General features: G+C 46.0%; 2 protein-coding genes across 5 annotated transcripts; one reads left to right on the forward strand and one right to left on the reverse strand.

Moving 5' to 3' along the window:
- Positions 1 to 2,564: 2,564 nt before the first annotated feature.
- On the reverse strand, positions 2,565 to 37,582 carry akt1s1 (AKT1 substrate 1 (proline-rich)). The gene is made up of 6 exons (XM_078531771.1): positions 37,539 to 37,582; positions 29,528 to 30,016; positions 24,937 to 25,020; positions 20,612 to 20,766; positions 16,837 to 16,973; positions 2,565 to 3,501 (listed from the first exon to the last, which is right to left on the reverse strand). Exons 2-6 carry the CDS (start codon positions 29,997 to 29,999, stop codon positions 3,432 to 3,434), a joined length of 918 nt encoding a protein of 305 aa, XP_078387897.1. The 5' UTR covers positions 30,000 to 30,016; positions 37,539 to 37,582; the 3' UTR covers positions 2,565 to 3,431.
- A 1,156-nt stretch (positions 37,583 to 38,738) lies between these two features.
- Positions 38,739 to 73,184, forward strand: tbc1d17 (TBC1 domain family, member 17). Of its 4 annotated transcripts, none has more exons than XM_078531830.1 (19): positions 38,756 to 38,859; positions 39,477 to 39,527; positions 43,415 to 43,513; positions 43,842 to 43,916; positions 45,384 to 45,504; positions 47,913 to 48,123; positions 48,676 to 48,787; positions 49,408 to 49,581; positions 52,260 to 52,391; positions 55,179 to 55,282; positions 56,427 to 56,521; positions 57,939 to 58,055; positions 59,904 to 60,004; positions 61,434 to 61,533; positions 63,955 to 64,052; positions 64,691 to 64,807; positions 65,472 to 65,558; positions 67,737 to 67,969; positions 69,640 to 73,184. In XM_078531830.1, the coding sequence occupies exons 1-19, from the start codon at positions 38,833 to 38,835 to the stop codon at positions 69,647 to 69,649; spliced, it is 2,064 nt and encodes a 687-aa protein (XP_078387956.1). In that variant the 5' UTR covers positions 38,756 to 38,832; the 3' UTR covers positions 69,650 to 73,184. The 4 variants fall into 4 exon arrangements, with proteins under 4 accessions (XP_078387958.1, XP_078387959.1, XP_078387956.1 ...); XM_078531831.1 differs by lacking the exon at positions 69,640 to 73,184 and adding an exon at positions 68,017 to 69,538 and having other exon boundaries at positions 67,737 to 67,981; XM_078531832.1 differs by lacking the exon at positions 39,477 to 39,527 and having other exon boundaries at positions 38,739 to 38,859.
- Positions 73,185 to 144,179: the final 70,995 nt, after the last annotated feature.

The raw sequence follows: 144,179 nt of genomic DNA on the forward strand, positions 1-144,179 counted from the left end.
AGTGCGGTGAGACCCCCTGAGCCACACCAGGTGATGCACAACACCAAGTGGTCCACCACTGCGCACACTATACATAAAATCAAAACACTGGGTGCCGGGACTCTGAAATAAAGACAGAAAGTGCTGGAAAAACTCAACAGGTCCAGCAGCATCTGTGGAGACAGAAACAGAGTTAAGGATTCAAGTCCAATATGACTCTTCTTCAGACTCTTCACCGGCACTTGAGACAGAGGTCTGCCACACTTTAACCAGGAACACCAGACCCTTTCTAACTCTGGTTTCATCAGCGGTCAGTGCCAATTTTTGTACACTCCCTCCGTCTCGGCTGTTCACCATGGCAAGCCGACATCAGTAGTTTAACGCCTGTGGTGTTGCAGAAGTTAACCCCACTCATCGAAACCCCCTGTCCTGTAAGCAAAGGAGATTGAGGGAAGCAATAGCAGAAAATGCTGGAAAACCTCAGCAGGCCTGACAGCGTCTGTGGAGGGAGAAATAAGGTTAACGTCTCGAGTCCGTACGACTCTTCTGCAGAGCTGTAGAGATGTGATGGATTTTATACATTTAAGAGGGGCCAGGGCAGGTGGAGCAAAGCAGAAGTTCAGGGATAGGTGGGTGCTCAGGAGAGATTGATAAAGATGTCATAGGCACAAGACAAAGGGCGTGTTAATGGTACCGATAAAGACTAAGTAAAGTGAGAAAGATTGAGGGAGATTTGATGGACGTGTACCAGGTTATGACAGGTTTAGAAAAACTGTTCCCATTAGCTGTTGGCACAAGGAGTGCGGGACACAGATTTAAAGATTTTGGGCAAGAGGTGCGGAGGGGATGTGAGGAAGAATTTTATTGACGCAGTGTGTGGTGATGCCCTGGAACCCGCTGCTTAAGAGGGTGGTGGAAACAGAGGTGATCAATGATTTCGAAAGGAAATTAAATAGGCCCTTGAGGGAAATAAATTTACAAGAAAATGGGATTGACTGGATTGGTCTAGAGAGGAGTTCTCCCTGGTGCCCCAGCCAATATTTCTCCCTCAATCAATGTCATTAAAACAGATTAACCTGGTCATTAACACATTAACCTCTGTGGGATGTTGCTGTGCATAAATTGGCTGCCTCGTTTCCTACATTAGAACAATGGCTATTCTTCATTGGCTGTAAAAAGCACCATATAAATACAGGTCTTTCATTTACAGAGAGCCAGCATGGACTCAATGGACCAAATGACCTTCTTCTGTGCTGTAATAGCTCTTTGGCCCTGCAGGGGCAGTGGGATGGCTAGAAACGGTCAGCGCAGGTGGGAGAGAATACCTACACTTCTTTTTTTAGTCTCAGTCAGAGCTGGTTCTCTGGTGTCCGATGTCTCCTGCATTCAAGGATCCAGTTTCCCCCCTCTGCCCCCACCCCTCCAAATTTCCTTTACGTAGGGACACGGTGACCAGGAAAAATTCTGCCCTCCGGCATTGCACTCCCTATCACCCTCCTGAGCATTCCTGATCTTAATCGCTCCACCATTGGCGGCCGTGCCTTCAGCTTCCTGGTCCTAAGCTCTGGAATTCCCTCCCTAAACCTCTCCTTCAAGATGCTCCTTAAAACCGACCTATTGGTCCAAGCTTTTGGCAACCAGACTGTTTAATTTGCTTGGTTTCAAATTCTGTTTGATTTAAATTCCTGTCAAATGCCTTGGGACGTTTTACTACATGAAAGAGTGCTATGTGAGTGTCAGCTGTTGTTGTTGATAGAGCTCTTTGAGTTGTTTGCTTTTGTGTAAGGTTACCAAGAAGTTCAAAGGAGTGTCCAATGTACCAGCGAGAAACATTCCCCAACTCACCCTCCCTCCCTCCATGCCCCCAGCACACACAATCACATTGAGCGACGAGGCCAAGAGAAAATGTGTATTAGAACTAGTTGCAGTTGTTATGAAAAAAAAATTGAAAACCAGAAAGTGAACAGAAGTGGACTATCCAACCGAGGGGAAGAATGGCAGTCATGTCCCCACACTGTGTCCAGACCTGTGCTCTTTTCCCCACAGGAGAACGAGGAGCTGATTTCTGCCCTCTGTTGCTCTCGGGCACTGAGGCACAACTGAGGTCCGCTAACCCAGTAGACGTTGGGGATCAGACTTGAGATAGGTACAGGCGTAGGCCATTCTGCCCCTTGAGCCTGCTCTGCCACTTAAACATGGCTGCTCTTTGCTTCAACTCCACTTACACACCTACCCCTTAATATCGTTACCAACGATAATATATCAATTTCAGCCCCGGAAGCCTCAACTGAACCTTAACTTCCACAGTTTTTTTGACGAAGAGAGTTCCAGGTTTCCACTAACCTTCGTGTGGAGTGCTTCCTGACATCAATTCTGACCAACCAGGCTCTAATTTTAAGGTCGTGCCCCTTGTTCTGGACTCCGCACCAGAGGAAATAGTTTCTACTACTTTTGTACCGACGTGTGTGCTTCAGTAAAACGCAGCAGCGCAGTTATAAACTCAGCACTGCAGAGCTCCCTGTGGATGTCCCATGAGACGCGTTGCTATGGTGATGAAAGCTTTTTAGGTGAACTAAAGCAGGAGCTGATAGCCGTTCGGTAACATCTGCCTCCTTTTTATTAACAACATACAGACACTTATAAATACGTTGAGCCTTAACTCTAAGGGGAAGTAAATACAGCAAGAGCCATAGGATTGAGGCATTTAGCCTCACCCGATTCAACTAAGAGGCCTCGGCCTACTGAATATCAACAGGGGAGCTTCAACCTCCAATGGCATGTGTGACTTACCAAGGCTGATCTACAGTTACCAACTCTGGTTGGACATATTCCAGGAGATTTCGTCACATGTTCTCCTGCCTCCAACTGCCCCACTCCACTCTCTCACCATTGGTCACCTGGCACGTCCAACAAACAGGCTCCCCATGACCCAATCGGGTGATTCTTGATTGTCGCTCAAACAGCCTTTTTCCCCCCACGTCCAATATTTTTTACAACTAGTAAACAAAAATGTTAAAAAGAAAAACATTTTTTTCACTGCCCCAATGACTTCTCTCCTGGGGGTTGCTCCTGGAGATCAATCTTCAATTCCTGGAGTCTCCAGGGAAATCCTGGAGGGTTGGCAACCACAGGCTGATCACTGGGACAGAGTTCCGAATTGGATTTGACTAACACCATTCCTCTAAAAGGACCTAAGCGACACAAGGGTGAAGCAAGAACAGCTCTACTCAAATCTGATTTTCATACATTATAGATTAAAGGTTCTGCTCTAACCCAACTGGAATCAACTTGCTTCCTTTATGTGTCTGTTTGGTGAATTGCAGCAGGTATGTTGGGGGTCAGTCAGGCAGTCAGTCATTGTTCCCAACTCTCTCTGTCGTCAGCTGTTTAACATTGGGCGATTGGTTGAAGTTCGAGCTAATAGTGAGGCCAGCGTTCTGGGACACAGTGTCTTAGAAACCTGAAGCCAGAGTCATTGGACCCAACAACGAAGGTGCCTCAAGAATCAGTCTGGTCAGCAATCTGAAGGGAGAGACGGGGGGGAAAATAAAAAGGTTTGCGTTTCATTCACAAGAATTACTTGTATTTATACATCACATTTAACACTGTGAGATGCCCCAAGTCACATCACAGAGTAAAATCACATGAAAACCTGACACCGAGCTACATAAAGAGATATTGGGATAGATGACTAAAATGGGTAGGTTTTAAGAAGTGTCTTTAAGGAAGAGAGAGAGGTTGAGAGAGATACATAGAGGTTTAGGAAGAGAATTCCAGAGGTTAGCTCATGGGCTGCTGAATATGCGAACATACATAGGAATTAGGAGCAGGAGTAGGCCACTCGGCCCCTCGAGCCTGCTCCACCATTCAATAAGATCATGGCTGATCTGAATGCGGCCTCAACCTCACATTCTTGCTTACCACCGATAACCTTTCACCCCCTTGTTAATCAAGAATCTGCCTAGCTCTGCCTTAAAAATATTCAAAGTCTCTGCGTCCAACGCCTTTTGAGGAAGAGAGTTCCAAAGATTCACCACCCTCTGAGGGAAAAAAATTTCTCATCTCCGTCTTAAATGGGTGACCCCTTATTTTTAAACAGTGACCCCCCCAGTTCTAGATTCTCCCACAAGAGGAAACATCCTCTCCACATCCAGCCTGTCAAGACCCCCTCAGGATCTTACAAAGAAAGCACAGCCAAACAAGGGTGTGCCAATTGGCTACCGGAATCTCTACATTATAACAGTGACTGCACTTCAATAAATGTACTTCATCAGCTGTTGGCTGGAGTTGTGAGAGCGACGATCGTTTTTACTGACGGGATTCCAGAAAGGGAATTAAAATTCTCACATGACCACAGCTGGAATTAAACCCGCACTGATTCGATTAACCCAGTAACATAACCACTGCACATCGGCACCACAGCTTGCTCATCGGGAAGAATCTCCAATTGCCTACAAGTGTCTATCCAACCTGGCCCCTGACAGTAACACCATCGGTGCCTTTGAACACAGCATTAGTACTTGTGTGTGAAGCACAGCCTGATCAGCATCGCATCAGTGGGTGTGACGTTCTCCCCTTTCACGCTGTGCCTATAGCTGGGCTGTGATTCACACCCTAGTGTTCCATGTTGTTACAGCCGTCTCAGTTTACAGTTCTGTCTAATCCTGGCGCTCGGTGGAGCATTGCGCACTGACACGGCAAGTCAGTTCCAAATCCTAGGATCAGACATGTTCCAATCCAGACGACTCAATTGCTGAGCATTACACTGAAGGATCAGGGTTAATCCCTGGATTAAAACAAAAAAAAAAAGAGTCGCACATTTGTTTCCCAGGCTCTTAATCACCTTCTTGTAAATGTGGTGCTGTCAGCCAGCTCCCAGTGGGTAGCCTCTGAGACAGAGGGTCATGGGTTCAAATCCCAATTGAGAACAAATTCTAGGCTGATATTCCAGGGCAATGTTGTGGAGGTGCTGCACTGTTGAAGGTGCTGCCTTTCATAGGAGATACAGTGTGGAAACAGGCCATTTGGCCCAACCAGCCCATACTGGTGGTTATGCTCCACTTGAGCCTCTTCTCAACTCTTATCATCATCAGACAGTGGTGCAGTGGTAATGTCACTAACCAAGTAACCTAGAGGCCAGGCTAATGCTCTGGGGACATGGGTTCAAATCCCACCACAGCAGCTGGTGGAATTTATATTCAATTAACTTTTAAAAGAAATCTGGAATTGAAAACTAGTCTCTGTTCTAACAACATCCCCATCCCATAATATACTGGGAAAAGCAACCTGAGGAAGAGTTTACAACGGAGCAGGCTACTTGGACCTAGAACTGGGGCCTATATAATTATTTTTCATAAACTCATTAAAGCTTGTGTGTTTTCTCGGGTTACTGAGTGACACAAGCTCTCTTGATAATCACAACAAGGATTTACATTTGCATAGCGCCTACAATGTAGCAAAACGTCCCAATTGTGCTTCACAGGGGTGACTGTCGAACATAATTTGATGCTGAGCCACATAAGGAGGCGGGTGAGCAAAAGCCTGGTCAGAGAGGCAGGTTTTGGGGAGCATCTTAAAAGGAAGGAGAGACAGCTAGAGAGGTGGAGGAGTTTGGGGTGGGAATCCTGAGTTGGGTGCCTTGGCCGCTGTCACAGGCACAGTCACCAATAACGGCACGATTAAGATCAGGGGGATGCGCAAGAGGTCACAAGTGGAGCAGCACCATGATCTCAAAGGGTTGTGGGGCTGGAGGTCACAGAGACAGGATGGGAGTGAAGCCGGCAGGGGGTGGGGGTGGAATTCGCACAGGAGGATGAGCAATTTAAAAATGTCAATTGCTGGATTGTGGGCCACACAGTGGGGGACTGGGGGACGAATGGGGAGTTGAATGCAAGTGAAGATTCGGGCAGCAGATTTCTGGATGAGCTAAAGTTTATTAAGGATCCAGGATGGGATGGTGCCAGGAGAACATTGGAATAGGCGAGTGTAGAGATAGCAGAGGCATGCGTCAGGCTTTTAGCACCGGATGAGCTGATGCAAATACTTCCTCAGAAGGTCCCAAAGTGTTTTACTTACAGCCAATTAACTGGTTTTGAAGTGTAGTTACTGTTAGGGATGTAGGAAGGGCAGTGTGCAATTTGTGCACAGCAAGCTCCCACAAAATGCAATGTTTTTGTGATGTCGGTTGAGGGATAAATATTGGCTCAGGGCACCCAGGGAGAGCTCCCCTGTTCTCCTTCGAAATAGTGGGTGCGGGATCTTTTGCATCCACCTACGAGGGCAGACAGGAACTGGGTTTAATGTCTTATCTGAAAAAAAGAGCCTCCACCAGTGCAGCACTCCCTCAGTATTGCACCGGGAGTGTCAGCCTAGATTATGTGCTCAAGCCTCAGGAGTGGAATTGGCACTCACAATCCTCTGACTCCGAGGTGCATGTGCTACCCACTGAGACAGGCCTGGGGAGAGATGGTGGCCCAGTGGTAATGTCATTGGACTAATAATCCAGAGGTTCAGTTTTATGCACCGAGGACTTGGGCTCAAATCCCACCCTGGTGGGGGAATTTAAATGCAATTAATAAAATCTGAAATTATAAAGCTAGTCTCACTAATGCTGACCATGAAACTACTGTAAAAACCCTTTAGGGAAGGAAATCTGCCATCCTTGCCTGGTCTGGCCTCCATGTGACTCCAGACCCACAGCAATGTGGTTGACTCTTAACTGCCCTCTGAATGGCCTAGCGAGCCACTCAGTTCAAAGGGCAATTAGGGATGGGCAACAAATGCTGGCCTTGCCAGTGACACCCACGTCCCGTGAAAGAATGAGAGGATCTCAGATTTCTGAAAAGGAACTCAAGGGTCTAAAGCAGATGTGACTGGACAATCCTTAAACAAGCAGTAACATTTCGGGGATATTGGACCATAGAATGGCTACAACACAGGAAGAGGCCATTTGGCCCATTGTATACAGCGACTTTGATGGACAAAGGGTGAGTTTTGAAGAGTCTCCCCCCCCCCACAATGTTTGAACTTTTTGCTGCCTGGCTGACCTGTCGCCCATTTCTGGCACCTTCTGGGTTAACTTTTTGGCACAGAGACACCACTCGCATTATCGGAGATTATTCTCCCGCAGCTCACTGGTACCTGGCAACGGGCAGCTGACTGCTCCCTGGCAACGTGGGCTTTCTGACTCACAGGGCAGTTGCCGCGCGCCGCCTGGCTTAGCCACAATCCGGCGGGATGTCCGGGCCTGATTTCCCCCGCCCGCCTCCCCCTGCCCCACGCTCGCCGCCCGTCCTGCCTCCCCGGGTACCTGCGGCCAGCAAGCCCTCACGACGCCCAGGCCCTCCACCTCCTGGCCGGCTTCCGGGACCGAAACTCGCGCACGGCCTGCTCGTTCTTGAACGCCACCAGCGCCATGGTGATGGCGGCGTTCCAGCAGGTGCCCTCCTCGCACCGGAAGTCGATCTCCCTCTGGTCGGTGGTCACAATGGTGAAGTAGACTCGGGTCCCCTTCCTCTCCACGCACTCCAGCTTCCAGATGGAGTCGAAGCTCAGCTCCTTGGGTCTGCTGCCCTTCCCATCACCGTTGGCAAACAGCAGGCTCTCTTTGGTCAGCGTGCATTGTTTCTTCTTCCAAAGCTGGAATAGGTTCTCGCTCCTTTTCTCCAGCTTCCCTTCTTTGATGGCTGCTCCTGATGTCACAGTCGGCCCCTTCATCTCCCAACAGGTTACCTCGCCGACAGCCGACAAAGATTTCTCATTCAAGATTCAGTCCTTCCGGGGCTGCCAGTCCCTATCGCTTGGGATAACAGAGGTCTGTTAGTGACCTCTTTACCCCCCACCCCAACCCCAATAACCCTTTCTCTCAGTCTTTCTCTCTCTCTCTCTCTCTCTCGATCTGCTCAGCTGATCTCCCTTTCAGCTGCCTGTAACTGGGTCAGTCTCAGAAAGGCAGCTGATGGGAGGCCCCACCTCCCCTCCTCATGACGCCATCACCAAATTAACACTGACACTCCCCACTCCCTTAACCCTTCAAAGTCTGATTCACTGTCGGTGTCACGTCATCGCTGCTTTCACCTAACGCAGAAAGGAGCTGGATAAATGGGACCTATCAAAGGCTTTTCAGGGTGAACCGAGGGAGATACCGGGAGGCTGCGGCCTTGATTGTTTACAGCCATTGCATTTTCTTTGCCACGTCTATAAATCCTGAGTTGCTCAGAGAGCGTGGCGCTGGCGTAAAGCAACAGGGAACAAAACCGAGCCTGTGGCAATCCAAAACAATAGCTGGAATTGTTCTCTTTAAGGGGAGTTTTTTAAAAAATGTGCAACATTATGAGGGACTTTGACAGAGTTCAGAGGGTGAAACAGTTTCCACTGGCAGCAGAATCAGTAACCAGAGGAGGCATGGAGTCATTATTATGGCACAGTAGGAGACCATTCGGCCCATCATGCCAGTTCTCTGGAGACCAATCCAGTCAGTGCCATTCCGCCATAGCCCTGAAGTTTATTGCCCTCAAGGACAATCCAATTTGATTTGGAAATCATCAACGGTCTTTGCTTCCACCAGCCAGTTTTCCGGTTTTAATACGTCAGAAGCCTCTATATAAAAATGTTTAAGTTGCTGCGTAATTGTAAACAGTGAAACACAACTTGTAGCTCTTGGCAATTCATGATCAGGGCATCGGGGACTAAAACATTTCTTCCAGTTTCTTGGACAGGGACTGGAAATGGCCCGAAAAAGGACACGACTTTTATTATTAACTGGTTACAAATTAAAGTGAAGTAATCTGCTCCAAGGCTCAGGGCAGATTGAAGAGCAGCCTGCAAAGCAGATTAAGCAGCATAATCTCCAATCACTGAACACACTAAATATTTCTCTAATAGCCCAGAACTTACAGCCTTGTACCAGTTATCCAATATCCTGCAGGAAATGGAGGGGGTGGGGTTGAAAGAAGTCTTAAACATTTAGAATTCCGATTACATTATTACAACGTAAAGGGATTGTTTTTTTTTAAAACGATCTGATCCCCTTCAGGCATAAACCTTGCTGGTTTTCTTGGGCAGCAGCACAGCTTGGGCGTTGGGCAGGACCCCACCCTGGGCTATGGTGAGCCCTCCCAGCAGCCTGTTGAGCTCCTCATCGTTGGGGATTTGAAGCAAGTCATCTTGTTGTCCGGGGCCGCGTTGCCGGGCCAGCTCAAGGGTCTCGGCAGTCAAGTGCTCAAGGACAGCAGCCAGGTAGACAGGGGGGCTCCAGCCCCGACACACTCGGCCTAGTGACCCTTGCGCAGCAGCCTGTGGACACAGCCAAAGGGGAACTGGAGACCTAGGTTGGAGGAACGAGTCTTGGCCTCGGCGCACCCTTTGCCACTGGTTTTACCACAAGCAGACACCTTTCAGGATTAGCTCCAACGAGCCATTAGTTTGAACATGCAATTCTAGCATCCATGGTAGGTTTTAACTCTGGCAGATCTATGCCCAGCTTTCAATTTTATAGAAGAATAGGTTCCAGTAGAACTGCATGCTGCACTTAACATATCACGAGCATGTGTGTGTTCATGATCTTCCTCACCATAGACAGGCTCTATTTCCTACACAGACCAGTGCACCACTCACCAAGCTCCCTGCATGTTCCTGTGTATATCTGCAAAGGCCTACAGATTTGCATTCAGCAGCAAAGGTGACTGTGGATGGGAAGGAGTTACGGAGCCTGACCGTACGAGTGACAGAGAGAGAGACAGGACTGAATAAGTGGCCAACTCATCCATCAGTGTCACGAGATCTCAACACCAGTTTAACTGGGGCTGCACAGGGAAAGTGAAGAGGCTGAAATCAAAACACAGATGGAGGACTGTAAGCTGAAAGTGCACAGCCTTATACCATTGGACAGGGTCATTTAAGCCGCTGACAAGTTTTTAAACATTGAATATTTATAAACCATTGCAGTCATACATTCATTGTAAACCAAAAGCTCTAATCCCTAGGGAAGAGACTCAACTCGATGTAATCCCCAGGCCTGTGTTATGAGAGATTACACAGCAAGATTGATGCTTAAACAAAAGCCTGTGTTCTTAAATGAAGTTGGAGGCAGAATGTCACTGTACACAGCTTGGGGCGGGGGGCGGGGGGGCGTAGTGTGGAGCAAGGCAGCGTAAAATTCTTGCATTCTGAATGCCACATCTACACACACTCTAAGTCCCCATTGTTTCCCATCATAACCGTTCCATTGACTGATCCCTGACAGATAGCCATTGCTCAGTGGGAGCACTCAAGCTTCAAGCCATAAAAAGGTCATGGATTCCAGTCTCCCTCCAGAGGCTACTACAGCACAGCGAGAGTGCTACACTGCCAGGGCTGCCACCTTTTGGATGAAATGTTAAACTGATGCCCAGTCTGCCCTTTCAGGTGAAGGTAAAAGATCCCACCACCATTATTTCGAAGAACAGGGGAGCTCGGTCCCCCAGCCCCAGTGTCCTTATTTATCCCTCAATCGACATCACAAAAACAGATGACCTGGTCACCATCGCATTGCTGTCTGTGCGAGCTTACTGTGTGCAAATTGGCTGCCATGTTTCCTGTATTACGACAGTGAGTACACTTCAATGACTGTAAAGCACTTTGGGACCTGCTGGGACATGTTGGGGGTGGGTGGGGGGGCAGGAGAAAGAGGTAGAAAAACAAATCACTATATTTGTAATAATAACTCGACTTTATTCTTAGAAAAAGAGAATAGTCGTATCCTTTTGTCAGTTTCTCATCATTTTGTTCACATTTCCAGCAGTGACTGATTGTCTACAAGTTTGTTAAAACATCCCAAAATGCAACATTTTTACTTAAAGCCCTCTGAAGATGCAGCACTCCCACATAAACAGCACAGGCTACCTCTCCCTCTCATGCAATTCCCCACCACTGACAGCAGAAACTGGAGTATCACCCACACATTCAAAAGTTAATTTAATGTATTTTTTTTTTAAATTATTTTCCTTTTGAAGGAACGCTGCTCATTTGAAGAGCCTTGCAGCTAGAGTTGGGGACTTGGGTGCAGTGGCAGCACCACCAGAGACAGGGGCCCAGTCCACATCAACAAGTAGTGTTCGACATAGTGATGCAATCCTTAAACATGTAGAGAGTGTCTCTTACCCTTGGCTAAAGCCCTTCAAATGCTGCAGGGTTAGAAATAATCTGAACACAGATGGTGCGGAGAGCTTCACAAGCTCAGTGCACAACCTTGCTCACCCTACTTTCACACGCTGGGAACAAAACACACTGGAGAGAGAAAAGAAATTGTCCAGCTGAAAATTAAACAAAGTGCTAGAAACGCAGACAGGTCAGGCAACAACTGAAATACAAGTTAATGCTGTAGGTTAATACCCCAGTGCAAGACAACCTCTTGTCTGCAGCTCACTCCTGATCAGGTTTAAGGCTTTAAGGAGCAATGGATTGCCAAAGCCAGTGGTCTTATGACTGAAGCCAAACTCAGAGTTTTCATTAACTAGCATTCCCTCAATCACTGCCTTCATTGCAGGCGTCCAAAAAGTGAGGTTTGGGTGACCCGCCTACAATTTTATCATCAATCGAGTAAAAACGATACACCTTTTCCAACTTTCTATCAGCCCCTATTCCTCCCCAAGGGGTCACTGGCTTGTGAGGGTTCCCTCACTACCACCCTCAAATGGTCACTCGCATAAGGCAGCTGAACAAGAGCCAACACTGATGGTTAGGAGGGATGGAGAGACGAGAGAGAGATCACAGTGCTCCTTTGAATGCCATGCTGCCAGAAAAATCAGCGAGGATGCAGTAGGAACAGTAACAGGTCCCTGTGGACACTGGATGATGCATCTTTAAACATCAGGAGAATGAGGTTTCCAACTGGCCACTGGAGGCAAATCAACCCATTTCTAGTCCCTGGTTCTTTCCCTCATCAGCACAAGCACCTGGACCCTACACCACTTAAAACGTCTCAAGACGTTCCACCCCAACCCTGAAAATTTAGCGCAAAGCGAATGCACTTTCAGCCTTTCTCTGCAACAGTGGATGGAGTAGCTGTTCTGAGCAGCACTGCCAAGCTCTTCCTCGCCTTCCTAAAGGAGGGAGGCTTCAGCCAAAGAATCAACAGTGCAGCGGTGACCTCCGTTAGACAGCAGATAGTGGGAGCTCAGCCCCTTGTGCGAGACGCGCAGTCGGTTGGGGTGTTGAAACGAATGTTTGTGCTAACTCTTTGGAAAGAGACAACTGCTAATCGCAAACAAACTTCAAATTCTACGCCCCACGGACACAGAGCGCGTAGGTTCATCACCCCATCCTGGTCAACAGCATTAGGGTTTCACTGGAGCATGCATTTTGGCCAGACTCTGGCTAAGCTGAGCAAAAGTGCCAAGAGACAGAACAATGCTAATTTCTGCCTCGTAATCAAGTTTCCTGCCCAGCCACCCTTGACCCCACAATGTCCAAAGTCAGTAGCTGCCAATATGCGGGGAGTTGCAATAATCCGTCAGAAACATCCAGCCCCCAAACAAGTTAGAGGGTCTTTCAGGCCTGGCCCAGTTCCATTATTCATGTAGCTTATTTCAATTCCATTTAAAAGGAAAATGCTTTGATAAACATAGTTATTAATTACACAGGTTATCACTGCATATATAAAAACAAAACAAATATCCTCTCAACATCCATGGCCCCAGGCATCAGGTCCTGGAGTGCTGCAGCCAGAAAAGGTGGCATTGCCTCTTTCTGTCCATTAATATGCCAACTTGCATTAAATGGAACCCAGTAGCAGCTGCACAGAAAGAATTATTCAAGTTCCACCAGAACCTCAATGTGCAGGTTGGAGCACATCGACCAACCCACAACCCCCTCTCTCCCCCCACGCCGCCCCCTCAGGTCACCAGGGAGCTGCTGGATAGGCCTAGGCAGGCTCTTTCTCCAAGGACAGTCCCCACCCCACCCCAGCGCCCCCCACCCTCATGCCTTCCATTGACCCTTCCTGCAAGCAGCAAGACCGAATGACGGCTGCTTCTCCAGGTATGGCAATGGGCTACTCGGAACACTAGCACGGCAGGGTCAAGCCGACAAGTTCACTTTGCCAAGCTGGGGGGGGGTGAAATCGGGAGTGGGAGCCGCATCAGGGCGCTTGGAGCAAAGACCCCCGGGCAGACTGGACTCGCTTTGCTCCCCCTGGTACACCAACAACACACCAACCGGTGTCAATGTAGTCCAGGCTCTTTTTCAGAGAGGAGCTTTCAATAGCTATTATCTTGGAAGGAAGGGGGAAAATGGTGACGTTTGCCAGTCGCTTAATTCATTGTCCCCTCAGGTCCCCCCAAATAAGTTGGGATTTTTAATTGAAAGGAAAATCACAACCCAAGCAGTCCAGATGTCGAACAAGGACAAAGCGCCACTGACGTGGCGAGATTACCCTGTCCAATTTCAACCAAGGGATGGTTCGCCCGCTAATACAAAGCGAGCAGTGTAGTGCAACATTACAGCACCTCTTAATGAAAAGGTGCTCCCATGCAGGAGTTGCATGGGTGCAGTCCGTCAGGCTATGGGATGTGTGAATGAACTGAAGGGTGGGAAAGGGCAGTATGAAAATCCAGGCATGTCAGGTGAATAGAAAAGTACACAGGTTGGTATGTCACACTGAACAAGCGGTGGCAGCTGCAAGGGGATACAGAAGGAAGGAAGGGGTGATAGTGTGATGCCTCCAATTCAAAGGGGGAGGAAAGGAAAGGCAGGAAAAGGAGGTGGTGGTAATAGGTTAGCTGCGCTTGCTACTCCGAGGTGGCTATGAATATGGAGTTGAGAAGGCAGTTCAAGCAAAAGCATCGTAATTGGGATGTTGTATTGTATGGAAGCTCACTCGATCCCAAAACCCCAACTCCTGCACTGACGGGTAGTGCCTACAGCTCAGCTGGGTCACCTCTATGTCTGACAAGAGATTTTCAGCTATTAACAGCACTCCTCAAAAACCGGACAGCCTAGGCAGCACATTACGTTCAAGCTCAGTCCCTTTGAGGAAACATTCACTTCCGGTTACTCTCCCAACACGGAGCTACGCATCCCAAGGCCAGGGACAACCACAGAAACCGGCATCAGTTACCTACATGGTAGTGTTCCAGTGCAACAGAGAATTACATCCAAGCTCAAACAGCATCGACTGGTGAGTGTATGGAAACATGCTTGGGACATGCGGGGACTTCTACGTGGCAAACTGGCAGGGCGGGGCACGTTGTAGAGCCCATTCCAATCTGCTTTCTCCCTGGCCCTAGGGGTCAATTAAAAAAAAAGGCCCATCTCGGGGCAGGTTGGTGGGAGGAGGGTGAACGAGAACAGTCTCATTCACTGTGGTTCTGACAGGAAGCTGCCGATCTTTGAGCGAGTGTTTGTTTTTTGCCTTCATTTTCTTTAGTTTCAAACTGAATAAAAGAGCGGTAAAAAAGCAAACCGACTTTAGTTAATAGTAGAACAGTTAGGAGCATTGATGGACTCAAAGACCCATCTCTTTGGCGATCAGAGACACAGGTATTACAACGCGGTCTGTTAAAAGTAGTTAACCAATAGGGAGCAGCGTCAGCATTCATCCCAACTCGCAAAGCAGTCTTAAATTTTCCAACAGCTTCTAAATGACAGCTGGGAGGTTCGCAGCCTTGCAAGTCTAGAAGCCCTAGGGCAGATATCAATAGAATGAAAAGCAGGCGGGTTCTGGAAAGGCAGGTGGCGAAAACGAAAAACTGACCCCAATCTCTGAGATTACACAAGACAGATGACACTATGCATGACTTTAGGGAGTTAATAGCTGGCTTGCTTTTGACAAGTTTCCCTGACTACATGAACCAGTACAAAGAGAGCATTATAGCACTTCCGTAATGAAGGGATGGGGGTAAAACCACACACACACACAAACACACAAACCTTGAAACAAGCCACTAGGATCTGTAAATCAGGGGCTAAAGGCCACTGCGTGCAGTCAGGCAGCAAACCAGCTCTAAAAGGAAAATCAGTTGAGACATTTGCATGAATATTTGCATTGCAAAGTCATCCCTCAGCAAAATCCTTTCAGGGACGATGACAACTATGACACAGAAGGGGCCAAGGGGAGGGCTTTGCAGTGTTTGGTGGGGTGGGATATTCTGAAGTGAACACCAGGCAGAGTTTCGTTCCCAAGGCAACACAAGCCATGGGAGCATTTTAAACAAGCTTCAGTTATCGCCTCGTGCTGCAGTTACTGAATTGCCACCACACTACGCTTGGCATCCAGTAGCAAACCAGTTTTCGAACAAACACACATGTGAAAGAGTCGCACAGGGATGCCAAGTATCTCCTCACACACAAAAAAAAAGCCACTGGTTAGAAGTCAGCGCACCTCCCATCTCAAACCAGTGTTAAAGGACACATACCATCCACTGCAGCATTCTCACCTCGTAGTGCATAATGCCACCCGGTCACCACCAGACAACGCTGTGGAGATCCTCCAGGTTCAGCAGTGCCTTGTTCAATCTCAACAGCTCTTGTAAGTAGCTTCATTACCCACAACTCCCAAGCTGTGCCACATAGCAAGCAAACAGGTGGTATGTGCCAGGATGCAGTACAGCAGCCAGAGCGTATTGGGCACTGCAGCCCTTATGCTTCAGGAGGCAATGCCAATGGACCTATTTGACATGGGGTGGGGTGAGCGGACCTGGGCTTTTGCAGTAGCACTTACCCTTTCATTAAACAGAAACGGTGCCAGAGCCCAACTATTGAGTAAACAGTTAAGAATTTGCAAGATTTGCAATGCAAAGAATCTCAGAAAATTTAGACATTCAGAGCTTGCTAATTTTCCTCGGACTAAGCGATGAAGGCTCAGCCCCAACCTCAGTAAAATTAATCTCATGATATGGCATTCACGAGGTTCACTGGGGCATGCAGTTGTCTTTTTTTTTAAAAAAAAACCACAAGATTAAAACACAAAGCACAGCCAGGGAAGTGGCCAGGGCTGCACAGATTCAGACACTTCTCGTGGAAACGATCGCATCTTTAAAAAGGAAAAAAGTGGCATCGGCACCTACTCAAAACCATGAAACGTCACCATCCCGCCCTTTTGAGAGCAGCGCACATTTCAACGAAACCACATTCGGTTGGGAGGAGGGTGGGGATGGGAGGTGCTCAGTCCCACCTGAAGCAATTTGGATCAGGATTGCTGACAAAATCGTCTTGAAGAAGACAGACTTTACAGCATTAATTTTCACCTCCTGCTCACAATTAGTTGGCTGAGGGTTGTTTTTTTTTGGGAGGGGGGGGGTGGGGAGGTGGTGAGTCTTCAATAATCTGTGAAGCAGATTTTGTCAGTACCTGCACTTTGACCCAAGAGCTTGGCCACTTTATTGAAATGGACAGAAGAGTGTTAAAATTCTGGTCTTGCACGAGCTGAAATCTCATGGTTCCACAGTGCAGTTCTGTGTGGCGGGGACTTCCATCTTGAATCATGCTCTTGTCTGAATGTAATGAAGAGGCTCGGTTAGCTTGTTTAAAACACAGAGCATGCTGGGAGAAGAAAGACACACAAGGACAAGTTGGAACATTAAAAGTAGGTTCTTGGGAATTCTGCTTCACACAATATTTTACCAGAAAAATATACTATAAAGTTTCATGTTTTCTTCATCTTCATGAAAAGTTACTGAATCAAATCGTGACCCCAGTCTTTTGTCATACATAACCTTAATGCTACATGAAGCGGCTGGACCATGGGACAGCCCTGGACCAGTAATGACTTTCCTTGCAGGAAGGATCTCTGTAGTGTTGTCTTTAGGGGCAGGGTGGAAGGGAGGGAAGGAAGGAAGGAAGGAGGGGGGAAAAAGGAGGTGTTGAAAAGTGCTCTAGTACTTCCGATAGGGCTTCTGAAAGTCACCAGTGTTGAGTCTGGGGCGCGGCAGGTCGCCAAACATCTCAGTGCCATCCGTCACGCTCATGGCCAAGGCTCTCATGCTGGCAGCAATCTTGTCCAAATCTGGTGAAGGCAACTGAAGATAAAGAGTCAGTCTGTTGATGGCACAGCAAGTTAGGTCACAAGAGACACCTGCAATACAGTAAACAGCACAGCCAGGGTCCTTATGGAGACCAAGCAATCAAACTCTAGCACCTTGACCCAAAACGTCAGCTCTGCTTTCTTTCCAGATCTGCGGAGTGTCTCCTAGACGCTTTCCTCCGTAGCTTTATTTCAGATTTCCAGCATTTTGCTCTTTGCTGCAGTACAGCCCAGCTCATGTCAGGTCTCCCCACGGACTGCTCAATGGAAAGGCTTGAGTGCGGGATCCGAGAGGCAGAGAGAACAAGGGCAATTTATGAACATGCGAACATGCATTAATACTGTGGTTTTAACTTCGTAAAACGTCCCGAGGTGCTTCACAGGGGCACTGGGAAGGCACAGTGGTATTATCACTGGACTAGTATTCCAGAGACGCAGGATATCTGGGGACCTGGGTTCGAATCCACCCACGGCAGCTGGTGAAATTTGAATCCAATAAAAATCTGGAATTAAAAGTCTAATGGGGGCCACAAAACCATTGTCAGATTGTCATAAAAACCCATCTGGTTCACTCACGTCCTTTAGGGAAGGAAATCTGCTGTCCTTACCTGGTCTGGCCTACATGTGACTCCAGACCCATAGCAATGTGGTTGACTCTGCAATGCCCTCTGAACAAGGGCAATTAAGGACAGGCAATCAATGTTGGCCTAGCCAATGATGCCCACATCCCATGAACAAATTTTTTTAAAAATCAGATAAAATTTGGGGAAATATTAGGGCAGGTGACCAAAAGCTTGGTCAAAACTAGGCCCCTAGGAGCATCTTAAAAGGGCAGAGAGGTTTAGTGAGAAATTTCCAAACCTCAGGCCCCTGACAGCTGAAGGGCAGTTGCCAAAGGTGGAGCGATGGAAATCAGGGATGTGACAGAGGCCAGAACTGGAGGAGTGCAGAGATCCGAGGATTGTTTGGCTCGAGGTGGGTTACAGCAATGTGGAGGGGGTCCAAAAGAACAAAAAACCACCAAATTTCTCCCTTGTTGAAAAAGATCAATTCCTACTGACATGCAGTTCCACAGATGTCAGAATCACCCTGGTACCCTTCCCCAAGTGGCCACGTACGACAGTCTGGAGACAACAGCTCACAATCCTTTAGCACCAAAACCAAGCCAAATCCAGTTTGATGTCTACACTTTCCAGCAGGGGCCACTAGACAATCACAACCCTTAGCTCAGAAACTGAGCTTATTACAGTGTCTCTACTGATACCCCAGTTGAAGGAAGGCAACTCAGCACAGATCAAGAATTGAGCTTGGAACCCTCTGGCCTATGTGTCTCAGTACAACTTGGATCAGAAAGTTTCAGCCTCATCCTACAATTCCTGATGTAACCAACACTCAGTAACCAGTAATTATGCAAAAAGGCAGAAGCACCCAGGCCACTCAGAGGTGTGAATTGTAATTAAAATCAGAAGATATCCTTGGGTGAAAACCCTTCTTCCTAGACCAGAGCTCAGGGTAAGAACATTTTTAAAACAGGAAGAGGAGGAAGTCACTCAGCCCCTTAGCCTGTTCTGGAATTGCATTAGTTCATGGTTGATCTATATCTTAACTCCAGCCTTCTGTCTGGGTTCTGTAAGCGATGCACTTTTGCTACAAAGTGCAGGACAAATTCTACCAGCAATGCCTCTATTGTAGAACACCAGCTATCAATAGAATTAAGGGGCCAAATTCTACCCCACTCCACCTTGCTATTACCTAACCCAGGTGTTCCATTCTCTGCCCTTCTTCAGCTTTGAACCGATACATGGGATAACCAATCTCAAATTAGCAAAAGTAAAATTCAGCTTTACTGTGAAATTTTGTTTAATGAAGGAATTAAGGGGCTAGTTTAGAACAAACCCATTTAGAGGCCAAGATTCAGAAACACGAGAAATAGGAGGAGTAGACCATATGGCCAGTTGAGCCTGCTCCGCCATTCAATATCATCATGGCCGATCTTGGGCTTCAACTCCATTTTCCTGCCCGCTCCTCATATCCCCTAATTCCCTGAAAGACCAAAAATCTATCTATCCCAGCCTTAGTTGTATTCAACGATGGAATGCCCACAACCCTCTGGGGATAGAGAATTCCAAAGATCCACAACCCTTTGAGTGAAGTAGTTTCTCCTCATCTCAGTCCTAAACGATCAACCCCTTATCCTCAGACTGTTCCCCTGTGTTTTAGATTCCCTGACCAGTGGAAACAATCTCACAGTATCTACCCTATCAAACCTTTTCAGAATTTTGTAGGTTTCAATGAGATCGCCTCTCATTCTTCTAAACTCCAGAGAATATAAGCCCAATTGACTCAGCCCTTCACCCTAGGGCAACCCCCTCATACTGGGGACCAATTTAGTGAACCTTTGCTGTACCACGTCCAATGCATGCCTTTCCTTTCTTAAAATGTGGAAACCAAAACTGCATATAGTACTCCAGGTGTGGTCTCGCCAAAACCCTGTACAACTGTAGCAAGACTTCTTAATTCTTGTACTCCAATCCCCTTGCGATAAAGGTCAACATGCCATTTGCCTTCCAAATTGCTTGATGCAACACTTGGGGAGGGTGAGAAGAGAGTGGAGATTCTATAGTGGCAAATCTTTTCCGGAGAATATCCTTGTAAACCTTCTGAGAGGCACTGCAAGTCAAGTGAACACAGGAACAGGATTACCATCCCTCCACTGATGGCAGCCTCCCTCTCTCTATACAAGATGTTACGGCTATAGTAGGTGTTTGATAGATAGCTCTTTTAACTATAACTGTTTCTGGCACACCATTCTAATGGTTAACCGGGTAACTGCGCAGAGCAGCAGTCTGGGATATTCACACACAACTGATCCTTGGTTCAAGCAGTCAGTTCAAGCATAACTTTCTTATTCTAGATCAATAACCACTTTGCAGGTGGTTGGAGATAACATCTTGGGTGGGGGCTGTACAGTTTTGCGGGGACGCCTCCACTTCAACAAACACAGCCATGATAAATCTTGCAAGGTCATCCTCATCACCAAAGCTTCAAGTGGGCTTGGCTTAATTAAGCAAGAGCTCAACTGCAGTGACTCCAGATATTTGCCAGAAATTATCCTTCTGCCAGCTGGGAAAGTTACAATGTTGAACTGGAGCCAAGGTTCAACCACTTCCACTTGGGTGATTTCATGTCACCATTTGAAAGGAGACCGGGAGCAGAGGAGCCTTCCCCATCCACTCCTGGGATGTGGGTATCACTGGCAAGGCTGGCATTTGTTGCCCAACCCCAGTTTGATATGACAGAGGGGCTCACTGGATCACTTCCGGTGGCAGTCAAGGGTTAACCACATTGGCGTGGAACTGGAGTCTCAGGGTCTGACTGGGTAAAGATGGCAGATTTCCTTCCCGAAAGGACAGTATTAAAAGCCCAATTGGTTCACCAGCCTGGCACCTTCAATGTCACTTGCACTGTTACCAGTTTTCAAATTCTAGATTAAAAAAAATATATATATAAACTCTCCAACTACCATGGTGGAATTTGAACTCTCAATCCCTGGATTACTAGTGCAGCAACATAACCACTACACATCTGTTCCCCATTAGACACAAAGATAATTCTGGAGTGAATGCACCTTACCCGTTCTTCATTATCTCCATCAACAATCTTCTTTGGCTTCAGATCTTTGAATCCCCAGATGGGGACAGACACAGGAAGGGACTTGGCATACTGGTGACACCTTGCTTGGGGTAACGTTTGTGGATGGACAGGAAGTTCCTCACTCAAACTGCCATCTGTAGGGCACAGGCAGAAAAGAGAGAAAAAAAAACAATCCCATCAGCCCCACCCAGTTCACACTGGACCATCGCAAAGCCTGAATTCAAAACACTGCGTTGTTAATGCAATAACTAGGGCTTCCCGAAGTGTAGGCTACGACCCACACAGTGGGGTCGAGGCACAAAATTGTGGGGTCACGAGCTCCCAGTCAGCAATGGCTGCCGTGGAGCTCCGACCAAGTGTTAACGACTATGAGGCCCCTTTAAATCCTTGTGCTCTTTCTTTAAAATGGTGGACACGATCCAGCTGACTGATCTTCGAGGCCTGACTTCTGCTCCAAAGAAGCCAGTGGAAGGAGTAGGTGCTTTTTATTTTAAAACTTGAAGCTTAAACAGCCCCTTGGCTGTCACACTTCTCCATGGGAACATAGGAGCAGTAGGCCATTCAGCCTGTCAAGCCTGCTACGCCATTCAAACAGATCATGGCTGATCATCTGCCTCTACACCATTTTCCCCCACCATCCCCATAACCCTTGATGTCATTAGTATCTAGAAATCTATTGATTTCTGTCTTGAACATACTATAAAGATTCACCACCCTCTGACTGAAGAAATTCCTCCTCAATTCAGTCTTAAATGGCCTTCCCATTATTCTGAGGCTGGGTCCCCTGGTTCTAGACACACCAGCCAGGGTAAACATCCTATCCACATCTACCCTGTCACGCCCTGTAAGAATTTTCTAAGTTTCAATGAGATCACGTCCCATTCTTCAAAACTCTAGAGAATACAGGCCTAGTTTCCCCAATCTCTCCTCATAAGACAATCTCCCTCCATGGTCAGTATATCCTTCCTTAGGTAAGGAGACCAAAAATGTACACAATACTCCAGGTGCAGTCTCCCAAGGCTCCATACAATTGCAGCAAGACATCGTCACTCCTGTAATCAAACCCTCTTGCAATGAAGGCCAACATGTTATATGCATTCCTAATTGCTTGCTGCACCTGCAAGCTAGCTTTTCTTTTTATTCATTCATGGGATATGGCCGTCGCTGGCTAGGCCAGCATTTATTGCCCATCCCTAATTGCCCTTAAGGTGGTCATGGTGAGTTGCCTTCTTGAACTACTTCAGTCCATGTGGTGTAGGTATACCCACAGTGCTGTTAGGGAGGGAGTTCCAGGGTTTTGACCCAGTGACAGTGAAGGAAAAGTGATATATTTCCAAGTCAGGATGGTGAGTGGCTTGGAGGGGAACACTACCACCTGGAAGTTCCCATGTGTCTGCTACCCTTGTCCTTCCAGGTGGTAGCAGTCATGGGTTTGGAAGGTGCTGTCTAAGAGCCTTGGCGAGTTCCTGAAATGCATCTTGTAGATGGTACACACTGTTGCTACTGTGCGTTAGTGGTGGAGGGAGTGAATATTTGTGGATGGAATGCTAATCAAGAGGGCTGCTTTGTCCTGGGTGGTGTCAAGCTTCTTGAGTGTTGCTGGAGCTGCACTCATCCAGGCAAGTGGACAGTATTCCATCACACTCCTGACTTCTGGGAACAGGTTTTGGAGAGTCAGGTGGCAAATTACTGGCCATGGATTCCGAGCCTCTGACCTGCTCTTGTAGCCACAGTATTTATATGGATAGTCCAGTTCAGTTTCTGGTCAATGGTAACCTCCCCAGGATGTTTTAGTGACTCATGACGAAGGACATCCAGGTCCTTTTGGACATCAACACTTCCTAACCTATCACCATTTAAGAAACAGTGTCTCTGTTTTTTTCTACTAAAGTGGATAACTTCACACTTATTCACATTATAATGCGGTTCCGCTATTTCAGAAGGGTTGTAGAGATAAGCCAGGGAACTACAGGCCAGTGAGTCTCATGTCAGTGGTAGGGAAACTATAGGAGAAAGTTCTGAAGGAGAGTATCTATCTCCACTTGGAGAGGCAAGGTTTGATCAGGATAGTCAGCATGGCTTTGTCAGAGGGAAGTCATGCCTAACAAATTTGACTGAATTTTTTGGGGAGGTGACCAGGTGTGTAGATGAGGGGTAGTGCAGTTGATGTAGTTTATATGGATTTCAGCAAAGCCTTTGACAAGGTTCCACATGGGAGAATTATAAAGAAGGCAAATACACATGGGATACAGGGTAATTTGATAAGGTGGATTCAAAATTGGCTTAGTTGTAGGAAACAGAGGGTGATGACAAAAGGATGCTTTAGTGACTGGAAGCCAGTGCTCAGTGGCGTACCACAGGGATCTGTGCTGGGTCCCCTATTATTTGTCATTTATATAAACGACATAGGTGACTACGTGGGGGGTAGGATTAGTAATACTGATGACACAAAGATTGGCCAGGTGGTTAACAGCGAGGTTGAGTGTCTTGGGCTACAGGAAGATATAGACGGGATGGTCAAATGGGCAGATAAGTGGCAGATGGAGTTTAACCCTGAAAAGTGTGAGGTGCTACACTTTGGAAGGAGTAATTTGACAAGGGGAGTAATTTGACAAGGAAGTATTCAGTGAACGGCACGATACTAGGAAGTTCCAAGGAACAAAGGGACTTTGGCGTGTGTGTCCATAGATCTCTGAAGGCGGAGGGGCATGTTAGTGGGGTGGTGAAAAAGGCATATGGGACACTTGCCTCTATCAATCGAGGCATAGATTACAAAAGTAGAGAGGTCATGTTGGAGTTGTATAGAACCTTGGTAAGGCCACAGCTGGAGTACTGTGTGCAGTTCTGGTCACCACATTATAGGAAGGATGTGATTGCACTGGAGGGGGTGCAGAGGAGATTCACCAGAATGTTGCCTGGGATGAAACATTTAAGTTATGAAGAGAGGTTGGATAGACTTGGGTTGTTTTCGTTGGAGCAGAGAAGACTGAGGGGCAACCTGATCGAGGTGTACAAGATTATGAGGGGCATGGACAGGGTGGATATGGGGCAACTGTTCCCCTTAGTTGAAGGGGAAGTCACAAGGGGGAATAAATTCAAGGTGAGGGGCAGGAGGTTTAGGGGGGATGTGAGGAAAAACTTTTTTACCCAGAGGGTGGTGATGGTCTGGAATGCACTGCCTGGGAGGGTGGTGGAGGCGGGTTGCCTCACATTCTTTAAAAAGCACCTGGATGAGCACTTGGTACGTCATAACATTCAAGGCTATGGGCCAAGTGCTGGTAAATGGGATTAGGTAGGTAGGTCAGGTGTTTCTCACATGTCGGTGCAGACTCGATGGGCCAAAGGGCCTCTTCTGCACTGTGATTATGTTCTATCTGCCAGGATCTTGCCCACTCACTTAGCCTGTCCAAATCCTCTTGAAGCCTCCTTGCATCCTCCTCACAACTTACATTCCCACCTAGTTGTGAGTCATCAGCAAATTTGGAATTAATACGTTGGTCCACATTCAAATCATTTATATATAGACTGTGAACAGTCCACATGCTCCCACTACTTGCACAGCTCCCCCCTGCCCTGCTCTCACAGCTCCCCCCACCAGCTGGCGCTCACCCCCAGGGTCACGGCAATTTTCAAACCTCAAAAGTGGGGTCACAGTGGGAAAAAGTTTGGGAAGCCCTGTATTAACCAGTCTCTCATGTGCAGTCACCCATCCAGCCTCTGGGTGGCCCCAAGCCACAACCTAGTCAACATACTCCTGCCAACACAATGTTATCAGTACAAAAACAGAATTACCTGGAAAAACTCAGCAGGTCTATCAGTAACTCACTCTACCCAATGAAACGACAAAACGTAAACCATAATCCACTCAGATTGAAGACTTTGGCACAAGGCTTCGCAATCCTTTTGGCTCTGCGTCTCCACCCTCTCCTCCTTTCAGGCTGGATCAAAATAAAACCCAACTCCACTCTAATCCATCCTACAAAATGAGTGCCTTCCCCAAGAGAAGCAAGAGGCCTTGATCATTCAGATTTTTGCTCAAAGTGCAATTCCTGTTTTACAGGAGTGACTATATTTCAAAACTACCTCATTCTTCCAAAAGGTTTTTACAGCCGATGGCCAAGAAAGGTGCTATATAAATGCAAGCCTTACTTTGTTTCCCCCCTCAACCTGCATTAGTAACGCAAGAGATTTGTATACACCTGAAAATGGCACTTTATCACAAATTGTCAGTCAGAATAAGCTCCAACTCCTTCCCACCTGTGCTGCCTCTAAGTTCTACAGTGGTCCAGACCCTGCATACTTACCATCTGTGCTCTCTCCATCTAGGTCAGATTCAAAGAAGGGCTCACAGTCCTGACTGGTCGATTCCTCGTCCATTGTAAACATGACTGGAAGTGAGAAAAAGGAAGAGAAACAAATCGCGGTTAACCATTTATTGCAAAGTCTGGTAGGTCACATTTCAAAATTTGTACCCAACACCAAACTGGGAAGCGTTGGGAGGAGGAGGAAGAGAGCGGGGGTTAGGACTGTAGAAGAGGAATGCAACAAAATGAAGGAAGATATTAATAAACCTCTAGAATGGGCAGGCAATTGGCGAATGCAGTCAAAAAATAGGTCGATGCGAGATGTGGCACAGGTGGACAGGAAGACACAGGCTCCTTGGGAAGTAAGAATCAAAATGGGGTAGCAGACCAGTGGGATCTGGGGGTACAGATACACAAATCACCAGAAGGTATTACAGATTAGGAAGGCCATAAACAACATTGCTTTGCTTGCTTTTCCTATTTCTAGAGGGAAAGAATTGAAAAATCAGGGAAATTATATTAATCACAGAATGGGCACAGCACAGGTGACCACCATTTGGCCCATCGTGCCTGCACTGGCTCTCCGAAGGAACAATTTACCTGGTGTCACTCCCCATAGCCCTGCACATCTTCCTTTGCAGATAATAATCCAATTCCCTCTTAAATGTTTCAATTGAACTTGCCTCCACCACATTCTTAGCCAGATTCCAGATCCCAACCACTAGCTGTATGAAAAAGTTCTAGTCCCCATTGCTTTTGTCAATCAGTATAAATCTGTGCCCTCATTTTCTCAAGAATTCCTACAATAGGAACAGTTTTTCCCCCCCATTTACTCTGTCTAGACCCCTCATGATTTTAGATACCTCTATCAAATCTCCTCTCACCCTACTCTTCTCCAGGGAAAAAGAGTCCCAACCTCACTAATCTTCTAAATAACTGAAGTCCTCACCCCTGGAAACATTTTCATGAATCTTCTCTGCACTCTCTCTATTGCCTTCGCATCTTTCTTAAAACATCGCGCCCAGACTGGACACAACACTCCAGCTGCGGTAGAAAAGTACAATTCTACTTTGTTTATTATGCAATTCTGTGAAAATGTTATACTTGTATGGATTAGTAATCAGTAACGGAATCAAGGGTAATGGGGAAAAGGCAGGAAAGTGGAGTTGAGCATTATCAGATCAGCCATGATCTCATTGAATGGCGGAGCAGACTCGATGGGCCAAATGGCCTACTTCTGCTCCAACATCTTATGGTAAAACATTCCAAAGGCCTGTCTAAGGAGCATTATAAAATAAAATTTCGCACTGAACCACACAAGGAGATACTCAGACCAATGACCAAAAGCTTGGTTAAAGACGTTGATTTTATAGGAGCTTCTTAAAAAAAAGAGACAGACAGCGAGGTGGAGAGGTTCAGTGAGTGAATCCAACTGCCTTAGTGCCTCGGTGGTTGAAGGTTTGATTGCCGATAGTGGCACAATGAAAATCAGGGATGCACAAGAGATCAGAATTGGAGGAGCACAGAGATACAAGGAGGTTGAAGGGCCACAGGAGATTACACAGATGGGGGTGGGGGTTGAGACCAGAGGGATTTGTAAGTGTTAAAAATGAAGGCGTTGCCGGAATGAAAGCCCAAAGAGGCGATGAGAGAAAGGAACTTGGTGCAGGTTAGGGGACGGACAGCAGATTTCTGCATACAGAGATAGTTGTTGGAGTGTTTTCCAGGAGGGAGGACTAACGAGGGCGGCATATAGAAAAAGTTTTATTGAAAACTCGAAAGGAAGGTGGCAGGGTTAAAGTGTCCTTCACAATCACAGGTTACCCACACAGGGTAACACACAGTGAGCAAGCCAACTGATTTTAGTGCGATTAAACTTACACTCCCCTGCTATTGAAATCTGCTGTGGTCAGATTTTGTTTTTCCAGTGTAAACACAGGTAACAGCCCAGCAGATAAGCTAGAGGGCTAAACATCCCCGCCAAGTTAGTAGAGACTGAGTTCTATTCATGTAGGACTACCCACGGACAGACTACCAACTCCTGTCTAGATGTGCAAGTCTAGCTGGGTTCTCTGCACTGCTCCAGTAAACCCATACTCAATGGATTCTTCAGGACTTGCTCTTTTGGGCAACCACTGCTAGATATTCAGAAATCCCTTCTGAGTTATATTTTGAGAACCCAAACTGTGCCAGTAAGGCGTCTACAATAAGTAGCTCAAAGTTGAAGATATGAACCTTGAGCAATGGCTGCCCAACTCTCTACCACTCTGCAGTGCCAGCTGGGGCTCAGGAACAGCCTTCTCCTGGAACACAAGATCTAGGCTGACACTGCAGTGCAGTACCAAGGGGCATGCTGCAGCGTTGGGAGAATGCTGTCTTTGGATTACACCAAGGTTCCAACTGCCCTCTCAGGTGGTCTGTTCCCATGACACTACTCGAGGAGGAGCAGGAGAATTGCCCCTGGTGCCTTGGCCAATATTTATCCCCCAACCGACCTCAATAAAATAGATCATCTTGTCTTTGCTGTTTGTCGGAGCTTGCTGTGTATAAATTGTTGTAATCTAGGAAATACAGCAGCCAATGAACTTACAGCCAATGAAGTGCTTATTAAAGTAAGCATTTTGGAATGTCATGAGGTTTTGGAATATCATGAGGTTGTGAAGGACACTATCTTAACACAAGTTATTTCTCTGATGCAAACGTGATCAGTATTGAGCTCTGGGACATGACTGGGGTAAATATTCTACCTCTAGCCAACAGTTATCACTCCAAATCTCAGCTCCTTTAGCTATGTGCCGAGCATCTGTCTTTGGCCAAATAAAAAGGACCCACACTGTACAACTTGCCTCCTAGATTGATTTACATTGTATACCAAGTGCAGGGGACAGAGTGGAGAAAAGACTGAAGCTTAAGCAGTAGGCGATTAAGGAAGATATTTTTAGTCTGCAAGCTGGATACTTGGATGTAATCCTAATGGAGACGTGGGGAGGTCATGTTTATCCAGACAAAGTGCCTGTCTGTAAATCTGACCCAGTTGTGCCAGTGTAATGGTATGCAAGTTAAAGTAGCATATTCCTGATTAGGAGCTCTTCTCAGTCTTGTGAAAGATGATCCAGTGTTAGGCAGTTTACATCACGTCTCACACTAGGGAAACCCAATTCACTATGGACAGGAATTCAGGCAGTTTACTCCAAGACTGGAAACAAAATGGACAGACTGGCTCCATGGATCTCTTACTGTGCTGACTTTGGAGATCTACAGTGTGTGCGCACATTCAAGCAGCGTGACACCATTTCCCTTCTTGGGGATTTATTTTCTGAACGGGAACCTGAATCGAATCCCAATTCAAACACGGATTGACAGGTTTAATGCAGGGAATGCCCACTCTGCAATACTTTAGTGCTGCACCAGAAAAGAAAAATAAAAAGGTGGATTTGCTAAACTGAAGGTGAAAAACTGAAAAAAAAGACAGGAGGAAAGAAATGGGGAGTGGGAGCAGTGGGATTGTGCTGCAAAAGGGCCAATGCAGACAAGAAGGGCCAAATGGCCTCTTTCTGTCCTGTACTGCTCTATTACGGTTCTGCAAAGGCACAGCAGGACAAGTGATGTAAAGCCAGTGAATCACATTTCACCAGCAGCTTGTGTTCTAACATGGAAAAACAGCAAAAAAAAAACCACAAAACAATTATACGTGAGGAAAACCATTTGGTCCATCTTAATGGGACTATCCAGAAAGATCCTACATTGTTCTCATCACTGCTTCCAATTGTTTCTCGAAATGATTCCAGGGTTTTCATCTCTATAATTATGCCTGAAGCCCAATCCATGTGGTAATGTCTTTGCGCAAAATATTTCTTCTCAAAGTTATTGCTAAATTTAGCCTTTACTGCATTGATCCTTTTTCCAACTGTCATGATTTAACACAACATTCTGGGTTTACTTTTCCCATCCTCTCAACTATACTGTATACCTCTCAAGGTGCCTGCTTCCAGGAGAGAAAGCTATTTACATAGTGTAGTAAAACACCCCAAGATGTTTCACAGGAGCATATCAAACAAAATTTGGCAGAGACACACGATGAGATTATTGTGTTGGACGACCAAAAGCTTGGTCAAAGAGGTAGGTCATAAAAGACGAGGGGGCTGAGGGGTTCCGGGAGGGAATTCCAAAGCTTAAAGCCTTGGGCCTTCCTCATCCCCGTAACGTCCTCCAGCCCCACAACTCTCCGACCTCTCAGCAGTCCCCCAATTCCAGCTTTTGGCACATCCCGATTTTCTTTGCTCCACCTTTGGCAGTGGTGTCTTCAGCTGTCTCGGCCCCAAGCTCTGCAATCCCCTCCGCAAGTCTTTCCCCCTCTCCGATATGTTCCTTAAAACCTACCTCTGCGATCAACATCTGTCCCTGTGTGGCTCAGTGTCAAATTTTGTTTGATAAGACTCCTGTGAAGTGTCTACCTGTTAAAAAGTGCTATCCAAACGCAAGCTGCTGTAGTTGTCTAAATCTTGGTGCCCAAAGGTTCATCACTGCTGAAGTGGAAATTAGAGACAATTATACAGTGCTGAACATTGAGAGCCCGTTTTCTTCCCTTTACCTGAAGGATCGTTTAAGCTACATCTGTCCACTTCCCTCTCGGTTTCAGAAGCCATCCTCTCATCGGTTTCTGCCAATCCAGGGCCACATTCTGACGTGGGTTCTGGTTCCACTGGGCTCCGATCAGCAGCGGTAAAGCCACCCTTACCATAAATGGAAGGGTAGCTCTTGGAGAAGGCGTCCTCGGGATTATCCGCGTCCTGCCCCGCAGCTTTCCCGTTGCCACGCGTTGGGATCACACTGCTGGCATAGGCTGAAGTCTTGTGGAAAACCGCAATGTCATCCAGGTACTGCTTGGTGGCGTCCGAGAGAGACCCTGTCCCGTGGACCGCGTAGGCGAGGTTCGATTGCAGCTTGGGCCGGTAAGCCGTAAGGAGGACAACGTCATTGCCCGTCTGTTTGCGGTACTTCTCCATGGCGCAAACTAGAGAATCCCAGCTCTCTCGGTGGTTGTCAACCATGTCAGTCATCATTCTAGACGTGTAGCTGCCTGTGTTTTTGGAGGGGGGGGTGGGGGGGATTGGAAAACAAAAAGTTAGCACACATCACTAGAATCATAGAATAGTTACAACACAGCAAGAGCCTGTCATGTCTGTCATAGAAACAAAAAGTTTGCGCCAGGCCAACTTCTATGGCTAGATCTCAGCTGTATTAGGGTGCTTCAGATTCAGGGCACCACACTTAAAGGAAGGATGTCAAGGCCTCAGAGGCTGCAGAAGAGATTTACAAGAATGGCACCTTGGGTTGAAGGACTTCGCTTACGTGGATAGTCTAGAGACGTTGCTAGAGTTGGCCTTCTTTACTCTCAGGAGAACAGGAGGAAAACTGTTAGATGGGCTATGGTTTCTCCTTGTTTACTCTGTTTCCAGTGGGAGAGTCAGTAACCAGAAGACATAAATTTACCTCATCCCTCCAACCACAACCCTAAAAACAGAGCCACACCCAGATGTTCTGACTTAACTAGACACACTTTCAACGGGTCAGGTACAAATTTAAGATCCTTTCGTACAGTGAAACGGGTTCGTTTTGGGGGTTAACATCACTCAAGTTGAGAGCAGCAGTTTTATTAAATGATTTAATTCAACACTAATGCCAAAGTTTAAAAAAAAACTACACACACTAGGCAATTGGGATTTGTAGGCTCCTTGAACAAAAGATTACTTATACAAGTCTGGGAACAAACTTGCAGTCAGCCAGTGGGATCGAGTTACAGCAAGCCATGGGATCAGATGCAGCAATTTAAAGGCTGTGAAAGATTTGGGAGCTACTTACTTTTGTTTTTTTTTTCAGTTTTTGCCATTGATAAACAACCTTTCACAATCTGGAAGAGTGAAAGGGAAAGACAACCTCCCATTTCTAAAGCACCTGTCACCACCTCAAAACATCCCAAAGCGCTTTACAGCCAATGGAGTACTTGGACTGCAGTCACTGTTATAAACTCCCACAAACAGCAATGTGATAATGACCAGATAATTTGGTTTTTAAGAGCTGACGGTTGAGAGATAAAATTGGTCAGGACACTGGGGAGAACTCTCCTGCTCTTCTTTGAAGAATATGGCAGCATCTTTTGTGCCAAACTGAGAGGGCAGACAGAATTTCTGTTTAATGCCTCATCAAAAGACAGCACCTTCTGACACTGCAGCTCAGCGAGTGTTAATCTGCACTTTGTGCTCAACTCTCTGGAGTGGGACTGAACCCACAACCTTCTGACCCAAGAGGCAAGAGTGCAACCCACTGAGCCATAGATGACACAAGAACGTTCCTGCTTTACCCTCCTAGCCAACCGGCATTTAGGTGCCCCTCCATCTAATATAACCAGAGCCCACCCTTTTAGGAACACTACGGCACTCTTCAAACAAATTAAGCAAGGGTCTTCATCACACCAAATGCACAGAAGGATTGGGCTGCCACCACCACAACAATTTGTACTTAGATAGCACTTTGAACGTAGTTTGATCTTTGTTCTGCGAAACGTGCAGTCCTTATAGTGCAAAGATCCGTTGATGACTGAGTGTTGCAAATGGCACATTCCAAGATCCCGGACTATGTGCTGAGGGTCGCACTAAAACATGGGGAAGCCGCTGCAAAGGTCACTGTTTAAGAGACCAAACGCAGACTGGGTGACCACTTTGCAGAACACCTTCGGTCTGTCCGTAAGCATGACCCAGACCTCCCTGTCATTTGCCATTTCAACATTCCACCCTGCTCTCATGCCCACATGTCCGCCCTCGGCCTGCTGCAATGTTCCAGTGAAGCTCAACGCAAACTGGAGGAACAGCACCTCATCTTCCGACTAGGCACTTCACAGCCTTCCGGACTGAATATTGAGTTCAACAATTTTAGATCATGAACTCTCCTCCTCCTCTCCCCTTTCCAATCCTCCCCCCCTTTTTTTCCCAATAATTTATATAGATTTTTCTTTTCCCACCTATTTCCATTATTTTTAAATGTATTTCCATCCATTGTTTTATCTCTACCTTTTATCCTTTCTTGATTCCTTCACCCCACCCCACCCCCACTAGGGCTATCTGTACCTTGCTTGCCCTGCTTTCTACCCTCAATTAGCACATTCATTAGATAATATCACCACCTTCAACACCTCTTTGTCCTTTTGTCTGTGACATCTTTTGGTTATCTCCACCTATCACTGGCCCTCTATTCAGCTCTACCTGTCCCACTCCCCCCCCTTAAACCACCTTATATTTCACCTCTCTTCTATTTTTACTTAGTTCTGTTGAAGGGTCATTCGGACTCGAAACGTTAACTGTGTTCCTCTCCGCAGATGCTGCCAGACCTGCTGAGTTTTTCCAGGTATTTTTGTTTTTGTTTTGGATTTCCAGCATCCGCAGTTATTTGCTTTTATCATTGTTTAAGGCTCTCCTGCCATAACACACAGAGGGGCCAGAACCCAAGTAAAACTCTTCAGGCTGTATGTTTGGCATGGAATGAATTGCAAATATGAGCTGTACGTGTAGTGAGGCACCTCAGAGTGCCACATACTGTATTGAAAGAAACTGATGCCATTTGCACATTAATGCAAAGTCAACTTTGAACTGTCATGTGATGTACTTAAGTTTTATGATTAAAGTATATTTTTTGGGGGGGAAAATAGTAGCAAAACATCCAAAGGTCCTCCTTAGCAATAATAAAATTAGACATCAAGCCACATAAAAGGTGATATCAGGCGAGATGATCAGAAACGTGATCAAAGCAGTGGGTTAAAGGAGGAGAGAGAGGTAGTGAGGCACAGAGTTTTAGGGAAAGAAATCCCAGAGCTTAGGGCCAAGTAACTGAAGGCATGGCCATCAATGGTGTAGCGATGAAAATCGAGGACCCCCCCTCCCCCCCAACACAGGCAATCCCATTGGTGGGGTGGGGGTGGGGTGGGTCCTTGATTTTCATCGCTACACCATTGGTGGCCATGCCTTCAAGCCACACAAGGAACCAAAAACTTAAGTCAAAGCACTGAGGAGTGGAAGAGGTGGAACCACTTCAGGGAGGGGATTCCAGAGCTTACAGCCCAGGCAGCTGAAGGTACAACCACCAATGGTGAGCCAAAGGAAGTGAGGGATTCACAAGAAGCCAGAATTGGAGGAGGGCAAGAAGTCGATGGTTAGAAACCATAGAAAAGTTACGGCACAGAGAGAGGCCATTCAGCCCATTGTGTCTGCGCTGGCTGAAAATAAATAGCCACCCATTCTAATCCCACCTTCCAGCACTCGGTCCGTGGCCTTGCAGGTTACAGCATTTCAGGTGCAGATCCAGGTACCTTTTAAATGAGTTGAGGGTTTCTGCCTCAACCACCAACCTGGGCAGCGAATTCCAGACACCTACCACCCTCTGGGTGAAAAATCTTCTCCTCACGTCCCCTCTAATCCTTCTACCAATCACCTTAAATCTACGCCCCGTGACAATTAACCCCGCAGCTGGGGGAAAACAGGTTTTCCCTGTCAACCCTATCTAGGCCCCTCAATTTTGTACACCTCAACTGGGTCACCCCTCAGCCTCCTCTGTTCCAAGGAAAACAATCCCAGCCTATCCAATTTCTCCTCATAGCTGCAATTTTCCAGCCCAGGCAACATTCTTGTAAATCTCCTCTGTACTCTCTCCAGAGTCATTATGTCCTCCCTGTAAGGTGGTGATCAGAGCTGTATGCAAAAATCCAGCTGTGGCCTAACCAGTGTTTTATACAGTTCCATCATTACATCTCTGCTTTTGTATTCTATACCTCATCCAGTAAAGGAAAGTATTCCATATGCTTCTTTTACCATCTTATCTACTTGTTCTACCATCTTCAGGAACCTGTGGACATGCACTCCAAGATGTCTCACTTCCTCTACTCCTCTTAATAGCCTCCCATTTATTGAGTATTCCCTTGCTATGTTTGATTTATTTTTGATCTGAACAGAAGAACGAGAGTTGTAAACCTGGAGGACAGAACCATTAGAAACTGCATTTTATCCCCACCCCCCTACACCCACCCCCACCACCATCCAAGCAGATCGAAGCCAGGGGGATTTAGGAAGGGGCTTCTTGAGATAAGGGCTGTGGCGGGTAACTCTGCCGCAATGGTGAGACAAAGGAAGCGGTTAACTTTGTGGTCAGCTCCGGAACCAGTTCACAGCATTCTCCACTCCTGTTGACATGTCAGCGGTGGCTCAGTTGGTCTTGCCGCTGAGTCAGAAAGTTATGGGTTCAAACACCCACTCCAGGACTCGAGCACAAAAGTCCAATGCAGTACCGAAGGTGTTCTGCACTGTCAGAGGTACCATTTTTCAAACGAGACATTAAACTGAGGCCTTCCTCAGTTCGACAAAAAAGATCCCATGGCCACTATTTCAAAGAAGGGCAGGCACATTACCCCCGGTGTCCTGGCCAATAAATAAACATTTCCAAAAAAAAACAGAATATCTGGTCATTATAACTTTGCTGTTTGTGGGATCTTGCTGTGCACAATTGGCTGATACATTTCCTTACATTACAACAACTACACTTCAGAATAGCACCTTATTGGCTGTGAAGCACATTGGAGCATTAAAGGCACCACATAAATACCAGTCTCTCTTTTTAACTAACACGTCAAACACCTTTCACATCTCTGGTCTCCTTCATACTGCAACCCACCCTTTTAGCTCACCACTGATGGACAAATCTACATCACAGAATTGTTACATGCAGGAGGCCATTCAGCCCCTCATGTCTGCACCGGCTCTCCGAATGAGTATTATGAATTGCTGCTCATTCGGAGAGCCGGTGCAGGCACGATGGGCCGAATGGCCTCCTTTTGCACTGTAACATGAGCCATGGTCTTACTCTCCAGGACTTCCTGCCTAAATATCTTTTAAAGACAGACCAAGCAAGTTTTCTAGTTATTTTTCCAAATCTTCCTTAATTCCCAAAAGTATAAATCAACCCCAGCCTTGAATATACACAATGATTGAGCATCCACAGCCCTCTGGGGTTGAGAATTCTGTTGCCTGCCCCCTAACAGGAGACTGAAGTGAGAACATCAGAGCTTGTACACTCAAAATCTTACAGCACAGAAACGGGCTATTTGTCCCAATTGGTCTCTGCCATTGTTTATGCTTCACACCAGCCTCCTCCAGCCCAAGTTCATGTAACCTCACCAGTGTATCACTGCATGGATATTCATCAGACCTTACAGGAGACAGCTATTCAGCCCATCACACCTGCGTTGGCACTTTGAAAGAATATCCAATTACTTTCCCCAAAGTCCACACACAAGTATCAGGCATCAGCCTGTGATTCCTATCCCATTAACTGGTCCCACATGTTATACTACCCACAGGTTGGTTTCACAGCAGCAGTCATTATCTTTGTGCAGAGGAAGGTCATCTCTCTAAGGGTGTATACTTGCACCACATTGTCCTTTAGGAGTCAACATCCTCAAACCCTTAACACAGCACCAGTTGCAAAACAAAATGACAGCACAGTTTATTTGGCAGAGGTGGGAGAAGAGAGAAAAAGTCAAAAAGGACCATTTAGAAATAGTCACACAAAAACAAAAATAGCTGGAAAAAACTCAGCAGGTCTGACAGCATTTGTGGAGAGGAAGACAGAGTTAACGTTGAGTCCGTATGACTCTTCGTCAAAACTTAGAATTTAGAAATGGTCATTTGGCAGTACAGAACTTGAGTATTGCTGAAATAAAAAGGTTGAAGCTTTTCATCTTACACTCATCAGGACACTTGCAAGAATATCAATAGAGGGAAAACAAGACGAAAAGCTTTGAAGTGTCTCTTTTATTTCAGCAATTATATTTAGAAAACAAAGATGTTGGTTCAGCAATTCTATTTAGAAAGCAAAGATGCCCCTCTCAGATGTCAATGCACTCACTCCTCAACCACAATCCAAGAGTAATTATTGAGTGAGTTTTTTTTTCATATAAAATTCATCCACATAACCACCCAAAGACATAAGATGCTTCCAAATAGTATATAGGACAAAGCTGCATTCATATATGCTAACCTTAACTTAGCGGGTGGCCCCAGTTGCAGGTTCAAGTCTCAAGTCAGAGACTTTGAGTGCACAATCTTGGTTAACACTCCCTTTGCAGTACAGAGCGAGTGGAGTGCTGCACTGTTGATTATGCTTCTTTCAGGCAAATGTTAAGCCAAGACTGTCCTCTCAAGTGGATGTAAAATATCCCACAATATTCTTTTGAAAGAAAGAGTTCTCTCTAGTGTTCTGGTCATTACTTATCCTTCAACCAACATCACTAAAACAGATTACCTGATCAATAGTACTGTTTGTGATAGCTTGTTATGCACTAATTGACTGCTCGGTTTCCTACATCGCAACAGTGACTACACTTCAAAGTGCTTTATCAGTTATAAAAGATAACCTGAAAGTCACCACAAAAATGAAAGTTATTTTTACTTATAGAAGCTTTGACAGTTCCAGACACCAGGGGAACTTCCCCCTAATAGGGCAACAAGATATTTTACATCCTCTGTGTGGTAGACAGGGCCTCAGTTTAACAGCTCAGACAGAAAACAGCACCTACAGTGAAGTACTGCCTTAGGGCTGCACTGAAGTGTCTGCATAGATCTTGTGCTCAAGCTCGAGAGTAAGGATTGTATAGCATCTTTCAAGACATCCAAAAAGCACCTTACAGCCAATGAAAAAATTTTGAACAGTGCTCAAGCTCGAGAGTAAAGATGAGAAATATTTGCAATTATATAGCATCTTTCAAGACATCCAAAAAGCACCATACAGCCAATGAAAAAATTTTGAACTGTAGCTACTTTTGTAACGTAGGGAAACAGCAGCCAATTTGCACACAGCAAGCTCCCACAAACGGCAATGTTATAACGATCTGACTTTTTTTTTTGAGATATTGGCCGGGGCACCAGTAATAACTTTCCTGCCCTTCTTCAAAATAGCCCCACGGGATGTTTTACACCCACCCGAGAGGGCAGACAGGGTCTCAGTTAACATCTCATCCAAAAGACTGCTCCTCTGACAGTGCAGCACTCCACAGTGTGTTCCCCCCCCCCCCACCCCCCACGCGCCCCCCCAAAGCAAAAAACTGGGGAAAGCTTATTTGCTCATATTGGGGAGCACGTCAATCAAACAAGTGGAGTGAAATGAAACACAAGCCAAGTCAACATGTTTACAAGAACCCAACTCCATGCAAATCACACTTTAATTGAAGGCTGACTAAGGCACAGCACAAGGCTGACTAAGGCACAAGGCCCCCCGCCCCCAAGAGCATAAAGTACCTGGGCAGGTAAATCACTGCATCAGCCTCAGGTACAGAGACAATGCAAAGTGGAGATCAGAGAGAATCCTTGACAGTCCCTCCAAGGGAAAAGAGGAGGAGGAGGAGGGTCCAGCGGAATAGCTCCCGAGGCAGCTGAGAGGGGATCTAAACAAGGACAACAGGCAGACAGTGAGGAAGGGCGACTACAGGGCGCAAAGCCAGCTCCAAGGGGGCGGGTAGGCTCTAGCAGACCCCAATTCCGAGCCCTCTCGCCCTGACTCCTTACCTGCGTCGCCTCCAAGCCTCCCGGAGCCAGACCCGCGGACGCACAGCGTCACCCTCTTATGTCATCACGCCGCTGCGATCTACGTCAGACGCTAACCCTCTTTTCAATCCTTTCCCTCTCGTTTGGCTCTTTCTCCGCCTGGACCCGCGTATCCAAGCGTCGAGGGACAACCATCGCACGCGGTTTTTTTTCCCCCCACCCACGCAAAGAAAGCATTCAAAAATAATCAATCGGCGCCCCCCTTTGTGCCCCGCACAAACATGGCGGGGCCCCGAACAAAGATGGCGGGCGTTTGTTTACGCCACCAGTGAAGGGGCCTTTAAATGTTTTTTTTTCGGGGAGGGTGCGGCGCCAGTAAGCGCCTTTATATTGCCCCCTCTCTCCTCCTCGTCGAGTTATCCTTTCTCTCCCCCCCCCATCCCCGACCTGGAGGCGTGGCCGAGTGATCAGAAGTGAGGAGCGGCCGGGGAGGAGGGACTCTGCCCCGCATAAAGATGGCGGCCGGCGCGCTCAACTCCGGCTGAACAGCAGCTTCGTTGGGCGGTTGGGGGGGCCACCGGGACCGGCGCGAGACTCCCTCCGTCTGCAGCGATTGGGGAACTTACAACGAAAGTGAGGGGATCGAGTGTCTACCACCCACAACAACAGAACCAGAGCTGGAAAAAGAAAAGTAATTAAAGCTCGACGACCTCCACCAGAAAAATAAATTCCCCTCACAAAGATGGCGACCAAGGGGTCATTTTTCTCCAATTGAAGCTTTTCTGTTGTTGCTGGAAATTGGACAACAACAACAACAAACATCTGAGGGGCAGAACCCAACCAAAACTATTTAATCAGTGCGAGGGTGTTCATTATATATATATTTTTTAAAAAACTAATTAAGAAAAATTGCATCCCACCAGTGCTGGTTCCAGCATAATATTTTTTTTTGGAGATCAATCAAAATCCAATCCAGCTCCTGACACAATCATTTATTTATTTATTCCCAGCGTCAGGGAAAAGTCATAAGACGCTGACGTCAGCCGATTAAGCCTAAAGGGTGATGATTGCAAAACTTGGGAACTGTCCACGCAAGGAGCTGCTGCCCGAGGCCAAGCTTCGCTATTTCAATTTTTAAAGGAGTTGGGAGTGAAAAGTTGTGATGACCCCATTGGTATTCTGACCCCCAAATTCTCCTCCCCACATCGCCCCCCTTCTCCCAAAAAGTGGGCGAGTCAAGCAGCAGCCAATAAGAAACGGGCACGATCCGGAAATGATGCAAGGAGAATTGTTTTGAGACGAGCAGAAGTGAAGGATGGGATCCTCCACAGAGAACCATAAGGTAATAACTCATTCCTTACGCCCTGTGCTCCAGTGCAGAGGCACTGGAATATTGTGTGTGTGGGCGGGTTCATGTGCTGAGAGTCCTTGTTACCCTGAAGTGCACAGACACTGGACTATTGTGTGGGATGTGTTCACATTCCGAGAGCCACAAGTAATAACTCATTCCTTATACCCTATAAATACAGCGACACTGTAACAGGGTGGGAGGATGTGTTCATGTGCAGAGGGTCCTTTGTACCCTGTAGTACAGAGACACTGGAATACAGTGAGGGAGGATGTGCTCATGTGCTGAAAGTCACAACTAATAACTCATTCCTTATACTCTATAAATACAGTGATACTGTAACAGTGTGGGAGGATGTGTTCATGTGCAGAGGGTCCTTTGCACTCTGTAGTACAGAGACACTGGAATACAGTGAGGGAGGATGTGCTCATGTGCTGAAAGTCACATAATAACTCATTCCTTATACTCTATAATACAGAGACTGTAATACGGTGTAGGATGTTGTCACCTGCAGCGAATTCTTATACCGTGTAGTAGATACATTGATCAGTGTTTGATGTGGCCATCTGTAGAGAGTTATAAGATAATAACTTTTCCCTTATACCCTGCAGTACAGGGACACTGTGACACAGTGTGAAATGTCAACTGGAGAGAGTCACAAGGTAATATTCTTTATACCATCTAGTGCAGAGACACTGTGATATAATGTGGGAGGAATCACCTGCAGAGAATTTCAAGGTAATAACTTGTCTGTTACAATTCCTGTGCTACAGTGAAGGATGGGGGTCACTTCCAGAGGGTTACAAGATACTCACTTGCTCATGAGATATTGTATAAAAGGGATGCACTAATACACCAAAGGATGGTATAAAACATTATATTAACTAATCACTCTGTTGCACAGATACAATAAAGGACCATTCATTATACATTCACTTACTTATATTCACTCCAGCTACAAGTATACGTGTAATAGAGTGAAAATAGAGAAGTGTCTAGTTTATAAGTAGTTATACAGACTTTCAGAGAGTACTCATAGATGCATATCTTGGTAAGTATTCCTGAATGAGTAGTTACAGAGAGAACGTTAGTGTGCGTATACTTGTAGTTACAGTGAGAGTTGGTCACTAATCTGAATAGTTAACCCTAGAATACATGGAGTTGCAATGAAAATGTCAGTGAGTACCAGTGTGTGTTTGTGTATATTGTTATATAAGGATAGAAAGAGTGGAGATGTACAGGTGGTGTTAACACTTGTGGCTCTTGGTCTGTATATAATTTCTTCTTCTGACCCTTGAACTTTGAAAAGATGGTCACCATGGAATCTTGTTATGTTTGATCAGACAGTCACAGATTCACCACGGCAGCAGCGGTGTGCTCTTTGTGGGCCACACACCTTTTCATGAAACTGAGAGGAAATCAGCAAAAGAAAGGATGCTCTCTAAGTTCCCTTGATCCCAGTAAATACATTTCAGAGACCTTGGCTTTCATCATTTTTGTGAGCTTGCATGCGTATATTTTCAGGAAATCCATTTTTTTTTTTGCACCTACATGTACATTTGACAGATATTCCAGGATGTCAGCGTAGACCACGGCAGCCTGTTTCACCTTGTTTAGAATCAGAAAACTCAGCCTGTGCTTGAAGCGAATAAATCCAAATGCCAATCTGCATGCAAACAGTGAATGAAAGTGGTAAACCTATAGAACAGGCTCTCTTGGGCACAGTGAAAGCAATTAGTACTGACAATATTTATGGAAATTAGATAGATTCCTTTCAGTATCTGAGTCATTTGAGACCCGATGTAAAGTGAGCGGAAACCAGGAGGAACAGGCAAGTTTGGGCCTACAGTTCCCAAAGCTCTCCTCCACTGGGGGTTTTCCTCCCTCATGCCTGGGTCTGTTGTAGACTCATTGATTAATCAATCTATATCAACAACTCCATTAGTATAGTGTGTCATACTGCGATGGTAGCAGGTGAACTAGATAGACCCTTTTTTTTTAATCCAACAATTCCTATGTTCTTATAAGTGTGAAATTTCTACTGAAATGAAAGTGACTAGGGATTTTCAACCAGCAATTTTCCCTTTTTTTGAAAATTTCCCCTACAAGACATGTAGCCACTAGGACTCAAACCACACGTTCTAATTAAATGTTCCATTCTGTGCAGTAAGTTGAAGTCACATTTGACTTTATTTTCAAACCTTTGAGCTGCCTCGTCTGTAGTTCTACCAAGAACCCTCTGCCCCTTTCCTTTCAGCAGTTTGACTGCATTTATGCCTGAAATGTAACTGAGAATTCCTAGAGGATTCAGAGGGTAAATGCACCACTCCCTGTGAAATTGAGTGACATAAATGCATAAGGTCCTCACCTTCCTTCCTTTACCTGGCCATATACTGAGTGAGTCGGATTTCAACGGTTGCAGCAACAGAGATGTCACAGTTGGCCTCATGAGGGTGTCACACTGGGGTAGGGAAAGAGAGAAATCACAGAGGATTCCTGACCGTGGGTCAAGGATCCACTTTTGTAGATTGGCAAATGAGCACAGGGTTAGGCAAAGCAGCAATGCTCCCCATGGACAACAGCTGAGTTCACAGGTGAAAGATGTGTGAAAACTGGAGCATCGGTGGGTGATGCAGGGCCTGTGTCCCAGCCTTGCTCAACGCCCTCTGGGAAGGAGGACAGAAAACATTCGATGCTGCTTCTGTTGGATGAGCACAATATAGTATTTTTTTTATTTATCCATGGGACGTGAGCATTGCTGGCTAGGCCAGCATTTGTCGCCCATCCCTCATTGTCCTTGAGAAGGTGGTGGTGAGCCGCCTTCTTGAACTGCTGCAGTCCCTCCACAGTGCATAGTACAAGGTAAGCTGTAAACAGAGGGCTGTGCATATTGCACAGGTCAGTGGACTGTAGTCACTCTCATGCAAGCCATCTTTCCCAGTGATGGATTGGGATTTAGACAAGGTCTACTAGGAGAGACATTCATTTCATAGTGTGCTGTACATTTTAGTGGAATGTACCATCTCTGGATTAAGGACCACCCAGATGCCTCCATATCGATAAAGTTATAGCTTGTTAACGCGTTGCTGAACCTTTGCAGGATAAGATTCCATTATTATCAATAATATTAGAACCACATTAGTATGTAATGGCTGATCTGATACAGCAATTTGACTTCTTGCTTCTGTTTGGTTCAGTTATTTTACTTAGAAAATGACATTTTTTAGCTGTTTAGGAAGAGTTTCATTGGGAACCAGGATCTGATTTTTCCGGTGGTTATTTGTTTTTACAGTAGGCCCTGGTTCTTTATTTTCTTTTAATATATAAATTCTCAGGATGGAGGCTGATAACTCAGCTGGCTAGCATGTGGTTCAGAGTAACACCAACAGCGCAAGTTTGATCCCAATGCCGGCTGAGGTAGACTTGGGACCCGTCTCTGCCTGCCCCTGAGAGTGGGAGGCAATGGCAAACCAGCACTGGCAAAAACTGCCAGGAAAGCAGCTCCGGATGAAGCACCAGCAGACAATGAGCCAAGGACCCGCCTTTGGGCAGAGCACACATGACCTGTGTGAGATATGGACGTTGCTGTCAAGACTGGCATTTATTGCCATCCCTGGTTGCCCTGAGAAGTGGTGTTGAATGATGATTGTTCCAGTTTTTCATGGTTATGCACTCAGTGTTATGCACTGCATGGTTCCTTTTTAAATTGCTGTGTGGTGAATGTTGGTGGTGTGCAGCCTGCTTGTTACACAGCCTGGCACGCTCTAGACTGCTGTGCAGCTCAGCAGCTTAGAAGGAACGTTGGGTGCTGAACCGCCTTCTTTACCACCCCCGTGGTTTTATGTAACTGAGTGGTTTGCCAGGCCACGCCAGTGGAAAGTTAGGAAACAACCATGTTGGGTTTTTCAAAGGTCTGGAATGCACCTGCCTGGGAGTGTGGTGGAGGCAGGTTCAATCGAGTCATTCAAGAGGGAATTGGGTTATTATCTGAAAAGGAAGAATGTACGAGGCTACAGGGAGAAGGCAGGGGAATGGCACTAGGTGAGTTGCTCATTTGGAGAGCTGGTGCAAACAGGATGGGCCGAATGGCCTGCTGCATTGTAACAATTCTGTGTGGGATGTGCGTCATGCATCGGCCAGACCAGAGGTAAGAACAACAGGTTTCCCTTCCCTAATGGGCATTAGTGAGCCAGTTGGGATTTTTAACAACAATCCTTCAGCTTCATTGTCATCTTTTCACTTCCCAATTTTCTTTTGAATTCAACTTCTCAAAAGAGCCAATGGAGGGATGTGAACTCACGTTTTCTGGATTACTATTGCTAGTCTAGTACTGCATACTGAGAGATTAGTTTTCTGCAGGTGGTAATTTGCTAGTTTTGTGCGAACTGGCATAATTACCAAGGAGCAATTATTTAAGCCAAGCAGGTGCTGCGCGTTCTTCAGGTGCTGCATGCCAGGTGAGATGCTGTGCGTACATATTTAATACTGGATTCCTGCCATTGCTGCCCTTTAGCAGACTGTGACCATGGCTATGATTTCTGCCTCGCAGGTCGTCTTTGAGAAAGAGGGCGTGTTTCTGCACACAAGCACAAAACGGAATAATGACCAGGATACACTTATCCCCGGGGTGATCCGGATCCTCGAGAAGGTGAGGAGCTACATTGCAGCCATTCTGCAGTGAAGGGCTGAAAATTCCAACATTGCCATACGTTGAGATCCTAATGATAGCAAAGCATGGCAACAGGAGCTAAGATGGCGGGCGGGGGTGGGGGGCGGGGGCTGGAGACTGGGCTGTGGGACTAAATTGGACAACTCTTTGAAAGACTTAGCACAAGCACCTTGGGCTGAATGGGCTTCTTCTGTGCTGATATGACTCTATATATGCTGATAGCAGAGGAGCTTGCCTTTTCTTTCAAACTGGAGTGAAAGACTTCAGAGTTGTTATAAGGATTATTTGTTCTTGTTCTGTTTCCCAGGGTTCTGATACTGTGATGGATTGGACTCCAATCAGTGAGAGCAGAGAGCATCCTCAATTCCTCTACTCCAAGAAGGTAATTCTCTTGGGACCATGCGTACAGTACAGGCCTGTTAAGTTTTGGACTGAATATAAGAATGTAAGAAATAGGAGCAGGAGTAGGCCATTTGGCCCCTCGAGCCTGCTGCACAATCAGTATAATCATGGCTGATCTGATTGTGGCCTTCCTGTTTGTTCCCTATAACCCTTGACCCCTTGCCAATCAAGAATCTGTCTAGCTCGGCCTTGAATACATTCAATGACCCAACCTCCGCTGCTCTCTGGGGAAGAGAATTCCAAACACAAACGTTCCTCCTAGTTGAAGAAATTCCTCCTCACCTCCATCTTAAATGGAGACCCTTTATTTTGAAACTGTGCCCCCAGTTCTAACTTCCTCCCAGCATCTACCCTGTCAAGCTCCCACATAATCTTTTATGTTTCAACAAGATCACCCCTAAATTCTTCTAAACTCCAATGAATAGAGACCCAACCTGCTCAACCTTGATATTGATTTGAACTAGTTAACTTTATATACACTGTTATGTAATGAGGGCTCATACCACTGAGAAATTTAACAGTTTTTACATTTATTTGTCAAGGCTGAGCCCTCCCAGGTCAGCTGCAGCACAAGTTGGATGCAGTGTGAAGCTTCTGCTGCTGTGAGGTTATGGAACAAAACAATGCCCACGTCAACTAGCATTCTCCTGCACTTTCAACATAAGGTGCTTGATGAAGGGATGTGGGGTGGCACCATAAAAACAGAAGCAAAGATGATGTTGGGAGCGATAATGCCAAAGCTTTGATGATGAGTTAAGTTTAAGGAAAGCATTAAAGGAACCAGAGAGAGAGGTGAAGAGTAAGAAGGCTTTTGGGGACACTTTGAGTCATAGAATGATTACAGCACAGGAGCTATTTAGCCTGTCATGTCTGTGCTGGCTCTCTGCAAGAGCAACCCAGCTACCCCCACTCCCTCTCCTTTCCCTCATAGTCCTTCAGATAAATATCCAATTTCCTTTTGAAAGCCACAATTGAATCTGTTTCCACCAGACTCTCGGGCAGTGCATTCCAGATCCTAAACACTCGCTTCTCTTTGCCACTTTTGCCATTTGCTTTAAATCAGTGTCCTCTGATTCACGACTCTTCCATCAACAGGAAGTTTCTCCCCATCTACTCGGTCCAGACCCCTCGTGATTTCAAATCTCCTCAATATTCTCTTCCCTAAGGAGAACAGCCCCAGCTACTCTAATCTGTCCACGTAACTCAAGTTCTCATTAATTCGTGTGAATCGTTACTGCGCTCTCTCCAATGCCTTTACATCCTTCATAAAGTGCAGTGCCTTATTCTTTGTTTTCTCCTTCCATGTTTAACTCCCCCTAAGCAAAGTACTACTTAGTCTTATTTTTGGAGAGAGTACAGCACGGTTCTCATGACCCTGACTCGACACCACATCACATAATTTATTTCTTCCTGTTCCCTCCCCTCACGTTGTCCTGTTCGTTTTCAGGATTCTACCGTGAATGGGGCCAGTCACACCGAGGAGGAGATGTTTGACCCAGGTTACGAACCAGATTGGGCTGTTATCAGCACAGTAGGAACCAGGGTGCGCCCACTGGAGGAATTACCTGGTGAGAGATGCTGGTTTATTATTAATGTCATGCATTCGTCTTATTTCTTGCCATGTGAATCTTGTTCTGGTCAAGGTGAAGCGTTGACACCGAGCATTAAGTATCAAGTGCAGTGATGCCCAATATGTAACGGATGCAATGCAGAGTCCCAATGACGTGTCTCAGCTCCAACCTCGAGTACCCTGGCTGCATCACAAGTTGTTAGAGCCCAGAGACAGCTATTCTGTCCATCAAGCCTCTGCTGGCTCTCTACCAAGAGTTATCCAGTTTGTCTTTCCCTGCATCTCTGCAGTTTTCTCCCCTTCCAGTACTTATCCAATTCCCTTTTGAAAGTTACCATTGAAACTGCTTCCACCGCCCTTTTGGACAGTTTGTACCAGATCATTACACCTCGCTGCGTTTTTTAAAAAAAAAACTGTTTCCATGTGCCCTCTGGTTCTTTTGCCAATTATCTTAAATCCACCTCCTCTGGTTGCCAATTTTCCTAGTGGAAACAATTTCTCCTTATCTACTTTATCGAAACCTTTCATGATTTTAAACAGCTATACTATATCTCCCTTCAGAGTGTGAAATCTCCTGGTTTCTCTGAAAGGGATTAGGGGCAATTTGTAATGTGGGAAGTTACCATTAGAAACTGGATGCATAAGCTTCTTAAAGCTACATTAGAATGGAAACCACATGTAAAAGTTCTCTTTGAGGAAAGAGTATCTCGAGAGTCTTTTACTGAGGGCAGTGCTTTTGTAAGTTTTACAGGCAGCAGGAAGGCAGAGTCAGTAAGGATGTAATTGCCAGAGCAATCCATTCAATTTAAAGTTCATGTGCGTTGTAGGTTATAAATACAGATATAGACAACTAATAACTCCTTACAGGTTGCAGATCTGTTGGACACCGGGCATTCTGTACAGAATGCCACCAGCCCCAGTTAGATAAAAAGAGATTCTTCTCCTCCAGTTCTGTGCCCGAAGGCAGGTCCGACCAACAGTGCTGTGATCTTCACCTCAGACAGGGCAAGGAGGCAGGTCTAGAATCCACCCCAGCTGGAGCAGGGATCAAACCCAGTGTTAAAAGCAAAATACTGCAGTTGCTGGAAATCTGAAACAAAAATAGCTGGAAAAACTCAGCAGGTCTGACAGCATCTGCGGAGAGGAACACAGTTGACGTTTCGAGTCCGTATGATTCTTCATCAGGCCGTGTTGTTGGTCTGATCTGATCTGATCCACCACGGCCATCCAGACAACTGAGTCAACCAGCACCAACCCCCACCTTGCAGGGAGCCTGAGTAGCTGTGGCTCATTCACCTTTTACATGCATGTTGTAGCCTGGAGCTATGGATAGTGATGGTAGGGGCTTCACTTTCTTTTCATCACATGGCTGACCAGGAATCTCTCCCACTCTTACTGCCTGCCATTGGCGTGTGTTGGGGGAGGATTTACGAGTTAATACTCCAATCTGTTTGGCCACGTAATGAACGCACCTTCCTCTGGCCATCACATCTCGGGGTGGGACTGGAATCTGGAGCTTCTGGCTCAGAGGCAGTGATGCTGACCACTGCATCACAAAGACCTCCATAAAAGAGATCGATAACAAAAATTTCTCATTCAGTTACCTCCACATGTCAGGCAGAAGTTTCAAAGAGTTCTCACTTATTAACTCGGGTAATAGTAAATTGGCAGCACATTAGTTAAAGGAGATAATTTATACAGCTGGGGAGGGGAGTGTGTAATTGAGCCAAACAGGCCTGGTAGACCCCTATGCCGTTAAAATTAACCACAATTCCACTGCATTAGAGAACAGGATCAGGCTGGGCGGTGAGGTCCCATGTTGTCAAATAGCATGCAACCCATTCCTATTTGGGTTCTTGCCTGGAGGAAAGCTACTGTGTGACATGCTTGTGGGGACATGTGGAGCTGCTCTTAAAAGCGTTGACTCCTGTTGGATGTATTTTGTGCAGTAGCTGGCTCATTCACTGGCTCCTTTTTCTTTATTTATGTTGTGTTCTGTTTGGCAAGCCACTCTTGGTTGAGTGTGATTTTTTGTTTCTCTCTGAATTGCACTTAGCCACAGTCCCAACTACTGAATTTGGCGCAATAACTCGTGTGCACAAGAGGGTTGGGTTAGAGCAGGAACAGTCAAAGCTGCGAGGTCCCATGTGGTCAAATAGCCTGCAAGCAGTTCCTGTTTAGGCTCTTGCATGAAGGAAGACCACTTGTGTGATTAGCCTGCAGGGACCCATGGAGCTGCCTTTTTGGAAGAGAAGGCAACAATATTGACCAAAAATAAATTGTACGTGTTCTGTGCCGGGGCTGACTTGATGGGTTGAATGGTTCCTTTCCTTTATCTATGCTTTGTTTCTGTTAGACAAGCCATCCATGGCTGAGTGTGGTGTTTGGTTTTTGTCTGTCCCTCAGCTGCAACCCAGTGCTCCGGAGCACCCAGCAAGTGGGCGTTCTCTCTCAGTCTGTCCGAGCTCAAATCCATCCGGAAAAACAAGCCCGGCCTGGGCTGGTCATACCTCATCTTCATCAGCAAGGATGGCATCTCCTTCCCAGCTCTTCACTTCCACGCCGGTGGCACCAGAGCCTTACTCAAGTGCCTGTGTAAATACATAGTGCTGGCCACGTGAGTATATAACACCTCCCTTTCACACCTGCCCCCAGAGTGCTCGCTGCAATAGCACAGTCACTGTGCCTTGACTCCTGCTTTTACAACCAGGCGGCTTTACAATCTACAACTTGGCAGTGAAATGTCACCGTAATGTCTGGCGTATAAGCCGCTTCTTTGTTTGTTGAACCTTACTGTTCGGGGCCTATCCAGGACCCGTGTTGCTTTCATTGGATAGAGTCCAGTCCTATTTTGAAACACCCCAATCGAGTAACAGGGGCTGAGGATAGGGAGAGGAAAAATTGTTCAGGATTGCCACTCCTGACCGCTGCCTAGTGACCCGCCCCCAAACCCCCAGAGTCTTGTAGCAATCGACAGTGGCTTTGTATTTTATCTGATCCCTGTCAACAGCCCCAGCACCATTCCCATTGATGAAGAGGATTGATGTCAGAGTTCATGGGGAATGTTGGGCTTGACTGCACACCTTGCAGTCTTACAGTCAATAACATGTTCTAGCAGCAGTCACTGTGATGGTTTTCCAACGGCAGTTATTGATTCTGTTTTTGTCAGTTCCAAGAAGGACCCTCGTCTTTATCTGGTCTACTCTCACGATTCTCACGCTTTGTCCCAATCCTTTGACGAGTTGCAGCTATTCGATGAGCATTCTTCAGATTTGGTGTCTGTGAGTAATTTTCTCTGCTTGATTTTTTTTTTTTCTTTTTTGGTTGGTTTAATCAATATCGGTTTAATGAGAGCTTGGAGAACGCTCTCCAGCCTTCCCTGTACATGTGGATTGGGTCATCCGTAAACCAGCAGCGTTACATGCACACAGTGCCGCTATTAAAATTTAAACCATTGACGGTTAAATCTGTTGCTTATCAAGATGATGCTATTAATGTTCAGAAAGAACTGTTTCTACATTGGGGAACCTGTATCAACATCAAACATTCCCAGATCAGGAGCAAAACAGGTTAGAGGGATCAGACAGGGAGCAAAAGTGATACAGTTGAAGGTGTGTTTGGAAGCCATGTATGTACGTATGTTGCATGGTAAATAAGTTTGGTGAGCTGCAGACTCAAGTTGTCATGAGACTATGATATGTTGATGATAACCGAGACCTAGCTCGAAGAAGGGGAGGATCGGGATTTCAATACTCCTGACTTTAGGGATGATATCTAAGCATTTGAGGGGGTGGAGAAGAGATTTACAATGGGCTGCCTGGCCTTCTCTTTTGCTGTATCGTTCTGTGTAAAATGTATATTACTGAGTGTTGTTCTTTTTTCTTCCACCCCTCTTCCCCAGCGCTTTATACAAGACCCTTACGCTGCCACCTTCGGCAGCTTCTCCAAAGTGACCAACTTCCTGCGTGGAGCTCTGCGGCCACAGGATGGACCCCGCCACCGTCCGCTGCGCGAGATGGCGAGTGGGCTGGACTTGGAGCAGCAGGACGAGCCGGGCTTCGAGGTCATCACCTGTGTAAGTGTCCGACCCCTGCACTGGCAGGAAATGACCCGTTGTGCGGATATACTTCACAAGCTGGTGAGGGAGCTAGGGGAGAGAGAAACACTTCAGAAAATCACTCCACAGGGAATCTCCAGGTCAGAGTTTGCAAACACGACTGAGATAGGAAAATTGAACAAGTGCTGACATTAGCACAAGAATTAGAAGCAGGAGGAGGCCATTCGGCTCTCGAACCTGCTCCGCCATTCAATAAGATCGAGGAACTCGGTTGTGGTTTCAACTCCACTTTCCTGTCTGCCTCCATAACCTTTGACTCCCTTGTCAATCAAAAATCTGTCTAACTCGGCCTTGAATATATTCAATACCCTGGAATTCACTGCTCTCTGGGGAAGAGAATTCCACGGACTTACAACCCTCTGAGAGAAGAAATTCCTCCTCATCTCGTTCTTAAATGGGAGACCCCTTTGTTTTAAACTTTTGTCTCCTAGTTCTAGACCCCCTCACAAGATGAAACATCCTCTCAGCATCCACCTTTTTTTTTTAAAAAAGAAGATGCATAGTAAATTGCTGCTTTGAGATACTGCATTCACTCCCTCCCCTCCTACACAATCCTAACCCAGCTATTTTCCAACTGAGGATCAGCTGTAGTTGGAGAGATGACGCTGAACCCTTTGGAACTGTCAGTGTCCCCTTTGGCTTTTCAGCAGCAAGGGGTTGGGACTGCAGAGCTGCAGCCTGCTCACCACCAACAGTAGGGAAAGTGCTGTGAGGGCGACTGCTTCAGATTCATTTACCTGTGTCACTCAGTCCCCTCTTGCTTCAGTGATTTGTGCTTTAAAACCACTGCTGAGAGGCAATATGGGAGCAGATGTCACGTTTGGTGAGTGATGCCACATCCACAGAGCAGGTCTTTATGATGCTGCATGAGGAATTTTACAGACAAGGTAACCGCACAAAAGCAGGCCATTCGGTCCAACAGGTCTGTGCTGGCATTTGTTCTTCACTCGAGCCTCCTCCCTTCCCTTTCCTCTAACTCCATCAACATAACATTTCATTCCTTTCTTCCTGATGTGTTTACCTACCTTCTCCTTAAATGCATCTCTGCTATTTGCCTCAACTAATCCTTATGCAAGTTAAGTTCCAAATTCTCACCACTGGGTAAAGAAGTTTCTCCTGATTGGGTTCATTATATTTGTGACTCAGTTTTGCTTTCGCCCACAAGTAGAAATATCTTCTCTGCATTTATGTTATGAAACCTCTGCATAATTTTAAAGATCTCTGTCAGGTCAGCCCTCAGCCTGGAGGTGAAGCATCAAAGGCTGCACACAGTCCATTCAAGTTTGAATTTTTCATTTCACGGTATCCTTCAAAGCTACTGTTGAAGCTGATACCATCTTGGATGGGCCACTGAGCTTATTCCTGTTTGAAAGCTGAGTTAGTAGAAGCAAGGATGGAGTCTTTAGAGTGTTGGGCCAATCCTTTGTACTACCGGGCTCAGTAATTCTTCCCAGCCATGGATTACTGATTGGGTCTCCACTGATGTTACTGCACATCCCTTGCATTGTCTGGCACAGTAACATCCCCATGATTGCTTCAGCAGTTAGTATTCACAAAGAAAAGCAGTAGAGAAATAATAGGCAGTCATAGTTCTCTGTGACCGTTCTCGCCTGATAACTCAGTCACTTGAGACAGTGAGTAATAATGGGCCATCCAGACCATGAAATTCCCATGTTCAAGCCATTGTCTTGAATTGAGTTTGTCGATCCTGGCCAAGGCAATGATAATTGACCACAGTGGACCTGGACCTGAGAGGGAAGAATTGACCACGATTCCTGCTTCTGGTTTACTGTCCTGTTACAGCCTGTCATGTCCCACAGTGACAAAACTTCAGCATCTTTCTGCATGGAAGTCTTAAGGTGACCCGAATGGGCTTCCTCATCCACAATTATCTTGTTTGGAACTTTGAAGTGAACCCAATTCGGCTTGACTCTGATGCCGCTCAAGGTAGAGCAACCTGTCCACTCATCGATGATCTTGTAGATGTAGCACCACTGGAGGACTGTGTTGGCCTCCCGATTATAAAGGATATAGAGAAGGTGCAATAAAGATTTACAAGGATGGTACCAGAGCTGGGAGGTATCAACTATCAGGAAAACCTGAACAGGAGGTTGCTCTCTCCTCTATGGAAGAGGAGTACGAGAGGTGATCTGATAGACAGCTTTAAAATTATGAAGGGGTTTGATGGGTAGACATGGCGAAAGATGTTTCCACATAAGAGGAAGGCCAAAACTAGGTGGCCATGAACATAAGACAGTCACCATTAGGAAATTCAGGAGAGATTTATTTACGCAGAGAGTGGTGAGAATGTGGAACTCACTACCACAGGGCATAGTTGAGGCATATAGCATGGATGCATTTAAGGGGAAACTAGATAAACACGTGAGGGAGAAAGGAATGGAAGGAAATGTTGATAAGGTGAGATTGGGAGGAGGCTTGTGTGGAACGTAAACACCAGGATGATTAACTGGTTGGGCCAAATAGCCTGTTTCTGTGCAGTAAATACAATGTAATATGAAATGGAAGGAGATGAAGCAGAAATGTCCTGCTGGCAGTTTTCATTTGATTTAAATTTTTAAAGAGAGATTTTCCCTACTCTTCCCCCCCACTAAGATCTTTCTGACCTTTTTTTGCAGCAAGCTGATCTGGGCCAGAGGCCCACTGTACAGAGGCAGGAGACTCTAACAGCAGTGGAGTGGGAAAAACATCTGGACCCAGAGGGAAGAGTTCATGATGTGGAAGAATTGAAGAAAAAGATTTTCAAAGGAGTAGGTGAATTCATTCATTAGCTTATATATTGATCTCTCAAGCTTTTCATGCCATCACAGTGAATTACCGTGAAGTTGGAAATTCAGATCGTTCTGTAACTTGGCAACATAAACAACAAAGCAGAAATTTGGTGTTATTTTTAAATTGCATTATTGAAGTTAGCAACTTTTGAGTTAAGAGGGACAATACTGGCTTATAAAGAGAAGGGTAGTTCTGTAGCTCAGTGAATGGGTGCTCACCTAATCAGATGAATGTGGTATTGTCCCCCAATAGGTGAGGGATGTAGCAGGATGACTCTGTCAGGGAAGAGGAGTAGGTGGAAATTCCCTGGAAGTTTTTTTCTCAATAAAAAGGAAGGTGCTAAGGGTAGAAGTGACACTTCGAAAATGGAGGTATTTTCATTGTAATAAAGTTGGGCACATGAAGTCAGTGTGTTGGAAATTACAGGGAAAACCTGTTGGGACTATCGGGTGCAGAAAAGTACTGTGGGTTCTGAGGTTCAGGCACAGGAAAAAAAACAGTGGTTTGTGTACAAGTAAAACAGGAAGAATCGGTGAGAAGTTAAGAAGTGGGAATGTGTTCACAATTTACCCAAGGGAGTTCTGAGGACTAGGTTGCAAAAATGTTCAAAGATTTTGTATGTGAAGGGGAAGCCTTTCCATGTGCACAGGGTGGAGCAGGTAAAGATCTTAAAATTTTAAGAAACACGGGGGCTAGTCAATCCTTGATGTTGTGGGATAGTGATATTTGTTGTTCGGAGGGAGTATTGCAGGAACAGGTGACGGAAGTGCAAGGCTTATTCAGATGGTGTTTGTTACTGTAACCATTTAACCTGCATGTGGCTGGACGAGAAAATCTAATTGCAGATGCATTGTCAAGAGTTTGAAGCTCAAAGAGAAAATTGGACATTTAAAAACCTGGCTATGGGGTTTGGATTAGTTTTTCTAAGTGTTTGTGTGTGTGTATGTGTGGGATTTAATTGAATTGGGAACAGCTAGCCTGGAGGCTTTATCAACAAGCAGCTAGGCTTGAAATGCTAAATTTGTAAACATGGCTGAAGTGTTAGAACTTGAGGTGTGAGGAACATTTGCATTTTTTAGATAAATTAGGTTAGTTTGAATTCCAAAGAGATGGTAAGATGTTACACCTAGCCAGAAGAAGCTAAGCCAAACTGTGTTTATTTTTCCCAAAGGTTACTGATAAAATTAGTACCATGAAAGATTTATATTATGAGAAGAAAAGTAAAGTTGCAAAAATATATGGGAACGATGGAATTTGCATTAAAAAGGGAGAAACCTGTATAAAGGAGATGAGGCTATATGTAAGAGGAGAAGGAATTCTAAGATCTAACACAAATGTGAAAAGCCTCCAGCCTCTGCATCAAGTTGCTGTCTACAGGAACCGAAGCTGAAAAACTCACTGCCTAGGGTGTTGTGCACTTTGCCTGGGTCTGTTTAAATCTTTCTTTTATTGTTGCCTTAACGGGGGTGTAACTGGGAGTCAGATTAATTTAGAGTTTTAGGAGTTACTTTCATAGTAATTTGTAGACTTATGTTTGTGTTTGAAATCTCTTTCGTTAATAAATGTTTAATTTAGTTTTCTAAAAGCCTCTGAAGTCGCGGTAGTCTTATCACTTCTGAATTCAAATTGCAAAACAGCTGTGACCCGGTGATCCAGTTTCCCTCGTGGGTTTGATCCACCTGGCACACATCATCTGCCACATCATGACACCGGATATAAATTGAGAACAAATTGAGTGGTAGATGGGCTGTGAATCAGCAATGCACTCAAACCATTTGATGTCATGGTTCAGAGAGGGAAAGAACAAGCCAAACCTCAGTGCGGTGGGGCAGGGGAGTTGTATCCCTAGTGGTACTTGTCTCCTCTGGCTCAAGCCCCATATCTGGACCTGAGCTCGAAATCTGACAATTGTGCAGCACAGAAGGAGACCATTCAGCCTAACTCCATGCATTAAAAAATGTCTCCGCTTTCTCTTTTCCCCATCCCCTGTCCCAATCCGTTTCTTCTGTCAATTAGCTTACCTTTCATCCAACACCACCAAAACAAATCTGGTATTTATCTCATTGCTGTGTATTGGACCTGGCTGTGCATATATTGACTGCCACGTTCCTATAGTGACTCCACTTCAAAAGTGCCTCATTGGCTGTAAAGTGTTTTGGGACCTACTGAAGTTTTGAAAGGCACTATATAAATGCAATTTCTTTCTTTCACTACTGGCATTCTGGAATTTTCTGTTGTTGCCACACTCATTATGGGCCGCCTTATACTGGATGGCGAAACACTATAGGAGGCTTAATCCTCTGCAGGTTAGTAATTGAGATGCCCACGTCCTCTATGTATAATATTTTATTTTCCACTGCTGTCATTTAGACCCATTGGCCACAAATACGCCCTGGAATGATACAGCACAGAAGGAGGCCATTTGGCCCATCTCTTTGAAAGAGCTGTACAATTGGATCCACTCCCCTGCTTTCTCCCCATAACTCTGCAATTTTCTGTCCTTCAAGTATTTACTCAATTCTGATTTGAAAGCGAGAACTTCCACCCTCATTTCAGGCAGCACGTTGCAGGTCCCAACAACTCGCTGCATTAAAAAACCAAATTCTCCCCAGCGCCACCCTGCATCTTCTGCCAATTATTTTAAATCTGTGCCCCTGGTTACCAACCCTTCTGCCGCTGGAATCAGCCTCTCCCCATTTGCTCTATCAAAACCCCTTACTAAGCCTGGCCAATTTATTCACTGCTCCTTTAATCTCCTCTGCCAGGGACTGTGCCACAGCATCCGTCGGGAGGTCTGGAAGTTCCTGTTGGGATACTACCCCTGGGACAGCACAGCTGAGGAACGCAAAGCTGTGGTGAAGCAAAAAACGTAAGGAGCAATTCCACTGCAAGCTACCTTGAAAGGGGGATGGGTTTATGACTGAATGGAAAACAGTACTGCGCCTTTTATTACTAGTATATGAATGTTCAACTGTTATCGAAGTGCAGAGGTGTATCCTTATAGATGCTCCAGCAGTTAATTAGAGGGGTGACAGAATTTGTGGTAGTGAATTTGCTTAACAGACCCAGTTTGGAATTGAGTTTCATTTGAGTCCACATTTATGGGATGAAAGTTTACTCTAATTCTCCGCTGACTGTGAAGATCCTACGTGTAGCATAGAGGGAGGCCTGTCAAGCTCTGAGCTGGTGTGAATCCATAGCATCAAGCGCCTGAGTTCAGAACGAATTGACACCAATTTGGTGGTTTTACAACAGCAATAATTTGTGTTCAACATAGTAAAACGACCCAAGGTGCAGCACAGGAGTATTATCCAACAAACTCTGACGCTGAGCCGTATAGGGAGATATCAGACCAGGTGACCAGAAGCTTGGCCAAAGAGGTAGTTTTTAAGGAGTGTCGTAAAGGAGGAGAGTGAGTCTGAGAGGCAACGGGTGAGAATTCCAGAGCTCGGGGCCCAAGTGGCTGATGGCAGAGCTATCAATGGAGGGGCGATAAAATCGGGATGTGCAAGAGGCCAGGGGAACTTAGAGGGTTGTTGGCCTGGAGGAGGTTACAGAGAAAGGGAGGGGTGAGGCCATGGAGGGATTGAAAAATAGTGATGAGAATTTAAAAATTTTGGGCAGAAAGCTGAATGCTGGTTGGGGGTGGAGAAGCACAGTGGAAGGACTGTGTTTGACAGAGTGGAGACAGTCTATTGCCTTGACTCACATTGTGAATGAGCTGCGAGTCCTTGTTTTTGGGATGGTGCAACTTTACCCCTCTATCTAACCCACGTTATTTCTGACCTGGGAATGCTGGACCTGGCTGCATCGATTAATTATTGCCTTCTCTTGCGATCACCCTGGTCATTCACTTTGATGTGTTCGCCTTGCCTGTCCCATTCTGGCCCGGCTAAGTAAGATGCACCTGCAGGTTTCAAATTCCTGGCATCTTGAGGGAATCTTTTCCACTCCCTTCCCCACGCTCCTCGAGCTTGTGTTTCTCTGCTAACTCGCCTGGGTTCTTTCTTTAGGGATGAGTATTTCCGGATGAAACTGCAGTGGAAGTCCGTGACTGAGGATCAGGAACGCCGGAATTCCCTGCTGCGAGCGTACAAGAGTCTGATTGGTGAGTTTATTGGAGAGATGAGTGGACTTTTAAATCAGTCTGCAGCAGTCCGAGATCCAGTCCAGAACTCCCCAATTGGTGAGTCACTTGCCAGCAGCCCCTGCCAAAGGCCACCTCTGACTAATGGTCTCCTGGGGAAGTAATGCTGAGCAACAGCTACCATGACACCAAACCCCAGCAAAGATCACTGGACACTTAACAGCTTCGCAACAGGATGCGATTGAGAATTGCATGCTGGTGAGGGGGGGAGGCAATTAAGCCTTTAGTCCAGTCGTGGAGATGTTCTTGGAAAAGAGAAGGTTGAGGGTAAATTTGATTGAGGTGCTCAAAATCATGAGGAATTCAGGTAGAGTAGGTAGAGGGAAACTGTTCCCTTTGGTAGAGAGCCAGAGGACAGTGATGCAAGGTGATTAGCAAAAGGACCAAAGGCGACATGTGGGTAAAACTGTTTTACGCAGCGAGTGGTTAAGATCTGGAATGCACTATTTGAAACAATGGTGGAGGCAGACTCGATCGTGGCTTTCAAAAGGGAATTGAATAAGCACCTGAAGGGAGAAATGTTTTCAGGACTACAGGGAAAGGGGAGTGGGACTCGCTAAGTTGCTTTTGCAGAGAGCCCACACGTGCTCAATGGGGTGAATGGCCTCCAGTGCTGTAACCGTTCTCTGGTTCTATAAAATGTAGGTTGAAAGTACTCGAGTGTGAGTGCCAGGAAACCGATGATTGGAAGTAAAGCTGCTGAACTCTTGCAACGTTTTTTTTCTTTTCTGTTATTAGTGGGTTGTGGATATCACTGACACGGCTGCAGTGATTGCAATTATTGCGAAAGTGGTGATGAACCGCTCTCTTGAGTAACTGAAATGCTTCCATTGATGGTGTTCCTATGAGATGCATCTCATATGAGACTCCTATGAATGTGACACCCAGTATAATACTCCCGAATACACACATCATGCTTGGCACATATTCAGTGCTTTAAGGGTTCAATGCACAACCTGAGTGCAGGCTCCTTTTAAGGGTTTTGCGTGGTACAATCAAGTTAGCCGTTGGATTGAGCATCTGTATACAGTGCACGCCAGATGCAATAAATCGAGCTCCTTAATCATAGCTCCCAGGGCTCAAATATAAAGCAAGTAACCTGGTTCAGCAGGCCCCAGTCCCCAGTTTGATTGGAGCAGACAGGTCCCAATCTGAGACAGAGATCTAGTCTGCTTCGGGTGCCATGGGTCAGAAGTTGCCAATAGCCTAAGGTGTCTGTGTGTACCAGGCCTGTTGTAGAAACCCAACTTGAACCCTGGTTGAAACCTGGAACTCAACACAATCTGGAAATCCAGTCTGGGGGGCCTGCGAGTCTACACGGTTAAACATTCAGGCTTAGTTTGGAACACTGAACGCTGAAATTGCTTCTCGTCCACAGAACGGGACGTCAGCAGGACCGATCGCAACAACAAGTTCTACGAGGGGAACAACAACCCAGGCCTGGTGCTGCTGAATGACGTGTTGATGACTTATTGCATGTACAACTTTGATCTGGGTAAGTTCCTGCTTTGTCTCCTCATGCACACGGGTTACTGACTGGGGCCATCTAGTGGCACCAGATTAGAACAACACGGTTATACAGTACCTTTAAAATGGTAGAGTCCTTCTCAGCAGCATAATTAAACAAAAATTACCACTGAGCCACATGAGATACCACCATAGACGAACAAAAGCTTGGTCAAAGAGGTAGGTTTTAAGGAGAGCGAGGCGTAGAGGTTTAGGGAGGGAATTCCAGAGCTTAGAGTATGGAGACAACTGAAGGAGTGGCTGCCAATAGTGGAACAATGGAATTTGGGCAAACTCAGTTGGTCAGAATGCAAAGAACTTTAAATTTGAGACACTGGTGGGTTGGGGAGCCAATGTAGGTTAGAGAGCACAGTGGGTGATGGGTGAACAGGACTTAATACAGGCAGCAAAGCTTTGGATGAGCTCGAGTTTACGGAAGGTCGATATTTTGGAGGCTGACCAGAGGAGTATTGGGCATTTGTTACCTACTTTAATCTTAGCATTAGTTTGAAAGCAGGGAAAAAGAAAGGTTTACGTTTATATGGTGCCGTGTGTCTTTTAAAACCCCTTCACTGATAACTGGCCTATATTAACTCAACACCGCCCTTCCCTTAATTGCATTTTTTTAACTGTCCCAGCACGCCTAGCAATGGCTTTTCCACACCACTCCTGCACGGGAGTTATCTCGTCCTAGCATGTCCCCATCCCTCATCTACATGCTGTCCAGCAGTGGCAACTTATTTAGACACGGGGCATTTGCTTTTGTCTGGGTGCTGTTGAAGCTTCAGCATCACTCACAAGCCCTGCAGCCGTCAGGGTAGCCTGACCGTTTTTCCCCACTCATAACATGAATGACCCAGAATTTCTTCCAACACTCTGCAAGTTCAAAGCCAACCTGTTCAGCTTCTGATAAGAGACTCCGCACTCCTCCCTCGCACCATTTCAGTCCTCCTACTTGGTTTCTTGCTTGGGCTGAATCCAAAGATCCAATCTTCTGGTGAGCGGTTTGACCCTGAGCTCGGGTTCAAACCCTTCTGAGTAAATTCCCAACTCATTCTGCCTTGTGCTAGCTCCCGCTAGCTCCCACTCCTCTATCAGACTGGTGCGAGCTGATCTCCACTGTTCATTGTCCACTTCCAGGCTTTCTTTGTCAAGTATTTACTAAACTAGAGGCACCATATGAATGCAAGCTATCATAGAGGCTGACACAATGACCGTTCTGCACACAAACACCAAACAAATCTCACAGACACAAGTGAGACAAACAACTCATTTTTGGTGTTACTGTTTGAGGTAGGAATGTTGGTAGGCCTAGTCAGCTCTGTACAACATGTTGCTCATTTAGTTATCATAGAAGCACAGAACGAGGTCATTCAACCCACTGTACCTGTGCTGGCTCTTTGAAAGAGCTAACCATATTAGTCCCACTCTCCCTGCTCTTTCCCCACACACTGGCAAATCTCTCCTTTTTCAAGCATTTACCTAAATTCCTTTTGAAAGATATTGAATCTGCTTCCGCTACCCTTTCAGCAGAGCATTCCAGATCACAGCAATTCGCTGCATAAAAATATTCTCATCTCTCCTGTGGCTCTTTTGTCAATTATCTTAAATCTGTGTCCTCTGATTACTGACCCCCTCTATCACTGGAAACAGTTTCTCCTTATCTAGTCTATTAAAATTTTTTAATAATATAAATTTTCCCTTGATCTTGTCTGTCCTAGGAACAGTCCCAAACTTCTCTAGTGTTTTCACATAACTGAAGTTCCCCTGTCCCTGATACCATTCTTAAATCTCCACTGCACCCTCCCCACAAGCTGCTGTTGTGTTTGTTCTGCAGGCTATGTTCAGGGAATGAGTGATCTCCTCTCGCCAATACTGTACGTTACACAGAACGAAGTCGACTCCTTCTGGTGTTTCACGGGCTTCATGGAACAAGTGGTGAGTGCTTTTCATGCCGTGAATATTCTGTTTCACCAGGAAGAACTTGAACAGAGGGGAAGACTTTTGTATTTGTATAGCACCTTTCGCAAGCTCAGCATCTCCCAAAGCGCTTGACAGCAATGAAGTACTTTTTGAAGTGTAATCACATGTTGTAATGTAGGAGCAGGGTAGCCTGTACAAGTCCATTCTGTAGTATAAGAGTCTGGCACATATAGGGTTAATGAGGGTTTGTGTACAGTACCACCCACACAGCTCTACCCAATACTAGACTGACCACTAAGTGCAGATTATGTATTTGTTTACATCACTGTGTGGTGGGTACTGTACTCAGTCTCACATTAACCTTATAAGTGCCAGACCCTTAACCAACACCCCATAACGTGTGGTACATTGTTCAGGAGGTCTTAATGAAGTCTTTGTAGTCTTAAGTAGGTTAACTGTATATATTCATTAACTACAAGAACTATGTACATATATGCAGTAAAGGTTCAGACCAGGAGCTATCTCCATGCTTGCTTGTGCACACGGCTCTGTCCTACTAGACTGACCCCTAGGTGCGGGTCATGTGTTCTCTCACATCACTCTGTGGGTGGTACTGTACTCAGCCCTTTAACCCTGTATGTTCCAAACTCTTTATACTACACATTCCACAAGTGCATGTCTTGCTTAAGTGAATACAATAGAGCCCAATTGTCAGAGCAAGCGAGGTGAGGGTCCAATACTCTCAATATACAAACAGCTTGGGCTCTCATTCATTCACATTTAGCTCTTTAAGGGTAATTAAAAAGAAGTAACAATAGAAGTACAGGTTATGTGAAAACCAAACTGGAATCGTTTAAGTCATCTGAACCTCTCCGTTCACTCCTGGATAATGGTAATTTGCAATATTTTTGGGAAGGTTCTATTCTGTTCTTATTAGGTATAGAATTAACAATTGTGAACCTCTATTGCTGGTATGTGATATAATTAATGCTGGATAGTCAGTGTGTATTGTGAAGCTCCATGTAGCCAGTGCGCAGTAGGTGGTTTTCTGTTTTTCTTTAACCCCTGGTCTTCAGAAGCAGAATGTGTCATTGGAAATAAAAACCAAAAATGCTGGAACTACTTAGCAGGTCTGGCATCATCTGTGCAGAGAGAAACAGTGTTTACATTCCAGTTTGATGACCTTATCCCCAGTTCTGATGACATGCCGTCGACCTGAAGCGTTAACTCTGTTTCTCTCTCTGCACTTGCTGCCAGGCCTGCTGAGTATTTCCGGCATTTTCTGTTTTCCTTTATCGCTTTCGGGTGTACCCCCTGATAAAGTGAGGCACTAATTCTGAGCAAACGGTTTGAACTCCGGTGACGGACTGTGTACGTTTTTTGACTGTAAATTCTGCCCGTCACAGTGCAGTGTTAACCGGCTGTCTCTCATCTCTGGTCACAGCACCGTAACTTCGAGGAGAGTCAAGAGAGCATGAAGGAGCAGCTGGAGAAGTTGGCCCTACTCCTGAGAGTGCTGGATTCAGCCCTCTGTGATTTCCTAGGTTAGTGAGTTACGCCAGCAGCCTGCTCTCACTAGCACTTGTGTCTTTTTTTTTTGATGACTGTCCCATATGTGTTTCCAAAGAGGTGACATTGCCATTTGAAATACACGCACTTTGTACTCTGCAATTGTTTCTTAAATCAACACTTTTTTATCGTCCATTATTTGTTATATATTTCACAAGTGCAAATAACTTCATTGGTGGAGGGGCTTGCGAGCCTGCCATGAGGAAGTACGCTCATGTACAGTATATTCCATAGAGTTTACAACCCAGAAACAGGTCATTCAGCCCTCCCGGCCTATCCTGCCATTTATGCTCCACACGAGCCCCTCTCACTCCTTGTCATCTCACCTATTCCTTTCACCCTCGTGTGCTTACTAGCTTCCCATTAAGTGCATCCATGCTATTCGCCTCAGCTACTCCCTGTGTAGCAAGTTCCACATTGTAGCCACTCTCTAGCTAAAGAAGTTTCTCCTGCATTCCCGCTTGAATTTGTTATTTTTATTACTTGTTGTTGGTTCAGTAAGTTGGGGATCAGCTTCAATCTCATGCTACATAAGAAATAAGAGCAGGAGTACATCATTTGGCCCTTTTGAGCTGGTTCTGCCATTTGATAGAATTATGGCTGATCATCTGTCTCCGCTATACCTTCCTGCCCTATCTCCACATCCCTTGGTTCCCTTAGTATCTAAGGATCTAGCGATCTCTGACTTGAATATATTTAACTGAATATATTTGACTGACCATGCACAGCTATCTGGCGTAGAGAATTCCAAAGAACCACACCCTTTGAGTGAAGAAATTTCTCCTCATCTCAGTTCTAAATGGTGGACCTCTATTCCGAAACTATAGCCTTGTGTTTTAGACTCTCCAACCATGGGAAACATCCTCATTAAATCATACAAATTCTTAAGGGGCTTAACAGGATAGGTGCTGGGAGAATGTTTCCCATGGTTGGAGAGTCTAAAACACAACGCTATACTCTAGCTAGCCCAGGGATGCTGAAATAAGGGAACAACATAGCTGCCCTAGAGGGAGTGCAACGAAAGTTCATTGGGTTGACTCCAGGTGTGAAAGAATTGTCCTACGAAGAGTTTGAGTAGACTAGACCTATATTCCTCGAGTTTAGGAGATAACCTCTCATTCTTCTAAACTTGAGGAATATAGGTCTAGTCTACTCAAACTCTTCGTAGGACAATTCTTTCACACCTGGAGTTAACCCAATGAACTTTCGTTGCACTCCCTCTAGGGCAGCTATGTTGTTCCCTTATTTCAGCATCCCTGGGCTAGCTAGAGTATAGTTAGCCTAGACTCTCAATCCTAAACAACATCCACATTACTGCTGCTTGAAAGTGGGAGAAGACCAGATCGGGATCAACCGTGATACCGACTGCAGCAGAATACCCGGTTGGCACTCAGTCAATGCTCAGGCATAATGACCTGTTTGCCCAAGATGGCAGAGGGAGATGTTGCCCTGGGAGGCATTCCCCAGGGAGAAGCTAATATCCTCAAAAAGAAATCTGAGGTGGGGAGGGGGGAAAGTACTGGAGAGATTTTTGAGTGTGTCAGTGTTTCCTCTCTCTCTTTCTTGGAAGCAAGCGCTTGGATATATACGTCTCTCGCTCCCGCTCTCCCGTGCTCTCTCAGCCTCGGACACGCAGACAGACACACACATACGACAATCAGTTTCAGTACCTCAGCCTGAATGTAGCTTAAATAGAGCAGATAATTCTTTTCTCCGACAGCTGCTAATTGAAACCAGTTTGGACAGTCTCTATCAATTCAGTGGGGGCACGAATCTTGTAGCCTTCGCCACCGGCGCTGCTCCTGCAGCCCCTCTCCCGGAGATTATAAGATAAATAGCTTCACATCAGCTGCCAGGCCTCAGGCTGTGCTCCAGAGACTGCTTCTGTGCACCTGGGCTTAGATGGAGACAGATTCAGGCTCCATGGTTAAATGGCCTGCTGACACACTGTTAACATCCAGGTATGATATATGGCAATTTGAGTTAGACACTGGGCGGGTTTGTTGGGAACCCTGCAAGCGGAACCCATCACAATAGAGCGGAAACTCAAAAGAAGAAATATAATCTATTGGGATATTCAGTAATAATGTCTGTTTGTACAGACTGCCATCAACTCTCCGCCTTTCTGATGTCTCCCTGTATTCTTTATATTGTTTCTGAGGCTCCTTTGGCCAATTTACCCACTGTTTGCTGTAGATATGCTTTGGTTCAGAGGGTCACATTGCTCCTGATGCTCCTGGTGGAGGTTTTGTTCCTGGTGTCCTTTTGGAGTTGGTGGGTTTTTCCTGATAGCCTTTTGTGTGCGTGCAGAGTTTGCCTGATTCTCCCTGATGGGTGAGGGCTGTTCCTGCCTTTGTTATGCAGCAACTTTCCTGATGACTCTTCTCCCTCACCAGATTCCAGAGAGTCGGGGAACCTGTGTTTCTGCTTCCGCTGGCTCCTCATCTGGTTTAAGCGGGAATTCTCTTTCCCGGATATACTGCGGCTGTGGGAGGTGAGCGCTCTCAGCCTGAATCTATTTATAAACTGTGACCTGCAGTATGTCTACAAATTGTGCCGTTCTGATTTGTATTGCTTTATAAGACTGTTTTTAATTGAGGCAGATGTTAAGGAGATTGTGTGTATGCTGTGATCATCCTCAAACTCTGGCAAAATTCTTGTGTTGTTTCCCACTGCTGGTTACAGACACCCTGAGAACAGGTGTTTTACATAAAATGTTATCATATATGACACTTAACTGTGGAGAGTAATCATCATCCTATTGGAACAAAGCTTAATGTAGTGATGCAGTTGGAGCTATACTGGTGAGGGGTGCGGGGTATGCCGGCGAGTGTTACGGTGCGGGGTATACCGGCGAGTGTTACGGTGCGGGGTATACCGGCGAGTGTTACAGTGAAGGGTGCAGGGTATACCGGCGAGTGTTACGGTGAGGGGTGCCGGGCGTGCCGGCGAGGGGTGGTCTGTTCTATCATCAAGTAGGGAACTGCTGTGCCGTGTAACCCAGACTGTGCTGTTCATTCCATGAACCCATTTGCATGTTTAGTTGGGGCAGGTCATGTTGGTATTCCGCTGCTTTGTATTTGTGCTGCCTGTGGCATCTAATGAGCTCTGTTTTCCTGCCCCTGCCACCAGGTACAATGGACGGGGCAGCCTTGCCCAAATTTCCACCTGCTGGTCTGCTGTGCCATTCTGGACTCCGAGCGTGATGCGCTGATGAACCCCAACTATGGCTTCAATGAAATACTCAAGGTAAAACAATCATTTTGTTAAATCACCTTCATTTAAGATATAAATTTCCTCTTTTTTTTTTCTTCCCTTTTTGTACTCCATCTCTTTCCGTTAACCCGGTGAGCAGCGTGCTCTGTCATCATCTCTTCAGGCTTCTCATTATGGTGGAGTCCCTTTCCTGTAAGCTCTGGGATTGCTGCCTCCCAAGCCCAGCAATAACAGGCCTGTGTCAGTCCCGTGCCAGAGTGTTGAAGGCCATGTCCAGTGCCAGTGTGTAGTGACCTGCCACTGCAAACAGTTCAGCTTCCAGTTCAATTTGTTACCCTCGATGGCTCAGTGATGCGGTTGAGATACCCGTATGTGTAATGTGGCTGTCTACACACATTCTTCCTTGTTTGCACTAAGTAATATTGCTGATTGGCTTTCACCAATCTGCTTGGGTCTGTCTGATGGCAGCTGAAGAATCAGAAAAGCTGTGAGCTCACTCCCAGATCTCTGCTACTTGTGTTCTGGGCAGTGCTAGTTGGTAAGAGAGCTGGGTGACTGTTGAACTAAGTGACTGGCACACTCAGCGCTGGCACACTCTCTTTCTTTCCTCCCTTTCCTTACCTGTGCCACTTGTAGCCGACGCCCAGCATGAGCAGGCAAATTCCGGGACCTGAGCTCCTCTCTTGCTCTCTTGCAGCACATCAATGAGCTGACCATGAGATTGAACGTGGAGGACATCCTGTGCCGAGCTGAAGCCATCTTCCACCAGCTAGCGGCCTGTCCGGTGAGTGAGCACGCAGGGGCCCTGACAGAGCAAGCAGCAACTCAGGAGCTGCATCGCTGAACAACCTTCCTTTTGTGTGGGACAGTTCCCTGCAGGTCAGGCTATTGCAGAAAATAAAAGCTCAGGGTGTAGGGGGTAATACATTAGCCTGGAAAGACGATTGGCTGGCAGAAAACAGGGAGTATGTATAAATGAGCCTTTGCCTGATTGGCAGGATGTGAGTAGTGGAGTCCGGCAGGGGTCTGTGCTGAGGCCTCAACTTTTTACAATTTACATCAACGACATAGATAAGGGGACCGAAGGCATGGTTAATAAATTTGCAGACGAGACAAAGATAGGTAGGAAAGTATGTTGTGAAGAAAACATAAGATGTTTGCAGACATAGGTTGAGTGACTGGGCAAAAATCTGGCAGGTGGAGTATAATGTGAGAAAATGTGAAGTTGTTCACTTTAGCAGGAAGAATAAAAAAGCAGAGTATTACTTAAATGGAGAAGGACTGCAGAATTCTGAGGTGCAGAGGGATCTAGGTGATCTCATCCATGAATCATAAAAAGTTAGTATTCAGCAAGTAACTAAGAAGGCTAATGGGATGCTACCTTTATTACGAAAGGAATTGAACATAAAAGTAAGGATGTTATGCTTCAGTTATACAGGGCATTGGTGAGACTGCATCTTGAATACTGTGTGCAGTTTTGGTCGCCTTATTTAAGGAAGGATGTAAATGCGTTGGAGGCGGTTCAGAGGAGGCTTACTAGATTGATACCTGGAATGAGTGGGTTGCCTTATGAGGAAAGGTTAGACAGACTGGGCTTGTTTCCACTGTAGTTGAGAAGAGTGAGGGGTGATTTGATTGAAGTATATAAGATCCTGTTTGGTCTTGACAAGGTGGATGTGGAAAGGATGTTTCCTCTTGTGGGTGAGTCCAGGACTAGGGGGCATTGTTTTAAAATTGGGGGTCACCCTTTTAGGACAGAGATGTGGAGAATTTTTTTCTCTCAGAGGGTTGTGTGACTTTGGAATTCTCTGCCTCAGAAGGCAGTGGAAGCGAGGTTACTGAATACTTTTAAGGCAGAGGTGGATGGGTTCTTGTTAGGCAAGGGAATCAAAGGTTATTGGGGCTAGATGGGAATGTAGAACTCAACACAAACCGATCAGCCATGATCTTATTGAATGGCGGAGCAGGCTCGAGGGGCAAATGACCTAATTTTGCTCCTATTTTGTACGTTCACATGTTTGTGAATATGAGCAGCAGAGGGGAAAAGAGAGATCAATATTTCCCAGTCTCCAGTTCGGGTTGGAAAGACAGAAAGGCTCCTTATATGGGCTGAACAAAGTCTGGGTGCTGAGGATGCTAACGAGTGGAAGTCATCGGATTATTTCAAAGGGGCAGTGATAAGCCATTGAGGGACTTTTTAAATTCATTGATGGGATGTGGGTGTCGCTGGCAGGGCCAGCATTTGTTGCCCATCCCTAATTGCCCTTGAGCTGAGTGGTTTGCTAGGCCATTTCAGAGGGTAGTTAAGCGTCAACCACATGGCTGTGGGCCTGGAGTCACGTGTAGGCCAGACCGGGTAAGGACGGCAGATTTCCTTACCTAAAGGACATTAGCGAACCAGATGGGTTTTTAACGACAATCTGATAGCTTCACGGTCACCATAACTGAGACTAGTTTTTTCGATTGTAATTTTTTATTAATTGAATTGAAATTCTACAGCTGCCATGGTGGGGATTTGAACCCATGCCCCAGACCATTGGCCTGGGTCTCGGGGTGACTCGCCCACTGTGCCACCCAGGCTGAAAATAGCTGAGTTAAGCAATGGAAAGATGAATAATAAGTGGTGATTGGTGCGGGCAGGGGGGAAATCTTCCCAAACGGGGTGGGGTGGGGGGTGGGGCGGTAAATTAATTAGAGAGAAAACTCGGGAAATAAAAAGAATTTTTTGCAAACGTTGAAATCTAAACTAAGCAAAATACTGGAAATGAGCAACCATGGAGCTGCGATCTGGTGGATGAGGTGGCGGTGGAGGAGGAGGAGAAGGGGGAGCAGATATGGAAAGAGGGATGGAGAGGAGAGGAGAGGTGATTTGTTGCAAGGTGAGAGACGCTTCCTTGTCTCCCCGGTGAAGATTGTCAGCAGACGTGGAGAGCTGATCACTGTCTTTCCTCTGTTTGAACAGCAGTTACAACGGAGCGTGCAGCAGATTCTGGGCCTAGCAGAGGAGACCACCCCCACCCCCACCCCCACCCCCAGCTCCAGCTCGGGCTCTGGCACCGGCAGCTCCCCTCAAGCCCTCTCCCCCAGCCAGACGCACGAGTCGGAGCTGACGGACAGCGCCTCACACAGCCTGCCCGACAGCAGCATCGAGATTTTACACACCGAGGACGGCACCATCGGATCCGGCCAGAGCCCGTGAGTGCTGGGGTCGGGGTCGGGGTCGGGGGGGGGGCGGGGGGCAGGCGCTCGGCCTTTAACGGGGGAATCTAAATCTGAACGAGGACGCTTTAAAACACTTCCGCCAAAGCCTTGAGCAGGAGCTATACTGCATCAGCAGCTTCAGGAACAAGACGGAATCCATCAGGTTTAAAAAAAAAAAAAAAAAAATGGGGCAACATCCTTCCTTCACTGACTGAGCTTTGACCTGGATAGTTGTAAACACAAGCGGGCTCGGTACGTGTCACAGTTCCCAATTCCTGTTGGAAATCTGAATGAAGCTAACAGACCATTTGGAACTGGCTGTTCCTTTTTAGTTTAGGTCGAGCACTAACCATTGCGTTGTAGAATGCAGTTCCCTTGTTTCACTGTTTTTCTGAGGAATTGTGCATAAAGCCCTTTTCTATTTTGTGGGGCGGCTGCTTTGTCGGCAAGGGGACAGTGAATGATATGTAAAACAGCTCTTGCCATCCATCCCTCCGGCCCTACCAAATCCTCTTTCTGTCAAAGATAAAGAAGGGACAGTCTCCAGTGATTTTAATTGTAGCTCAGTGGTGGGAAAGTGAAACGTTCACGACATGCGCACTGAATACCTAACGGCCACTCCACTCTCCTTTCAGTCTCGCGGACTCCCAGTGCATTAGCCTCCAGCCACAACGGCGATCTTAAGTTTGCCTGATTCTCCAAGGCCACTAATTAAATGACACCGCCCTGGCTTAGACAAGCCTTCCTTCACTTGGGTGTTGGCCATCATTCAGACAAGAGCAGTGTGACGGGACGCTATTACTGTAACAGCATAACTCACACTGAAGAACCCGTCCATCCCAACTTGGGCTGGTATCTTGGAGACGGCCTGGTTACAGCAATCTGTCATTCTAGGGTCAGTGATTCTAGGCTAGCCAGGAAACACCTTGAGCTGGTGAACTGAGAGCATCACACGACGCCAAGTAGTATTGGCTGGCAGGGGACACCCTGAGTCAAGGCTGCTGATGTTAATTTTCTCCACTGTGTCACACGGAAAATAGTGCAACTAAATCACCCCCAAAACATCGGCACGATCCCCATGACCTCCTTCCGTAAAAGGATGGCACTTGTCCCGTCGATTTGAATCCGATGGCAATGCTTGGGATTAAACTAAGGGACCAACACTGGGAATCTCACTACAAAGCAGTTTTACTTTTAATCTATTCTAATTTTAAGAAGAACCGTTTCCAACTCGTGTACAATTAAATTTATTTTTCCCCGATGCCCTGTCCTTGAGAGGCATAACAACATGAGAACCACAAACCCAGTGAGCTGTAGGCCTGTAGCCAGTGAGACAGTGTAATGAACGCTTGCTATGGGGCACTGAATTTATTCTATGTGACTACAACTGCGTTTTTCAAGAGCTGAAGGAGATGAGAAAAAGAAACTAGTTATTCAGCTGGTCAGCAGTCCCTGTCCGTTTTTAAAATGTGTTGGGGAGGGTGGGAATGACGGGTCGGAGAGAACGTATAGCGCACTTAGCGTTTCAACTGTAGGGAAGAAAACAGCAAATGCGCTGCTGGTTAACAGGTCAGTCAACAAGTGGTCCATGTAACTGACATGAAACAAATGCCTCATTTTGTGTTACCCCCCCCAACCCCAATCCCTGCATTATCCCCTCTCAGGTGGCAATGAGTGCCTTTTAATCTCTACATTCCACTCGGAGATTTAAAGTATTCACGGCACCTGCTCACAGGTGTTGTCACAGAAGTTGGCTTGGCTCATTTGACAAGGATTTCACTTCGACTCTGATGTTCGGGCATTCCAGACCAACTCTGCACGTAACCTAGGCTGACATACCGCTGCCATAGCGAGGGGACTCCGCTCTGCCAGAGGTGCCATCTTTATCTTCGACTCTGACATTAAGAAAAGGGTCATTTTCCCAATGTCCTAGCCAACATTCCTCCCTCAACTTAACACCACCCAGTGCAGATTGCCCAGTTGTCCACCTGATTGCTCGTTTGGGATCTTGCTATTGCACAAGATGTCTGTATATTAATCTGTGTATTAGGCTCTACTTTAAGTAATTAAGTGCTTTGAGACGTTTCTGAGATTCTATATTAAGATGCTACATACGTTAGCTTTTCTCTAATAAAATATTTTCAGTGAAGCTGGTAGATTTGGGTTCGAGTCCTTGAGACACACTCTGAATCGGGGTCTCTGAGGGGAAGCAGCAAACTAGACACGTGCGAGGTTTTATTTTGTGTTTGTACTTTAATGACCTGTGACTTTATTCTACCTAAAAATTGGTTGGAAGACCTTTCACAGACACTAGTTTTATGTTAAAATATTTATATGCCAATGTAATAGGAACATCTGATTGAATGTGTGTGTTACAAATTAATCTTCCATTGTGCCAATCTGGTGAAATGTTCTTCACATAAATTCAAATTTCATTTAGGTTGAGCAGGAATGTCCAGTGTAATGTCGCCTCTCCGTGCCCCTGTGCAGGTTCGTTTATCTTCTTTTACCCACTCACTGGGGTTTCTCCATTTTTATTTTTTAGCTTAAAAGTATAAATCCCAGACCATTCGATCCTCTTGCGAGCTGACATGGGACAGAATGCTGCCCCAACTTTTCCATCAAAGAGGCCTAGTAAATGGCAAATACCACAAGTTCTGTCCTTCAGTAGGATCTATAGCTCGTGTTTGGACAGTGTAGAGGGAGCTTTACTCTGTATCTAACCCCGTGCTGTACCTGTCCTGGGAGTGTTTGGTGGGGACGGTGTAGAGGGAGCTTTACTCTCTAACACATGCTCCCCTGGGAGTGATTCACCCTGGGATTGGATGCCTGATGCAGAAATTTCATTCTCAGCTCAGAAGTGCACAATTTTGACGCACAATATACCTGGTTTAGGCAGATACTCACAGTAACCAGCATCGTGTGCAGATGCACCAAATACATGAAAAATACATTAAAAAATTATTCTTTCACAGTATGTGGGCATTTCTGGCAAGACCAGCATTTATTGCCCATCCGTAATTACACTCAAAGGTCTGGTTATAGGAAGGGCAGGTTTTTTATCTGGTTTTACTATCTGATTAGGTAATCCTCTGTGCTGACATGAATATCACACCCGCCATCCACCGTTATCCAAAAAAAATGACCCTTTTATTATTATTTTAACTGAGGAGTGATCAGATCCTGTCAGCTGATGGCTTAGAAAGTGTCCTTGAGGTTAGCTGAGCCCTAAGCTGTATCACTTCCCTGTAAAAATGCTGCACACGATGCTGTTTAACCCTGTGCTCAGCAGGGGGTCAGCAAAGGGTTAATTCTCTTTGGCTCCTGTGCAGCCGGACAGGAACAGTTGAGTTGAAAGTTCAATGGTTGTGATGTGATCAGAACCGGATTATCGAGCTGACAATTAACACTAATTATAAAATATGTAGATATCCTTATGCTGCCCTGATTTTTTTTTTCTCTCTATGTTATACTATAGAGTATATTTCCCTGATCGGAGGTAATCCAGACGGTGTGCTGCTTTTTTTTTTAAGTACAGAACTATTATTTCCTGCAGCCCCAATGTAAATTTCTACCATGTAGAGAAGGTACGTCTAAAGTGGCCTGTGCCTTTAAGAGCGCACGGTCCTTGTTCTCATAAGTAGGTACACCTGAGGCCTCAGGCCCACTGTCAGAACTTTGGAACAGGAGGAGGCCATTCAGCCCCTCGAGCCTGTTCCATCATTCAGTGAGATCATGGTTGATCTCCTACCTTTAACTCCCATCCACATGCCTTGATTCCGAGGACCCTTAAGACGCTCCCCTAACAACAATCAATCAGCTGATTCCTTCCTCAGCCTCAACAGCATTTCTAAGGGAGGGAGTTCCAGATTTTCCACTACCTTTTTTTTTTGCATGAGGAAGTGCTTCCTGACATCACCTCCTCCCCCACCCCCCCCTCACCCAGCCCCTGAACAGCCTTGGCTCTAAAAGTGACTCACCTCCCCCCCACCCCTCTCTCCACGAGGATTACCAGCTTGAAGACCTTTGTCATAATCACTGGGAAATTTGGATTCTGTGCTGGAAACTGTAGAATCATACACTACAGAAGAAGGCCAATCAGCCCATTGTGCCTATGCTGGCTCCTTGAAAGAGCTATCCAATCAGCTAACCACACCCCCTGCTCTTCCAACCCCACCCCCCCCCCCCCACCTCCCCTGCATATTCCTGCCATTAGAAATGAATGAAAAAGAGAGTTGATCCTTTTCCAGTCAGCCAGGTCCAGTGGGCTGCATGACATCAATAGAATGCCGGATATGAAAGTAACAGGAAGCAAAGTAACTCGCAGCGGCTCCAAGCACTTGTGATCTGAGCACTCTCTGGCTGATCAGAAACATTTTTGATGTGCATAATGTTTATTAATGAGCTTGTTAATATTAACGAGCGTAAGAATTTTCATGAACGAAGAGGTCCCCCTGCACTAGAAACCTGCTAGCACAGCACTCCCACCCAGAGCCTGCTTTGCTCCAACCAGGGGCTCTTGCTCCCCGAAAGGACCCGATTCTGCTTGTGCAGTGAAGTGGGATTCGCTAGTCAGGAAGTTCCCGCTGTTGTTCACTTGGCAGCAGAGTATGAATAGGCGAGAATGTTTCAGTAATCATTCTGTTGGCTGTTGGCTCAATGTTAATGTCATTCCAGTGGAGAAAAATCTTTTTCCTGCACATTTTAACCCAACGTGTTTTTATGGTGAGATGGCTTAGCTGGTCTGATGGGCTGAGCTCAGAGTGACATTGGCTAATTCACCTTAAACCCAGTGCAAAATCTTCCCTTTTGGGATGCATCACTTTTGCAGCTGCAGTAGGGGCATTGGAAAAGTGGAACCTAGACCATCTCCTCCAACTTGCTGCCTGGTTCCTGCTCCACTGGCCGGACAGGTCCGGGAACATTGAGAATTGTGTATAAACCCCAAGGCTAGAGTGAGCGTGTTCCTGGAGGTTGTCACTGGTGACTAACTGGTATTATTCCCCTCCTCCTCGCCTCCCTCAGTGGTTAGGAGAGAGTGCCCATCACAAGCAGTACCTAATCAATATTGGATCCTGTGAAGTAAGGGTTGCTGTATACTGGCTGGCACTGTGCTGCAGTGTCAATGTCTGTCTTGACATTTTTTGTGATTGTAAAATGTATGATTGTAATTTGCTTCATTAAAATAATGACCCAATCATTAACACAGGATGATGTTGTGCTCTCTTTTTCTGTCTCTAGGTTGTATCATTCATTTTTTTTTACATAGGTTTTTTTTCAGGTGGAACTTTCTCTCCATTTGCACACTTTCCACTGTCTTTCTCTATTGTGTGATCACACGCACACAGTTAGTCATTCACATTGTCTAGTATCTAGACACTAGAGTCATTCCTCTTTCTGATGTACACACTCACTCTGTCATATGCCCTGTCATGTATACTCACAGCCCCACACACACACCCGTGCACAGTCTCTCCTGCTCTCTGTGACATGCGCAAAACCTTCCATCACAGGCTCTGTCTTGTGCACTCTGATATCGCCCCCACACACACTCACTCTCACACTCTAGCACTAGCCTTGCAGAGTCTGCTCCACAGCGGCACCTGGTGGAGACCTGCACAGAAGCCCAGAGCTGATAGAAGGGGAAATCCTGTGTTTTGAGGGCTTCGACTATCTCGTACCTTCACCAGTGGCCAGTCAGAGAGTTTGACAAAGGATTCTGGACCATTCACCACTTGACTCCCTCCCAGGTAAAGCAAGGAGACATAGTATCAGTGTATTGGACTATTTCTGTTAATATTTAGTGGTGAAAGTGTCATCAGTCAAGAAATAGCTTTGTGATGTTGGATGCGGTGTGTTCACTGAGTTACTGAAACGTTTCTCTTGCTTTTTAACAAAAGCAAATGAAGCAGTAGTTTCCTTCTCCCTTTTTGCCCCTACTCTGATCCCAGACACTAGAGGTTCTGGGTTGCCAGATACAAGCAAAGATTCTGGCCATTGACCAGGAATGCAGCAAGACTTTTCATTGCAGCCCTTGACTGCCCTCTGCTGGTGCTGTTGGGTGACTGCACTAATAATTTATATTCCTGCACTTGCTGCAGTTTCCCTCCTGTCCCTCTTTCATGTCCGTGCTCACCTCTCTCAAACATCAACGGCCCTTGTCCAAGGAGCTATTCTTTACCTGTGGATATAGACTTTAAATGGTCTAAATGATAACATGGGCCAAGCCTGTCCCTGTTGTCAGAGTGCGTGGACACATGCCTGCACGTGTGTACATAGACGCACATACATACAGGTATGCACACATACATCCCACATATACAGGGTGCATCGAAAGTTCTCGTGCACCATTAAACTTTCATAACTTTGTGTGTCTACGTGATAGAAGATAATGAGACTGCATATAAAAGCATAATTGACAAAATTTTAACACAATACAATTCAAATTTCTAGACTTCGATCTTGTGACACATCATTCAATCTGAAACAGTTAATCTTTCCTTCTACTGTTGCTATTAATCAGTTTCAACATCTGAAATAAAAACATTAACAACATTGACATTAAAAAAAAACTTGATCGATTATGCTTTCATAACTGTTTAGTTGCTTCTATGATTTGCAAAAGGACTTTATAAACTCCCCGTATATATTCACACAGGTATATGTACACTGATGCAAACGTACACCTGCACACAATGCACATGTATACGTAAGTGCACATATATACACACACGTCATAAAACTAACACTTTTTCATTATATTATTGTGGTTTATTGTAAAGTAGGTTTATGGGTGGGAGTGTAGATAGTTCTGTCTGTATGATTTAATTGAATTAGTCAGACTGCAAGCTTGAAATTATCAAAAGAAGTTGAGGGTAAATGGCTTTTGAAATGCCAATGGGTAAACATGGATGAGGATGTGAAGGAAATTTGCATTTTTAGATGAGTAAAGGGGTTGTTTAGGTTTCAAAGGGGATGATAGGATGTTTACAGCTAACAAGATAAGCAAGGCCAAGCAGTGTGTTTATTTTTCCCAAAGGTACTGACCAGATTGGCAACATGAAAGATTTTTATATTATGGGAAAAGTAAATTGCCAAAGAACAATGGAATTTACAGATTAAAGAAAGAGAAACATATGTTAAGGAGGGCCATGTAGGATGTAAAAGGACCATGTAAAACTGCCTTGGGGAAGCCTGCAGCCACTTTCGCAGACGTCTGCTGTGTCCAGTAACCAAAGGTGGAGAAAAGCCTTTGGAATCCCACTGTTGAGTGGGTGCTGTGGTAAACTTGCTGGCTTGCTTATTTAAATTTAAAATCAATTTTGGGACCATTGCCTTAAAGGGGGTGTGTACATAAGAACATAAGAAATAGGAGCAGGAGTAGGCTGTTCGACCCCTCAAGCCTACTCCGCCACATTCAATAAGATCATGGCTGATCTGCCCCAGGCTTCAACTCCTTTTTCGTGCCAGCACCTCATAGCCCTCAACTCCCCGATATTTCAAAAATCTATCTAGCTCTTTAAATACTTTCAGTGGTCTAGCCTCCACAGAGAATTCCAGACATTCACTACCCTCAGAGAAGAAATTCCTTCGCAGATCAGTTTTAAATGAGTGCCCCCTTATCTTTAACCATGTCCCCTTGTTCAAGATTCACCCACTAGAGGAAACAACTTCTCAACATCTACCCTGTCAAGCCCCCTCAGAATCTTATACCTTTCAATAAGATCACCCCTCATTCTTCTAAACTTTAATGAATAAAGGCCTAACCTGTTTAGCCGTTCTTGGTAAGTCAACCCCTTCATCCCAGGAATCAGCCTAGCGAATCTCTTTTGAACTACCTCCAATGCCAGTATATCCTTTCTTAAATGCGGGGACCAAAACTATACACGGTACTCAAGATGCGGCCTCACCAACACCCTGTACAGTTGTAACATGACTTCCCTAATTTTAAACTCCAACCCCCTAGCAATACAGGCCAAAATTCCATTTGCCTTCTTAATTACTTGCTGCACCTGCATGCTAACGTTTTGTGTTTCATGCACAAGAACACCCAGATCCCTCTCTGCTGCACTTTTTTGGAGTCTCTCTCCATTTAAATAATAGTCTGCCTTTTGATTTTTTTCCTACCAAATTGATTACCTCTCACTTTCCTACATTAAACTCCACCTGCCAAGTTTTTGCCCACTCGCTCAACCTGCCTATTATCCCCTTGCAGATTCCTTATGTCCTCATCACAACATGCCCTCCCACCTATTTTTGTATTGTCAGCAAATTTGGATACATTACACTCTGCCCCCTCCTTCAAGTCATTAATATAGATAGTAAATAATTGAGGCCCTCGGACTGATTCTATGGCACTCCACTAGTTACATCTTTCCAACCTGAAAAAGACCCATTAATCTGGAATCTCTTGTCTTTGGTGTGTTAACCAGTCCTCAATCAATGCAAATACATTACCACCAATACCGTGAGCTCTTATCTTGTGCAATAACCTTTTATGTGGCACCTTATCAAATGCTTCCTGGAAATCCAAATACACAACATCTAATGGTTCCCCTTTATCAGCTCTGCTTGTTATATCCTCAAAGAACTCTAGCAAATTTGTCAAACATGATTTCCCTTTCACAAAACCATGTTGACTCTCTTTGATTGCATTAAGCTTTTCTAAATGTCCAGCTATTTCTTCCTTAATAATGGATTCCAACATTTTCCCGATGACAGATGTTAGGCTGACTGGCCTATAGTTTCCTATTTTTTGTCTCCCTCCCTTCTTGAACAGGGGTGTCACATTAGCGGTTTTCCAATCCGCTGGGACCCTCCCGGAATCCAGTGAGTTCTGGAATATTTCGACCAACGCCTCCATTATCTCTGCAGCCACTTCCTTTAAAACCCTCTGATTCAGGCCATCAGGTCCTGGTGACTTGTCTGCCTTTAGTCCCATTAGTTTGTCAAATACTTTGTCTCTGGTGATAGAGACTGTTACAAGATCTTTCCTCCCATTAGCTCCTTGCTTATCTGATACCTTTGGAATGTTTATAGTCTCCTCCACCATGAAGACCGATGCAAAATATTGATTTTAAATTACCTGCCATTTCCCTGTTCCCCATTATCAATTCTCCAGTCACATCCTCCAAGGGCCCCACACTAACTTTAGCCACTCTCTTTTTATATACCCGTAGAAGCTCTTGATGTTTGTTATATTTGCCAATTTACTTTCATAATCAATTTTCTCCTTCTTTATTAGCTTTTTGGGCATCTGTTGCTGGTTCCTAAAAAAAATTCCCAACCCTCTGGCCTACCACTAGTTTTCGCCGCTTTGTATGCCTTAGTTTTTGATTGGATACTCTCCTTGACCATCTTTGTTAACCATGGGTGGTTCATCCTTCTCATCGACTCCTTTTTGACCGGGATAAATTTTTGCTGAGTGTGTGCAGTTGGGGGCCAGGTTAATTAAGGATTTTGGGGTTTCTTATAGTATTAAGTAACTGTAATCCTATGCATGTGCTTGAAACCTTTTTCTTTTGTTAATAAATGTTTTAATTTAGTTTTTAAAATCTCTAAAAGGGTGTTAGTGGACTCATTACTTCTGAATTCAGTGCACAAATATTCTCGTAATAATAAATACAAATTGCAAAACCGTTGTGATGGCGTGGCCAAGTTTCACTTGTGGATTTGGTCCACCCGGCACATATCACTTACCATGTCATAACACACACGTAATAGGTTTATAGATTTATTTTTCCAAACTATCACTGAATAAGTTGGGCCTTGAATTTTGGAATACTGAGGTAAGGTTTCACAAGAGAACCTACTTTTATCACTCAGGTTGAGAGAGTGTTTTCAGGAGAGGGATTAGGAAGACGAGTCTTACTGCAAAATCAAGAATAAACACCTGCAGATAGATGAATTTAAAGCTTTTTAGCTGCAGGGAGTAAGGGAACTCCTCGCTATTCCGCCCCCCCAATAGCAGTCAAGTAATTGCTGACTCACCATGAGTACCATTATGGAGGAGGCCTTGTATTATATAATGAATAATGCCTGCAACTGTGTTAGTCACACCTCAAATGTCACACTTTTTTATGCAGTTTTTTTTTTAACCAGTTAGGACCAGGAGTTAGGAAGTAAGTTGAAAAGTAGGACCTCAAAGGTAGTGATCTCAGGATTACTACCAGCGCTACGTGCTAGTCAGAGTAGAAATAGGATATATCGGATGAATATGTGGCTGAAGAGATGGTGTGAAGGGGAGGGTTTCAGATTCCTGGGGCATTGGGACCGGTTCTGGGGAAGATGGGACCAGTACAAACTGGACGGGTTACACCTGGGCACGACCGGGACTGATGTCCTAGGGGGAACGTTTGCTAGAGTGGTTGGGGAGGGTTTAAACAAAAATGGCAGGGGGATGGGAACCTATGCAAGGAGTCAGAGGAGGGGGAATCAAGGACAAGAACAAAAGACAGAAAGCGGAATAAGGTGATAGAGAAATCTAGGGCAAGAATCAAACAGGGCCTCAGTGAAAAATAGTGAGAACGGGACAAGAAATGTTAAAAAGACAAGCCTTAAGGCTTTGTGCCTTAACGCGAGGAGCATTCACAATAAAGTGGATGAATTAACCGCGCAAATAGATGTAAACAGGTATGATATAGTCGGGATTACGGAGACATGGCTGCAGGGTGACCAGGGATGGGAACTGAACATCCAGGGGTATTCAGTATTTAGGAAGGACAGACAAAAAGGAAAAGGCGGTGGAGTTGGATTGCTGGTTAAAGAGGAAATTAACGCAATAGTGAGGAAAGATATTACCTCCAATGTGGAATCTGTATGGGTAGAGCTGAGAAACACTAAGGGGCAAAAAACGTTAGTGGGGGTTGTATATAGTCCCCAAAACTGTAGTGGTGCTGTTGGGAATGGCATTAAACAGGAAATTAGAGACGCATGCAATAAAGGAACATCTGTAATTATGGGTGACTTTAATATGCATATAGATTGGGCAAATTAAATTAGTAACAACACCGTAGAGGAGGAATTCCTGGAGTGTATATGGGATGCTTTTCTAGACCAATACATTGAGGAACCAACGAGAGAACAGGCCATCCTCGACTGGGTATTGTGTAATGAGAAAGGAATAATTGGCAATCTAGTTGTGCAAGGCCCTTTGGGGATGAGCGACCATAATATGATAGAATTCTTCATCAAGATGGAGAGTGACATAGTTGATTCTGAGACTTGGGTCCTGAATCTTAATAAAGGAAACTACGATGGTATGAGGCGCGAGTTTGCTATGATGGATTCGGAAATGTTACTTAAAGGGATGACGGTGGATAGGCAATGGCAAACATTCAAAGAGCGCATGGGTGAACTGCAACAATTGTTTATTCCTGTCTGGCGTAAAAGTAAAACAGGAAAGGTGGCCAAACCTTGGCTTACTAAGGGAAATTAGAGATAGTATTAGATGCAAGGAAGAGGCATACAAATTGGCCAGAAAAAACAACAGTCCTGAGGATTGGGAGCAGTTTAGAATTCAGCAAAGGAGGACCAAGGGATTGATTAAGAAGGGGAAAATAGAGCACGAGAGTAAGCTTGTGGGGAACATAAAAACTGACTGTAAAAGTTTCTATAGGTATGTGAAGAGAAAAAGATTGGTGAAGACAAATGTAGGTCCCTTACAGTCAGAAACAGGGGTATTTATAATGGGGAACAAAGAAATGGCTGACCAACTAAATACATACTTTGGTTCTGTCTTCACAAAGGAGGACACTAATAACATACCAGAAATGTTGGGGAACACACGGTTTAGTGAGAGGGAGGAACTGAAAGAAATCAGTATTAGTAGGGAAATGGTGTTGGGGAAATTGATGGGATTGAAGGCCGATAAATCCCCAGGGCCTGATAATCTACAAACCAGAGTACTTAAGGAAGTGGCCCTAGAAATAGTGGATGCATTGGTGGTCATCTTCCAAGATTCTATAGACTCTGGAACAGTTCCTACAGATTGGAGGGTAGCTAATGTAACCCCACTATTTAAAAAGGGAGGCAAAGAGAAAACAGAATTATAGACCAGTCAGCCTGACGTTGGTAGTGGGGAAAATTCTACAGTCCATTAGAAAAGATTTAATAGCTGAGCACATGAAAAACAGTGGCAGAATCGGACAGAGTCAGCATAGTTTTATGAAAGGGAAATCATGCTTGACAAATCTACTGGAATTTTTCAACTAGTAGAGTTGATGAGGGGGAGCCAGTGGATGTGGTTTATTTGGACTTTCAGAAGGCTTTCGACAAAGTCCCACATAAGAGATTGGCATGTAAAATTAAAGCGCAAGGGATTGGGGGTAATGTATTGAGATGGATAGAAAACTGGTTGGCAGACATAAAACAAAGAGTAGGAATAAACGGGTCTTTTTCCGAATGGCAGGCAGTGACTAGTGGGGTACCGCAGGGATCGGTGCTGGGACCCCAGTTATTCACAATATATATTTGTGATTTAGATGAGGGAAGTAAATGTAACATCTCCAAATTTGCAGATGACTCAAAGCTGGGTGGGAGGGTGAGCTGTGAGGAGGATGCAGAGATGCTTCAGTGTGATTTGGACAAGCTGAGTGAGTGGGTAAATGCATGGCAGATGCAGTATAATGTGGATAAATGTGAGGTTATCCATTTTGGTAGCAAAAACAGGAAGGCAGATTATTATCTGAATGGCTATAAATTGAGAGGGGAATGTGCAACGAGACCTGGGTGTCCTTGTACACCAGTCGCTGAAGGTAAGCATGCAGGTGCAGCAGGCGGTAAAGAAGGCAAATGGTATGTTGGCCTTCATAGCGAGAGGATTCGAGTACAGGAACAGGGATGCCTTGCTGCAATTGTACAGGGCCTTGGTGAGACCACACCTGGAATATTGTGTGCAGTTTTGGCCTCCTTATCTGAGGAAGGATGTACTTGCTATAGAGGGAGTGCAGCGAAGGTTTACCCGACTGATTACTGGGATGGCGGGACTGACATATGAGGAGCGATTGAGTCGATTAGGATTATATTCGCTGGAGTTCAGAAGAATGAGGGGGGATCTCATAGAAACCTATAAAATTCTAACAGGACTAGACAGGGTAAATGCAGGAAGGATGTTCCCGATGGTGGGGGAATTCAGAACCAGGGGTCACAGTCTGAGGATATGGGGTAGAACATTTAGGTCAGAGATAAGAGGAAATTTCTTCACCCAGAGAGTGGTGAGCCTGTGGAATTCGTTACCACAGAAAGTAGTTGAGACCAAAACATTGTATGTTTTCAAGAAGGAGTTAGATATAGCTCTTGGGGCGAAAGGGATCAAAGGGTATGGGGAGAAAGCGGGAGCAGGCTATTGAGTTGGATGATCAGCCATGATCATAATGAATGGCGGAGCAGGCTCGAAGGGCCGAATGGCCTACTCCTGCTCTTAGTTTTTATGTTTCCCTAACTGCCTTAAGCGTTTGTTGTTAAATGATAAATTGGATAAAAATGAGAGATAAACATCCACTGAGGAGCTCCTTCAGACTTAGAAAAAAAAACACCTCGTGCATGAGTGTCGAGCTTACCAATCAACATTGGACAGGAGCAGTTAAACCAACCCAAGTAACCCGGGCGTAGTTTGATCATTCTTGGCTGTTCTCTCTTTCTTTCTCAAAGCTGACCATAGCTGAGTGTAAATATGGATTGTAACATAAATATATTTTTAAAATGATACAAGAACTAGGAGGAGTAGACCCTATGGCCCATTGAGCCTGCTCCGTCATTCAATATGATCATGGCTGATCTTGGGCTCCAACTCCATTTCCCTGCCCATTCCCCCATATCCCTTAATTTCCTGAGAGACCAAAAATCTGTCCACCCCAGCCTTAAATATATTCAACGATGGGGCATCCACAACCCTCTGGGTGGGGGGGTGGGGGAGGGTAGAGAATTCCAAAGCACAACCCTTTCAGCAAAGAAATCTCTCCTCACCTCAGTCCTAAATGATCAGCCCCTTATCCTGAGAATGTGCTCCCATCTTTTGGATTCCACAACCAGCGGAAGGAAACAAATCTCTGTGTCTAACCAGTCAAGCCCCTTCAGAATCTTGCCGCTTTCAATGAGATCACCTCTCATTCTTCTAAACTCCAGAGAATATAGACCCAATTTATTTGCCCCCTCTACCCCCCCCTCCCCCCACATCATTGGAAAACCCCTTCATCCCAGGGACAATTGCCTTTGCTGTACCGCCTCTAATGTTTACAAGATAATAATTAAGTTCTGTGCTTAAACTACCTGTAACTAATTTCCATTGTGGACAGTGCAACTATTAGAAGCTGAAGTGTTTTTATTTGATGTAAAATCCTAGAGCCATCGCTGTCAGGAGAGAAGATGTAAGCTACAGTCTCTAGATCCCAGGCACAACTTCTAGAAATGTTTATGACTGAAACAAGACTGGTCATTAACAGAGAATGCTGAGACTTGTTGTTTTTAAGCCCCATAAATTTACTGAGTGGAAACATGGAGGGAAATCATTTTTTGGACCGTGAAGGTGATTGAAAAATGATTTTTCTTGTGAAATACCAATAACCACTTATAATCATATAGCTCATAATTAAATCACAGGAGTGTTATCAAACGGAACTTGAACTGCATCAGGAGATATTAGAACATGTTTTTTTAAAGAGGTAGATGTCGAGTAGGCTTAAAAGCGGAGATAGGTGGCCAGAGGGGTTTAGGGAGGGAATTCCAGCGTTCAGGGTGTAGGCAGCTGAAAGCAGATCATCGATTGTTGTAAAAACCCACCTGGTTCACTAATGTCCTTTAGGGAAGGAAACCTACTGTCCTTACCTCCATGTGACTCCAGATTCACAGTCATATGATTGACTCACAACTGCCCCTTTGAAATGGGCAGTTTCATGCAATGGGGTACCAGTGCCTATTTTTTTTCTTAATTATTCTTTCATGGGATGTGGACGTCACTGGCTAAGGGCAGCTTTTGTTGCCCGCCCCTAATTACCCTTGAACTGAGGAGCTTGCTAGGCCACCCCAGAGGGCAATTAAGAGTCGCCTGTAGGCCAGACCAGGTAAGGTTGGCAGATTTCCTTCCCCAAAGGACATTAGTGAACCAGAGGGGTTTTTACAACCATCAATGAGTGGCTGCCTATTACTGAGTCTAGCTTTCAATTGAGTTTCTTTTTTAATCCTCCAGCTGCTGTGGTGGGATTTGAACCCATGTCCTCATATCCCATTAGCCTGGGCTTTAGGATTACTATTCTAGTGACATTACCCCACTCCCACCATCACCTTGGTGGAGCAATCAAAATTTGTGATGTGCACGAGGCCAAAATTGAAAGCAAGCAGAGACCTGAGAAGGTTGTAGGGCTAGAGCTGGTTACCGAGACATGGAGGGTGAGGGCATAGAGCTGGTTACCGAAACATGGAGGGTGAGGGCTAGAGCTGGTTACCGAGACATGGAGGGTGAGGGCATAGAGCTGGTTACCGAGACACGGAGGGTGAGGGCATAGAGCTGGTTACCGAGACACGGAGGGTGAGGGCATAGAGCTGGTTACCGAGACACGGAGGGTGAGGGCATAGAGCTGGTTACCGAGACACGGAGGGTGAGGGCATAGAGCTGGTTACCGAGACACGGAGGGTGAGGGCATAGAGCAATTTGTGTACAAAGATGAGAATTTTAACATGGGGGCATTGCTGGACCGATGTAGATCAGCAAGCGCAGGGATGATGGGTGAATGGGACTTGACGCAAGTTAGGGTTTGAGCAGCAGCGTTTCGGTTACACTCAGGGTGACGGAGGATGCAAGTTGTGAGGCCGACCACGAAACATCAAAGGTAGGGTAAAGGCGAAGCTCTCCCAACTGTTATTGAAATTATTCCCCTGGGATCAGCTGGAAACTCCGTGCAGAATATAACTCGTGACAGGCGAAGCTTTAAACGATGGGCGATTCAAAAGTGGAGCTTTTAATGCATTTTTTAATGTAATTTAAATGGCGACATTCATTTCTAAAGGGACTTGAGAGCAGGGTGAGCGAGCACTTGGGATTATGATTACAGCTCAAGTGGAGGATACACACCAATTGGTAGGGCCTGTTTCTGTGTACTAGTTTATTCATACAAATAATTTGGACAATGTTTATTCATTTGGACATATTTAGTTATCCGCTTGCAGTGAATATGGATAGGAATATCACAGAATCACAAAGTTATTACAGCACAGGAGGCCATTCAGCCCATCATGTCTGTGCCCTCTCTCCAAACGAGCAATTAATTTAGCGCCTTTTCCCCTGCACATTCTTCCTTTTCAAATTACTATATAATTCCCTCTTGAATGCCTCGATTGGATCTGCCTCTCCCACACTCTCTGACAATGCATTCCAAATCCTAACCACTCGCTGTGTGAAAAGTTTCTCCTCATGTCTCCATTGCTTCTTTTGCCAATTACCTTAAATCTGTGCCCTCTCGTTCTTGATCCTTCCACCAATGGGCACATTTTTTTTCCCATCTACACTGTCCAGCCGGGTGACTAACACGTCCCTTATTTTAGGGGATTGTCCTGCATTTGAGGCTGCTGTCCTGGCCCTTTAAACCTCGTTAATACCCACTCTCCTCCTGTTTACCTGCTCTCACAGCCCTGGCACCCACCCACCCCCCACTCAGCCCAGCAGCACTACCTCTCTCGCCCCACAGCACCACCCCTCCGCTCATTCTCACAGTTCCAATAGCAACACCCCTGTTCTCATATATATACACGTTCTAACCAATCAGAGAATCTTACTGTTGCCACGCGATTTTTTTTTTTTTGGCAAACATCTTTCCAACTTCCCAGGCCTTGCAGAAGTTTAATTCTTGGCTCTCCCCAAGCAATGTCACTAGAGTCTGACGTCCAAAAGTCTTCTGCTTGCAGTATCACGCTTTGTTGTGTCACACTTTGTTAACACCTGCAAAGTGGGCTTAAGGAAAGGAAAGACAGAGATTCATAATTTTACTGTGTAAGACAGGACCAATCCCCACTAAACCTTTACAAGCTCCAACAATGACCTGGATGTGCCTACTTTGACCTCTTTGCTAGCAGAACAATGGCCGTAAAGGGACAAGCCACATAATATTAGCAAAACATCATGGCCATTTTCCAGCTAACAGCATTGCCATTGTTTGGTCTGTATCTTCACACACACTTTTTCTTCTTTGGGGAATAGTTGGAAAGATTAGCTGGCTAATTATCAACCTGTTGAACCATCTCATGAACACCCCTTCCATGACTAACAAGTCCTGAAGTAGGGCTTGAGCCAGGAGCTTCTGGCTCAGAGGTAAGGGTACTAACCACTGAGACACACAAAGACCTCTGGCAATGCCACTGGGCATCTGCTAATATAACCTGATTATGGTCTATAATGGAACTAAGCTTGAGGACAAGAATTTGCCTCTTGTGTTCTGAGGGCGCAACCAGTTATAACCAATAAATTGTTTATTGCTTTATAACCAATAAATTGTTCTCAAGGTTCAGTCACCCATTTGCCTAAGCATCTACTCCCTCCAGCGCATTGTGGCTGCAGTGTGTATCACCTGTAAGGTGCATTGCAGCAACTTGCCAAGGATTCTTCAACAGCAACTCGAATATCTGGAAAGTCAAGGGCAGCAGGTGCAAGGCCAACACTGTCACCTCTGAGTTGCCCTCACAGTCCCAATTTGGACATTTAGTGGCTGTTTCTTCCCCAACTCTGCACCAAAGTCCTGGGACCCTCTATCAAGCAGCCACACGGACTGCAGCAGTTCAAAAACAAGGCTCACCATCACCTTCTCAAGGGCAATCGGGGATCGTCAATAAATTCTAGCCTCGCAGCAACATCCTGAGAAAGTACAGCAGTCAATTCACGCACAGCAAGATCCCATAAAGGACAAACGAATGAGAATGTGGTGGTAGCTGAGTGGCAAGCGCTGCCCATGATCTCCTCTCCTTTGAACAATGCCCTTCGATCTTCTGTGTCCACCTGAACAGGCACTCGGGGCCTAGACTTAACATCTCATTCGAAGGAAGGTACCTCCAACAGTGCAGTACTGAAGTATCGACGTGGATATGTGGATATGAGCCTGTAGTGGGACCTAAATCCACAGATTCAGGTGAGAGGGTAACCGACAGATCCAAGCTAACTGTGAATAAATCAGAACAGTGCCGGGAGATGTGTCTGACTGTTGTGGGTTAGTAAGTTAAATTTCTGTGCTTTGATCCAAATAATGAAGCTCCTGGGATTAGTCCAGGATCCACTCTATGCATCAAACACTTTTGCGTGTCAGTGAAGATACTGGGCAACCTGTAATTTGAAAAAAAACAAAGTGTGGGTCCATCAGCTTAAAGTTAACCCTTCATGTTTGATCCTTTTATTGTAAGACCACACTCCTCAGCTACAGACAGACCTGCCGTGTATTTCCAACATTTTCCGTTTTTTTCTATTTCAAATTTCCAACATTCACAGTTTTGTTTTTGATTTGCCAACAAAAAGAATTAACCTTTCATCTTGCATTTACCCACATAGCAACAGTTACTGCACTCGAACACATTAACTCATCCTATGAAGCATTTTGTGACTTGATAAGGTGCCTTTGCAATGCTCCTTCCTCCCTTTTCCTGTTCTTTTACTCCTTTATTCCTCCCCTATCTTACTCTATTGCCTCCCTTCATCCTCTTTATCCTTTTTTCCTCTTACTTCAATCCTTTCTTTGTCCCCTTCCTTCTCTTTCCAGACCCTCTTTCCATCCCACTAGCTGTCCTGGCCATCTCTACCTTTCTTCTCTCCATTTGATTCCTTCCTTCCTTTCCTCCTTCCTTCATCCACTTCTTCGTCCTGCTGTCTCCTTTCTTCATTCCCTTCTTTCTTCCTTCACCATCTCCTTCGTTTTCTTCCCTCCAGCCATATCTCAGTGGTTGGCCCTCTCACCTCTGAGTCAGAAGGTCGTGGGTTCAAGTCCCCATCCCAGAGACTTGAGCGCAGATAGCCAGAGCCGACACTCCCAGTGCAGTACTGAGGGAGAGCTGTACTGTCAGAGGTGCCATCTTCCAGGTGAGACACTAAACCAAGACTCCACCCGACACAAAGCCGCTATAGGAAGAGCAGCAGTGGCGAAGTTCTCCCTCGTGTTCCGACTAATATCTATCTTTCAACCAGCATAGGCGGTTCAAGAAGACGGTTCCCCATCATCTTCTCGAGGGCAATTAAGGAAGGGAAACAAATGCTGGCCTGGCCCATAGGTGCTCACATTCCAAGAACAAAGAAACAGATTATCTGGCCGTTATTGCTGCTTGTGGGATCTTGCTGTGCGCAGATTGGCTGCCTTGTTTCCTGCATGACAACATTGAAGGGCACCCTCTTCAAAAAGCATTTCATTGGCTGTGAAGCACTCTGGGGTGGCCTGAGGCGCTACAGCAATGCAAAGCCTCTTTCTTCCCTTCCCAGCAATTTGTTGCAGTCTCTTGCTTTTGAGGAAATACGACGCGGGCACTGAATCATCACTGAGTGGCTGACCCATAACTCCTGGTTGCTTCAGGGTGGTGGGGGTTCTGACGCTGCAGCATCTCGTGCTGCCAGCAGTTCGCAGATGGACAATGATTGACTATGACAGATAGCAGCTGTTTCACATTCAATAGTGAGGAATCACGCCTGGCCAGCAGGGGAGAGCTACTCGCTCCATCTGCTAGCCCTCCACCATCGCACACTCAACACACAGCCCTTCATAATCCCAGGAAAATTTATTTTCTCCCCCCCCCCACCCACCCCACCCCCCGACCACCACCCCGTCATATATTAGCTATTTCAATTTCGACTTTGAAAGGAATTTTCTTAAGCTGCGTTCCACCTTGAGCCACAGGGAGGAGAATCTTTGTGGCTTGGGTCGGAATGACCTCAATGTCAACATGGTTGACTGACTCTTAGTTGGCCACCGAAGTGGCCTAACACACCCCACGAATGATGGTCTCTGTCTCAATGCAGTTTGCGAGACCTTGCTGTGCACAAATTGGCTCCCTGCACTATGACGGTGACTGCACCTCAAAAGTACTTCAACAGCTGTGACGCGCTTTTGGAACTTCTTGGAGTGTTTTTTTTTGGCTGTAAGCCTTCTCGGGACATCCTGAACTTGTGAAAGGCGCATTAGAGTTGCAAGTCAAGCCACTCAGTTGCATCTGATTGTCTTCCCCTCTGGAATCCTCTTCCCCAGCGAGAAGTGGAGGCTGGGCCATTGAATGAATATATTCAAGGCTGAGTTAGGTAGCTTTTCGACTGACAATGGAATCAAGGTTTATGGGGTCGGTGGACAGGAGAGTGAAGTTGAGGCCACACTCAGATCAGCTAAGACCTTATCAAATGGCGGAGCAGACTCAAGGGGCCGAATGGCCTACTCCTGCTGGTAATCCTTATGTTCTGGTGGGTTAGGAGGTTCTAGAATGCAGCCCAGCACCTCCTTTTCAGCCAACCTTGTCAGCAATGCCCACATCCCAAAAATGATGATCATTGTCGCATTGCTGTTTGTGGGATCTCGCTGTGTGCAAACTGGCTGCTGTGTTTCCTGCATTACAACAGTGACTGTACCTTATTTTGCAATATCCTGAGGTTGTGAAAGACACTATCTCGATGCGAGTTCTATCTATATGTGACAGTCTCCTGATGGCTGACTAGGTTAATATATGACATGGGTTATATACAGCGGGTGTTCGATTCTGGAGATGGTGAGCTGAGATGAGCCAAATGGCTTCCCTGCACTGCGCTTACGCTGTGATCCTGTGCACCCAGGTAAAACATACAGCAAAGAGGGAGGCCGGAATTAGTAAAGTCCTTTATTACATAGTTTACAGCACAGAAACAGGCCATTTGGCCCAACTGGTCCATGCTGGTGTTAACGCTCCATTCGAGCCTCTTCCAACCCTGCTCCTTCCTAACTTCTGCAGTGTGTACCACCTACAAGATACACTGCAGGAACTCACCAAGGCTCCTTAGACAGCCCCTTCCAAACCTACCACCACTACGACCTAGAAGGACAAGGGCAGCAGATGCATGGAAACACCACCACCTGGAAGTTCCCCTCCAAACCACACACCATCCTGACTTGGAAATATATCGGCCGTTCCTTCACTGTCGCTGGGTCAAAATCCTGGAATTTCCTCCCTAACAGCACTGTGGGTGTACCTACACCACATGGACTGCAGCAGTTCAAGAAGGCAGCTCACCACCACCTTCTCAAGGGGCAATTAGGGATGGGCAATAAATGCCGGGCCCAGCCAGCAACACCCACATCCCATAAATGAATTATAAAAAACTTATTGACATGTCCTTCTATTCCTTTCTGCCTCACCTTATCTAACTTCCTCATCCATAAAGTCGCACTGAAAAATGAGGAAGGTCAGTTCTGTTCCTGCATCTTTGACATGACAGAATTGAGATGTGACGAGCAACATATTTCTTTTTTTTTAAATTTGTTTCTGGGATGTGGGTGTCACTGGCTTGGTAAGGAAAGGACATCAGATTTCCTTCCCTAAAGGACATTAGTGAACCAGATGGGTTTTTACAACAGTCATTTCATGGTCATCATTAGACTTTTAATTCCTAGGTATTTATTGAATTTAAAATCCACCATCTGCTATGGTGGGATTTGAACCCAGGTCCCTAGAGCATTACCCTGGGTCACTGGTTTAACCAGGCTAATGACAATACCACTACACCACTGCCTCCCCTTAATTTCGATACATGTATTTCGGGCAAAATCTATTTCAGACAAAATCAATTTCACCCCCCATCAGGTCCCTCCCCCGCTGATGCGCTGGGGTCGGTGTCACAAATGTATTTTTTGAATATTAGTTTTATTGTTATTTATTATTAAATATTCTCACATTGACGTTAGCGAGGGGTTCTTGCCCATCCTAGTGAGTGAAATTAAGAGTCAGCCAAGCAGAGTGAAACTAGCTCCACAAGCCAGGGTAACAAGTTCCCTTCCCTGAATCACATTCATGAACCAGCTGTACTTTTAAATAATTCAACAGCTTTCGTTGCCAACCTACAAATGAGCAGATTTATTGAATTAAATTTCACAGCCAGTAATGGCATCTACCCTGACCTCGAGCCCAATCGTATAACCACAACACTAGGGCAGAGAGGTGTAGCTTTTTGGGGGGTGCGATTTGATTGGGCCGTACATAATGGACACAATTGTGTTGGTAAGTGGATAAGAAGTAGGAGTGGGAGTAGGCCATCTGGTCTTTCGAGCCTGCTCTGCCATTCACTAAGATCATGGCTGATTTAGATTAGGAGAGATAAACACGAGAGGACATGGCTTTAGGGTGAAAGGGGAAAGGTTTAGGGGGAACATTAGGGGGAAGTTCTTCACACAGAGAGTGGTGAGAGTGTGGAACGAACTGCCATCTGACGTGGTAAATGCGGGCTCACTCTTAAGTTTTAAGAATAAATTGGATAGATACATGGATGGGAGAGGTCTGGAGGGTAATGGTCAAGGTGCAGGTCAATGGGACTAGTGGAATAATATTTCGGCACAGACTAGAAGGGCCGAATGGCCTGTTTTCTGTGCTGTAGTGTTCTATGGTTCTAACTCCACTTTTCTAACCTAACCCAGATCCCTCGATTCCCTTTGTGTACAAAGGTCTATCAATCTCAGTCTTCAATATACTCAACGCCTAAGCGTTCACAGTTCTCTGGGGTAGAAAATTCCAGAGACTCTCAACCCTCCGAGTGAAGAAATTCCTCCTCCATCTTAGCCCAAAATGGCTGACCCCCTTAACATGAGACCGTTGTTGATTGAATATTAATTGGTTGATTGATTATTAATTGGTTGATTAGTTCAATTAGATCAAGGAAGAACCAGGGTCATGTGTGTAAGCTACACAAGAATACAGCTAGGTAAGATGTTAGGTAGTCCTTCTCTTCCCTGATGATAGTAGACCTCTTGGACAACTTGCCAGCTCGTGTCATGAGTGCTAACTCTCCGCAAACCATTAAAAGGTAGCTTGTAGGGTGTGGGGGTGGGTAAGATGGTCTCTGACAAAGATGAGGTGCAATCCTTGGCAATATAAGCAGGGTCAATGCGACCCACCCTAATGGGGTGGGTGAGGGATTTCCTATCTTTGTTCCCCCTTGAAAAATCACGACGCTTAACCAAGGCACTGCCTGCCCTCTCAGCTAAACGTACAAGATTCTACGGCCGCTATTTTGAGGAGCAGATGAGTTCTCCCAGTGCCCTGGACGATATTAATCTCCCAATCAACATCACGGAAACAGATGATCTGGTCATTATCACATTGCTGTTTTTGGGAGCTTGCTGTGCGCAAATTGGTTGCCCTGTTTCCGACATTACAACAGTGAGTGGTCTTCAAAAAGTACTTCATTGGCTGTAAGGCTAATTTTGGATGTCCTGAGGCAGTGAAAGGTGCTATACAAATGGAAGTTCTTTCTGTTAACGGGAAGAAGGGAGGGTCTGAGAGGCCCTTTCAGGCGTATGTTGAAATGTTTAACTCCTTGGGAGGAGTGGGTGCATTGAAAGCCAGTCAGTGAAGGTTCAGGACTGAGATGAGGAGAAATTTATTCACTCAGACCTTAAAATTCATGACTCCACAACGCTGTAGATAATAAGTAATTGTCTGTATCCAAGACTAAGATTGATTGGTTTTTGAACACTGAGGAAAACCAGAGAAATGGGCCAGGAAAGTAGAGCTGAGGTGGAAAATCAGCCATGAATTTATTGCATGAGAGAGCACACTTGAGGGGGCATATGATCCACTCCTTTTACCATTTCTAATGCTGTTGAGAGATCTTCCCAACAACCTCCTATCCAGTGCCCCATTCAGGCAGCAGCAACAAAATCAGTCAAGAAAACTGACGTAAATTTCAGACCAAATCCCCGAGGAGCATCTGCTACTGGGGACTGAAGAGAATCAATTGACTAAAATAGCCCTGGACTGTCGGTCACGCTCCGATGCCTAACACAGGCCTGGAGCAGCTTGTGCAGCGATGCCTCTCACGCTGACCCTGGCAACAACACAGCATCTGCACAGCGGAGGGGAAGAAGGAAAGAACGTGCATTTCCATAGTGCCCATCTCGGCCACACGGCATCCCAAAGCGCTTTCCAGCCCAAGGAGGTGTTGTTGGAAGGCGTAGTCCCTGCTGCAATGTGGGAAATGCAGCAGCCAATTTGCGCACAGCAAGCTCCCAAAAAACAGCAATGTGATAATGACCAGATAATCTGTTTACACTGGCTCCATATCCATTAATACCCTTGGCCGTAGCGAAAATCTTATCGATCTCGGGTTTGAGATGATTAATTGCGCGATCATCGATGGCAATTTGTGGGAGAAAGTTCTCCTCTCTTCTCAATGGCCTGGCTTTGATTTGAAGGTGATGTCTCTTTGTCCTGGACTAACCACCCCACACCCCCACCCACCACAAGCAAAGAAAGGTTCCCTCTATCTGGCCTCTATTAACACCAACCAAAAGGGCAGTAGCGGTTCAAGAAGAGAGGGGAACTTAGCAGCGATGTTCACGTTCCCAAGAATGATTGATAAAGAGTCAGACACTGCTTTGAGCTATTGGTGAGCGGATCTCTCCCTTGTCATTTATGTGGTTACTTTGATTGATGTCTACCCACATTACATCAGCAACCGCATTTTGCAAGAAATTGATTGTGAAGCCAATTTAGAAATCCCAAAGCAAAACTCTTTACTGATGCGAGACTGGTTTTCCCTGTCAACAGTTCTCCTTCAGTCATTGGCAGAACTTCACGTTGTGCCCTCAAGATGGAGCAGTGCTCCAGCCATAGCAATCAGAATCAAGTCATCACCATCTACATCATAGAATGTACAGCACAGAAACAGGCCATTTGGCCCAACTTCTCAATGCTGGTGCTTATGCTCAATCCAAGTGTCCTCCCACTCTCTTAATTTCACCCTGGCTGAGTTTTTCCAGCATTTTCTGTTTTTCATTCCTTAAATGCATCTTTTTTTTTATCCTTTCAAAGGATGTAGGGGTCGCTGGCTGGGCCAGCATTTATTGCCCATCCTTAATTGCCCTTGAGAAGGTGGTGGTGAGCTGCCTCCTTGAATCACTGCAGTCCATGTGGTGTAGGTACAGCCACGGTGCTGTTAGGGAGGGAGCTCCAGGATTTTGACCCAGCGACAGTGAAGGAACAGCCGATATATTTCCAAGTCAGGATGGTGAGCAATTTGGAGGGGAACTTGCAGGTGGTGGTGTTCCCATGTGTCTGCTGCCCTTGTCCTTCTAGATGGTAGAGGTCGCGGGTTTGGAAGGTGCTGTCGAAGAAGCCTTGGTGGGTTCCTGCAGTGCATCTTGTAGATGGTCCACACTGCTGCTACTGTGCGTCAGTGGTGGAGGGAGTGAATGTTGAAGGTGGTGGATGGGGTGTCAATCAAGCAGCTGCTTTGTCCTGGATGGTGTTGAGCTTCATGAGTGTTGTTGGACCTGCACTCATCCAGGCAAGTGGAGAGTATTCCATCTACACGATTTCGCTCAACGATAGGGACTTCCACATTCTCACCACTGTCTGGGTAGAAATGTTTCTCCTGAATTCCCAACTGGATTTATTAGTGACCATCTTATATTTGTGGCCTCTAGTTCCATCTCACCCAACAGGGCTACATCTGTCCTATCAAACATCTTCATAATCAGGTCCACGCTCGGTATTCATCTTCTAGACAAAAGCTTCTTCTGTCCTATCAAAGAGGCCAGACTCCACTTTGGGAGGTCTAACTGGGAGCCCGGTCGTATTGAGTGGGTTTTTTAAAAATATAAATCTGGGGTTGGGGGGAAAGAACTCTACTGCTCTTCTTTGAAAAAGCGTGGGATCTGTTTCCAATCCCCTGAGGTGTAGGGGCATCTCAGTTAACATCTCATCTGAAAAGCAGTGCCTCTGACAGTGCAGCACTCTCTCAGTACTGTGCTGGGCACATTTGCCTGGATTTTCCCCTCAAGTCTCTAGAGTTAGGCTTGCACCCCCTACCTCGTTGACTTAAGATTGAGAAGCGACCTTATTGAAACATATAAAGATCCTGAGGGAACTTGACAGGGTGGACGCTGAAAGGACATTGCCCCCTTGTGAGCCAATCAGTTCTGTCGAATGCAATGGAGTGGAGTTTCGGTAGGGTGAGCTATCGCGCAAGATTAAACTCTACCCTGAAGTTGGCAAAGAAAATCCCCACACCCTTGAAGAGTGAGCGGTAAATTCTCTGTTGGTTTTGAAGAGATTCAGGCCTCCACTTTCCCTTCCCCCATCTCGGGGAGGAATGAAAACATCCAAAGCTTGTCATGCCACAAATTGCAGCAGTTAATACTGAGCTGGGTAAACATGTCTCAGACACCATTGTTCTTTGTAACTTCTTCACTCTCTAATTGAACTGTTCTGCAACACTGCTTTTCTGGGGGAGCAGCTTGCATGACAAGTGGAAGAGAAAACATCGGCTTAGCTCTTTTCCTGGAAAGACATTTGTTATTCACCTTGCTCTTCACCCTCTGCGTCTCGCACTGTCTCCTGCTTGCCAGGTGGTTGGGGTGTGACTGTGGGGTGGGAAGGAGTTTGTGGGGGGGGGAGGGGGAGGGGAAGGTGGGGGTTGGTTTGCAAGCTGTCCTCAGGCACGTAACAGGGTCTGCTGCTCCTGCTTCCCGAGTCCGAACTTGAGCCAAGTCCCCTTCACCCATCACCCTGCCTGTACTTGCCGATCTATATTGGCTCCTCACTTTTAAAGTTCTCATCCTAGCAATCAAATCCATCCAGGTCCTCATCCCACTCGCCCCCCATCAATTTATTTAAGGCCGAGTTGGATAGATTTTTGGTAGACTAGAGAGTGGGGGGTGGGGAGGGCGCAGACAGGAAAGTGGAGTTGAGACCACAACCCGATCAGCCATGATCTTATCGAATGGCTCAGCAGGCTCGAAGGGCTGAATGGCCTACTCCTGCTCCTAAGCCCTGTCTGTTCCTATTCCTATGACCTCCTGGAGCCTTACCAAAGTCCAAGATCTCTGCACTCCTCCAATTCTGATTTCTTGTGTGTCCTAGATTTTCAACGTCCCACCATTGATGGCATGGGAATTCCCTTCCTAAACCTTTCCTGCTCACTTCCGTCCTATAAGACATTCCTTGAAACCTTCCCCAATGACCAAGTGTTTGGTCTCCTGCTCTAATGTTTCCTTCCTTGGCTCTATCACATTTTTGGCTGAAAACACTCCTGTGAAGCACCTTGGGAGATGTGACTACCATTAAGGCGTTATAGTTGCCGTTGTTGCGAGTGGGATCTGCAAATTGCCATGTAGAATCTCACTCAGACAGGAGGAGGCCATTCAGCCCCTCGAGCCTGCTCTGACATTCAATAAGATCAGGGCTGATCTGATTGTGGCCTCAACTCTACATTCTACCTATCCCCAATAACCTTTGACTCCCTTGTTAGTCAAGAATCTATCTACCTCTACCTTAAATATATTCATCAACCCTGCCTCCACCGCTCTCTGAGGAAGAGAGTTCCAAAGATTCACGACCCTCTGAGAGAAAACAATTTCCCCTCATCTATGTCTTAAATGGGAGACCCCTTATTTTTAAACAGTGTCCCCTAGTCCTCGTCTCTCCCACAAGCGGAACCATCCTTCCAGCATCCACTCTGTCAAGTTCCCTCAGGATCTTATATGTTTCAATAAGATACCCTTCAACCTTCCAAACTCCATTGGATACAAGCCCAACCTGTCTAACCTTTCCTCATAAGATAACCCCCTCATCCCAGGTATCTGTTGAATGAACATTCTCTGTGTGTTATTCAGCTGGTCCCACTACCCCCTGCTCTCTCCCCATAGCCGTGCAAGTTTCTTTCCTTTTCAAGTATTTATTCAATTCCCTTTTGAAAGTTCCTATTGAATCTGTTTCCACCGCCCTTTCAGGCAATGCCTTCCAAATCACAGAGACTTGCTGCATAAACAAAATTCCACTCATCTCCTCTCTGGTTCTTTTGCCAATTATGTTAAATCTCTGTCCCTCTGGTTACAGACCTTCCTGCCAATGAAATTAGTTTCTCCTTTATTTACTCTATCAAACCCTTCATGAGTTTGAGCACCTCTACCAAATCTCCTCTTAACACTCTTTTCCCTAAAGAGAACAGCCACAGCTTCTCCAGTCTTCCCACATAACTAAGCTTCTTCATCCCTGTGTCACTCTAATAAATCTCCTCTGCAACCTCTCCAAGGCCTTGACTCCTCCTCCTTCAGATTACAGACCCTAAGAGGGCATTGGCGGCCATGGACTTCCATTGGATTGGTCCATGATTATGCTCGGCAAAATACTGCAGTGGTTTTCAGTTGCCTTCTGCAGTATGGCTGACCAGGAGACTCTCCCGCTCTTACTGCCTGCCATCAGGTGTATTGGAAGGATTTGCAGGTTGATAATCAACCTGTTTGGTCATGTTATGAACACACCTTCCGTGGCCATCAAGTCCTGAAGTGGAACTCGAACACAGAGCTTCTAGCCCAGAGGTACGGATGCTACCCACTGCACCACGAGACCTCCTAAGTAAGAACTTGACATCCTTTCTAAAGAATTGGTCTAACCTGCGATTTATAAAAGTTTGCCATAACGCTCTTGTACTCTGTACCTCTATTTATAAAACCCGGGATCCCATATTCTTTTTAACAGATTTATCTAGTCCTGTCACCTTCAGAGATTTGTGTGTGTAAATCGCCCAGGGTCTTTCTGTTCCTGCATCCCCTTTAAAGTTGAACAATTTAGTTTGACCTTCTGGTATTGCCAACTCTGGCAGGTTGCATTCCTGGGGGTTTGATCACATGATGTTCTCCCTCAACCTGCTCCACCCCCACATCCCTTTCATCGGACATGTCATTCCTCACCATGCCCCACCTTCCCACGCCCAGTCAGAAAGCAGACAAATTCTTCAACATCCAATTAGTATTGCTGAAAAAAGAGACATGTCGAAGCTTTTTGTCTTGTACTTATCAGGACACTTCGCAAGAGTACCAATATAAGGGGAAAACAACAACTTATACTGCATGTGAAGAGAGCGCTGATTGGTTGGCAAGTGGACTCTGATTGGTAGAGGTGTTGCCATGGAGAATGCAGATGGTGATTAGATGGTTCTTGACTGTGAGTCTAACAACCTTTGCCTTCCCAACTCCTTCATTTTTATAAGAAATAAACTCAAGGAGTTATAGAAAATTATTTTTATTAAACACCCTTGTGATTTTTCCCCTGAGTGTTCATCACAGCAGAGCCCTGCAAATTAATTTTTTTTTAATATTCATTCATCGGATGTGGGCTTTGCTGGCTGGACCAGCATTTATTGCCCATCCCTAATTGCCCTTGAGAAGGTGGTGCTGAGCTGCCTTCTTGAGCCGCTGCAGCCCATGTGGTGTAGGTACACCCACAGTTCTGTTAGGAAGGGAGTCCCAGGATTTTGACTCAGCAACAGTGAAGGAACGGTGATATATTTCCAAGTCAGGATGGTGAATGACTTGGAGGGGAATTTCCAGTTGGAGGTATTCCTAACTTTCTGCTGCCCTTGTCCTAGATGGTAGTGGTCATGGGTCTGGAAGGTGCTGTCTAAGAATTCTTGGTGAATTCCTGCAGTGCATCTTGTAGATGGTACACACTGCTGCTACTGTGCGTCATGGTGGATGGAGTGAATGTTTGTGGATGTGGTGCCAATCAAGCGGGCCGCTTTGTCCTGGATGGTGTCAAGCTTCTTGAGTGTTGTTTGAGCTGCATTCTTCCAGGCAAGTGGGGAGTATTCCATCACACTCCTGATTTGTGCCTTGTAGATGGTGGACAGGCTTTGGGGAGTCAGGTGGTGAGTTACTCATCTCAGGATTCCTAGCCTCTGACCTGCTCTTGGAGCCACAGTATTTATATGGCTAGTCCAGTTCAGTTTCTGGTCAATGGTAACCCCCAGGATGTTGATAGTGGGGGATTCAGTGCTGGTAATGCCATTGAATGTCAAGGAGCGATGGTTGGATTCTCTCTTGTTGGAAATGGTCATTGCCTGGCACTTGTGTGGTATGAATGTTTCTTGCCAATTGTCAGCCTAAGCCTGGATATTGTCCAGGTCTTGCTGCATTTGGACATGGACTGCTTCAGTACCTGAGGAGTCGCGAATGGTGCTGAACATTGTGCAATCATCAGTGAACATCCCCACTTCTGACCTTATGATGGAAGGAAGGTCATTGATGAAGCAGCTGAAGATGGTTGCGTCAAGGACACTACCCTGAGGAACTCCTGCAGTGATGTCCTGGAGCTGAGAAGACTGATCTCCAACAACCACCATCATCTTCCTTTGTGCTGGGTATGACTCCAACCAGTGGAGAGTTTTCCCCCTGATTCCCATTGACTCCACTTTGCTGGGGCTCCTTGATGCCACACTCGGTCAAATGTGGCCTTGATGTTAAGGGCATGAGCCAATGAGGTTACAGATTGTGTTCAAGTACAATTCTGCTGCTGCTAATGGCCCACAGCGCCTCATGGATGTCCAGTCTTGAGTTGCTAGATCTGTTAGAAATCCATCCCGTTTAGCACGGTGGTTGTGCCACACAACACGATGGAGGGTATCCTCAATGTGAAGGCGGGACTTTGTCACCACAACGACTGTGCGGTGGTCACTCCTACTGATACTGTCATAGACAGATGCATCTATGGCAAGCAGGTCGGTGAGGATGAGGTCAGGTTTCTCCCTCTTATTGGTTCTCTCACCACCTGTCGCAGACCCAGTCTAGCAGCTATGTCCTTTAGGACTCAGCCAGCTCGGTCAGTAGTGGCACTACCAAGCCACTCTTGGTGATGGACATTGAAGTCCCCCACCCAGAGTACATACTGTGCCCTTGCCACTCTCAGTGCTTCCTTCAAGTGGTGTTCAACAAAGAGGAGCACTGATTCATCAGCTGAGGGAGGGTGGTATGTGGTAATCAGCAGGAGGTTTCCTTGCCCATGTTTGACCTGATGCCATGAGACTTCGTGGGGCCCGGAGTCAATGTTGAGGACTCCCAGGGCAACTCCCCCCTGACTGTATACCACTGTGCCGCCACCTCTGCTGGGCCTGTCCTGCCAGTGGGACAGGACATACCCAGGGATGGTGATGGTGGTGTCTGGGACATTATCTGTAAGGTATGATTCCGTGAGGATGACTATGTCAGGCTGTTGCTTGACTAGTCTGTGAGACAGCTCTCCCAATTCCTGGAGACTCCAGGGCAATCTTGGAGGGTTGGCATCTTATCTTCACCATGCTTATATATCTGGAGCTCAGGGAGGGAGGGAAACACTAAAAACATCAATTAACCAGATCCATCACCGTAAACGTTCACTCCCTCACACAGTAGCAGCAGTGTGTATCATCTACACAATGCACTGCAGCAACTCACCAAGCCTCTTTAGACAGCACCTCCCAAATCCATGACCTCTACCACCTAGAAGGACAAGGGCAGCAGAGATGCATGGGAACACCACCACCGGCAAGTTGCCCTCCAACCCACACACCATCCTGACTTGGAAATATATCACTGTTCCTTCACTGTCGCTGGGTCAAAATCCTGGAACTCCTTCTATAACAGCACCGTGGATGTACCTACACCACATGGACTGCAGCGGTTTAAGAAGGCAGCTCACCACCACCTTCTCAAGAGCAGTTGGGGATGGGCAACAAACTCTCGCCTAGCCAGCGCCACGCTAAGAAATGAGAAATGACAAGAGGCAGGCTCTTTTGCTTGAAGGCCGTCTCTCCTGTATCTGATTGGTTCCTCTCCACATCAGCTGATGTGCCTTTTATGGTCATGGCTGGACATTTCGTCCATACCAACTTTAGTTGAAGTTGACCTTGGACAGCATGAGGGGGGACATCCAATCAGAGCAAGGGCGTAGTAACAGTGGGGGATGAAGGATAAACTAATTTACTCGGATGTTGACCGGTGACTCAATGTGACCTGTGACCTCCCCACCCTATACAACACTAAAATCCATGCAGACAGACAGCCAGGGCCATGCGGGTTTTATTACAGGGACAGACCAAGGAGAATTAGCTGTCTGCTAATATGTCACTTTGTCCTCCCATGAACAGGAACAGGAGAGGAGGGTGGGGGTGGGGAGGTTTGAACCGGGGGGTTGGGGGTGGGGTGGGAGGCGGGGGCGGGGCTGATAATTAAAGGTGTCAGTTTTATTAATTTGTTGCAGTATTAATTGCCCCCTCCTTCCCTCCCCCTCCAGCCATGATCTATTCGGAAGGATTGATCTGCAGCCTGCAGTGTTGGAGTACAGCAGCACTGCATTGCGAGTGACGTCAAGGTCCTTGCTGTGCTGCGGCTTCTAGGGATATCCTTGAGTCTCAGGAAGAAGAGCCTCATGATCACTCCCAGTCAGCAAAACTATCACTGACTGGGGCACAAACACAAGCTACTTCAAAGCAGAATTTCCTTTCTCAATGACACTGGGCAACTTATTTATTTTTCCTTTGCAAAGAGCTTTACAGCACAGAAACAAGGCCATTCAGCCCATCGGATCTAATCCAGAGTTTATGCTTCACACGAGCCTCCTCCCACTCTCTTTATCTCACCCTATCAACATATCCTTCTCTTCCTTACGACCTCATGTGTATCCAGCTTTCCCCCAATGTACCAATGCTATTCGGCTGAACCACACATTACCTTACATTTTACATTAGCTTAATAATGTCTCGATGTCAATGTCAGAGAGATTGTGACAGCTCCAACATCCCAGTGTGAGAGTGAATGAACCATCATCACAAGGGACTAACAGGGAAACATGTCCCAGTTACTCTGGCTCTCCCATACATATCCTGTAAATACAGACACACTCCCAGACACCCCCTGTAAATATTGACACACTCCCCAATATCCCCTGTAAATACTGATACACTCCCAGGCACCCCTGGAAATACAGACACATGTCCAGACACCCCCTATAAATACTGACATACTTTCAGACACACCCAGTAGGTACAGGCACAGTCCCAGACACCCTGTAACTACAGACACCAGACACCCCTTGTAAATACAGACACACTCCCAGACACCGCCTGTAAGTTCAGACACACTCACAGACACCCTGTGCAACTACAGACACACACCCAGACACCTCCTGTAAATACAGTCACGCTCCCAGACACCTCCTATAAGCATAGACACGCTCCCAGACACCCCCTGTAAATACAGACACACTTCCAGACACCCTCTGTGAGTACAGGCACACTCTCAGACACCCATTGTAAATACAGGCACACTCCCAGACACCCACTGTAAGTACAGACACACTCCCAGACACCCCCTGTAAACACTGACATGGTCCTGGGCGAATAAATGGGAATGTAATTTGGGGGGATTTCTAAAACAGGGCAACCCTAATTTCAGGCCAGGCAGTATTAAAAATCCATAGCCACGTTCACCTTCCCGCCACATTGTCCTCACTTTGGACTGTGTCCACTAGCTGGATGAGATGAGAGACTGGATGGGTTTTGAATGAGTTAAAATGCTGCTCAATGTGCTAGGAGCACTATGGAAGGCCCAGTACTCTGTGCTTGGGATTTGTACAGTCTCCGATCTCTGGCAGATGGAAACCTGATACCCTGAGAATGCAGATTGAAAGGCTCCACTCCAGGAGCTGTCAACGCTCCTCAGGCTCATTCTGATTCTCATTAATACGAGAGAACTGACACAGGCATCAGGTCAATTGATCATTACATTAAATATTACTCGTTCTGCTGGAAGTCACTGGCAACAATTTTTTGTCCCTTCTTTTAAATACAGGCCCTGGCCTAGCTCAGTACTAGCAAGGCCTGTAAGGGACGCGTTACCATGAGAGACAAAGGACAAAGAAGGATATGGTGATAGGGTAAGATGAAGAGGTGTTCGTATGGAGCATAAACATCAGCATAGGCCCGTTCAACTGAAAGGCCTTTTTCTGTGCTGTAGCTTCTGTAATTATATGGAATGTTTTACTTGTTGTGGTTATGGTTGTTGAAGGTCAATCATCTCAGTCCCAGAACACAGGCGTTCCTCAGAATAGTGTCCGAGGTTCAACCATCTTCAGCTGCTTCATCAATGACCTTCCCTCCATCATAAAGTGAGAAGTGGGGATGTTCACTGATGATTGCACAATGTTCAGCACCATTCGCAACTCCTCAGATACTGAAACAGTCATTGTCCTTGTGCAGCAAGACCTGGACAATATCCAGGCTTGAGTTGACAAGTGGCAAGTAACATTCGTGCCAAACAAGTACCAAGCAATGACCATCTCCAACAAGAGAGAATCTAACCATCTCGCCTTGACATTCAATGGCATTACCATCACTGAATCTCCCACTATCAACATCCTGGGGGTCACCATTGACCAGAGACTGAACTGAACCAGCCATATAAATACTGTGGCTACAAGAGCAGGTCAGAGACTGGGAATCCTGTGGCGAGTAACTCACCTCCTGACTCCCCAAAGCCTGTCCACAGTCTACAGGGCACAAGTCAGGAGTGTGATGGAAAACTCTCCACTTGTCTGGATGAGTGCAGCTCCAACAAACTCGACATCATCCATGACAAGCAGCCCATCCACCAGTTTAAAACAATCACTCCCTCCACCACTGACACACAGTGGCAGCAGTATGTACCATTTACAAGATGCACTGCAGCAACTTGTTAAGCCTCCTTCAAACAGCACCTTCCAAACCTGTGACCTCTACCACGTGGAAGGACAAGGGCAACAGATACATGGGAACACCACCGCCTGCAAGTTCCCCTCCAAGCCACCCACCATCCTGACTTGGAAATATATCACCGCTCCTTCACTGTCACTGGGTCAAAATCCCGGAACTCTCTCCCTAACAGCACTGTGGGTGTACCTACATGAACTACACCGCCACCTTCTCAAGGGCAGTTAGAGATGGGCAACAAATGCTAGCCTAGCCAGCGATGCCCACATCACTTGAAAGAAAAAAACATTTTAAAACTATAATTTTGCTGTAGTGTTTACCGTAGATCAATTGCACTTCAACAAGCATGGGTCACACACATTATCCTAGCTTTTGTCTCTTTCCTTTCTCACTGCCCCACCCAGAACCACCTAGTTAAATGCAGAACTCAATTGGGATATTCCAATGGGAGATGGATGCACACTGTGGAAAGAAGGGGTTAAGAGAATCCACAGCCCTCTCAAAGTCAATGGGAGGGGTTTAAACCCACCGAAAATGACATGGAAGTAGAATTAAAAGGGACTGGCTATCAGAAATGGTGGGACAGCTGATGGGCTGAATGGCCACACAATGTTAGTTTCCAATATTCAGCAAATATTGGACTTCTGCCAGGTCAAGGCATCTTTCCACAAGAGGTGAGGGAGAGATCAATAGGTCCAATAGTTCTATTCTAACAATAAGCCTACAGGGAGCAAGCAAAGGTTTAATTCCAACTCTGGCAACCTCCCACTGAACCAAGGTGCAGCAGAGGGAGGCGAGGAGGTAGAAAGGCAATGGTGGGGAGAGAGGGGTGGTGCGGGGGGTTGGGGGTCACTGGCGGTGGTAGAGGCCATGTTTGATGGAGAACTGGGTTACACATGATCACCTCACAATATTCTCAGGTCAACATAAAGGTCCTGTGTCATGATTGGGAGAACAGGGACGATCTCCCCAGTATCCCGGCCAATATTTGTCCCTCAACCAACCTCATTAATTAAGCAGAGGATCTGATCAATGTTTGTGGAATCTTGCTGTGCACGAATTGGCTGCTGCAATTTCTTACGTTACAACAGTGACTACATTTCAAAAACAATAATAATTGGCTGCACAACACTTTGGGATGTCCTGAGGATGTGAAAGAAACTATAGAAGCGAAGTTATTTCTATTTCCTTCCTTTGCTGGTCTACAATCACACTACCAAGCTTATGACGGAGATTAGAGGAAAATTAAATCCCCTAGCCCCAATTTCCATGGGGTTTAGTTTTCAGTGTAACTCGATAAATTTCAGCGGGACAATTGGTGCGAGGAGGCTTAAGGAACTGTTTTTAGCCATTGACACCGCTACCATCCCCTCCAAGCCTCCCTCCCAAGTGGAATTTCAAGGCACCCAGGTTGCCAACACTACAATAGTAACTACACCTCTGATGCACTCCATTGTCTGTAAAGTGCTTTGGAACACCCTAAGGCTGTGAATGGTGCTGAATAAATATGTTTGTGCCTTAACCACATCAATATGTAGCTGTCTCAGGTGCTGAAATCACCTCTTTAACCCATTCAGTGCTCTAAAGAGACCCACACTGAATTAAATTGGCTTACTGGTTAGGAGTGCATCCATAGACAGGGTGTAGCAGAGTCCCAGTCTCCAATTGACTGAGGGTCACACTTACGTAATATCATTGATTTTCTTTTATTCATTCGTGGCTGTGAGAATCACTAGGAAGACTTGCATTTATTGCCCATCCCTAATTGCCCTTTAGAGGATGATGGTGAGCCGCCTTCTTGAAACTCTGTGGTCTGCATGGTGTAGATACACTCACGGTGCTGTTAGGGAGGGGGTTCCAGGATTTTGACTCGGTGATGATATAGCCTCAAGTCAGGATGCTGTGTGACTTGAAGGGAAATTTGCAGGTGGTGATGTTTCTTTACATGCATCTGTTGCCCTTGTCCTTCTAGATGGTAGAGATTGATGGTTGCATGGCACTGTCAAAAGACCTTTGGTGAGTTGCAGTGCACCTTGTAGATGGGACTTTCTGCTACCACTGTGCATCAGTGGTGGAGGGAGTGAATGTTTAAGGTGGTGGATGGGGTGCCTTTCCTTACTTGATGATTAAAAACACAACCAACTAACAACTAACGCTGTTAGTTAAATAGCTGAGACTCTGAGACACCCTACATTGCAGCAGGTGGTCAGGGGAATCATTCTAGATTGAAATAGAGCAGGGACAGTTTTTGCCTCTTGCACTTCCGGTAAAATTCAGCTTGAATTATAGATGGAGTTACATGCACAATGAGGAGGTCTTGTGGTGCAGTGGGTAGTGTCCCTGCCTCTGTGCCTAAAGCTCCGGGTCCAAGTCCCACCCCAGGACTTGATCGCCAAGTTACACAGCCAAACAGGTTGAGTACCAACTTGCAAATCCTTCCAATGCACCTATGGTAGGTGGTAAAAGTGGGAGAGATTCCTGGTCAGCCATGTGATGGGAAGAATGCTGGAGCCTCTACCATCACTACCCATAGCTCCAGACTATAACATACATGTATAAGTGCATGTTTCCACAGCAGCTCGGACTCCCTGAGTGATCTGTAACTCACCACCACATGCAGAGTAAAGCTCCTTCTATAAATACTCCCAGTTAAGGTACTTTTATCAAACCATATTGGAGACATGGGATTGAGGATAAAGATATAACTACATAATAGGCTTTGGATGAAAGCAAAGTAAAATATATTTATGTAAAGGCTGTGCAGGGCTGTCTGCATCTATCACTGCCTAATTTCTTCTCTCACTTACACAATCCCTCACCCCTGGATACATTTTCCAATTCATGTTTTATTATTGATAGTCCTTTGCTCAGTGTTATACAGCTTCCCTCTCTGCTTGTCACAGTGGGAAAGAGAAGGAACTTGCATTTATATAGCACCTCTCAGCCTCAGGACGTCTCAAAGTGCTTTACAGCCAATTAAGCACTTTTAGAAGTGTAGTCACTGCTGTAATGTAGGAAACGTGGCAGTCAACTTGTGTACCGAAATCTCCTACAAACAGAAATTAGATGGGTGACCAAGTAATCTAGTTTTAGTGGCATTTTGTTGAGGGATGAGTCCTGGTTATGATGCCAGGGAGAACTCCTCCACTCTTCTCACTGTCCTACCCGAAATGGGGTGATGTGTGTTTCCCTGCAGAGTAACAGCTTACAGAGGCACGATCCATTGTAAATGCTGGGAGGAGTTACTGAGCTTAAATAACATAGCAAGCCCCGAGTGAACATATCATCTAATCCACCGCAGATAAACCTGGACCATAACATCCAGTTTAACATCAATGCAACAATTTGCTTTTATATAGCATCTTTAATGTAGCAGAACCTCCCAAGCCGCTTCCCAGGGGCATCATCGAACAAAATGTGACACCGAGCTGCACAAGGAGCAATTAGAACTGGCGACCAAAAACTTGGTCAAAGAGGTAGGTTTTAAGGAGGGTATTAAAGGGGGAAAGAAAGCTGGAGAGGATGAACTGGTGTGAAGGCCTTGTGGGCTTAATAAAGGCCAAACATCGGGCTGCTAGTGTTCGGTGACAGTGCCTAGGAATCTTCACGGTGAGAGAGGGTATGGGATGAAATAATGTCAACGAGAGGGCTGGAAGGAAGCAAGTGTTGGAGCCAATCACCTTCTTCAGTCAACTGAAATGGTCAAAATAATGTGTCCGTGTGGATATGTCTTTTTTTCACTTTCTATCTGAATATCCCTCTTGTTCTCCCTTTGGCCCCCTCCTTATGTGCTCTCTCCCTTGTTGTCTCTCTATATGTCTCTGTCTCCCCATTGTTTACTCTCACTTCTCACTCTCTCCCTCTTACCATCTCTGTTTTTCATTCCCTCCCCTCTCACTTACTCTCCTTTTTTTTCCCATTCTCTCCCTCTCTCTTTCACTCACTATTTCTCTCTTCTACTCTCTTTCCCTTCATCTCTCTCACTTTCATATTTCTCTTTTACTCTCGCTGGCGTTCTCTCTCTTTCACTCTCACTGTCTATTTGTCTCTCTCTCAAAGATTCTCAAGGAAGTCTAAGGAAGTGGCAATGCAGTGCTGTTGATGCGCACCCAACAGTGTGCTGTGGTGGTGAATAAATCACTTATTCCAGCATAATTTTCACTCTTTGCTCTCCATCACAATATACTGCAGTATTCCTTTGGGACATTGAAGAGGTTAAAAGGTTGGAACCATGCAGGACAGGCTCAGGAATCCTTAATCTACGCTTAGTCAACGCAAGACACATCAGAATTGAAATGCTTCTTCACCAATCAGCCACATTCGAGGTAACACAGAAAAACCCCCAGGTTGTCAGCCCATTAAAACGATGCAATCACTCCACACTCACAGTGTAAGCTAATTATCAGCTATTCTGATTGGGCACTGTAAAAATACCCTGACTCCTCAATTAAAATACTCCATTTAGAGTAACAAGGATTGAATGCAAATCTGCCTGTTTTAAAGAGATTGGCAGCATTAAAAGATAAATAAGAAAGACACTTATTTATAAAGCTCCTCAAGACATTCCAAAGCACTTAACAGCCAAGGCAGCCCTATTGAAATGTAGTCACTGTCATACTGAACACAGCAGCCAATTTGTGCGCAGCAAGCTCCCAGAAACTGCAATGAGAAAAATGACCCAGATGATCTTTCTTTACTGATATTGGCCCAAGACATCAGGTTGGGGAGGGTTGGCGGGGGGGGTCACTGTGGAGGCTGGGGTGGGGAAACTTCCCTTCTCTTCCCATAGCGGCCAAGGGAGCTTTTGTGTTTATCCGAGAGGGCAAATGGAACCTCAGTTAAGGTTCATCTGGAAAATGACACCGCTCCCTCAGTAGTGCCCTGGGATCGTCAACTGAGAATTTGTGCTCAAGAATGAAGGGGACTTAAACCCACTGCCTTCTGCCCCAGAGGCTAACTGAGTCAAGACTGATATCTTAAATACCTTGTCATTATCTTCAAATTTCAGTGACCTGGACTTTGGGATGGGAAGTAATGTTCAGACACAGAGTGCTGATGTCCTTTCCCATTGAGCAGCATAGGGGTGTCTGTTGTGGCAATGTCAGCCATGGCTCATTTATAGAAATGTTGCATCTGAGTCAAAAGGTTGTGGGTTTAAGTCCCACTCCCGAGACTTGAACGTGATCTGGGCTGACACCCTGGTTCCTGCTCTGAGGGAGTGCTGCACTGTGAGAACTGTTGTCTTTCAGGTTAGATGTTAAACCGATTATTTTAGAGAAGATGAGTTCTCCCTGGTTTCCTGGTCAACATCACTTTATGGATTATCTGCTCATGATCACATTGCTATTTGTGGGAACTTGCTAAGTGCAAATTAGCTGCCGCATCTTTTACATTCCAACAGTGATTATATATTTTTTTTAAATCATAAGAAATAGGAGCAGGAGTAAGCCATTCAGCCCATCAAGACTGCTCCACCATTCAATATTATGGCTGATATCATTGCGGCCTTAACTCCTCTTGCCTGACGGCCCCCCATAACCCTTGACTCCCTTGTTGATCAAAATCTGTCTAACTCAGCCTTGAATATATTCAGTGATCCAGCCTCCACTGCTCTCTGGGGAAGAGAATTCCAAAAGCTAACGACCCTTTCAGAGAAAAAGTTCCTCTTCATCTCCATCCTAAATGGGCGACCCCTTATTTTGAAACTGCACCTTACTAGTTCTAGATTCTCCCACAGGGGGAAACATCCTCTCAGCATCCACCCTCAGAATCTTATATGTTTCAATAAGATCACCTGTCATTCAAAACTCCAATCAGTATAGGCCCAACCTGCTCAACCTTTCCTCATAAGACAACCCCTTCATCTCAGGAATCAGCCTAGTGAACCTTCTTTGAACTACTCCTAATGCAACTATATCCGTCCTTAAGTAAGGGGACCAAAACTGTACATGGTATCCCAGTTGCGGACTCACCAATGCCCTGTACAGTTGTAGCAAGACATCCCTACTTTCATAGTCCTTCTCCCTTGCAATCATTCCATTTGCCTTCCTAATTGCCTCTTTGGCTATAAAGCACTTGAGAAGGTTGTGAAAGGTGCTATAGAAATACAAACCCTACCTTTTTTTGCAGTTTGAGAGGATGGATAAGAGTTGGATTTGATCCAGTGGTGTGATCAAGGCCGGAGGTCTGGAGTGAACCTCCACACAGCAAGCAGTCTCTAGGGATGGCCTACCTTAAGTGGACATATTTTTGGGCTGTTTCATCACGTGACCTCCCATCACCAATAGCCCCGCCCCCCAAACTCCCACCATTGGTTGCTCAATGCATTAATCTCAGGGACACGGAGTTGCTACCCCAATTGGAATGCACCGTTAACATGATTGGATGATTCTAGGTCTCCTTCCGCCCATCTTCAATGGTGCATAACAAGCAAACAAGCTAATGACAGAAGATGTCCGATTTCTATTATCTATGACTTTCCTAGCTTTCAGGTTAATCTCTAATTCCTGCGCACCCCAGGATAATCCTGGAAGATTGGCAACACTGGCTATGCCACCCTTACAAGGACTTGCCCTGGAGAGATATTTACACGAGGGTTTCCTGGACCTACCTGCATAGTTATTGGAATAAATCTTGAAGTTGTTCTTCCTGGAGCAGAGAGAATTAGGGGGAGATTTGATAGACGTATTTAAAACAATGAAGGGTTTTAATAGAGTAAATAAGGAGGAACTGATTCCATGTGTGGGAGCATCGATAACCAGAGAACACAGATTTAGGATAATTACTGAAAAATATCAGAGGGAAGATGTGGAGATTTTTTGTTTGCAATATGTTGTTGTAATGTGGAATGTGCTGCTTAAGTAACTTTCAAAAGATGAATTGGATAAACACTTGAAAAGGAAAACTTGTAGGATTATGACGAAAGAGAGTAGGGGAGTGGAACTAATAATTCTTTCAAAGAGATAGCACAGACAATGATCCGAATGACCTCATCTGCTAAGATTCCACGATTCTGTGTAAAACCTGCTGGTCTGTGTGTCCCTCTCTGTTTTCTGTCTGTCTGCCGTCTGTCTCCCTGTCACTGTTCCCGCCTGCCTCTCTCCCTTCCTCTGCTCCACTCCCTCCGCCTGTCCCTCTCTTCTGCTCCCTCCAAGTGCCTTGCCTCTATGAGTGATCGCAGCTGCTGAGTGTCTGACTCTAAGCCCCGTGTCAACGTTCAACAACACCTCACCTCTCCACCCTGAGGTCAAGGCTTTTCCTGAGCCAAGCCCCAGCAGTGACCTTTGCTGTTGGTCAGAGCACATTCAGCACTCGGCTTGTTCCCAGCCGATTGATGTTGAAAAATGCCACACAGTGCTCCCTGTTACTAAAGCATCATCACAAAAATCTTTTGTGCAGCGTTTTGTTCAGCTGACTGTTCAATATTCTGATCTGGGCAAATAAAAAGCACTGAACTTGTTCAGCAGAGAGGCTGTGTTTAAAAACCGGGCTGCCAAACTGTTAAGGCTTGATTATTGTGTGGTCTCACTTCTACAAGGCTTTCAACTGTGATCATGCAAGGAGGGTTTTGAGACAGGCCTACATCGAAAGAGGGTACATGAGTATGATAACCTAGCATGCAGGAGGAGGGTGACTGGTCCACCCCTGCCTTTCCTATTCCCTCCCCGGTTTATCTGAAAAATAAAGTTGCATTTATTTATCCCTCCCGACCTCAGGACATCCAAAAGCGCTCTCTTTTCGAAATGCAGTCACTTGTAGCAGAAGCGGCAGCCAATTTTCACACAGCAAACTCCCACAAACAACAATGAGACAATAAGCAGCTAATCTATTTTTAGTGATGCTGTTTTAGCAATAAGTACTGGCCCGGGATAACTTCTGTGCTCTTCTTCAAAATAGTGCAAAGGAATTTATTACCGTCCGCTTGAGGGGCACAGATGGGTCCTCGGTTTAATGCGTCACTTGAAAGGTGGCACCTCGGACGAGTGCGGCACTCTCTCAGTACTGCACTGGGAGCGTCAGCCCGGTCTTTATGCTCAAGGCTCAGGAGTGGGACTTGAACACATGACCTTCCGACTCAGAGGAAAGAGTGCTACCCACTGATTCATGGCTGTCCCCTTATCATTGGGCATGGTATCCATTCTCCTCTTCATCACTTCTGTCACCTGTGGTTGGAGTCTGTGATCATGCACAGAGTATGAGCTGTATGTTATTGCAATCTCAGTCAGGCAGGCAGACTGGTTCTGTGCTGAGTTATCTGACCTCAGCCATAAGCATGTGATAGGCAACTCCCCAACTGGCCTCAGCAAACCAACCACCCCCCCCACACCTCTCCGGTGGGATAGGGGAAAATGCACCAAGGATCCTGATCCTGACATTGTCCAGTGCATCCTAGCAGAGGAACCCGCTCAACTGCGATGGCCTTCACAGTCGAACAACCTGCCAAAATTATGAAAAGTTCTGAAAGGGTAAACATTGATTGATTGGCAAAACAGTGCTCAGTGGGGGGCCACAGGCAGCAGCTCATCTCACTGATGCTGACTGAGGCTCATTTCTCCCCCTATTACATGCACCCCGCCTCCACTGTCCTGATCGCCTCTCTTCCTTCATATCACCGTGCTCTCCCTGCCCTAGTGCCTCCACTAAGGCACCGAATCCTGGGCCAGGATTTCATGGCCCTCCCGCGGTGTGTCTCCCCCTGGTGGTGGGTGTGGCGAGCCATTGAAATCTCCATTCAGTTCGGCGGAACCGTAATAACCCACCGGGCAGGAGGGGCCATAAAACCCTGGCCCTGGTTGCCATACAGTTCTTCCTGTGCCTGCCACCCACCGGGCCCCTGCGCCGCGTGGCAACACTTCAGGTGTGAGCTGGTTATTCAACCACAAAGGGCATCGCTGAAGAATATGTTTTTTTACACACAAAGTGTTTCTCTTTACCAGGAGATGGAGCAGAGGCTGGAAGATCATTTAAAAATAAACTGGGTAAGGAAGAAAGATGCCAAAGAGTTATAGGGAAACAGCGTTGGCGGGGGCACTATCTATCCTCTATTCCCTTCTCCCTCACTCGCTCGTGTGGCTTACCCGCCATCCAGCACTGGCAGCGATGGGATGAATGGCCTCTCCCTGTGCGCGTCACTGTTTTGACTCTGTAAAGCGATTGTGCGGCACAGTCCACGGCCTCTGTGCTTTCACCTCTGTCACCTGAGGCTGAAAGCCTACAACCAGCCATCCTACCACCTGGGTACTACCTCAGTTCCAAACCCAGCAGGTGCGTGTACATTGAAGGACAATAAGTACATTGGTTCCCACTCCTCGCGTCGCAGGGTTACTGATGTCTGGGCTCAGTGGGTGAGGTGGGACACTGCGTCCAAGCTGAAAGTTTAACACCCCCATCCCAATATCCCAATGCAGAGCAAAATGCTCCTCAGAATGTAAACCAGCAAGCAATCTCCTTTAAACCCTGGCGGCACTGAGTTTAAACCCACCGCAAAAATCTCTACCACCGCAAATCGAACAAAGTCTTGCAATCCGTTGATTCTAACTCCTGACAACACCCCCAGAGCTTGCCGATCTACATTGGCTTCTGGTCCACCAACACCGCAGTTTTAAAACTCTTTATCATTCTGTTCAAATCCCTGTCTGGATTTGCCACTTCCCAATCTCTGTAAACTCCTCCAGCCCCAATCCTCCCAGATCCCTGAGCTCCTCCAGCTCTGGACCAAGCCCGATTTTAATCCCTCCACTGTGTCTTCAGCTGCTTGGGCCCTAAACTCTAGAATTCCCTCCCTAAACCTCACTTTCTCCTTTTAAGGCTCCCCTAGGTTGAGCCTATACTGATTGGAGTTTTGAATGACAGGTGACCTTATTGAACATATATCTTAAACCGAGCTTTTGGTCACCTGTCCTAATATCTCCTTAGGTGTCAGTTTTATTCTGATTTATTCTCTCATGTAGGGCGTTGGGACATTTTACACTATTACAGGCACTCTATAAATGCAATAGATCATGTCAGTAAACCCCTTAATAAAACCTCTAAAAGGGACATACTGATGGAACCAGTTTATATAGGATTGCAGTGGATACATAGCACAGAAACAGGCCATTCGGCCCACCCTGTCCATGCTGGTGTTTATGCTCCACTCGAATCTCCTCCCACCTTTCCTCGTTTAAATCTATCACCATAACCCTCTATTCCCTTCTCCCTCGTTTGCTCATGTAGCTTCCCCTTAAATGCATCTGTATACACCATTCCCTGTGGTAGCGAGTTCCACATTCTCACCCACCCTCTGGCTAAAGAAGTTTCTCCCGAATTCCCCAATGGATTTCTTGGTGACTATCTTATATCGATGGTCTCTAGCTTGGCTGTTCCCCACAAGAGGAAACATTCTCTCTGTATCCGCTCGATCAAAGCCTTTCAGGGCTTTAAGGACCTCTTATAGGTGACCCTCCTCAGCCTTCTTTTGCCAAGAGAAAAGAGGCCCAGCCTGTCAGTTCTCTTCTGATATGTATACATTTCTGGTATCATCCTTGTGAATCTTCTCTGCACCCTCTCCTGTGCCTCTATATCCTTTTTATAACACGATGTCCAGAACTGCATGCAGTTCCCTAAGTGCAGCCTAGCCAATGTTCAACACAGGCTTAGCACAACTTCCCTGCATTTTAATTCTATCCTTCTAGAAATAAAGCCGATGCTTCATTTTGCTTTCTTTTATGGCCTTGTTAACCTGCGGTGCAACTTTTAGTGATTGGTGTATTTACAAGCTCCGGCTAGAGCGTTGCTGCTGGAGCCTTGTGCCTAAGAATGCAATTCCCCTTTAAGAGCAGGAGCGTTAGTTTAGCATTCTGGAGGTGTAGTCACTGCAGCAGCCCCTGCACAGTGACTGCATTACGGCTGTGGGATTGACATTCAAATGCACCAGAAGGCTTTTGCTGGTAAAATTTAATTTGATACACAAGCGCTATGCCGCTGATCTGCTTACTGTTTCCAATAGTCCTCCCCTTATTCTTCTATATTTAACAGAGGGCCTTGTCTTCTGAGTGACCTCAGGTGAGGCTCAGCTCCTGGCTGGACGATTATGAAAGAAAAAAACAAAAGGGAAAGAAATAATCGGGAAGATAAAGAAAGATAAGGAAAGACAAAGCTTGCAGGGTAATGGGCACAGTGAGAATGCCAACCTCTCCACTGGCACATGGAGGGTGAAATGAGGCGCAGGGAGTGAATCAGTGTGAGTGAGACCGAAAGAGGGAGGGAGAGGTTGAATGAGAGAGGGACGGGGCAGGAGACATTGTGGGAGGTGAGATTTAGAGGACGAGAGAGATAGTGAGTGAGAGGGAGATAGTGGAGATTGAGAAAGAAATTAAGGCAATGGATGAGAGAGCTAGAGGGAGCAGTAAGAGAGAGAGAGAGAGAGACAGTGAGAAAGAGACAGACGCATACATTATAAGAGAAACAGACAATAAGAGAAAGAGAGAAACGGTGAGAGACAGACAATACAACAGGGACAGACAATGAGAGACAATGTGGAAGATATAGTTAGTTTGAGAGTAATACAGGAAGTGAGTGAGACAGGAAGTGAACAATACAGCTCTGAGTGATACAGGAAGTGAGTGATACAGCTCTGAGTGATACAGGAAGTGAGTGATACAGCTCTGAGTGATACAGGAAGTGAGTGATACAGCTCTGAGTGAAACAGGAAGTGAGTGATACAGCTCTGAGTGAAACAGGAAGTGAGTGATACAGCTCTGAGTGATACAGGAAGTGAGTGATACAGCTCTGAGTGATACAGGAAGTGAGTGATACAGCTCTGAGTAATACAGGAAGTGAGTGATACAACTCTGAGTGAAACAGGAAGTGAGTGATACAGCTCTGAGTGAAACAGGAAGTGAGTGATACAGACTCTGGATGTTACAAACTGTGACTGAATATGCCAAGAAGTCCAGCTATAGACAGAATAAAAGATGATCAAGAATTGACAAACAGAGGCCACAAATCCAACAGCCACGGGGAACAGTATGGAAATCGCATGAGAGAAAGAGGGAAATGTCCTGACTTTTTCCATGTTTAGATGGAATTTATCGCACCCTGTGTCTGGATGTTTCTTGGAATCAAGCTAAACCTAGAGCAGCCATTGGCCAGAACAATAGAGGCTCAGCAATGCTTCCAAGAGAATTGGGACTTAATCCCAACTCGGAGTTGCTAACTCTGGTTAGACATAGCTGACCTCCTCCCTCCAGCCACTCCACCTCAGGCTGCTGCCATCGGTCACCCAAAATTTCCACCATCTGATGGAGCTCTACCTACCCAAGCCCAATCAGAAAGCAAGCAGACTTGCCATTGTCCGATTGGATGATTCTTGACTGTCAATCAGCCCAGTCTTTTACATTTTCATAATTACTCAAAAAGCGTTGAAAGAATTATTTTTAACGTGATTTTGCTCCTGGGTTTTGCTCACAGCACACTGTCCTGGAGATTAACCTTCAATACCTGGAGACTCCAGGACAACGCTGGAGGGTTGGCAACCGCCATTTATGTAATACCTTGAACCAAGCAAAATATCTCAAGCTGCTGCAGAGTGGTGTGAGGGAAAGAGAGAAAAGGAGGGAGCAGAAAGAATGCGAGAAGGCAGAGAGAGAGAGAAAATAAAGTGAGAGAGAAAGAGAGTGAGTGAGTAAAAGAAAGAATGAGTAAGTGAGAAAAAGAAGAAATAATTGACAAAATTAGACAGAGAGAGAGAGATACAGGAGGAGGGAGAGAAAAAAGAGAGAGATGGAGGGCAAGGGAGAGTGGCAGACAGAGGGAGGGAGAGAGTTCAAGGGAGAGGCACAAGAGGGAGGCGAAAAGAGAGGGAGAGAGAGAAAGGGAAAGGAGAAGAGAGGATGTGAAGGTGAACGTGAGCATGAGTGGGATCCAGAGAGCATGTGAGAGAGAAAGAGAGGAGAGAGGGAAAGAGCGGGAGAGAAAAAGAGTGAGTTTTTGCAGGGGGTGTTGTAGTTGGATGTGCTGACTGGGAGAATGATCACCTGCAGGTTTCAATTCACGGTGCACAAATGTTATACTTAATTCAACACTACATTCCAATAACTTTCTCATGAATAATTCATGGTGTGGGCTGAGAAACATCAGTTCAGTTATTGATGGGCCTCTGCGAATTGCATAATCCTAACCTGGTTGTATTTATTTATTTATTTTTTTGCCAACAGCCACTTGGCTTGTGTTAAAGCAAATCCAGGCAGCACTTTTGCCAAAAACATCATTCAGAACAGGACCCAAACATTTTGCAAGGATCCATAAGCTTTAAAAATTACAGCACAAGATCAAAATTTTTAACAATATCTATTTTCACACGTTCGCTTTCTCCCGGTCACTGTTTCACAACCTCCGCACAATGTCTTTGACACATCTTACCTATGGTAAGATAGGGTTCCCAACCCTCCAGTATTGCCCTGGAGTCTCCAGTACTTAATATTTAATCTTTAATACTTAATTCAAAATCATCGGGGTGGTAAATAAAATGTTTAATTTTCTTTGAACGCTTTTGTTTTTTAAGTTATAAAGTTATATTGGGAATGATTTTTTTCAAATGGGTTGTTTGATTGACATTAAAGCCTCATCCAATTGGGTAAGGAGGTGCCTTCTTTTCAATTGGTGCAGGAACGTGCCCTCTGATGATTGACATGCCAGGCAACCAATGGTGGAAACGTTGGGGTGGGGCATTTGGATAGGGGAGGTCATGTGATTAAACCTCCAGGAATATGTCCAACTAGAGTTGGCAACAAGCTGGACAAGAGTTGCCAATTCTGGTCAGGTGTATGCCTGGACCTTTGATCACATGACCTCCCATCTTGTTCAGCTCCATCCTCGCAGTTCTGCCATTGGTCCCACCCTCCAGATTGCTGCTGCCCCACAGCCAATTGGAATAGAGACACAGACTTCATGTTATCCAATTGGATTAATTGGATTAATCTCGGCACAAGCAGCCTTTCTTCTTCCAGCTCCAAGTGCAACTGATGAATTAAAGTAATAGAAGAAAATGAAAAGAATATACTCTTTCACTTAGTGGTGAGTGGGTTACAGATCACTCAGGGAGTCTGAGTTGCTGTGGAAACATGCGTGTTGTAGTCTGGAGCTATGGACAGTGATGGCAGAGGTTTCAACTTTCTTCCCATCACATGGCTGACCAGGAATCTCTCCCCTTCTTACTGCTTGCCATCAGCATGTGCTGGAAGGATCTGCAGGTTGATACTCAATCTGTTTGAGCTGCACTATGAACGCCCCTTCCTTGGACCATCAAGTCGTGGATTGGCAATCAAACCTGGAGCTCCTGGCTTAGAGGCACTGCACCACACAATCCCTCTAACCTTTTGTTTAGCACTCATTTATTTATCTATTACTTAATTAATTAGTAATTAGTTTTATTATTCCTTCTGGGTGTTTCTCCTTGAAAGAGCTGTCCAATTTCATGGGCCATTTAGGGGAGGCGGTGGTGTAGTGGTATTATTGCTGTATTAGTAATCTAGAAACCCAGGGGTAGTGCTCTGGGGAACCTGGGTCCAAATCCCATCACAGCAGATGGTAGAATTTGAATTCAATAAAAATCTGGAATTAAAAGCCTAATGATGACTTTGAAACCATTGTCAATTGTTGTAAAAACCCATCTGGTTCACTAATGTCCTTTAGGAAAGGAAATCTGTCGTCCTTGTCTGGTCTACATGTGACTCTGGACCCACAGCAATGTGGTTGACTCTTAAATGTCCTCTGAACAAGGGCAATTAGGGATGGGCAATAAATGCTGGCCCAGCCAGTGACACCCACATCCCATGAATAATAATAAAAAATTTACCCAGAACTTTGCAAATGAGTTCTGTTCAAGCCTGTGTCCAATGTTCATTCTGTTTTCCTCTTGGTTCTTGTTTCCTTCTTCCACCATTGCCTGTCTCTCTTCAGATTCTGTCCGGGCTATAGGATTTGTTAAGATTTTTTTTTTCTGTGTTTTTTTTTTGGTGACTGGACACAGGGAGGGAGAGCAGAGTGGTTCACACAGAGAAGCTGGCAAAACGAGCCTGGCCAGCGGCTGTGACTCTGAGGCCGGAGATTACAGCGTTCTCTGTGAGAGTCGCCCCCACCAAACGTTTGGAGTTATAACACTGCTGACCTTCTCGCTAACTGCTGTCAAATATGTCCCCCGTTTTACTTTAATCTCAGGTCTGGTCCCAAACCTCCTGAACTTTCTGTTCATCACCACGTCCAAAAAGAAAAAGAAAATCTTGCATTTTTATGGTGCCATTCAAGACCTCCCTCCCTATTATTTTATAGTCAAAGGTCCACAATTTTGAAGTGTAGGAACACGGGATCCAACTTGCGCACAGCAAAATCCCAGAAACAGCAACACCATAAGGGCCAGATAATTTGCTTTTGGAATGCTGTTTGAGGCTTAAATGTTGAGCGGGACACCAGGGAGAATTCCCCTGCTCTCCTTCAGAACAGCGGCAGCACAATCTTTCGCCTGAGAGGGCCTCTGTTTCACACGTGTCATCCGAGCAGCGGCATCTCTGACGATGCTGGGAATTCCAGCACACTGGGAATGCCACCTGGATTGTTGTGCCGGAGTCTCTAGACTGGGACTCAAACCCACAATGTGCAGTCTCGGAGGTGAGAGTGCTACCCACTGAGCCACAGTTGGATAATCCATATTGGTGATAGTCAGAGGCACTGGCACAAGTGCCAATGTCCCCGTTTCAATTGAGTTTTAACAACTTAATAACTCCACATAAAACAGCGGAGTTCCTTCATTGTTCCTAAGCCCAAATCCTAGAACTCCCTGTGTAACAACACCATGGGAGCTCCTTCACCACACGGACTGCAATAGTTCAACAAGGCCCCTCGCCACCACCTTCTCAAGGGCAACCATGGGATGGGCAATAAACACCAACCTTGCCATTGATGCCCACATCCCGAGATGAATAACAATTTCTCAAAAAAAGAAACCACACAGGAACAAACCGCGTTTTGTGCAACAACATCTCAGTGTAACATTTGAGGGAAGCCGGGGCCATGGTTTCTGCACAGGCTGACAGGTGAACAATGTGGTCCCTTCACATCGCCTTCCGGTTTTTCAATCCAGCTTGTCACTGCTGACTGGAGAGGCTGCTGTTATGTCAGGAGGAGACAGTGTCGATCTGTGCTGCAGAAGGATACTGCCACCCCAGCAGTGAGGCACAGAACAAGTATCACCTCTACCTCTTCACATTCCCAGTCACAGATTCCTCCAGTCTCCTCCCTCAGCCCTGACACGGGCGAGCATTACGAAATGCTGCAGCAGAGCCTCTGCTTATCCGCACTTACAGCTCACATGGGTAAAGACCTTTTTGCCAGCTGACTGATGTCTTTCCCTTCTAACCCAGGACCTTGCTCTAGGGGGAGCTACGACCTCTGGAGAGCAGGGCAAACAGAAGACTGGGAGAAACATTATGAGTTCCATTGTTCCGTGAATAACTGGGTTAACTCCTTCAAGTAAGAAAACTGGCTCAGATTCTTCTCCTTTCCTACTGAGAACACTTCCAAGTGCTGCAGTCACCCTGCTACAGCTACAGTACCCATCCACCACCTGCAACAGTCGCTCTGTCCATCACCAATGCACAGTGGCAGCAGTGTGTGTACCATCTACAAGATCCACTGCAGGAACTCACCAAGGCTCCTTCGACAGCACCTTCCACATCTGCAGCCTCTACCATCTAGAAGGACAAGGGCAGCAGATAGATGGGAACACCACCGCCTGCAAGTTCCCCTCCAAGTCACTCACCATCCTGACTTGGAAATATATCATCGCTACTTCAGGGTCACTGGATCAAAATCCTGGAACTCCCTCCCTAACAGCACTGTGGATGTACCTACACCACACGGACTGCAGCGGTTCAAGAAGGCAGCTCACCACCACCTCCTCAAGGGGCAACTAGGGATGGGCTATAAATGCTGGGCCCAGCCAGTGATACTCACGTCCCATTACAGAATTAAAAAAACTGATCCGGTTTCCGTTACTCATGCACAGGTCTAGATAGTGAGTGTCAATATGCTATTTGCCCATGAAGGATTTTGCAGTTGAGACAATGACTCCCCTCATTTGATGACCACACACAAGCTTCTTCCACCAGGGTGTTGCTGTAGCACTCACCTCCGGTTGTGGGTTCAATTCCCATTCCAGGGACTTGAGCTCATGCTCCACGCAGTCGCTCCCAGTGCTGCAATGTCGGAGGTGTTGTCTTTCAGATGAGATGTTAAATCCTGTCCAAGGATGCAGAAAATCCCTTGGTCGCTATTTTGAAGAAGAGTAGGGGTGTTCTCCATGATGTCCTGGCCAATATTTATCCGTCAACCAACACCTAATATAGACTAATAGAAAACACTGGAAAAACTCAGCATCTGACAGCACAGAGAGAGAAACAGTGTGAATGTTTTGAGTCCGCCTGACTCTTCTTCAGCTCTGAAGTCAGCACTTAAACCACTCACTGGAGGAAGGGGCTCCACAAATGGGATATCTTCAGCCAGAAGTGCCAAGTGATTGATCCATCTTGACCTCCTCCGGAGGTCCCCAGCGTCACAGATGCCAGTCTTCAGCCAATTCGATTCACTCCACATGATATCAAGAAATGGCTGAAGGCACTGGATAGTGCAAAGGCTATGGGCCTTGACAATATTCCGGCAATAGTACTGAAGACTTGTGCTCCAGAACTTGCCGCGCCGCTAGCCAAGCTGTTCCAGTACAGCTACAACACTGGCATCTACCCGCATATGTGGAAAATTGTTCAGGTATGTCCTATACACAAAAAGCAGGACAAATCCAACCCAGCCAATTACCGCTCCGTCAGTTTACTCTTGATCATCAGTAAAACGATGGAAGGGGCCATCAACAGTGCTATCAAACGGCACTTGCTTAGCAATAACCTGCTCACTGACGCTCAGTTTGGGTTCCACCAGGGCCACTCTGCTCCTGATCTCATTACGGCTTTGGTTCAAACATGGACAAAAGAGCTAAATTCCAGAGGTGCAGTGAGAGTGGCCACCTTAGACGTCAAGGCAGCATTTCACCAAGTATGGCATCAAAGAGCCCTAGCAAAACTGGAGTCAATGGAAATCAGGGGGAAAACCCTCCACTGGTTGGAGTCAAAGCTAGCATAAAGAAAGATGGTTGCGTTTGTTGGAGGTCAGTCACCTCAGTTTCAGGACATCACTGCAGGAGTTCCTCAGGGTAGTGTCCTAGGCCCAGCCATCTTCAGCTGCTTCATCAATGACCTTCCTTCCATCATAAGGTCAGAAGTCGGGATGTTCGCTGATGATTGCACAATGTTCAGCACCATTCGCGACTCCTTAGATACTGAAGCAGTCCATGTCCAAATGCAGCAAGACCTGGGCAATATCCAGGCTTGGCCTGACAAGTGGCAAGTAACACTCACACCACACAAGTGCCAGGCAATAACTATCTCCAACAAGAGAGAAACTAACTATTGCCCCTTGACATTCAATGGCATTACCAGCACTGAATCCCCCTCTATCAACATCCTGGGGGTTACCATTAACCAAAAATGGAACTGGACCAGCCACATAAATACTGTGGCTACAAGAGCTGGTCAGAGGCTAGGAATCCTGTAGCAAGTAATTCACCTCCTGAATCCCCAAAGTCTGTCCACCATCTACAAGGCACAGTGTAGGAGTATAATGTAATGTTCTCCACTTGCCTGTTTGAGTGCAGCTCCAACAACACTCAAGAAGCTCAACACCATCCAGGACAAAGCAGTTCACATGATTGGCAACCCATCCACAAACATTCACTCCCTCCGCCACCAACGCACAGTAGCAGCAGTGTGTACCAGCTACAAGATACGCTGCAGGAACTCACCAAGCCTCCTTCGACAGCACCTCCCAAACCCATGACCACTGCCATCCAGAAGGACAAGGGCAGCAGGTACATGGGAACACCAACACCTGGAAGTTCCCCTCCAAGCCACTCACCATCGCTGGGTCAAAATCCTGGACTCCCTTCCTAACAGCACTGTGGGTGTACCTACACCACATGGACTGCAGCGGTTCAAGAAGGCAGCTCACCACCACCTTCTCAAGGGCAATTAGGGATGGGCAATAAATGCTGCACTAGCCAGCGACATTCACACTCCATGAATGAATGACAAAACATTTAAATGCAATGCCTTTCATAGCAGATCACGGTCTTTGCCCCTTTAGACAGGGAGTAACACTGGATGAGAGACCAGAGGGTGGGCACAGTGTGTGGAATGGACTCCAGGAGGAATGTGCAAATTGCTTTGCAGAGTAGGGTGATATCTCGGTTAGTATGTAGAGACACCTCTAGCACTCAGAGGAGGGCCAGTGATGTTGCTTTTTGGCTTTGAGACCTTCATCAGTGAAGACAGATTAAGGATGATGAATCCAAACTGACTGGAAATTAGGGGCAGACGTTTTACCCGCCGGCCCCAATAGCAGGTTATCATTTGCTTCCCGCCTCTTTAATTATGCAGCCACAGGTAACACGCTATCTCGCTGGTGGGCAGCCTCTGAATCAGACTTCAGTGACCTGTCACTGGAAAGCCTTTTAAAGGCCCACCATGATATCCTCCACCCCCACTCTGGCTGCAAGAGATCCAGCGATCTCACCACTCCGGCTTGGTAGGCGATGGCAGTGGCAGTCAGTGCCAATGCTGCACAGGAGAGGTTGGCCATCCAGTGCATAAAGAGGGTAAATGATCTCATCCATGCCACCAGGGTAAGGCAACCATCTCATCGCTCTAAACTCACACACTCACAAACCCATCACACATTCAATGGCATCTCACTCACTGCCAGCTCAAGGGACATCACCACTCACTCTCTCACACACACCCTCACATCTCCATCTGGCCTCACCTCCTCTGGAGGCTGCCTCCTCAGCCCTCACCATCTTGAGGCCACCTGCACAGATCAACATGTGCCCCCACACACACCCTGGGATAACTCCGTTCAACAGTGCAGCCCTCACCCTGCAGCCTCTTCCCTTGCCTGAGGCCACTTCTCCCCCTTCCCCAAAAAAGCCCTAGACCTGCAGCCATTGAAAAGCCACCCCCGCCTTACGGCTGGTCTGGTAGGTAGAGAGCTGCCCATGAGCGGCCCCTAAAAGTGCTGTCATGATGCCTGTGAAGCCTGGCGCTGATGCCCACGAGTGCTGCCCAAAGCAAGGTAGGCAAACAAACCTCAAAGTCCCAAGTGAAGTGCAGCTCACCAGGTGCATGTCGCTTATGTGCTGTTGTGAAACACGTCAGCGCCCAGAGTGAGGAGGATGATTCCAGCGAGCAGGGCTTATACTGAGATGCTAAAAGTATTGTGATTAGGTTCCAGACATGCAGCAGAAGAAAACGCCACCCACCATTGACGGGTGGAGCAGACAATTGCAAACTGGCTTCGCGACAGTTTAAAACCGATTTTTGGCCATCTTGGCATATCGTTCTCTCACGCCCGCCTTGACACCCAATATCAACGGGATCTGACGATTCTGCCCTAGGATTAATAAGGGGAAGTAATCCAGGATTTATTGATAATGACAAATGCAGAGAGAAACTTCTTACAATTCCACAAAGGAATTTTAGGAACAAGAGGATGACCATTAGGCCCAATAAGTCCACCCCTTTTTTATAAATCAACCTTACCAATCTATTCACTAAATCCCGCAATCCCTCTCTCTCCAAGTGCTGAAACAAACAGTGTAAGTGGGTTCCTGCCAACAACGCTACCAACCATTCCTGTACTTTGGAGTGAAGCATCCTGCAATGATTCCCCTGTTACTTGAAATTTTCTAGTTTTTTATTTGTGTCCTCTGCTTTCTGATACTCAAAGAAGCTGCAGCAAAACATAACTCCAAGAATAACCAACGCTTTCTTCGATCTGGGAGTGTTTGATGGGGACAGTGTAGAGGGAGCTTTACTCTGTATCTAACCCCGTGCTGTACCTGTCCTGGGAGTGTTTGATGGGGACAGTGTAGAGGGAGCTTTGCTCTGTATGTAACTCTACACTTAACCTACGCTGTGCTTCACTGGAAGTGCAAGATAGGACAAAAAAGTCTCACTCTATTTGAAGTAACATTTCCATCATGAACCATTCCCCTGACCACCTTTTCCAATGTTGGGTGTTTCAGAGACTCAGCCACTTCATAAACAGCAGGAGCTGATCATTGGGTCAGTCCTCAGTCTTCATATGATGATATTTCATAAATATGCCCCTCAGCCAATTGGAGGCATGCCACAATGCTTACATAGAAACCTTGGATTTTATTTCTAGGAATCAATAGAGATAAAGGTTTTTCGCTGCCAATTAATTTCTAAGTAATTATTTTTGCAAGAGTTTGGCACTTGGAAGACACATAGAATCACAGAATCACACAGTGCAGAAGAGGCCCTTCGGCCCATCGAGTCTGCACCAACACGTGAGAAACACCTGACCTACCTACCCAATCCCATTTACCAGCACTTGGCTCATAGCCTTGAATGTTATGACGTGCCAAGTGCTCATCTAGGTACTTTTTAAAGGATGTGAGGTAACCCACCTCCACAACCCTCCCAGGCAGTGCATTCCAGACTGTGACCACCCTCTGGGTAAAAAAGTTTTTCACATCCCCCCTGAACCTCCTGCCCCTTACCTTGAACTTATGTCCCGTCGTGACTGACCCTTCAACTAAGAGGAGCAGCTGCTCCCTATCCACCCTGTCCATGCCCCTCATAATCTTGTACACCTCGATCAGATCGCCCCTCAGTCTTCTCTGCTCCAACGAAAACAACCCAAGTCTATACAACCTCTCCTCATAAATTAAATATTTCATCCCAGGCAACATCCTGGTGAATCTCCTCTGCACCCCCTCCAGCGCAATCACATCCTTCCTATAATGTGTCGACCAGAACTGCACACAGTACTCCAGCTGTGGCCTCACCAAGGTTCTATACAACTCCATGATCTCCCTACTTTTGCAATCTATGCCTCGATTGATAAAGGCAAGTGTCCCATATGGCTTTTTCACCACCCCACTAACATGCCCCTCCGCCTTCAGAGATCTGTGGACATGCACGCCAAGGTCCCTTTGCTCCTCAGAACTTCCTAGTGTCATGCCGTTCATTGAATACTTCCTTGTCAAATTACTCCATCCAAAATGTATCACCTCACACTTTTCAGGGTTAAATTCCATCTGCCACTTATCTGCCCATTGGGGATTCTAAAAAATGAATATGAATAGGGCCAGGCCAGTCAGCCCATCTAGCCAGTTCTACCTTTTTTTGCTGCCCATGGTATTGCTGTTTTTTAATCCCAATTAACTGCATTTCCACCATTTTTATTAACACCCTTACCTCCTCGGCCAATGACTATAATACAAAAAAAAAACAACCTTCCTATTAAAGAAACACTTGCATTATTATAGCACCTTTCACAACCCCAGGATATCCCAAAGCACTTGATAGCCAGTGAAATACTTTTGAAGTGTAGTCTCTGTTGGAGTATAGAAAGTGTATCAGCCGATTTGTGCACAGCAAGCTCCCACAAAAAGCCATGTGATAAGACCAGATTATCTGCTTTTATGATGTCCATTGATAGATAAATATTGGCCAGGACACTGGGGAAAACTCCCCTGCTCTTCTTCTCAATCATGGCTGTGAAATCTTTTATCCTCATCCAAGTGGGTCTGAGTTTAACATCTCATTGAAGGATGGCACCTCTGACAGTGCCGCTCTCCCTCAGTACTGGCACTGGGAGTGTCAGCCTAGGTTATGCACATTGATGAACCTTGGGGTTAATTTTGATTTAAATATGAGATTGTGTAGTCGTGTGAGATTTGTAAAAGGTGGCTGATCCAATATTCCCCATTTTACACTCATGCCCATGTTCAAAATTGCCCTAGGTTTGGCTTTAGATGGCTTTGCTCAGTTTCTAGGATTATGTTCTCCTTGTTCTGGCTTCCTCAACACGTAGAAAGAAAGATATCTGTCCAATTCCCTTCATTATTTTAAACACCTCAACCTGCTTGCCCTTGGAAATCCTCATCTACAACCCGAGCTCACCATGTCTTTCATTATAGCTCAGCCTCACCCAGGGACCACGATTAAATAGTGCTGGACTTTTAAGACACCCTCGTCACTTATGCAGACATATGTAGGGTTAGGATTTGGCTTAATCTCATATTTTCTAGTTTCTAGTTTCTTTTTATCCACAAGTGGCTTGAGGATTTGTACTGTAGCTAATAATAATGAAATGGTCAAAGTTGCTCATTCCCAGAATCGTTCTGGGTTTAAAGTGTCGGGATAAAATTTAGCTAGCTATGGTGTTTAGCTTTTGCTGAAGTGCAGGTTGTGTGGTTTGTATCTGCCTGACTAAACTTTATGGGCCCATGGCGAAGTAAGATGGGCCCATGTTAGCGATGGGGAGTGGGACAACAAGCCATGATGGGGGATAAGTTGGTATCGGTGTTCTGTAGGAACTACATCACGTTGGTGGGGAGGGGTGTCTAGTTCACAATAATTCTTAGTGGAACATAATGAATCACCTAAGACAGTGTTCGTGACTAGGGGCCTATAAAGATTTTGAGATGTCCTTCACAATTTGTAGAGAGAGGAGACAATAGCAAAAGATTTGACAAAGATTACATCTCTAGCCAGAAGAAAAACAAAGTAATATTGTTCATTTCCCTGTATGACTGCTGCTTGTGTCAAAGGCAATAAAAGGTTTACATTGCAACCAAATTAGTGTCAGGTTCAAATGTTCTTACATGTCCAAGTACATCTGCCTGTCTAATTTCAATAGCAGTTTCTTATCTATATATTCTCAGCTCTTGCAATAAAGCACATCAACTCATTCATCACTTTGACTACTTTTTATACTTGTGTGCTAGCTTTTAATAACTGATTAACCTACATAGAACTGCATCAAATTCCATAGAATTTACAGCACTAAACAATTTGCCCAATTGGTCTAAGCGGTTTTTATGCTCTGCACAAATTTCTTCCCACACTACCTCATCTCCCCCTATCAACATAGCCTTCTATTCCTTTCTCCCCCGTGTTTATCTAGCTTCCCCTTAGATGAATCTATTGCCATTTGTCCCATTCCGTGTGGCAGTGCATTTCACATCCCCGCCACACTCTGGGTAAAGAAGTCCTTATTAGATTTGTTGGTGCCAATCTTTATATTTATGATCTCTAATTTTGGGATCACCCACCCATCTACCCTATTGACCCTTTTATAACTATACAGACCTAAGTTTTATACTCCAGGAAGCCAGTTGGTGAAGGATAGAACTGGAGCCAATCTTTACACACTTTTATATATTTTACAGAATTATACATTACAAGTGTTGTAATATGGGTTCCTTAGATGTCTCAATGATGAACATGAACCGTTTACTGGTAGTCTTTAACTATTTACAGATCCCAGGTTACTGTCATGCATGGGGCTGTTACCTCCATGCAGGCCGGTTCCAGAGTGTTCTCACTAGAATGTTCTCTCAGTCTATTACCATGTGACTCTATGCATCATACCGTGGGTGGTGCTATTCTCCAGTTTCACGTTAACCCTTGCTCTGCCAAGCACCTTTTCATTACAATGGCACATGCAACAACAAGCATACGCCTCCTTACCCAACAACCACGGTTTTGTGTCCAGGTGAAAGGTCATCGACCTGAAACATTGGCCGGAATTTTCCAGCCCCTCATGTCGGCAGGATTTCCCGGTCCTGACGATGCGAATGGCAATTTCAGTGGCTCGCCGGCTCCGCTACGGAGGGTGCTGGAAAATTCCAGCCATTAACTCTGTTTCTCTCTCCACAGACGCTGCCAGACCTGCTGAGTAGTTCCAGCATTTTCTGTCTTTATTTCAGATTTCCAACAGCTGCAGTATTTTGCTCTTGAACCACAGTTTGAGTCTGTTTCTATTTATAGGCGGTTCAGGTGAATGCCCAGTGGAAGCCCACCCACCTGCCTATGATCAAACAAACTTAATATCCCATTAATACAAGGTCCTTAAATCTCTTTGTTCACCGAATGTCCTCTAGCTTCACTTGGAGGGTTACTGGATGTCAGACTGTGGAAGTGAAACCAGCACCTTCAGGAGAGGAAGAGAAGGAGGAGGGGAAATGCAATATTGTCTTAAGTATGTAAAACCTGATAAAATGCAGCTAATCCATGGCCTTTGCCAGTCAGCCAGAGTGCAGGTTCTACTTAGCAAAGGCATAGCACAAGTTACAAATACCATGCAGCACGTTCCTGAATTGGCTTTGAATAATCAGTAAACCATCACCTCACTGCCAACGCTACAAATCCTCCTCAACCCCTTAGGCCCCTGCTCCAAAAGCTGCCCTGCTGCTTAATGGTGTCTGTGTGACTCAGTGGGTAGCATTCTCACCCCTGAGTCAGAAGGTTCCATGTCCCACCCCAGCGACTTGAGCACAGAATCTCGATTGACATTCCCAGCACGGGAGTACTGCACTGTTGGAGGTGTTGGTCTTTAGGATGAGGCCCTGTCTACCCTCCCAGGTTAAAGGACCCCCTGCTCCTATTCCGATGAAGAAGTGGACTTCTCCCTAGTGTCTCAGCTAATACTTGCCATTTCCCAGCATCAGTAAATTTGTGGAGCGATGGTGATGTAGTTGTAATGTCACTGGGCTAGTGATCCAGAGGCTCAGACTAATACTCTGGGGACAAGGGTTCGAATCCCAACACACCAGCTTATGGAATTTAAATTCAATTAACAAATTTATTAAAATTCTTTGAGGGGGTAACAAGCAGGATAGATAAAGGGCAACCAATAGATGCAATATATTTAGATTTCCAAAAGGCGTTCAATAAGATACCGCACATAAGGCTACTTAATAAGATAAGTGCTCATGGTGTTGGGGGTTGTATATTAGCATGGATAGAGGACTGGCTAACTAACAGAAGACAGAGAGTTGGGATAAGGGAGACATTTTCAGGATGGCAACCTATAACTAGTGGAGTGCCACAGGAATCAGTGCTGGGGCCACAATTACTTACAATAAATATTAATAACTTAGATGAGGGAAGTGAATGTACTATCGTCAAGTTTGCAGACGACACAAAAATAGGTGGGAAGGCAAGTGGTGAGGCTGACGCAAAGAGTCTACAGAGGGATATAGACAGGTTAAGTGGGTGGGCAAAAACTTGGCAGATGGGATATAAAGTGGGAAAATGTGAGGATATGCATTTTGGCAGGAAGAATAGAGGAGCTGAATATGATTTAAATGGAGAAAGGCTGCAGAAAGCTGCAGCACAGAGGGATTTGGGGGTCCTCCTGCATGAATCACAAAAAGCTAACATACAAGTTCAGCAGGTAATAGGGAAGGCAAATGGAATGTTAGCTTCTATTTCAAAGGGAATGGAGAATAAAAATAGGGAAGTCTTGCTAAAACTATACAAGGCACTAGTTAGACCACACCTAGAATAATGTGAACCATTTTGGTCCCTTTATCTAAGGAAAGATATTATGGCATTGGAGGCAGTCCAGAGAAGGTTCACTAGGGTGATCCCGGGGATGGAGAGATTTTCTTATGAGGAGAGGTTGAGTAGTTTGGGTCTGTACTCACTGGAGTTTAGAAGATTGAGAGGCAACCTTATTGAAACATATAAGATTCTTAGGGGGCTTGACAGGGTAGATGCTGAGAGGTCGTTTCCCCTTGTGGGAGAGTCTAGGACCAGAGGACATAATCTCAGAGTAAAGGGTCTCCCATTTAAAACAGAGATGAGGAGGAATTTCTTCTCTCAAAGGGCAGTGAATCTGTGGAATTCTTTACCGCAGAGGACTGTAGAAGCCGTAAAGTATATTCGAGGTTCAGATAGACAGGTTTTTAATCAGTAAGGGATTCAAGGGCTATGGGGAAAAGGCAGGAAAGTGGAATTGAGGGTTATCAGATCAGCCATGATATCATTGAATGGCAGAGCAGACTCGATGGGCTGAATGGCCTGCTTCTGCTCCTACGTCTTATGGTTTCGGGGTCTTAATTGTTTAAAAAAATCTGGAATCGAAAAGCTAGGCACAGCAATGGTGGCCATGACAGCTCTCATCAATTGTCATAAAAACCCACCTGGTTCACTAATGCCCTTTAGGGAAGGAAATCTGCCACCCTTAACTGGTCTGGCCTACATGTGACTCCAGACCCATAGCAATGTGGTCGACTCTTAACTGCCTTCTGAAATGGCTGAGCAAGCCATTGACTTCAAGGGCAATTAGGTTTGGGCATCAAGTGCCTCCCACGTCCCATGAAAGAATAAAGAAGAGGCAAAAAAAATATCAGGTGACCTGGACATTATCACATTGCTTTGTGCAGGATGCAATTTGATGGCCGTGGCTGCAGTTCTGGGACATGCTGAGGTTGTGAAAGGTGCTATAGAAATGCAAGTTCTTTCTTTCGTCAATCTATTCACCATCTACCCCCCCCAACCCCCCACCGTTCCCAACCCCACACCCAAAGTTAACTCTGTAAACCTCCTCCTACACCACCCCATAAACCTAGGGCAGAAATCCGTCGCAGTGAGGCCGGGAAATGCAGTGAGGCCAGGGAAATGCAGTGAGGCCGGGAAATGCAGTGAGGCCGGGAAATGCAGTGAGGCCGGGAAATGCAGTGAAGCCGGGAAATGCAGTGAGGCCGGGAAATGCAGTGAGGCCGGGAAATGCAGTGAGGCCGGGAAATGCAGTGAGGCCGGGAAATGCAGTGAGGCCGGGGAAATGCAGTGAGGCCGGGAAATGCAGTGAGGCCGGGGAAGTGCAGTGAGGCCGGGAAATGCAGTGAGGCCGGGGAAATGCAGTGAGGCCGGGGAAGTGCAGTGAGGCCGGGAAATGCAGTGAGGCCGGGGAAATGCAGTGAGGCCGGGGAAATGCAGTGAATCGTTCAAAAGCCCGTTGACTTCGACGAGACCGTGAAATTCCGCCAACGTAAAATTCCCTCCCCAAATGGCAAATAATGTTGGTGGGTTTTGGGAGGGGTGAGGTTAATGGGAGGTGTTACGCACAGGAAAGTTTTTTTTATATTCATGGGATGTGGGCATCACTGGCTGGGCCAGCATTTATTGCCCATCCCTAATTGCCCTTGTTCAGAGGGCATTTTAAGAGTCAACCTCATTGCTGTGAGTCTGGAGTCACATGTAGGCCAGGCCGGGTCAGGGAGGCCGGTTTCCTCCCCTAGGTGGGTTTTTACAACAATCGGCCATGGCTTCGTGGCCATCATCAGACTTTTAACTGCAGATTTTTGTTGAACTCGAATTTCGCTATCTACTGAGACAGGATTCAAACCCAGGGCTCTAGAGCATTACCCTGGCTCTCTGGAGCACAAGTCCAATAGCAATATCACTATGCCACTGCCTCCCCCCATTTCAAGCCTCCACTTCAGAACTTTCCTGCTGCACAAGTGAGTCTTATCCCGGAGTTTCAGACCGCCTGATCTTGCATCCTCTCCCAGAGCGATAGCTCACATTTAGTAATTGGGTGTAGAACTAAAGGCCACTTTGAGCTGCAGGCTTGCTTCCATGGTGATCTGGGTTTCACTTAAAGGCACCGAACAGCATTCAAAGGCTATCATCTCATGTTTTGGGCCTGCATTGGGCTGTGAGGGCTGAGAGGTCAAAGGGTAGAGCTCCCTTGTCACCCTGCACCCTGTGCCAACATTCCTTGTGCCCAGTGGGACTGTCTCCAGCAACTCGATCAGGCCCTGATGATGCTGTTGTTGTCAATATTTCTTCTACGCTCGCTGGAGAAGTGTCGCTGTATAATAGAAGCCTCATTTGCTACTCCTTGTCCCTCAGTTCCTAGCGGCTGAAAATAGTCAATGAGCCTTTCACCATCCTGATGAACATCCCCCCCCATGCCTGCCTCTTGACAGCAACATTATCCCAGATGACTGCAGTAGGAACTTAACCCTTTGCAACCCAGCCAATCTGAAGCAGGCACAGAAAGCTGGCTTTAGCAGCACGATGAGTGGAAAGTATAGGCAAACGCAGGTACAGCGTTTCACACGGGGAGGGTTCAGTACGTAGAGGAGGGGCAGGAAAGTTACCGGTTTGACAACATCAAGCGGTGATCAGGGGAGCAAGGTTATCCTGGAGAATGCCACACTCCCGGCGGCTGCACTTTACAGCTTCTGCCGGGGTGAGGGAGGCACAGCAGGAAATACGCGGTCCACTTGCCCCCCCCACACACACACACACACACCGTCTCTCACTTCCGCGCCCCCCCCACCACACACACACACACACAACCCCCGCCCCGCCCCCCAAACCCAACCCACCAGCTCACCTCAGCGAATCAAGTGTTTACCGGCCAACATACGGCCGCCCAGCAGGAAGGTGGCCAATTAGGGTTGGGAAAGGTCGGGGGTGGTGGGTGGGAGCTTTGCACCCAATCAAGCATCTGAGCCGGGGGGGTCATCAGGCGAGAGAGGGTTGGGCCGTGAACCGGAAGGCGGGTCATGGCCACCCATTTAAAGGCCCTCTCGCTCTCTCCCTATTTGTTGTCAGTCTAAACACAGTGAAGAAAGTAAAGACGACTCATGGCCAAACGCTGTCACCTTCATCAGCGGGCTCTGCTGCTCCAATGCAGCCATGGTCCCGTCCGCAGGCCTTATCCTCCGCCTCTGTGCCGCCTCCTCATCCCTGCTCGAGGTCACTCCCAATATTTGCCCCGCGCGACACCGAGAAATGGAGTGGGCGACAAAAAAATTGCAGTCAGCCGGGCCTTTAGGAAGCTCAATGGGCTGGTCGTTGTTTTTTTTCGCAAAATGGCGGCAGCCTTCAAATTTTGGCACCTGTTCAGCCATCCGTATTATTGGAGACCGGTGGGATGATGCCGACCTGATGTCATCACGCCCTGTTTTATGTAACCCCGGGGTGGGGGGCAGGGGAGGAGGTTTGTGGGGGGGGGTGTGGCCCATCCGATTTGCAGGCATAAGATCCAACCCCTTTCTACAAGTGACAGATTGTCTTTTGGGGTTCAGTCATGGTTCAGTAGTTAAGGCACTCTGGCCTCATAGGCCATGAGTTAAAGTCCCACTCCAGAGACTTGAGTAAATGATTTAAGCTGACGCTCCAGTGTAACACTGAGGGAGTGCTACCCTGTCAGGGATGCCATTTTTTGGATGAGATGTTAAAACAAGGCCCCGCCTGGCTTCTCAGGTGGAATGTAACTGATCCCCTGGCACTATGACAAAAAGGAACTGGGCAGTTATCTCTGACGTCCTGGCCAATATTTAACCCTCAACTGACCTCACTAAAATACGATCCGGTCATTACCATACTGCTGTTAATGGGAGCTTGCTGTGCACAAATTGGCTGCTGCATTTCCTATGTTACAATGGTGACTGCACCTCAAAAATTAGCACTAAAGCACTTTGGGGCATCCCTGAGGTTGTGAAAGGCTCTATAGAAATTCAAGTATTGCATGTTGCTTTCCATATAAACCATCTTTGTGTCTCTTTGCATAAATCAGTGCCAAATTAGAAGATGGTTTCATGCTGTGGAACCTTGACTACCAAGAACTTCATTCATTCCCAGGGAGTAGACATCACTGACAAGGCCAGTTTTTATTGCCCCATCCCTGATTGCCCTTTGAAAAAGTGGTTGTGGGGGCTTCTCTCCACAAAGTGCAATAGAGGCTAGCTCAATTACTAATTTCAAATCTGAGATCAATAGATTTTTGCTAGTCAAGGATATCGAGGAAAGTGGAGCCAAGGCAACGAGACAGATTTCACATACAGGTCAGTCATGATCGTATTAAATGGTGGAACAGAGTCAAGGCAGAACAGAGTTGAGGGGCTGAAAGGCCTCCTCCTGTTCCTACATTTCTATCTTTTTGAAGGCCACCTTTCTAGTAGTCTACTCTCCTGGAGCAGAGGTGGAATGGGGGAATGCAAAGGGGGCCAATGTGGGATGAGCACAAATGTGTATTAAAGTGTAATTATTTTGTATATTATGCTGCATTCACATCTCCCCTCCTCTTTCAATTACATTTGCAATTTATCAGTGGTGTACATTAACACAACAGTAACAACGACTTGCATTTATAAAGCACCTTTAACATAGTATAACATCCCAATGCCCTTCACAGGAACAATTATCATATGAAATTTGACACCAAGCCCCAGTGGGCGAAATTAGGACACGTGGGTTTTAGGGATTGTCTTAAGGTTAGAGAATGAGAGGCAGAGAGGTTTAGGGAGGGAATTCCAGAACTTAGGGCCCAGGCAGCTCAAGGCTGTCATGAATTGATGGAAATTGGGAGGTTCAAGAGGCCAGAATTGAAGGAGCGCAGAGATCTTGTGGGGCTTGGAAAAGATGACAGAGGTAGGGAAGGGCAAGGCCGTAGAGGGATTAAACACGTGGAAGAGAATCTTTAAATCGAGGTGCTGCTGGGTGTTTAGCTTGTAAATAAATACAGTAAATCAGTTATCCATAAGTTACCATTTCAAATATTGGACAATGATCCCCGGTCGTATCCGATCATCTTGAAGCAATACTGGAATTATGAAATCAGGCATCTGTTCAGATAATAACCAGTCCGCTCACAGATAAAAACAGGCTTCAAATAACTCTTGGTTCATTTGCTTTTGCTGGGAGGAGAGTGTGGTGTAAGGTAGAATAGTAATCTGGAGCCCCAGGTTAATGCTCTGGGGCCACAGCAGCTAATGGAACTTATTGGAATTCCATTTAAGTTGAAAGCTAGCCTCAGTAATGGTGACCATGAAACTATCATTGATTGTTGTAAAAACCCTAGTGTCCTTTAGGGAAGGAAATCTGCCATCCTTACCTGGTCTGGCCTACATGTGACTCCAGATTCACATCAATGTGGTTGACTCTTAACAGCTCAAGGCAGTTAGGGATGGGCAACAAATGCTGGCCTTATCGGTGATGCCCACATCCCATGAAAAGAATGAAGGCAAAAAAAAGAGCTCCCAGTGCTGGTTGTCTTCGGGGTCAGCCTTGAGTGATGGTCACCCATCTGGGTGGATTATTGAGATCGTCAGCTTTGTGAGTGGTCAGCTGGATCAGCAGCTCTGAAAGAATTTCTCCCAGAATGACACGTGCTTGACTTTAAACAGCGAGTGGTATAAGAGCAATGGGCACAGGACATGGCAGTTTGCGTAAAAGGGCCAGAAAAGGACAAAAGCAACTCGTGATGCAGGCAGAAATGGACATAAGAATTTGGAAGTGGAGTTGACCCCTCAATCCTGCTCCACCATTCAGCAAGATCATGTCTGGTCATCTGTCTCAACTGCGCCACCAAACCATCCCCATATCGCTTAGTATCCAAATATCTATCAATTTCAATTGTATAGAACCTTGAGTCCACTGGGAGTAGTGTGTGCAGTTTTGGTCCCCTTACTTCATGAAGGAGATTATTGTATTAGAGGGAGTGCACCGAAGGTTCACCAGACTTGTCCCCGGGATGGTGGGACTGTCCTGTGAAGAGAGATTGGGCCTGAATTCTCTAGAGTTTTGAAGAATGAGAGGTGATCTCATTGAAACCTACAAAATACTGAAATAAATAGACAGGGTAGGTGCAGTTAAGATGTTTCCCCTGGTTGGGGAGTCAAGAACCAGGGGATACAATTTCAAAATAAGGAGGAAGCCACTTAGGACGGAGGGTGAGGAGAGGTCTGTGAAAACTCAGTCACTGAGTATGTTTAAAGCGGAGATTGAAAGATTTTTAAATAACAATGATATAAAAGGATATGAGGATAATGTGGGAAAAAGACATTGAAGTGGATGATCAGCCTTGACTGTATTGAATGGCAGAGTGCGTTCGATGGGCTGAATGGCCTACTCCTCTTCCTATATTCTTATGTTCAGTCTTGAATATATTTAACGATGTAGCATCCACAGCTCTCTGGAATAGAGAATCCTGAAGATTCGCAACCCCTTGTGTGAAGAAAACTTTCCTCAGCTCAGTCCTAAATGGCCATTCTTTTACTTTAAGCCTGTGACCTCCCATTGATCTAGATTTCCCCAACCAGGGGAAACAGCCTCAAGGCAAGTCCCTTAGGAATTTTATACGTTGCAATGCCTCATTCATCAAAATATAATCTTAGTCAACTCAGTCTCTTCTCATAGGACAATCCCTTCACCCCAGGAACCAGTCTAGAGAACCTTTGTAGAACTCCCTTAGTTAAGAAATATAGGAAGGAACATAGTGACTGGAGGAGGCCATTCAGCCTGTTAAGCCTTTTCTGCCATTCAATTAGGTCATGGCTGATCTGAATCTCAATCCATCTGCACACCTTGGTTCCATACTTCTTCATATGGAATCAAGGTGGGTGGATGGAGTGGCAACAGGGTTGTACAGATACCTTGGCTGTTCTCTTGGTGTTCCATTCAGCTTGATAGAAAGCAAGGGCTTCCCAAAGCCTTCACAACAGCAAGACAGTTCCTTCCTGCCTACAGAGCACTGGGACATTTCAGTGCGTCTCCTATATACTGAGACCAGTCTCAACAACAGAACAGAAACGGGAGGTTTCCTGAAACATTTTGCTTTTCCTTTCCATCTCTCTTGAGGTTCAGCCACAGCTCAGTGAGTAAACCTCTCACCTCTCACTCAGAAGTGGGTTCAAGGGCCACGCCAGAGACTTCAGGTCAAAATGCGGACAGGTGCAGTACTCCGGTGCAGTACTTAGCACTAGCTTTTGTGGTACACCGAGGCCTTATCTGTCCTCTCAGTTTGGTGTGAAAGATTCTATGTGGCTTAAGAAAAAGGAAGGAGAGATCGCCCGAATGTTTTGACTAAAATGTATCCCTCAACCAGCATCACTTAAGAAAACAGATTATCTGGTCATTATCGCTTAGCTGTTTGTGGGAGCTTGCTGTGTGCAAATTTCAAAAATACTTCATTGGCTGTAAAGGGCTTTGGGACATTGTGAAAGGTGTTATATAAATGCGAATTCTTTCTGTTTTGGACTCAAAGGGATTAACTGTTCACTGCAGGTAGATCAGCCAGATTCCCAGCACAATAATTAACTCGGAGTTCTGTCAGAACCCTTTCCCCACAAGTTACACCTAGCAAACCCTATGGTAGCTGAGGGGAGACTCATTCTGCTGTATGTGCACTTGCTAATTCTGTGGGGTCCTTGGAGCAGAATAAGGTAAGAAAACAACCCAATAGGAAAAAAAGAGTTGCAGGGTTTTGAATGGGGCCTTGATACATATTGCGCATGATACAATTGGAATGAAATTGGAATCTCTGCCGAATCTGTCAGTCTATGCATGTGTTGTACACGGGTGTGCATCTCTGAATGTGTGTGTGTGTGTGTGTGTGTGTTCATGCGTGTGTATATCCATGTGTGAAGGGGAGAAAGCCAGCATGACGGTCAAGAATAACGAAATGTATTTGTTACTCCTACCCAATTATATCAAGAGTTCAAACAAGTGAAGAGAAAGAGACTCCAAGAGAAGAACAAAAGAAATTAAGAAGAGAGACTTAAAGAGAAAATGACAGAGAAAAGAGAAAGCGCCAGATATCTGGCGGAAAGAGACAAAAAGGGGTTGCGAGATGGGAAAAGGAAAATAAATTAACAGAGGGCAGAGAGTGAGACGGTGAGGGGGAGGCCAATTCAAAGAGTGAGTCAAAACACAGAAAGAAAAATAAGAACAGAGGAGATACAGAGAAAGAGAGAGTGAGAGATAAGGGTGAGAGAGGAGAGGCAGAGAGAGAGAGGAACAGAGAGGCTGAGAGAGCCAGATACAGAAGTGTGACTGAGAGAGGCAGACAGAGAGAGACAGACAGAGAGAGACAGACAGACAGACAGAGAGAAATGCAGAGAGAGAGAGAGACACACACATGGAGAGAGGCAGCAAGGCTGAGAGACAATGGGATCGACAAAGAGAGAGAGAGAGAAAGAGACAGAGAGAGAGAGAGAGACAGAGAGAGGGAGAGTTGCAGAGAGATGGAGAGACACAGGGAGAGAGGCAGCAAGAGTGAAAGACAGTGAGATGGACAAAGAGAGGGAGAGAGAGAGAGCTCTGCCATTATGCAGCTGGATTGGGAACATTTTGCTTAAAGCAATCTCTCGCTCACGCAGTTTAGCCCCTCTGCACAGCAGAGCATCATGTGTCTCTGGAAGTAAATGGTTTGCTCTTTTCCACTTGGCGACATCCTTTATCAAGATTAATCTACAAGGGTCCTGGGATCTGATGGGGTAAAAGGGCTCTGTACACACAATTACATCAGTAGCTTGACTCATATCCATTCTGTTCAGGATTAGAGAGGGAGCTGATTCCCCCTGTATGTTGATTCCTCAGTGAAGCCCCATATGGATTCACCTGAATAATTCCATGGAAATAAATTAGTAACTGATTATATATTAATTTTCGGTACAGCCTTACTCAATCCAAGGATAACATTTTGGTTCAAACCTTTTCCTATTGAACAATGTAAAGGAAACTTTTACCTAGACCTGTCCTGAGAGTGTTTGATGGGGACAGTGTAGAGGGAGCTTTACTCTGTATCTAACCCCGTGCTGTACCTGCCCTGGGAGTGTTTGATGGGGACAGTGTAGAGGGAGCTTTACTCTGTATCTAACCCCGTGCTGTACCTGTCCTGGGAGTGTTTGATGGGGACAGTGTAGAGGGAGATTTACTCTGTATCTAACCCCGTGCTGTACCTGACCTGGGAGTGTTTGATGGGGACAGTGTAAAGGGGGCTTTACTCTGTACCTAACCCCATGCTGTACCTGTCCTGGGAGTGTTTGATGGGGACAGTGTAGAGGGGGATTTACTCTGTATCTAACCCCATGCTGTACCTGTCCTGGAAATGTTTGATGGGGACAGTGTAGAGGGGGATTTACTCTGTACCTAACCCAGTGCTGTACCTGCCCTGGGAGTTATGAGTTATGTGTCGGGTGTAACAAGGCTGCATCGACAGGAGAATAGCTCCGGTGTGCATGCTGGTTAGAGGAGTTGTTTCGCCGGGACCCTTCCATCCTCCCAATGAGATGTGGGGTCCCTTTAAGACTGCGTACAGTCTGTGGCGAGTGCTCCTTTGACATGCAGCAACCGTAACCTTCATGCTCTCTCTTTCCCTTCGATGCTCTCTACGCTGCTGCGGAATTGCATCTCTCAGCAGTCTAACTGGCAGACTCATAAATACTGACTCTGCTCCCTACCCCACACACGCCACTCCGGAGAGCAACAACAGGCTGATAAGAGGCTAAAGGCCGAAATGCGTTGGATTAAAGTCGGAGCTGGACTGGACCGATGTATTCTGCAGCAACTGGGGAATGGGGAGTGGAGGGAGGGGGAGAGGAGAGGTGAGGATGCAGAATCCAGCTCAGCCCTGGTACAAACTCCGGCAGTTAATCAGCTGCTGTGTTTCTGCAGCGCACATGAAGGCTGATTCCAATGAACAGAAAATCTTTTTTATGTTTATTGAATATTAATTGCCTTCTTTTGCTGCAGGATCTTAGTTCGCGTATGACAAGGTTAGCACCAACCAGATTACCAAGCGAGCACCATTAACCCTCTAATTGCTGGCTAACAGCACCATGCACAATATACATATAGCATCAAACACTCCCAGGACAGGTACAGCACGGGGTTAGATACAGAGTAAAGCTCCCTCTACACTGTCCCCATCAAACACTCCCAGGACAGGGACAGCACGGGGTTAGATACAGAGTAAAGCTCCCTCTACACTGTCCCCATCAAACACTCCCAGGACAGGTACAGCACAGGGTTAGATACAGAGTAAAGCTTCCTCTACACTGTCCCCATCAAACACTCCCAGGGCAGGTACAGCACGGGGTTAGATACAGAGTAAAGCTCCCTCTACACTGTCCCCATCAAACACTCCCAGGACAGGTACAGCACGCGGTTAGATACAGAGTAAAGCTCCCTCTACACTGTCCCCATCAAACACTCCCAGGGCAGGTACAGCACGGGGTTAGATACAGAGTAAAGCTCCCTCTACACCGTCCCCATCAAACACTCCCAGAACAGGTACAGCACAGGGTTAGATACAGAGTAAAGCTCCCTCTACACTGTCCTCATCACCCCCTTCGAACACTCCAGGCGCTATATAAATGCAGCTTCTTTCTTTCATTCATTAAGCAGCAATTAAGAGTCACTCAGACATAAAGTGAATATAGAATTAATCAGGGGGTGTGTGTTCGGATATTGCTTCCCCTCCCCACAACCCCCTCCCACCCCCCACCCCCTCCCCCACCCCCTGACCCACCACCAAATCTCAGTCCTGCTGCTTTCTGAAATCTGGGCCCTCAGCAATCAGCAGTTTCCGAAATGCTGACACAGGTCGCTCTCCAACACAGGCGTAAATAAGTCATTAATAATCAAACGATTGAATCCTCTGGCTGCTCTCCAAATAGGGGTTGTGTTTCTCTTCATCTTTGTAATCCTGGCACAGGCTGCAGTTTGATAACTATCAGAAGTTATTGAAGTTACAATGTCCCAGGAGGACCCCACAGGTGGGTGCTGAGTGAACTGCTCCCTGCTGGGAGAGTGGCCGGGAGGCAGTGGTTGGGGTGGGGATAGCGTTGTGGTGGGATCGGGGGGCGGTGCTGGGGTGCGTAGAGTTGCTTTATAACAGGGCCTCACCTTGAAGTGAATTCCTGCTGCCTGTAGTATGCAATGGCTCAATTGATTATGTGTTCTGTTGACTGGTCCATGCTCAGTGTGCTTGATTGGTTAAGCCTGGGTGTGGACTCAGAGAAAAGTAAACAAGCTGTAGGAAGAGCTGGAAGTTAGAGCTGAAACATGGAGCAGACATTTTAAAGCACTGTGAATAAAACCTGTTACACCCATAGAAACTAGTGTCATCTCTTCATAGATCTGAGATATCAGATTTACAACACTGCTGACTGCTAACATTTCCTGAGCAGTGTATGGACTCAGGTGAGCAGAGATGTGGTTTAAGTGTGCTGCACCTACAGCCAGATAGATTAATACCCAACGTCCTGATGCTACCAATTGCAAAAGCAGGAAGAAAGATATTGTATTTCTATAGTGCCTTTCATGACCTCAAGAGGTCCCAAAAGATTATACAGGCACAGAAGTACATACTGACGTGTAGTCACTTTTGTGATTCAAGAAACCCAGTAGCCAAAGTCACACCAGCAGCAACGTGAGATTGACCAGAAAGTCAGTTGGCTTATTGGGCCTGATGACCGTTGGCCTGTTTCAAGAACAAAAACAGCTCTTCACTGAAGTGAAGCCCTGAAGTCGTGGAAATGCCAGTCAGGGCAAGAGAGGAGAAAATTAGAAAGGAGAAATCTATTGGATGTAATTATTTTTGTCCTTTATTGATGCCTCCCTGGCTCTCACACATTCCTGAATAGAGGGGAAAGGCTTAAGGCCTACCCTGCCACATTGGATTGAGATCAAGCCCCCTTCTAACCCTTCCATTGACTCCATATTTGAACCACCTTGCCATCTACACTACTGTAATGGCCATTCTCTCCTGAAAGTGGTTACTGACGCGTGGCTCTTTTCTTTTATTCATTCATGCGATGAGAGCTTTCCTGGTCCTTTCCTCATTGCCCTTGAGAAGGTGGTGGTGAGCTGCCTTCTTGAACTGCTGCAGTCCATGTGGTGTAGGTACACTCACAGTGCTGTTAGGGAGGGAGTTCCAGGATTTTGACCCAGTAGCAGTGAAGGAATGGCGATACATTTCCAAATCAGGATGGTAAGTGGCTTGGAGGGGAGCTTGCAGGTGATGGTGTTCCCATGTCTCTGCTGCCCTTGCCCTTCTAAATGGTAGAGGTCGCGTGTTTAGAAAGTGCTGTTGAAGGAGCCTTGGTGAGTTACTGCAGTGCATCTTGTAGATGGTACACGCACTGCTGTTACTGTGTGTCAGTGGTGGAGGGGATGATGACTAAGGTGGTGAATTGGGTGTTAGTCAAGTGGGCTGCTTTGTCCTGGATAGTGTCAAGCTTCTTAAGTGCTGTGGGAGCTGCACTCATCCAGGCAAGTGGAGAGTATTCCATCACACTCCTGATTTGTGACTTGTAGATGGTGGACAGGCTTAGGGGACTCATCACCGCTTGTGTCCTATTCATTATGTGTGAACTCCCAGCCACTGCAGCTGGCAATGGTCACCTAACCCAATGGGACTTGCTGAATAGCACAAAATGGAAGTTTTAAACATTGACTAATGTAGAGATTAGTATTTATGCAGAAAATGACTGGTTAGGCCTCTGCTGGAGTATTGTGTCCAATTCTCCAGCAAAAGGGAATCTAATCATCTCCCCTTGATGTTCAATGGCATTACCATTGCTGAATTCCCTGCTATCATGCTATCAACATCCTAGGGGTTACCATTGACCAGAAACTGAACTGGACTAGCCATATAAATACTGTGGCTACAGGAGCAGGTAAGAGGCTAAGAATTTTGTGGCAAGTAACTCACCTCTGGAACTCTTTGTTTAAGTTAATGTAAGCTTTGTTTAAGTTTGAGATTCTTGTTTGGGACTGGAGTATGTCGCTCCTAATCTTAATATGGAATTCAATTGTATCATGAGCACTTTTTCCCAGAGGATCTTGTATTATGGGATTACTAATTAAACCTGCTTCATTGCACAATACTGGATCTAAAATAGTTTTTAATCTCAAGCTGGTTCCATAACTTACTACTCCAGGAAACTGACACAAAAGCATTCTACAAACTCATCTTCCAGGTCACCTTTGCAAATTTGATTGGTCCAGTCCATATGAATATTAAAGTCCCCCATGATTATTGTATTGCCTTTGTCACAAGCTCCAATTATTTCTTGCTTAATTTTCCTCTCCTCTCCTGCTTTCTCTCACCCCTCCCCACCCAACAACAACCCACCACCCTCCCCCCACCACCCACCACCAATCTCTAAGTCAGCTCTACTCCTGATATTTAGTCATGCCAATGAATTGTTAGGCTGGCTGATGACTGTACAGGCAATGGAAAGTATTGGAGTAGACTGTGTTGGGCAAAGAGGGGAGTAATCACACGGGATTAACCCTTGGGACCGATTTGTTCTATAAGGATGAGCACTGAGGTCCCTGAAAGTGTATTGGCAATGACAATATCTATCCTAGCGCGTACATCCAAGTGTCCTCCAAGACAATTGTCGCCTGACAATAATTCTCCACGAGGGAACGAAAACGTAACAGAAGTTCAATCTTTAAAACAAAAAGAATATCAGAGTAATCCTTTTAGTGCAAATATTGTGAGAGCTATAATAGAATCATAGAACTACACAGTGCAGAAGGAGGCCATTTGTCCCATCATGCCTGTGTCAGCTCTTTGGTAGAGCTAGCCAATTAGTCCAACACACCTGTCTTTTCCTTGTAGACCTGAAATTTTTTTTAGTAAGATTCAAGTATTTTTTTCCAATTCCCTTTCGGGTGTATTAACTGAATCTGGGGCCCTTTACTCAAGAAAAGAGGAAGCTGAGGCGTGACCTAATGGAGCCTAGAAAATCATGAAGGGCTTTGATAGTAAAGATGTAAAAATGTTTCCACTTGTGGACAAGGCCAGAAATATAAGATGGTCACTCATAAATCCAATAGGGAATTCAGGAGAAACTTGGAGTGGTGGGAGTGCGGAACTCACTGCCTCAGGGAGTAGTTGAGGCAAATATAAAGGAGAAGCTAGATAACCATAATCACTCCAAACCAAGCTCCGCTGGGTGGAACAGGTATGACACCAGGCTCCCGAAGCAATTGCTCTGCTCAAACTCTGTCATGGCAGGAGACTTGTGGGAAGATGATGGTGTAGTGGCAACATCACTGGGCTAGTAATCCAGAGGCCCAGGCTAATGTTCTGGCGACATGGGTTGGAATCCCAACATGGCAGCTGGTGGAATTCAAGCTCAATTAATAACTTAAGAGATCTGCAATTGAAAGTTAGACCCAGTATTGGTGACCATGAAACCATTGTCAATTGTCGTAAAAACCCATCTAGTTCACTAATGCCCTTTAGGGAAGGAAATCTGCTGTCCTTACCTGGTCTGGACTGGCCGACATGTGACTTCAGACCCACACAATGTGGTTGACTCTTAATTACCCTCTGAAGTGGCTGAGTAAGCCACTCGTTCAAGGGCAATTAAGGATAATCACCAAATGCCTTGCCAGCGGCGGCTACACCCCATGAAGGAATACATCTCAAAAAACGACTCCCAGGTGGACAGCATAAATGCTTTAGACTTGTCCTTAAAGCGCCCCTGAAGAGGCCAAACACACCTGTTGACTCATAGGAGACCCAAGCATTGTGACTCTGATCAAGATGGAGAAGGCTCATTCAGGAAGGCGCCGAAGACACTGAGAGACTTTGCGTGGAAACGTGCAGAGGTGAGGTCGAGGCAGCTGAGAGAGGCATAAACCTCCAAACCTCCCATCCACCCCCACTCTTCGAGCAACTGCCTGCCCCGTGTGTGGGGGAATCTGCAGATCACGCATTGGGCTTCAGCCATCTTGGAACCCACTGCGCCGGAGCAGAAGCGAGAGAGCCTCGATCTCGAGGGGCTGCCGG

Source organism: Cetorhinus maximus, chromosome 29 (assembly GCF_964194155.1).
Source record: "Cetorhinus maximus chromosome 29, sCetMax3.hap1.1, whole genome shotgun sequence".
In the NCBI taxonomy this organism is placed as follows: domain Eukaryota; kingdom Metazoa; phylum Chordata; class Chondrichthyes; order Lamniformes; family Cetorhinidae; genus Cetorhinus; species Cetorhinus maximus.

Bases quoted from the DNA above. Each gene is read 5' to 3' on its own strand.
- akt1s1 (XM_078531771.1), bottom strand. From the start codon at position 29,999: ATGATGACTGACATGGTTGACAACCACCGAGAGAGCTGGGATTCTCTA. The intron at 20,767-24,936 runs GTAAGTATGCAG...TGTGCCCTACAG, and splicing joins AGATGGAGAGAGCACAGATG to ATGGCAGTTTGAGTGAGGAA. The intron at 3,502-16,836 runs GTACTAGAGCAC...CTCTCCCTTCAG, and splicing joins TTTCAGAAGCCCTATCGGAA to ATTGCTGACCAGACTGATTC.
- tbc1d17 (XM_078531830.1), top strand. From the start codon at position 38,833: ATGGGATCCTCCACAGAGAACCATAAG. The intron at 48,124-48,675 runs GTGAGTATATAA...TGTTTTTGTCAG, and splicing joins AAATACATAGTGCTGGCCAC to TTCCAAGAAGGACCCTCGTC. The intron at 64,808-65,471 runs GTAAAACAATCA...GCTCTCTTGCAG, and splicing joins GCTTCAATGAAATACTCAAG to CACATCAATGAGCTGACCAT.